Source organism: Aptenodytes patagonicus, chromosome W, assembly GCF_965638725.1.
Source record: "Aptenodytes patagonicus chromosome W, bAptPat1.pri.cur, whole genome shotgun sequence".
In the NCBI taxonomy this organism is placed as follows: domain Eukaryota; kingdom Metazoa; phylum Chordata; class Aves; order Sphenisciformes; family Spheniscidae; genus Aptenodytes; species Aptenodytes patagonicus.
Window position 1 is genome coordinate 21,434,894 of NC_134981.1, and position 144,179 is coordinate 21,579,072.

At 43.4% G+C, this 144,179-nt stretch overlaps 2 protein-coding genes across 4 annotated transcripts; one reads left to right on the forward strand and one right to left on the reverse strand.

Annotated features, from left to right (window-relative positions):
• The first annotated feature begins 12,741 nt into the window (after positions 1-12,741).
• LOC143171989 (spindlin-Z) lies at positions 12,742-88,234 on the forward strand. 3 transcript variants are annotated; one of them, XM_076361188.1, is made up of 6 exons: positions 12,742-13,064; positions 57,873-58,098; positions 68,159-68,207; positions 81,113-81,366; positions 82,347-82,580; positions 84,493-88,234. In XM_076361188.1, exons 2-6 carry the CDS (start codon positions 58,047-58,049, stop codon positions 84,690-84,692), a joined length of 789 nt encoding a protein of 262 aa, XP_076217303.1. In that variant the 5' UTR covers positions 12,742-13,064; positions 57,873-58,046; the 3' UTR covers positions 84,693-88,234. The 3 variants fall into 3 exon arrangements, with proteins under 3 accessions (XP_076217303.1, XP_076217305.1, XP_076217304.1); XM_076361190.1 differs by lacking the exon at positions 12,742-13,064 and adding an exon at positions 13,565-13,615; XM_076361189.1 differs by lacking the exon at positions 12,742-13,064 and adding an exon at positions 13,924-14,170.
• A 37,814-nt stretch (positions 88,235-126,048) lies between these two features.
• LOC143172011 (cyclin-dependent kinases regulatory subunit 2-like) lies at positions 126,049-128,604 on the reverse strand. Its single transcript, XM_076361223.1, has 3 exons — positions 128,546-128,604; positions 127,409-127,536; positions 126,049-126,101 (listed from the first exon to the last, which is right to left on the reverse strand). The coding sequence occupies exons 1-3, from the start codon at positions 128,602-128,604 to the stop codon at positions 126,049-126,051; spliced, it is 240 nt and encodes a 79-aa protein (XP_076217338.1).
• Between the last annotated feature and the right edge of the window lie 15,575 nt (positions 128,605-144,179).

The window sequence follows — 144,179 nt, forward strand, 5'->3', positions numbered from 1 at the left end:
GCTCAGGTCAGGTCACTGCTGCACTTGCACTGCTTCTTTTAAGGCTTGTCCTCCACTGGTTCGGGTGGTTCCTGCTATAGTAATTTCTATAACACGCAACTCAAATAATGGATTACAACAATTTAAAGGTGTTTCCATTACAATCTCCACCCCTGGTCCCTTCGGATCAAACCATAGGGTTTAACATTGCAATGAACTCCTCCCCTTGCCCCTGCTGAAACCAGGACGGTGTGACTGACCACAGCTGTTTCAAAGAAAGCTGACTTTATCTCAACACAAAGGGAATGTGAGGGTGGCCTTTGTTTTAGATAAGCAGTTATGACAGTTGAGTGGATCAACTGACTATCCCAGTTGAGTGGATCAACTGGTGGTGTAAATGTTTCTCCCTGAGTTCATTAAAAGAGTGTGAATATCTACCTGAGTTAGCCAGAGCAGCATGGGGGGAGTGAGTATTTGGTTCAGCCCAACATAGAGTATAAAAAATAGACAACTAACAAAAAAATTTCGAAGAGAGCTTGATCTGGCTTCAACCCACGTATTCCGTCCCAGCGATTGGGGACGTCCAGCGTTGTGAAGGTGAGCATATTATAGAGATTGGTAATGGGAATCACATTGGTGGTGTGATTGAACTGTGTATTGCAACTGCTATATTTTGCTAAGTGTAACTTACACTTGTACTGTGATTTGGGTATATTGCTGGATCACTCTGCTAAATCAGAAATCCCATGTAACATCAACTGTCTTCAGATAAGTAAATTTGATATTAAACATCACACCCTCCATGGGTGGAATATATAAAAGAGCCTGGTCAGAAAGTATTGGACTATGGCGGCTGCTCTGTACTAGCTGGAGTTTCCTAAGCACTAATGACATCATGCCTAGGTATACTGAGTTGCTGTAGTTCAGCTGAAAGATAGCGAGGTCATTAATACGATGAGACTATGCCATCATTTACCAAGAAGGGAGTTCCCTAGCTAACCAGGTGTAGGGTGCGAGAAGACTTTGTCACGGTAACCCAGGATAGTTCGCCTCCCCCATCCGAGTATGTAGAGTCCAAAGCACATCTTATCTTGTTGTCACGGTAACCCAGGATAATTCGCCCCCCCCATCTGCACATACCCTTGCACGAGGGCCAACATGACAGCCAGCTGCGGATCTTGGAATTCAGACAACAGCACCTGCATTACATCAGCGAGCTCGCTAATGAGCAAAACAAGACATTGCATATGCATGATATGTTAATCAGCGCAAGTTTTATTGTCCACCCCTGTGGTGCTTTCCCTTGAGCCTCACCCCCGAGCAGGGCTCTGCTGCGTCGGGTCCCCATTTTACTAGCGACGGTGTCATGGGGCTCCCACCGTGGAAACGCTACGCTTTCAATAAAGCCAAAGCTTTCACTCGCTGAGTGTTGTACCTCGTCCCTGAGGGATCCGCACCTGCTTTTCACTTGTAACACCAGGTAATAGAAATGAGGAGAATAGGATATACAGTTTCTCATCCTTATTCAATGGGATTTTCCCTCCAGGAAGGGCTTCAACTATTTTAGCACGTTGCACTGGACCCTGACATCTATTTAAAGCTATTGCTTTGTGCTTTAGTTTTCTTGTGCCTGACATTTGAGATCCCTCTTCACTAGAACAGAGCATGGCATGATTCATTCCCCTAATGAGTTCAAAATTTTCTTCCCAATAAACATATCTTTTATTCTGTAGATTTCTAAGAAAGTGAAGAACTGAGAGAACTGCATGTTACGAAACATATGTGCTATGGATGTATCCTAAAAAAAATATTTATTGGTACGTCTGTGGCTGGTCATTTGATCCCACTCTTAACTGCTTATTTAAGGAAAAGGTTTATAGTCAGAACCAAGCATAGCACTCTGATGCTAAAGTTTAGTGGAGGAATCTGATTCTTTCCCATGCTGCCAGGCACTGTTTAAAGTATCAACAAAACTTTGCCATTTCTGTCTATCTGAGCTGCTCTTTGCTTTTTCTGTATTTAAAGGAATTTGATTATTTCTGGTTAATATTTGATATAGGAATTTTTCACCTTAACCCATTTAGTGTGCTCCTTTAGCTGCTCTGTGGTATATCTTCTACATTAAATGGTCTAATTTCATTTATAAGAGGACTAAATTTCCATTTTCTTTTATGAATAACTTTAGAGAAAGTGATGTTTAACTTTCTGCTGAACTTAAGCATTCATTATAAACTTGGTTAGAATCATAGAATGGGTTGGGTTGGAAGGGACCTTTGAAGATCATCTAGTCCAACCCCCTTGCTGTGGGCAGGGACATCTTCAACTAGATCAGGTTGCTCAGAGCCCCGTCCAACCTGACCTTGAATGTTTCCAGGGATGGGGCATCCACCACCTCTCTGGGCAACCTGTTCCAGTGTTTCACCGCCCTCAGCGTAAACAATTTCTTCCTTATATCTAGTCTAAATCTACCCCCCTTTAGTTTAAAGCCATTCCCCCTTGTCCTGTCGCAACAGGCCCTGCTAAAAAGTCTGCCGCCATCTTTTTTATAAAGCCCCCTTTAAGTACTGATAGGCTGCAATAAGGTCTTCCCGAAGCCTTCTCTTCTCTAGGCTGAACAACCCCAACTCTCTCAGCCTTTCTTCATAGGAGAGGTGTTCCATCCCCCTGATCATTTTTGTGACCCTCCTCTGGACCCGCTCCAACAGGTCCGTGTCTTTCTTATGCTGAGGGTTCCAGAGCTGGTTGCTCAAAGCCCTGTCCAACCTGACCTTGAACATTTCCCAGTGATGGGGCATCCACAACTTCTCTGGACAACCTGTTCCAGTGTCTCACCACCCTCATCGTAAAAAACTTCTTCCTTATATCCAATCTAAACCTACCCTCTTTCAATTTAAAACCACTGCCCCTTTTCCTATCACTGCAGGCCCTGGTAAAAAGTCTCTCTTCTTTCTTATAAGCCCCCTTTATATATTGAAAAGCCACAATAAGGTCTCCCCGGAGCCTTCTCTTCTCCAGGCTAAACAAACCCAACTCTCTCAGCCTTTCCTCATAGGAGAGGTGTTCCAGCCCTCTGACCATTTTCATGGTCCTCCTCTGGACCCACTCCAACAGGTCCACGTCCTTCTTGCACTGGGGACGCAAGAGCTGGATGCAGTACTCCATGTGGGGTCTCACAAGAGTGGAGTAGAGGGGCAGAACCACCTCCCTCGACCTGCTGGCCACGCTCCTTTTTATGCAGCCCAGGATACAATTGGCTTTCTGGGCTGCAAGCACACGTTGCCGGCTCATGTCCAATTTTTCATCCACCAGTACCCCCAAGTCCTTCTTGGCAGGGCTGCTCTCAATCCCTTCATCCCCCCAGCCTGTATTGATACTGGGGATTGCCCCGACCCAGGTGCAGGACGCTGCACTTGGCCTTGTTGAACCTCATGAGGCTCACACGGGCCCACTCCTCGAGCCTGTCAAGGTCCCTCTGGATGGCAGCCCTTCCCTCAAGCAAATCAACTGCACCACTCAGCTTGGTGTCATCTGCAAACTTGCTGAGGGTGCACTCAATCCCACTATGTCGTTAATGAAGATATTAAATAGTATTGGTCCCAGTACGGACCCTTGAGGGACACCACTCATTACTGGTTTCCACTTGGACATTGAGCCGTTGACTATAACTCTTTGGATGCAACCACTAGCCAATTCCTTATCCATCTAACAGTCCATCCATCAAACCCATCTGTCTCCAATTTAGAGATAAGAATGTTGTGGGGGACCGTGTCAAAGGCCTTACAGAAGTCCAGATAGATGACATCAGTTGCTCTTCCCTTGTCCACTGATGCAGTCCCTCCATCGTAGAAGGCCAACAGATTAGTCAGGCACGATTTGCCCTTGGTGAAGCCATGTTGGCTGTCTCGAATCACCTCCCTGCCTTCCATATGTTTCAACATGTCTTCCAGGAGGATCTGTTCCATGATCTTACCGGGCACGGAGGTGTGGCTGACTAGTTGGTAGTTCCCAGGGTCCTCCTTTTTACCCTTTTTAAAAATGGGCGTGATGTTTCCCTTTTTCCTGTCACCGGAGACTTCACCTGACTGCCACGACTTTTGAAATATGGTGGGGAGTGGCTTGGCAACTACATCAGCCAATTCCCTCAGGACCCTGGGATGCATCTTGTCGGGTCCCATGGACTTGTGTATGTTCAGGTTCCTCAGGTGGTCTCAAACCAGATCTTCTCCTACAATGGGAGGGACTTCATTCCCCCAGTCCCTGTCCTGAGGTTCAGGGACTCGAGAGATGTGGGAAGAGAGATTACCATTGAAAACTGAGGCAAAAAAATTGTTGAGTACCTCAGCCTTCTCCATGTCGGTTGTCACCAGTTCTCCTGTCTTATTTATCGGGGGGTATGTGTACATTTTCTTTAATCTTCCTTTTCTGGCCAACGTACCTGTAGAAGCCCTTCTTATTATTCTTCACATCCCTTCCCAAATGGAGCTCCAACTGTGCCTTAGCTTTCCTGATCCCATCCCTACATACCTGGGCAGCGTCCCTATATTCTTGCCAGGATACATGTCCCTGGTTCCATTGCCTGTGCATTCCCTTCTTACACTTTAGTTTGACCAGGAGGTCCTTACTCAGTCATGCTGGTCTCTTGCCCTCCATGCCCAATTTCTTACATGTGGGAATCAAGAGCTCTTGTACTCTAAGAAAAATGGTTTAAAGGGTGGGGGTGTGTGTGTATATATATGTGTGTGTGTGTGTCTCTGTGTCTCTGATGGATTCCCAGCTTTAATAAGTGTATGTTAAGACTAGAATAACTTTTGAGTGGAGGATTGATAGTTTGGACTTTATGCTGTATTTTTTTGCAGAACAGATCTGTCTTCTAGTGGTAAATGTTGCTTCCCTGCCAACTTATGAAGTTATTGTCTTCAACCATCCCTGCTGGCTGATGCTCTAAGGAGTATATTCAGGTTCTTTTCTTCTGTCCCTTTGCCCTCCAAAATAATGTTTATATTAAAAAATACAAGGATTTTCATTTTTATATTAGTCCCCTCCCCTTTTTATGCTTGTTTTTTCAGCATGTTAATTGAACTACCATTTAGGAGACCTGCTCTGTCAATAAAGTCTAGTTGTTCTGGTATTCAGGGCATGTGTTGTATCCATTCCTGGTTAAGTCAATGGTAGTAACACACAGCATGGTGAGACAAGGTTACTTTTTGGTTCAATTTCAGTGTCTATTTTGAAGAATTTGTTCAAGATGGGATTTATCTCAAGCATGACAAATAAATCTTGCTGGAAAACTTTCATGATGATGATGATTTTTGTTGCCAAGCCATAATACTTGTGGATATTCCCAAGTGAATCTTGCCTGTCAAACAGTTAAACAACCTCTTTCCTACCCCCAGCCTACTGGCCTCTGGGTGGTGGGGGGTTGGAGAGACAGCCTTGATGCTGTGTGAGCACTGCTCAGCAGTAGCCAAAACATTGGTGTGTTATCAACACCTTTCTAGCTACAAATACAAAGCACAGCACTATGAGGGCTGCTATGGGGAAAGTTAACTCCATCCCAGCCAGACCCAATACAATCTCTACCCCTTATTCCCTACCATTTGTGTCATGCTTAGGTCCTACATAATTTGATACATCTACGTAACTCCTGACCATCCCCTTGTATCTATTTCTCATTCCAGAAATCCCCTCTTACTAATATTTCCAACTTATACTACATACCTAAACCATCTTTATACCCAACATACGGACTTATACATTCTCATTAGCTACTATCCCCTGTCCCTTAACAGATAGATATTATTTCCCCATTGCATGGGCCTCCCCCACCCCCCAAAATGTCCATAAGAACAGGCTATGACTTGAGCCCCATCAGTCAAGGTGGTCTCTTAGGACAGGAGATGCAGCATGTTCGATTGTTGGGCGCAAACACCAGCTTGGTTTGGGACATCACTGCACTTGCCTGGTTCCTTGCGAAGCTCACTCTTCGTCGGTTCAGGTATGTTACGACCCAGACTGGGTGACTCAGGGGGTCGTAGCGGTTTTGTAATTCCCTTGGGCTAAATTAAGGTGAAACGACACCAGGCGATCAATTAAACGCTTTATTTATGGAACATGCAACTTAAACTTGGAAAGCATAATAATAGGCGGTGTGGATTCTATTGAGGCATTTATAAGAAGAAAAGGAAAGAGAGGAAAAGGAAAAAGAGAGAGAGAGAGAGAGATCACCACCCTTGGATCCCGCGATGCCGATGACGGACGTGGCAATCCTCCGGTGATGGGCGCGTGCACAGCTCCTTGGAGTTGTGCCTTTTATAGTCTAGTCCCCACCTCTCAGGGAGTTATGTAGCTCCTGATCCTTTGTGCAGGTGCCATTGGTGGGGGTGGTCGTGAGCCCCTTCCTCAAATAAACTCTGTATGACCTCTGGCCATATATGGTGCATTGTCATGCCGAACCTATCAGAACATGGAACCGCGCACCCTCCGGCACGCCCTCTGTGTCCTGTGTTATCTGACCTCTTGTTTAAGGTTTATCGCTGCTATGCAGCCCATGACTTGTTTTACCACAATGTTTGAGACATTAACTCTTTCAGTCTCTCACAAGGTAGTTCCTGCTACATTACTTCCTTACAACATACAACTCTCATCACAGATTATTTTCCCCCAAGGTTAAATCTCCTTGAGGTACACACCAGGTCTCTCCATCCTTCTGCATTACATATAAAACAGGCCAGTTGCATGTAAAATGGTGTTGGTCAGTAGGCTTGTCTGGCTGAGCCCTGCGCCTGATCACCAGAGTCTGTCCTATCTTATATTTTCTTATTAAATCTTTTCTTAACTATCACTCTGCGTAATCTCACTCTCTATCCAGTGTGTATGTGTGCTGCAAGGACTAAGTGCCAGCTACTGGTGAGACCTGTGTGTGTGTGTGTGTGTGTGTGTGTGAGAGTGGAATTTGGTGCCAGCTACTGGAGTCTGAATGAGGATGTAGGTGCCCTGCAACCTGTGGTGTCAGCTACTGGAGCAAGTGGGGGTCCTAGCATCGGTAGTTGGAGGGGCCATAGCTTTCTGGATCTAGGGAGGGTCCTGCAGACTTTAAGCCCGGAGTTCCAGCTACTGGGGTGACCGGTGTGAGTGGATTAGGTGCCAGCTACTGGAGTCAGACTGGGAGTGTAAGCACCCCTGGCCTGTGGTGCCAGCTACTGGAGTGAGTGGGGTCTTTAACCTCCAGCCGCTGGGGTGGGAACAGCGTGTGTCCCAAAAACCAGCTACTAGGGGGACTGACATGACTGCGGGCATGTGTGTGTGTGCGTGCGCGTGTATGTGATCTGAAAGCGAGGTGGGTGTTGGTCTTTTCTCCGAAGTAACAAGCGATAGGACGAGAGGAAATGGCCTCAAGTTGCGGCAGGGGAGGTTTAGATTGGATGTAAGGAAAAATTTCTTTACTGAAAGAGTGGTAAAACATTGGAACAGGCTGCCCAGGGAAGTGGTGGAGTCCCCATCCCTGGAGGTATTTAAAAGACGTGTAGATGAGGCGCTTAGGGACATGGTTTAGTGGGCCTGGTGGTGTTGGGTTGACGGTTGGACTCGATGATCTTAGAGGTCTTTTCCAACCTCAATGATTCTATGATTCTATGATTCTATGAAAGGACTAGGTGCTAGCTACTGGGAGGACCAGCGTGAGTGGATTTGGTGCCAGCTACTGGAGTCAAACCAGGGGTGTAGGAGCCCCTGGCCTGTCGTGTCAGCTACTGGAGCAAGTGGCAGGGGTCTCAGTACCAGATACTGGTGAGACCTGTGTGTGTGCGAGTGAAATTTGGTGCCGGCTACTAGAGTCAGACTGGGGGTATAGGCGCCCCACAGCCTGTAGTGCCAGCTACTAGAGTGAGTGGGGGTGGTTCAACATCAGCTACTGGAGCGAGTGGGGGCCTTTTACCTCCAGCCACTGGGGTGGGAACAGTGTGTGTCCTGAAAACCAGCTATTGGGGGGAACCAGCATGAGTGAGGCAAGTGGGAGGCTCAATGCCAGTGGCTGGAGCAGGACTGCAGGTCACAGCTTGTGTGCCTGGTGCTGGCAGCTGGGGGGCAGTCGAGTGTCTGTATCTTCCCCAAACTTGGTGTGTGGGTGTGCATGTGTATTCGCTAGCAAACTTCAAGCTGTACTTGCCAGCAAGTAGCAGAGGGGGCCTCGGGTCCGGGCTGGGGTATCAGGCAGGCAAGGGTCAATGCTGGTATGCCCAGAGGGACTTGTGAATGTGGAGTGCCTGTGGGATGAGCTTGTGAGTGCATGCATGTTTGCTATCGAGCATCAAGCTGGACTAGCTGGTGAGTAGAGCACTCGTCACTCATGAAGCGGGTAAGAGGGCCTGGGATCTGGGCAGGGGTACCAGGTGGACAGAGGGTCCGTGCCAGTACTCAAGGGATCCTCAAATGTGTGTGTGCTTTCGCTAGTGACTTTCTATCTCTACTAGCCAAAGAGGAGGAAGGGGACTTGGCTGTCTATTTTTATGTTTTATGTGGATCCTGTATGTTAGGTGCTGTTGAAGGCAGCGCCTTGTCTGTGGCAGTCTGTGTAACCAGCCATGTCAGTGTCCTCTGTGTGTGTCTCTGGGATAACATGTTCAGCTTTGCTACTGGTTGAACCTGCAAACAGATAAGTGGCAGCTGAGTCCCTCAGCCTGGGCAGAGACTCTGGGTGCCCAGGGTACTGGGCTGGGCTCAAGCAGCTGGACAGGAGGGAGTCCTGGGCTGGAGCAGCTGGAGGAGGTGGCCACACTCCTAACATCCCTTAACAGTATTTGCAAATTAAGTTGCTCATCAAGCCTTTTATGTTTCAAAGTCCATATAAAGAAAATAAAGAGGAAATAAGAGGTATATTTTGGACTTCTTTGACTATCATAGAGATTTTCTCTACCTACATGGAAGTTATCTAGGGGAAAAAATGCTATACTTTGTCTACCAAAAACCTGAGGAGTACTGCGTGTGTGTAAGGGAGAAATAAAGATACAAACGAGGAGTGGGAGAAGGGTTTAAATTTCTGCAGTAGTAATATGATTCATTTGTCTTGCTGTGACCAAAGACAGTCTGTTGAAGAATGGTCTCATCTTACATGACAGTAAGTCATATCTGTTTTAAAGGGATGTCTGACTAATATCAGTGACTTTTCTCTCCAGGCACATTTATTAGACTCTCTTTTTCCCCTTCAGTGGTTTATCATTCTTTGAGACATAGTAGGGATCATTTATTAACAAAAGCAATGTAACTACACTGGTAAAAGTGAAGAATTTTGTTAATATAAAGAAAAAAATCTAATCATGGATTGATACTGAAATTTGGGAGGGGGAAGCACTAAAACTTTCCCATATAGACCAAATCTTGAGGATTAAAATCTTGACCTATATGTTATATATTTTACAGCAAATCCACCAGCTCTCTAGTATTAGTCATTGCTTTTTGAAAACCTTTTTACTGAGTTGAATTTATCTAGCCCAATAAACTGGAGGTTGAACTCATCCAACCTCTTATATCTCAGTTAGTTTTTGGATTTTGCTCAAATTGAAGTACTGACTTAATTTCTTTTAAATATGTTTTTCAATCTTTTTTTACATATTTTCCAATTCTAAATAAAGCTGACTTGTTACAAGCCTGTTCCTAGAAGTTAAATATGTTGTTCAGAAGTCACTGCTGGCAGAAGGAAGTAATATCTGATACAGTTGAGTTTTAATTTAGTAGTAATTGGAACATTTCTCTTAAAAGCTGGGCTTTATTCACCACTTCCTGTAGTATGCAAGAATTTGCTTAAAGAAGGCAAATTTTCCTGAAGTGGTCACACAGTTGGACTAGATGATCGTTGTAAGTCCCTTTCAACTGGAACTATTCTATTTATTTAATTGACATCACCTGAATTTGAAACTTATTGCTGTTTTATTCAAGTTGCTAAAAGATAGATGGTTGATTCCTGCTGGCATGATAAATTTCATCAATGTTGTAACCATGTCAGAGAGCAAACACATTGGAAGGAGGCCTCTGTTTCTGTTGACTTTAAATAATTCCTGTGATAGCTTTATAGTAGCTTGCTTGGAAAAGACAAATTAGCCAGGTAGCCAGATAGTTATCTCAAATGGATAACTGCTCCTTTAAGGTTAAATTAAAGCAAAAGTGTCTGATTGATCCCAGCATTTAAAGATATTAATTGAAGATCAAGCTCAGAAGCAAGATATCATTCCTCCTTCAAATTCAGATCAAGCAAGGATCTGGCCACTTGAATTCTGAGGGTTCTTGATTCTACCATCAAATCAAGAGGGCTGTGATTTTTTTCAGTAATTAAGGCTGATTCTCTTTAGGCTGGGAGGAAATCAAGAAAGCAAAATTTTCTGGGACCAGAGGGAACCTGGTTCTCACCCAAAGCTACTCAATAGCATTCAAAGCTTCTGGAAGAGTTCAGCCATTCTATTCCTAACCAAACTAGGTGGTACTTCAAAGCATCCAAAAAGACTAGGAAGTTTATGTACAGCTGTGACCAGTACCCCCTGCTCCTGACCCCTGGTAATATGGTTAGCATAACTAATGCCATTTTATAAGGTAAACAGCCATTCTCTGTAACCAAGCTGGTCATGTATTGGTCCCCTTTTCCCTCCTCATCAGGCCTTGAAGGTCCCGCGCACTAGGCAGACTTCGTCTCCCCTTCCCTATTGGCCTCCAGGTTTCTGGGCACCAGGCTGACTACTCCCCTCCTTATTGGCCTTGAAGGTCCCAGGCACCTGGCCAACCAGGTGGTGGTGACCCTGACACAGAACAGGGAAGCGTAGTAGCACACAGAGCACTGTCTGTAAAATCAAGTAGTTACAAGTCCTAAGTGGGACTTGGACTGGAACTGCTGCTGGACAGCAAAACCCGTGATCCCCCAGTGGTCAGGGATGCCTCCACCGTCATCTGCTTCTTCCGAGGATTAAGTGACTCATATTCTTTTGCATATTTCAAATCTAGATTATGATTGTTATATTGATACGGCAAGCCAAGTATTAAGATTTGACCCAAACTGCAGAGGGTCCAGGTGATTAGAAACCATAAGCTAAGCTATGCTATAAAATTCTGTGCTATGCTACTTATAAAATTATGCTACACTGATTCTGCTTATTAAAAATACTGTGCTACTCTGATCATAAGATTCTATGCTATGCTAATCATAAAACTCTGTTAAAAAATAAAGCTTTAATTGAAACTACAACTTAGTGTCGCCATCATTCTGCCAAGAATCCCTAAAAGAACCTATCTGTCCCCATAGCATCAGGTGACAACAGCACTTAAAAAAAAAAAAAAAAAAGGAAAATTTTCAGGATATTATTAATTAGGTTAAGTTGCATTTTGGTTTCACAATATGATGGCCTTCAATCAAACTCTTCTTGACTCAAATAAACAACTCTTCATGGCTGTCTTCATGCATTGAAGTTTCTTTGTCTTATGATGTTGTAACAGAAAAATGTCATATCATGTCATGCTATACCTGCCAAGGTCTACTTTGAAAAAAATACCCATTAGATTTGTTAAGGCAGACTGTACCTCAGCTGTTCACCTGTTTTGATTTTTGAACCAATTACTTGATTTGACAGAGAAGAACATAATCTTACTTATAGACGTTTTCCATTTTGTTCTTTGTCAATCTAAAGCTATGAACAGCACTTGAAGTTATATCCTTGAATAATGTAGAAAATGTGATAGACTATGATTTGGTGACAGCGCATCTTATTTTTACCATTTTGTCTAAATCTTTATTTTCATTTCTAGTAGGCATGATATAAATTATTGAGACCACACATTCATTAGGAGCTAAGAACATTATTAGCGTATAATTGCTGCGTCATTATCTGGAGACCCAAGACCCCTATTAAGGACAAGCAATTGACTAAGATAATTTTTGCAAGAACAGAGGTTTCCTTAACTGAAGGATCCATATCTAAGAGAAACATGAATTGCTGATGCCTAATAACTTTGCAGAAGTTGATGATGGAAATATCTGGATTAACAGATAAACCACAAGGACGCTGACAGATAATGATGCTGCAAGACCTACAAAATATATTTTTGTAATGTATGTTGCTATGCTGTACCACGTTTATGATTGGATAATTAGAAATATGCATTAGTAGGTAATTGGATGATTCATATAATACCCTTGTAGTGTAAGGTATAAAACCCCTAAAGAAAAATCCCTTGGGTGCACCCAGTTTGGCTGAGACATCTCATGCACAAGAATAAATATTTACCTTTGTAATTCTATACTTTGCATCCTAGCCTCTCTCCTCAGTCGGCACGGGCCGAATTTGTAACACAGGATATCCATAGCTGATTTTTCTTTCTTATGACGGCTTACACATTTTCTTTCCTATGATGGTGAGGGGGCAGCGGAGAGCCGCTGGCTCTCAAGGCCTGTTTAGGGAAGCGGTACCGCTGCCATAAAGCACTGTGGCCACCTCGCGAGGCAGCACTGGATCCACCGCGGTGGGCGGGCGGGCGGACGGGAGGGGAAAGGCAGACGTTCACCGCCCCAGGGCCTAGTGGCCTGCGTTTGGAGAAGGGCCAACAGACAACCATCTGCGGACGAGTCCACACCACCCTCAGCTACGACCGCCGACAGATGGCAGTGGAGGAGGAGGAGCGGCAGCAGCTACGGGCGCGACTGCGCGCTAGCGAGTAGTGGTGGACTGGGTGGAGGATTGCTTCCTGCGCTCCTGTCGCAGTTCAGAATTTGCAGTGCGCCTGCGCGTTGGTGGAGGGGAGGAGGGCGGTGTCCGGCCCTGTGTTTTGAACGTCTCGATGCGGGTAGCTCACTATTTGGCAGGAAGGTGAAGAGGCCTCTATCCTGGCAGTGGAGCTCGCGTACGGAGAGGAGGATCCAAATGTGGCAGAGGCGAACAGGAGGCAGCAGTAGTGACGACGGAGGGGGACAAACGAGACAAGGGGAGCAGCTGTCTCTACTGCTGCCGCAGAGAATCTGAGTGGCCTAGTGAGACAGGAGGACTGCTGCGGCTGCAGCGCTAACACTCCTAGGCTGTCCTCCTGGCGCTCCTAGGCGCACATCCTCCCAGCAGGTGAGTAGCGAATGCGGGGGGGGAAGCGGGAAAGTGCAGCCCGTCGCGCCGCCCTTGGCCTGGCTTAGCCTAACCTAGTACCGGGCAGAGCCGGAGGGAGTCGCTGTGGGATGAGCTTGGAGCCGCTGCTCCTAGCTTTTCCTCCCCTCCTCCGAGGCTGACGTTATTTATATACTTGCGGTGTTCCGTCTCTGTTACCCTTTCTTCTTCACTGCCCGCCTCAGCGGCCCGCCCGGAAGCCGCGGGAGGCGGGTGAGAGTGGGGGCCCTCGGGCTCGTGTTGCCGTTTCTATCTTCCCTTCCCACGTAACGCCCCGGCTCCTTGGCAACCCCCACTCTTCCGGGCTCTGGGGGACTGCTGCCTTCCTTTGGCACGGCCCCTCTCGGTATCCACCCACACATCCCCGTCCCTTGCTGGAGGGGAGGGGTCGCAGCTGCACATCCCCCCCTTCCTCTCTGTGGAGCTATTGTACTGTGAGCTGGGGCCCGCTGAGGGGCTCCCGGCAGATAAGCCTCTCTGTCGATAGTGCACGTTGGGGGAGGCGGAGGGAGGTATGTCTTTGCCCTGTCATCCGTCCGCTCCCCCCACGAGAAAAGGGTGAAGGGAATGTGGGGGTGGTGGCGGAGCTCGGCCGCGCCGCAGTAGCCAAAGGCTGGAGCTGGGAGAGTTGCTAACGCGCCGGGCTGGCAGCGCTGGGGTTGCACACGCCACTGCCGCTGTCTGGGACACCCAGAGTGTGTGTGTATGCGCGCGCTCTGCTCGCGCTCTGCTGGGTTCCTTTGTCTGCTGCTGCCGCCGCTTTCCCCTCCTCCCTCGATTCCCTCTCTCTCCTCCCTCCTCTCCTTTTTTTCCCCCTCCCTTCTTTCCCCTCTCTCCCAGACTCAAAACGCTGCTGCAGCTGCAGGTTTGTAAATACTGGACCAACACACACAACATGGCTGACGCTCGCCCTGCTCCTTCACCAGGCTCTCCTCTTTCTCCCTCTGTCTCCGCCGCTTAGCCTCGCCTCCGTTTAGGCTTTTGTTTCTTCCCCTTCATCTCCCATTAAAAAAAAAAAAGGGAAAACAATTCACCTTCCTTATTGTGCACATGGCGGGATTTCAAGGGTAAGGATCCTCGCTTTGGAGGCTTTCTCCTTTCGTTTTGCTGTTTACAACAAAATGAAACCTAAAATCAGAGGGGATTTGGGAACCTAGCAAGGCCTGGAGGGAGGGAGGGAGAGAATTGGCTGAGCCCTGCTGAGAGAGGCTTGATTGGAATGCGCGTATCTCGGGGGGGGGGGACACGGGACGACTGGTGCACGAAAGTGCTGGCAGAGATTAAATACTGTATTGTGCTTGCGAAATGATCTAGTGCCGTTTCTTTAATTTTAGGATGTAGTTCAATATAAGGTATCAACTCGGCACAGTCTTATTAAAAAGACCTGAACTAGTTATGTTAGAATAGGCATTGTGTAGTGAAAAACCATAGTATAGGTTTTTTGGGGTTTCTTGGCTTTCTCTGTATCTCCTTGTCAGTATCTTAAATAGCTCGCAGATCACAGGATATAAAACTGGAATTAACACTTGCCAGGTCTCTTTGTGTTGCTAGTTTTCTGTCACAGATTAATTTGCCCTTGTGATGACAATAGCACAAACAGAAGCAAATTTTTTGTTGTTAAAAGGAGCACTTTTTTCTTAAAAAAGAAAAGGTATGGCATTGTGAACTGAAGTGCGATACTGAACTACAAGACAGCATGTTTCTGGCCTCTCCTAACACAAGGCAAATGTTCAGTTCAGCACCTCCCAATCTCAGTTATTCAGATTACCCTCTTCTGGCTTCGATGAAAATAGCTTATATTTTATTGCTTTTTTTTTTTTTAATGACATAAAGCCAAAATAACATTTTAATTTCTTGGGCATATCTAAAATGATCTGCTGGGGAACAGCATATCTAGGTTTTAATTTAAGGATGAATGCTCAAGGTGCAAAGGATGTGATGCTTTCTAAACATGTGTTACTGTAACTCATAGTAAATGTTTCATTTTTCAAATATTATATTTAAAAACACAGTCTTTATTCAAAGCATGTGCACATTGATAGCTATGACTTCTATCAGAGCAGTGCCTTAAAGTAATGTCCTAACTCTTTACTTTGGCTGCTTTGCTTTGGAAGCTTCTAGTGGAGAAGCACTGGCATAGCATAATCATAGTTTTTATTGAGATAGAAGTAGTTACTGCATTTTAATGCTAGAATTAAGTATTATATATTAATAATTTCTTTAATCTGTGTTTGTTTTTTCTCCCACTTTTTCCATCCCCATTAACAAGTGTTGATTAATTGGAGGAGAAAATAAATTTTAGTATTGAGTTTACCACAATGTAAAACTTGAGTGGAGTCATCCGAATTGCATTTTGGAATGTGTATTCATGTCACGGCTCCCAAGCCAACTGTAATATTTCTAGATGGAAAAGTCTGAGCAAAAGTCTGTAACTTGATACGTCAGTGGATTTGTGCAGCACTCAGTTACTCTTAACTATTGTTAACTAATTAACAAATTAGTTAACTAATTTGTATTTTATCTATGAACAGTGAAAAATGGGCCTGGGATCGCTAAAGTAATTTTCAAGTAATTATGAAATTATTTAATTGAATAATATACAGTACTTATTACTGTTTTCACCATGTGACAGTGGTTGGATTTAACTTTCTGTCCTAATCTAAAATGTGAATTGGTGATGGTATGCAGAATTTAGGAGGTGAATTGATTTGGCTATTAGAGAGGTTGAGGAGAATGCCTTTTTATATTTCTTTTGTTTAACGTATGTTGTAAAACTGCTGTAAATCCATGTTATGCGAGGTCTTGTTTGACTTGCTTGCTTGGAAACTTTACTGTATGTATTTCATCAGGTTGTGGAACCATTACAAATTGTTGTCATTAACTGTGGTGACTATATTAGATTTTAAACGTTACCTAATTGCATTCTGTTATTTGCAGTTATTGCAAGGTGGTTGAGATGTGTTGTTAAATTATCTTTTATGATGGGATTTTCTTGGAGATCTATCTGTAAAATAAGAGTTACTGACAGTATACTGTAAATATTTACAGGTAGGTTTTTATAGTCTTTTTTGCTAGGGTTAGCTTTTAGTATCTGTCTTTTTTTTTTTTTTTTTTTTAATGTTGAATGCTCTTATGTGCTGTTCAAGGTCTGCACCTCCAAATAGTGGTGAGAGTAGATCTTAAAATTAAGAGTAGCTCTATGGATTTCAACAATGCTTAACATGCAGATGAGCTGCTGAACTTTAGACCTTCAATTGCAGGTGGTAGTTTGAACAGAGGAGAACTTCATATCTTTGTTTACTAATAATATTCCAGTTGTTTTTATATGGATGACTTAGAGTAGCCATTTATAGCGAGAACATTTTTATCATTGTGACCAATTGTTGAGTTCGCTTGCCATCTTTGAAGTAATCTCTTTGTTTTCACTGTCACTTCTTCTGGCATAGCTGTATGCAGATCCTATTCTTTGACCATGTTGTAGCTGATAGTCCCCTTGTACTAACAGTGCCAGCTACTTTAATCGAAGTGCCTTGGATTCAGTCCCTGCAGTTTCATTTCCTGGGAGTGATCAGTGGTGTGTGGTAACCTGGCTAGTCTTAATGCTCCTTCTTGGAGTTTTTGGTTTGTTTGATTTAGTGTCAGAGTTCTGGGGAGCCCATCTGTCTGCTTAAGTTTAAGACTGCTTGTATCTGCAAGTTTGGAAATGCTTTAGGATGAAAGTGCTCCAATAAAATGTGTTGCTATGTTTAAGGTCACTGGTTGATCTCTCATCCTTCTGTTTTCAGAGTCTTCCTAGTGGTTCAGACATAGTCCTGAATCCCAAGATCCCTATGTAACTTTGGGTGTAGCCTATTAAGATGACAATTCCCTCTGAATGTGTACCTCAAAGGCTTTTTAATTCTATCCACTGTATTGCTTGGTGGGTTTTTTGTTTTCCCCAGACTACTATTAGGTCAGAACAAGTAATAATATAGGAAACATGGGTAACTATTCTGTTTTAAGATTACTACGCTGACTAGGTTGTAAAGTATAACGTTACCTAGCAAATTGATGTCTACCACTGGTGCTGCTTCTTAAGGTGATATTACTTTGCCCAGATGTTGTCAGTCACTTGTGAAATGAAGAAGTAAGCTTGACTTTTTCAGTAATGTTCATTGACTTGTTCTAAAGCATACTAAGCTGTAATTATGCTGATTTCTGTAAAAAAAAAAAAAAAAAAAAAAAAAAAATTTCACCTATCTACACCTTAACTTGACCCCCCCCTTTCAAAAAATATAAATGACTTTTTTTTTTTTCTGAACCTGTATTAATCACACTTAAATGTAAAAATGAACTTTACTAGATCATGACCTCTTACCCTAAGAAGCACAACTGAAAGAGATATCGGACATCAGACTTCTGGTCTGGTATGTGTTAAGATCAAATAACTATTTCTGTTGCAAAAAATATTTTTCTAGTTTAGTATGTATTTTCTTGATGAAAAATTCTTCCCTAGTGTGTTCAAAAAAGGTAACTTAACTCCACTGTATAATTTCATGCTTGCCATTGAGATTTTTAAATCTGGAAGTTCCCAGCAGCATAGAAGAAAGCATGTTCTGGAATAGTTCCCTTGTGAAGTTTTGTATTGGGCAAGGTTGGGGGGGGGGCAGGGCAGGACTGCAGGGGTGACCTCTGTGGGAGAAAGTTGTTGACTGCCCTGTACTGGTTACAGTTGGTTCCAGCCAGCTCAGCAACAACCCCATTGCAGGCCAAAGATGGGCCAATCGGCAAACTTTGTGGTGCCTCTGTGAAAACAAAACTAAGAAAGGGCAGTAAATGCTGGAGGAAAAAAAAAGGAAGAAAAGAAATAACATCAGAACAAAGAGGAGACAGAAGACCATGCTGGAATGGGAGGAGAGCAGGAGCTCGAGCGGTAGCCTGAGCAGGAGCTGAGAGGTCTGACTCTAAAGGGACTGCTACCAGTAGAGGAACCACCACACACTGACCCCATTTTCCTGCACCGCCTGTTGACCCATCTAAGAGACTGTTTTATGTGTGGTGATGGGATTGGAGAACGAACAGGGGGAAGGAGAGGTTTTGCAGAGGCAAGGGATGATGATGAGGTGGATTGAAAATTGGCTGAATGGCTGGGCCCAGAGGGTGGTGATCAGTGGCACGAATTCTAGTTGGAGGCCAGTAACTAGTGGTGTACCCCAGGGGTCAATACTGGGTCCGATCCTGTTTAACAGCTTCATTAATGACCTGGATGATTGGGCAGAGCATACCCTCAGCAAGGGAGGAGTGGCTGATACACCAGAGGGTCATGCTGCCACCCAGAGGGACCTGGACAGGCTGGAGGCTGACAGGAACCTCATGCAGTTCAACAAGGGGAAGGGCAAAGTCGTGTACCTGGGGAGGAACAACCCCATGCACCAATATATACCGGGGGCCACCCATCTGGAAAGGAGCTTTGCAGAAAAGGACCTGGGGGTCCTGGTGGACACTAGGTTGAACATGAGCCAGCAATGTGCTTTTGCCGCAAAGAAGGCTAACGGTATCCTGGGCTGCATTAGGCAAAGCATTGCCAGCAGGTCGAGGGAGGTGATCCTTCCCTTATATATTCAGCACTGGTGAGGCCACACGTGGAGTACCATGTCCAGTTCTGGGCTCCCCAGTACAACAGAGACATGAACATACTGGAGAGAGTCCAGTGAAGGGCCACGAAGATGATTAAGGGACTAGAGCATCTCACATCTGAGGAAAGGCTGAGAGAGCTGGGAATGTTTAGCCTAGAGAAGGCTCAGGGGGGATCTTATCAATGTATATAAATACCTAAAGGGAGGCTGTAATGAAGACAGAGCCAGGCTCTTTTCAGTGGTGCCCAGTGATAGGACAAGAGGCAATGGGCACACAGTGAAACACCAGTGGTTCTGTCTGGACATCAGGAAACACTTTTTTACTGTGAGGGTGACTGAGCACTGGAACAGGTTGCCCAGAGAGGTGGTGGAGTCTCCCTCCCGGGAGATATTCAGACTCTGTCTAGACATTGTCCTGGGCCACCAGCTTAAGGTGGCCCTGCTTGAGCAGGGATATTGAACCAGGTGACCTCCAGAGGTCCCTTCCAACCTCAACCATTCTGTGATTTTGTGATTTCTGAGAGAAAGTGAGCATGGTTTTTTGTTTGTTTCAGTAACAGAATTGGAAATTATAAGTTTTTAATTGACAGTAAATTAAATTGATTGAAATTCCCCAAAAATCAGTAAACTTTTTTTGCCCACAACACATTTATGTTAAGTTTTCTTGCTATCCTTTTTCAAATGCTGTATCAAACATAATGTCTACTAAAATTCAGTACAGTGCTTAGGTCTCTGATATGCTTAGACCTATCATACTGATGAGCATTTTGTCTGTTCCTCTGTATGTCTGTAATTTATCTCTGGTCTTCAACTTGAATTTTAAAATGTTTGGAGAGTAAACTGTCTTTTTTAATTTTCTAAGAATGATACAAATAATGAAATTAAGGCTTGGAGGATGTAGGTTGTCTAGCCCATCTTGTACTCAAAAGACAGTCAGCTACATCTGTATGATTCTGGATGGTTGTTTGCCCATCCTGTTCCTTAATCTCATGTATTTTGGGCAGTCAGAAGATCTTTGTCTTAATGTTGAGAGAAGATACGAGGTTTTGTTAATGGTTGGTTTATCATCAGTGGAACTGCAGTTAAAAGAGATCTGATCTGTCAAAATATATGCTGACAGTATCTTCAAAAACCAGCTTAACAGAAAATTCTCTTTTGTGTGGTGCAAATACTTTTAAAAAAATCTGACTCTTAAATGCTTTTAGAGTTAGGGAGTACACAGGTGTTTGACATATTTGGAAACTGGAGACCATTGGGTACTTATGCTTGACATCTTTTGAGTAGGGGGAGCATTCACAAAGGCTGCCCTCAGATCCCAGAGGGTCGTCTCTCTACTGAGGAAAAGGCTTTTTCTAGAAGTGAATCAAGATAGAAATCTCTCTTGGTCCATTGACTGCTGAGGGCACCTCAGGTGACTACTGTCTTTTTTTTGTGGTTTTGTGGGGTTTTTTTGGTTGGGTTTTTTTTTTTGTTATTAGCATTTGTGAATTACATCTCTTTTGATCTTCACACCCCACCCCCCATTTTATCAGTATAAACATACTTTACTGTTAGGTGTCAGCCATAAGACAGAGGGCAAGCAACCTCTCTTCTGGTTTATGTGCTGTCCTAACAGTTCACTTGTTTAAAGTTGGGGGGGGGATTCACTCCTACACTCAATTATAGCAGTGTTGGCTTGTATAGAGAGGATGATGAGGCAAACTTATTTCATATGAGTAGAGATGTAGCTGTATCAATATTGGATGAAAAGTACATTTTTAAATGGTAATGACTTGGGACAGGATTCTTTGCTGTGAATAAACATCCTAGTTGTCAGTCATGCTGAGGCCTCTAACTACAATTCTGGGAGACTGTATGTTTGGGTGGGGGTGAAGCAAGTTTAAATATGAAGCAGGGATGTGGTGGGTTGGCCCTGGCTGGCAGCCAAACTCTCACCCAGCTGCTCTTTCACTCACCTCCCCCAGCAGGATGGAGGGAGAAAATAGGAAGAACAGGAGCAAGAAAGCTTGTGGGTCAAGGTAAAGACAGGGAGATCACTTAACAATTAACTGTTGCGGACAAAACAAACTTAATTTGGGGAATTTAATTTATTGCCAATTTATATATATAAAAAAATTACTGATTCAAGTATTGGGAAACAGAAACAAAACAAATATTAAAAGACTTAGGGAGAACACGCTTAGGGAAAACACTTTTCCTCCCCCTTTTCCCAGACTCAGCTTTGCTCCAAACCCTTCCCCTCGCCCCTTGTTATGTCTGCAAGTTACACTCAGTCCCTTCAGTGATGCAGTGTGTGGGGGGGTGTTATGGTCAGCATATAGCAGCTTCTCTCTGCTGCTCATTCCTTCTCACTTTTTCTCTGTTCCAGCACGGGTTCTCTACAGGCTGTAGTCCTTTCAAGGAATATCTGCTCTGGCATGGGTCCTCTACAGACTGCAGTTCCTTCAGGAATATTTGCTCTGGCATGGAGCTCTTTCTGTTCTGACCTTGGTGTTCCCTCTGTTTTTCCACTTTTTTTTGTTCCCTTCTCCCTCTGGTGTCTTCTCCCATTTTTAAAATATGTTTTCACAGAGGTGCCACCAGCTTTGCTGATTGGCTCAGCTTTGGCCTGTGGTGGATCTGTTGCTGAGCAGGCTGGAACTGGCTGTGACAGGTACAGGGTAGTCCCTGACCTCTTGCAACATACACCCAATGCACCATGAAAGGCAGAGGTGTCTGTTCTTGTGTGTGCTCTGTTTATCTATAGGATAGACTTCCAGAAAGCCTCACCTGTTTATAAGGGGAGAGATACCCTGCTTTCTGAGATCCTGACTTTCCCTTTCTGGGTTTCTGTTTTCTCCCTTTCTCTGCACTTCAGTTCAGTAGACTCAACCTTATTTGAAGTACTAGAAGATAATTTAATCTGTCTCTCTGCAAATAAGTATGTGTATTTCCAAAAGAAAAAAAAGACTTTTTTTGTTGTTACTACCAATACCTATATTTATGCAAAATCTCAGGAAATAGAAGAAATAATTGTTTATGTTGCTGAATCTAGTTCAGGTCAAACAAAGCTTTCTGCAAAGATTTTTTTCAAGCTAAGAGGAGGAGGATCTACCTCTTGTCCGTGCTAAAAGTTCTCACTCTGAAGTCCTATCTTGATGAATGTACTTTCCCATTTCTTTTCCATTTGTGCTGCATGTACAATAAATAAAATAATTTAGAAGCAGGATTTTTTTATAGAAGTTTATTATCAAAGTAAGAAATGAATACACATTTTCTGTAGGACAAGCAAGGTATGATAGGGGAAAAAAAAGATTCCAAGATGGTCTTCATTCTTAGAGTCTTGACTTCCTCCTTGCCATAATTTTTCACACCTCTGCTAATACAGGACAAGAGGAATTCAGTGTTTGAGGCATGCATTTTGCTTGTCTGTAGAGGCAATTCCTCAAAGCCTATTCACAGGCAGTCCTTCCAGTTATATAATCTTTTGAAGTACAATAACGTAATAAAATTACCTTCTTTCTCTGCTGAATTCTCACATCTGTAAATTACTTCTAGGTGTTGGTAAATGCTATCAAATACTGCTCCAGTTCACAAGGGGAGTGTTGTTTTCCCAAGATGCTAGGTATCTTGCATTCTGAAAAAAACACTCTAGCAAGGGGGGGGTATGAGCATTGAATACAGTGTGAATTCTTGAGCTACAGGTTGGTTTTGACAGCTCAGTTAAAAGAAATTCCTTGCTTAAACCAGTTTTGCTAATTTCTGAGCAAAAACTGTTCATATACTCAGTCATGCAGGTGTTCTCTGAAAGTACATTTTTCCGTAGTCCAGTAAATAACTCTTTACCAAATAACTTGAAATGGTTATTCATCCTCTTAAATACTTCAAGATGTTCTGCTGCTTCTCATTTATTTTCATGGATATGCAAATATGCATTAGTTTCAGAGCCAGTTCTTTGTGCATTTCTCTTCCACTTCTTAAAAAGCACCAGCAGTATCATGATTAGTTCTCTGCTTTTTCTTCTCCTTCTGGGAAGGGCCATCAGTTTTACAACTTTATTCCCCCCCCCTTTTTTTTTTTACTTATGCAGGATGTTACTTGTTTTCCACCAAAAATCTGAAAGACCTGTACATAAACAGAAAATAACATACAGTGTTATGATGCTGAGGGGTTTAATCTTTTGTAGGGAAGAAAAAAAAACCACAATACAGCAGTACAGTAAGCAGTTTAAGTTCTTCTCATTTGCCCTTGCTGATGATTTCAGTATTGACTACAATGTTTAAATTATCAGTATTACAGGGCTCTAATTTCTTCTCTACAGCTCTACTACTCTTCTACAAGCAACACTTCACTTTAAAGAACTAGTTTTCACTGACCCTTCAAATTTATAAATATATATATAAAGTAGTTAGCTGTAGTTAGAGCTCCTAATATAATGCTGAATTTTCTTAGTGCCTTGCTGTTACTACTTTTTTTTTTTAACTTTGACAGCTAATGCAGCTATTCACTATTTAAAGTTGATAATCTCTTTAGGCTGAGATTTGTATTAACATCGTAGGCAGTGAGTGAATATTCTCTTATTGGTCTGGAAATAAAAAAAAAAAAAAAATCATGTTATTGGGTAGTACCCATGGCAAGACTTGTGTTTAACAGCAAATGCTTTCACTTAACTGGTTTACTTTCCCAATGTAAACAGTTACTTGAATGCATTTACATGAGAACTGCTTTAATCTAAGCTAAAATGACTGATTTCTTAATTGTGCAAAGGCAATTAAACTTGCCACTGATTTTAATTCCCTAATATCCCAGGGAGAACTGATAAGCCCCTACCCAAAGCACAGAGAAGTTATGATCTTTGTATTGGTGTTGTCGTGCATCACCATGCAAAATGCTAATGTTTACTCTTTCACTGCTAGTAACTTCTAATGAAATTATTTATCCATTTTCTTGTGACTAGAGGAGGCTTCTTCAGTCCTAATTTACCCAACAACTTCATTCTAATTCTTCCCACCCCCCACCCCCAGTTAGCTGATTTAAGAAAGAGAATTAAGTTTTTTGCAGTCAGCATTTGGGTAGGATAGAGACCCAAGTTAATGCCTGTAATAAACTCAATACTGTCTGCCATGATTGTAGTTACTGTAGTGTTGATTACGGAAGAAGTTTAGCCATGTGTGTCTCAAATCAATGAATAAATGGATTTATAGAACAGCTTGTTATCTTTTTGGTTGGATACAGAGCTACTGTTGTGTAATTCCTTTTTCTAAACTGGTTCCTCCATTAAATGTTTTGTGGCTTTTTATTTTTTTAAGTGTCAAATAGCTTCTTATTTTTTCATTATCCTTATTGGCTATTTAGATCTGTCAAGATGGGTGCTCAGGACAGGAGAAGCAGCATGTTTGATTTTTGGGCACCAACACTGGCTTGGTTTGGGTTATTGTTGTACTCATCTGGTTCCTTGCGAAGCTCACTCTTCGTTGGTTCAGGTAGTTCCTGCTACATTACTTCCTACAACATACAACTCGCATCACAGTTTATTTTCCCCCAAGGTTAAATCTCCTTGAGGCACACACTGGGTCTCTCCATCCTTCTGCATTACTCACTAAGTACACCCAGGTCCTTGAGCAGAGACAACCCCATGAATGGGCTTGCCTTTTCCCAAGGGAGGAGCAATCCAACCACCTTCCCCAGCCACTTCCCTTCTTCCCTGGCTTCTGTTAAATTTATATCCCAGTGCCCAATGCTCTCAACATAGTCGTCTTATATCTCTCAGTCATTCCAGAGGCTTGTGGGTGATAGGGCATGTGATACACCCACTCAATGCTGTGTTTCTTGGCCTAGGAGTTTGAGGTTATTACAGAAATGAGTCCCACTGTCTGACAATTCTTTCTGGGGTAGCGTGTTGCTACAGAACTTGCTTTTCAAGGCCTAAGATGGTGTTTTGGGCAGTGGCATGGTTTACAGGGTATGTTTCTAGCCACCCAGTAGTTGCTTCTGCCATGGTGAGTATGTAGCGCTTGCCTTGGCAAGTTTGTGGCAGTGGTCCAATATAGTCAATTTGCCAGGCCTCGCCATATCAAAAACCTAGCCACTGCCCTTTATTCCAGGGAGACTTTACTCATGTGACTTGCTTGATTGTGGCATATGTTTCACATTCATGGGTGATCTGTGTGATGGTCTCCATGGTCAGGTCCACCCCTCTCCCATCTGTATGTTGCATCTCTCCCTAGATGCCCCGATGTCTTGTGGGCCTACCGAGCTACGAATAGCTCATCCTTACACTCCCAGTGCAGGTCCACCTGAGCCACTCCAATTTTGACAGCCTTGTCTATCTGTTCGTTGTTTCGATGTTCTTCAGTGGTGTGGTTCTTGGGCATGTGAGCATCTACATGCTGTACCTTCACAGCGATATTTTCTACTCAGGCAGCCATGTCTTGCCACAGTGTGTCACGGTCCCTTTGGATCTCTCAAATTTACAGGACAATGTACCCTGTAAATTAAACTTTATTTTACGAGCTCATATAAGAAATATAATGAACTTGACAAACAAGGACTCAATCTGCTTTGCACAGACTAGTCTATCATGTGAATTCACTTATTCACCATATAAGTCATGAGGTTTCATAACTTATAACCCATAAACTCATGCACCTATGAGCAAAATAGTTACCTAGCTGACGGTGAGAGTGCTCATCCTTCCTCCTCCACCTCAGCAGTCCAGCTGCTGTTGGATCCGCTTCAAAAGTTTTTTAGCTAAGCTAATGTTTTTATACCTTCTAACTTGGAACTTTGGTCTATACCATTTCTATGAGCTAGCAGATTCTGATGAAACTGCCAGACACTCAATATGCAACGATGATGGCTGCAGGAGACAGCAATCTGCAGGTGATAATGGCTGTATAATGGCCTTTTAGCACTTTCTGGCCACCTGTCCTGTCTACATGGTGCTCTGGCTTTGAACTAATGTCACCGCTCCCAACATACATCAGCCCTTTAGCATGAGCTGTGTTAGCCAAAATCTGAGCAGGAGTTGAGTGAGCAGTCACACAATGCAGCTGCCTAGATGGGTTTATCTTGGCACTGCTGCCAATTGGTCTTTTTCCACTGCTGTAGCCACCTCCATAGGGCATTAGCCACCATCCAGGAGTCAGTACAGAGAGAGAGTACTGGCTGCTTTTCTCGTTCAGCAATCTCTAGGGTTAGTTGGATGGCTTTCACTTCTGCAAACGGTCTCAACTCACATTCTTCTTCAGTGGGCTTTGGCAACTTGTCATATGGGACTCCATACAGCAGCTTTCCACTTCCGATGGTTTCCTACAACACGACAGGATCCATCAGTAAACAAAGCATAATGCCTTCCATCTTCTGATAACTCATTATATGGTGGTGCCTCTTGGGCACAAGCCACCTCTTCAGGCAATGCTCCAAAATCTCTGCCTTCTGGCCAGTCCATGATCTCTTCCAGAATTCCTGGGTGGTTGGGTTTCCCCAGTTGAGTTTGTTGCGTGATCAACGCTACCCACGTACTCCTTGTAGCGCTGGTTGCGTGATGTGTAGAGGGAATGTTTCCTTTGAACATCCAGTGTAGTACAGGCATTCATGGTGCCAAGAAGAGCTGTGCTTCTGTACGGACTACTCCTTAAGCGGCTCGAACCCCCTCGTATGCTGCTAGTATCTCTTTTTCAGTCAGGGTGTAGTGGGCTGCTGATCCTTGATACCGCTGGCTCCAAAACCCTAGAGGTCGACCTCAGGTTTCTCCTGGTGTTTTCTGCTGGAGGCTTCAGGTGAGACCATGCTCCCCAGCTGCAGTGTAGAGCACATTTTGCACAGCTGGTCCTGTCCAGACAGGCCCAAGGGCTACTGCACGAGCCATCTCCTGCTCTATCTGTTCAAAGCCTTGTTGTTGCTCAGGGCTCCTGTGCTGGTTTCGGCTGGGATAGAGTTAATTTTCTTCCTAGTAGCTGGTATAGTGTTGTGTTTTGGATTTAGGATGAGAATAATGTTGATAACACAGTGATGTTTTAGTTGTTGCTGAGCAGTGCTTACACAGCATCAAGGCCTTTTCTGCTCCTCATACCGCCCCGCCAGCAAGTAAGCTGGGGGTGCACAAGAAGTTGGGAGGGGACACAGCTGGGACAGCTGGCCCCAACTGACCAAAGGGATATTCCATACCATATGACATCATGCTCAGCAATAAAACTAGGAGGGAGGATGGCACAGGGGCTGTTGCTCGGGGACTGGCTGGGCATCTGTTGGTTGGTGGTGAGCAATTGTTTTCATTTGCATCACTTGCCTTTCTTGGGTTTTATTTCTCCCTCTTCGTTATTTTCCTTTTCCTTACAATTTATTGTTATTATTATATTTCAATTATTAAACCGTCTTTATCTCAAGTGAGTTTTCTCACTTTTACCCTTCCAATTCTCTCCCCTGTCCCGCTGGGGGGGAGTGAGCAAGCAGCTGTGTGGTGCTTAGTTGGGGTTAAACCATGACAGTCCCACTCAAAATAGTTCTTGTTTCGGGTTACTTGATAGAGAGGGCTCACAAGATGACTATAACCTGGAATATGTATTCTCCAGAATCCCACAAGGCCTAGGAAAGCTTGTGCTTCTTTCTTGTTAGCTGGTGGGGACGTAGTTGCTATCTTGTTGATCACATCCATAGGGATGTGATGACATCCATCCTGCCATTTTACTCCTGTCCTGGTTTCGGCAGGGATAGAGTTAATTTCCTTCCTAGTAGCTGGTACAATGCTGTGTTTTGGATTTAGGACCAGAACAATGTTGATAACACACCTATGTTTTAGTTGTTGCTAGGTAATGCTTACACTAGCCAAGGACTTTTTAGTTTTCCATGCTCTACCGAGAAGGCTGGAGGTGCACAAGAAGCTGGGAGGGGGCACAGCCAAACTGGCCAAAGAAACATTCCATACCATGTGACGTCATGCTCAGTACATAAACAGGGGGAAAGCTGGCCAGGGGGGCCGCTGCTCGGGGACTGGCTGGGCATCGGTCGGTGGGTGGTGAGCAATTGCACTGTGCATCACTTTTGTGTATTATTATTACATTATTATTATTTATTATTTTATTTCAATTATTAAACTGTTTTTATCTCAACCCATGAGTTTTTCTCACTTCTACTCTTCCAATTCTCTCCCCCATCCCACGGGGGGTGTGTGTGGGGGGAGGAGTGAGTGAGCGGCTGTGTGGTGCTCAGTTGCCGACTGAGGTTAAACCACGACAACTCCCAAGAACTGGATTTTCTGTGCAGGTCCTTTGACCTGGCTTTTTTTTTTTTTTTTTTTTTTTTAAATGGCAAAACCAGCTTTCAAAAGAATCTGAATTATTTGGGTTTTTCCCCCCTTCTTAAAGCACTTCTGCTTTGTTGCCTCACATGCTGATGTCATCGATGTATTGTAGATATTCAGGGGTATCACCCAGTTCCAGTGCAGTTTGGATTAGTCCATGACAAATGGTAGGACTGTGCTTCCACCCCTGGGGCAGTCGATTCTAGGTGTATTTGATACCCCTCCATGTGAAAGTAAACTGTAGCCTGCACTCTGCCAAAGGAATTGAGGGGGAAAAAAAACCCAAACACATTGGCATTGTCAATTGTAGAATACCATTTGGGTGCCTTTGACTCCAGTTCATATTGGAGCTCTAGCATGTCCAGTACGGCAGCACTAAGTGGTGGCGTGACTTCATTCAGGCCATGATAGTCCACCTCCGTCAGACTTTTGCATTGGCCCTATGGGACTATTAAAGGGTGAGTGAGTCTTGCTGATAGCTCCTTGGTTCTCTAATTGATGAATCGGCTTATCCATGGGAGTCTTGGTTGGTGCAATATTGTCACCGGTGCACTGTTGTGGTAGCAATCGGCACCTGCTGTTCTTTGATCTGCAGCAGCCCCACAACAGAAGGGTCCTCTGAGAGACCAGGCAAGATAGACAGCTGTTTAATTTTCTCTGTGTTCATGGTGGCTATACCAAAAGCCCACCGCTACACTTTTGGGTCCTTGAAGTACCCTATCCTGGGGTAGTCTACACTATGTATACACAGCGCCTCCAGGCCAGTCAGAGTAGGGTGCTTTTGCTGCTTGTCTCCTGTGCACCGATGTCTACCAAAGCCTTGTATTTCTGTTGGTCTGATGTTCCAGGCCATCAAATCTACACAGTCCAGTATACCTGGTCATCCCTTTCCTCCTCCTGGCTGAAGGCAGGGACCCTCTATTCCTGTTCCTGGTCGGAGTATTCACTGCCTGACCCTTGCAGTGCCAGACCAGAACTCCCCTCACCAGAATCAAGGAAGGTGATCTCAGTCCTTCTGTGTCTGGGAGATCGTTGATTGCCGCCTTGTGTCTCTACAGCAACTAAGCTGACAGCCTTCTTGGGTGGCCCCTTCTTAACAGCTGTGTTTCCCCCTCAGTTCGTGTACATGGGCTTCCGGCTTAAAGGTGGGCTCACCATCCCACTTCTTCATGTCCTCCCCTGGTCACGCAGGAAGCACCTATCATGGTTTAACCCTGGTAGGCAGCTAAGCACCACACAGCCACTCACCCACTCCCCTGTCCTAGGGAGATGGGGGAGAGAATCGGAAGGGTAAAAGTGAGAAAACTCAGGGGTTGAGATAAAGACAGTTTCATAATTAAAAAAAAAAAACGGGGGGGGGGGGGGAATAAAACAACGAAGAGGAAGGGAAAAGCCCAAAACACAAACCCAAGAAAAACAAGTGATAGAAAAAAAAAAAAAAAACACCATAATTGCTCACCACCAACCGAGCACTGCCCAGGTAGCCCCCAAGGAACGGCAGCCCTGGTGAACCTCCACCCCCCAGTTTTATTGCTTAGCACGATGTCATATGGTATGGAATATCCCTTTGGTCAGTTGGGGTCAGCTGTCCCAGCTATGTCCCCTCCCAGCTTCTTGTGCACCCCCAGCCTACTCACTGGTGGGGTGGTGTGAGAGGCAGAGAAGGCCTTGACGCTGTGTAAGCACTGCTCAGCAGTAACTAAAACATCCCTGTGTTATCAACACTGTTTCCAGCACAAATCCAAAACATAGCCCCATACTAGCTACTATGAAGAAAAGTAACTCTATCCCAGCCAAAACCAGCACAGAACTTTAGGGTGCCACGTGGCGTGCGCTTGGGGCTCCCTTTCCCTCTGAACAGGGTGGGAGGGGACCGGTTCCGTGGTGCGCTCCTGAGAGCCAAAGCGTTGGCCTGTGGGAACAAGGAGGGAGAGGGATTTTCTTCAATGATTTGGAGCCAGGAAGATGCTCTCTCCACAGTTGGTGCATCCAGATCTGGGCAATACATTGTTGCCAAGCTGTTAGAATGACACTGTTGCATTTTTGGATCACCTTCCTCCACATGGCTTGCATACATAGGATGTCATCCAGATCTTTTGGAGACATCGTTGTTGTCTATGTCATCCTAGATGACTTCCAGCACCGCTAAGTCTCTCAGGTACTGGATGCCTTTGTCCATGGTAGTCCACTTTCCTAGGTAGTTCACAAGATCTTCCTTGAATGGTGTCCTGGTTTCGGCTGGGACAGAGTTAACTTTCTTCCTAGTAGCTGGTACAGTGCAGTGTTTTGGATTTAGTAGGAGAATAATGTTGATAACACACTGATGTTTTGGTTGTTGCTAAGCAGTGCTTACACTAGTCAAGGACTTTTCAGCTTCTCATGCCCTGCCAGCGAGAAGCTGGGAGGGGGCGCAGCCAGGACAGCTGACCCAAACTGGCCAAAGGGATATTCCATACCATATGAGGTCATGCTCAGTATATAAACTGGGGGGTGGTGACCGCTGCTCGGGAACTGGCTGGGCATCGGTCGGCGGGTGGTGAGCAATTGCATTGCGCATCACTTGCTTTGTATATTCTTTTATCATTATTATTATTATTATTTTCCCTTCCTTTTCTGTCCTATTAAACTGTCTTTATCTCAACCCACGAATCTTACACTCCCCCCCCCCCCCCCCAACCGTGGAGGGAATTTCAGAAAGCTAATTTTATTTAGTATGAGACTAAATTTGAAACCTATAATTAAAATGAGCTCCACCCCCCCATCACTTTCTGAATATGGTATGCATGTGTAACTTCCTACTCCCTTCCCTATTACCTCAAAATTTTCATTTTTCTGTACTGTTTTCATCACTTCAGTTTTGTATCAGTGCTTTTAATTTTTGCCTCTGTGTCTTGATATCCAGCTTTTTTTCCTTTCAGCAGAATCCTATGCCTATACCTAATTGTAACCATCAGTTGACGTATTGATAGCTTGTCTGGTTTAGTGAACATGTAGTGTTATCACTGTCATTTATCTTATAATTAGCCCGCATGTCTTCAGGTTTAGTGTTTAAAGTCTGTAACAACTGGTATGGTTCCTTCAGTAGTGGGTTATAGGACTTTCTTGGTCTTTTTTTCTTTAAAGAATTGCAGGGACATACAGAGCAGCATACAGTTAAATAGAATGAAGAAGACTGATCAGATGTTCCAAAAGTATTTCCAGTTTATTCAAAGCCCAGCACGATGGGAGAAGCCATAATTTGTGAACTATTGAACTGGACCAGCCAAGATGATCATCCTTTTTGCAGGTACCTCTCTCTCTTCATCAAGGGAAGATCAAGAACTTTGAAAAGCTCTGGACAGAGACTGTCTAATTCCTACACAACAATACTGGTCTGTATGTTATATCCATCAATGGTTATGTTCCTAATAAAGTCTTCCTGCATTTTATATGAAAAGCAAAGGATGAAAAATAGATAAAACATTATAAAAGCAAATCTTTCTTCTGATGAAAGCAAAGTTAGTCATCCCCTTTCTGTCCTTCGTCTTTTTTTTTTTTTTTTTTTTTTTCCCAATTCCACAAATGGGAAAAATTAGCTGGCCTCTGGTTAGCTTGTTTGCTTGGGGAGGGGAAGGAATTAGTTTGGGTTTTTTGTACATCTACATTTCCAGTGCTATTGTGAAGGTACCCCAGCTTTAGTGTATATGGGTATATCTAGGTGTGGCTGAGTCCGTATGCTGTGCAAGTTCCTAAAGTTGAGAGAAGTGTTTTAATTTGTTGGTTGTATCTAATACAAAAGTATAAAAGTTATTTTGTGTTGTCTTAACTTTAGTGACTTATCTCTCTAATACATAAGTAAGGCTGCAACTTGAAAGGTTATTGCGGAGCTCTGCTAGAATATTTTATGGAAGTTTAAATGTTCACAAATTTTACTGAAGTGTAATATTTCTGAAGGTTTCCATAGTTCTCTGCTGTGCAGAAGTAATGATACTTTCTATTGATGGTTTGGGAATCTTCTCTGAACAGTTTAAATAGTGAGACCAGTCACTAGTGGGTTGGAATGATGCAAATTTGTCTAAAATTATTTGTAGGGAGTTCTTGCTTTCTGTTGAGTTTACATTAGCTTCAGGTAACTATTAACCAATCTTTTACCATTCTTTAAGAAACAGATTTTGAAAATTGATAGTGAATTGTCTCACACCTTGGATTGTTTTGCTCCTTAGAATTAATGAACCATATTTCACTGCTGCCTGTTTGAGGGTGAGAGGTGTCCCTCTAATCGACTGTTGCTATTGAAAGCTTGTGAGGGCAAAAGAGATGAGTTCTTGCTATTGAAATTCATTGTGTTAAATATATTTTTTGGCTGTGTTGAGGTATAGTTACAGACACATTAATATGTAGTGATTTTTCAGGTGTTGTGTACCAAAATGTCTTTCTGGAAGTTTATCATTACCCCATCATTGTTATTAAGTTCTACTGTATTTTTGTTTCATACGGATTGGTCACAATGGTAACAAAAGCTTTTCTGGATTTCGGGAAGGAAAATGTGTTACCTATTAGAATAAAAGTGTTTTTCTTAAATACAGTGAGAAATGTCAGGGGGAATTTTATCAGAACAAGTGGCTGGCAATTGCATATGGCTAGTCATCTACAGTTGCCTGCAAAATGTGCCAATATATGTTTTTGTTGCTGTTTTGTATAAAATCCAAAAATTTAAAAACTCTGACTTCAAAAATGCCTGTGGTGTTTATCTCAGTTGCCAAGGTGAGCAGCTCCGGTGCCGGCAGGATCCACAGCGGAGCTCTCAACCGCGGTGTATAGGGGGGTTTCCTGAACCGGGGGAACCTCAGGGGAGTGGAGAGACCCACCAGAAGCCTGCAGCTCACGTGACAGCAGCTGAGACCTGGGCAGGGCCAGGAGCAACAGTGGCCAAGCCCCCCCACACGTATGAAAGAAGCCCCTAGGGAGCACTGCAACCAGGGCGGGCAAACAGGGCATGGCGTGTCAGCCAGGGCCTGGCGCAGCAGTTTGCGTGGCAGTTCGCCCGGAAGGGCGTGCAGGAAGGGCGCTGTAGCTCTGCCAGCTCGACCAGGGAGCAATGGTATCCACCTGGCAGAAGGCTATGTCCTCTCTAAACTCTGCACCCGCCGCAACTGATGCAGCTTCCCAGACAGAGCTCGGATGGGAACACGCTGCCACCCAGGTGTCAGGCTACAGGGTGTGCCCTACTCTTATGCCAGTACCGGATGGTATTAGTGAGCACACCTGTGGGAGGTGCACCCAGGTAGAGGAACTCCTCAGCTTAGTGGCAGAGCTCCGGGAGGAGGTGAGTAGGTTGAGGAGTATCGGGGAGTCCAAGAGAGAGAGATAGACTACTGGAATCGTACCCTACCTTCCCTGGGACAGACCTGTCAGGCAGACAGGACACGTGATATGGAGGATTCCCTATCCTTTCTCCACCTGGCTGAATGTGGTGACTTAAGGGATAGGGGGCAATGGCGACAAGTTCTGGCCCGGTGCAGCAGGCGCGTCTCCTCCATGACTACCCCACCTTCCCAGGTACCCTTACGTTTTAGGTATGAGGCTCTGCAAGTGGAACCGAACAATGACGAGGACGATGGTTCATCTAGCTTGGAAGTGTCGCCAAGGTTAAGTCGGTCTATGCCCTGTGTCAAAACTGCTTCCATAAAGAAAAAAACCCAAGTTACTGTCATAGGAGACTCTCTTCTGCGGGGAACAGAAGGCCCAATTTGCTGACTGGACCCACTTCTTAGGAAAGTCTGCTGCCTCCCTGGGGCCAGGGTTAAAGATGTGAAGAGAAAACTTCCTACCCTGGTGCAGCCCTCGGATTATTATCCGTTATTGCTTTTTCAGGTAGGCAGCGGTGAAGTTGCAATAAGAAGTCCAAGGGCAATCAAGAGGGACTTCAGGGCCTTGGGACGACTGGTTAAGGGATCAGGAGCACGACTAGTGTTCTCCTCTATCCTTCCAGTTGCAGGGAATGACGAGGGAAGAAACGGGAAGAGCCAGTAGGTCAATAACTGGCTCTGAGCCTGGTGTCACCAGCAGAATTTTGGGTTTTTTGATCATGGGTCGGTCTACGTGACACCAGGCCTGCTGGCGACAGACAGGGTACACCTGTCTCAAAGGGGGAAAAGGATCTTTGCACAGGAGTTAGCAGGGCTCATTGAAAGAGCTTTAAACTAGATTTGAAGGGGGGAAAGGGATAAAACCAGGCTCGCTAAAGATAAGCCTGGGGGCGGCAGGACAGTGTTTGAGGGACGGTGTGCTAGCGAGGTCCTTCAGTCTGCTCCACTATGTGCTGAGTACACTGGAGCACATTTGAAATGTCCCTGTACTAATGCGTGCAGCACCCTAGCTATCTCAGTGGAGGCAGGGGATGGAGATCCATGCGGCAGCAAAGATGCAAGGGTTGTTGATGTGTTAGAAACCACGGAAGCGCCTGAGAACAGTCACATAGGAATTAGGGCTTCTCCCCCAAAAAAGGTGGTGGGATCAATAGCCCAACTGAAGTGCATCTACACCAATGCACGCAGCATGGGCAACAAACAGGAGGAGTTGGAAGCCATTGTGCAGCTGGAAAACTATGATATAGTTGCCATCACGGAAACATGGTGGGATGACTTGCACAACTGGAGTGCTGCAATGGATGGCTACAAACTCTTCAGAAGGGATAGGCAAGGAAGGAGAGGCGGTGGGGTAGCCCTGTATGTTAGGGAGTGTTTTGACTGTCTAGAGCTTGACGATGGTGATGAAAGGGTCGAGTGTTTATGGGTAAGAGTCAGGGGGAAGGCCAGCAAGGCAGATATCATGGTGGGAGTCTGTTATAGACCACCCAACCAGGATGAAGAGGCAGATGAAATATTCTATAAGCAGCTGGGAGAAGTCTCACAATTGCTAGCCCTTGTTCTCGTGGGGGACTTCAACTTCCCGGACGTCTGCAGGAAATACAACACGGCACAGAGGAAGCAGTCTAGGAGGTTCCTGGAGTGTGTGGAAGCTAACTTCCTGACACGGTTGGTGAGCAAGCCAATTAGGGAAGGCGCCCCGCTGGACCTGTTGTTTGCAAGCAGAGAAGGACTTGTGGGTGATGTGATGGTTGGAGGCCGTCTTGGGCATAGCGATCATGAAATGATAGAGGTTTCGATTCTCAGAGAAGTAAGGAGGGGGGTTAGCAGAACTGCTACCTTGGACTTCCGGAGGGCAGACTTTGGCCTGTTTAGGGGCCTGGTTGACAGAGTCCCTTGGGAGGCAGTCCTGAAGGGCAAAGGAGTCCAGGAGGGCTGGACATTCTTCAGGAAGGAAATCCTAAAGGCGCAGGAGCAGGCTGTCCCTATGTGCTGAAAGACGAGCCGATGGGGAAGAAGACCGGCCTGGCTGAACAGAGAGCTTTGGCTGGAACTCAGGAAAAAAAGGAGAGTTTATGACCTTTGGAAGAAGGGGCAGGCAACTCGGGAGGACTACAAGGATGTTGTGAGGTTATGCAGGGAGGAAATTAGAAGGGCCAAAGCCCAACTAGAACTTAATCTGGCTACTGTGGTAAAAGACAATAAAAAATGTTTCTATAAATACATTCACAACAAAAGGAGGGCTAAGGAGAATCTCCATCCTTTATTGGATGCGGGGGGAAACGTAGTGACAAAGGTTGAGGAAAAGGCTGAGGTGCTTAATGCCTTCTTTGCCTCACTCTTTAACAGTCAGACCAGTTATCCTCAGGGTATTCAGCCCCCCGAGCTGGAAGACAGGGACGGGGAGCAGAATGAAGCCCCCATAATCCAAGGGGAAATGGTTAGCGACCTGCTACACCACTTAGACGCACACAAGTCTATGGGGCCGGATGGGATCCACCCAAGGGTACTGAGGGAGCTGGCGGAAGTGCTCGCCAAGCCACTTTCAATCATTTATCAGCAGTCCTGGCTAACCGGGGAGGTCCCAGTCGACTGGAGGTTAGCAAATGTGACGCCCATCTACAAGAAGGGCCGGAAGGAGGATCCGGGGAACCACAGGCCGGTCAGTCTGACCTCGGTGCCGGGGAAGGTCATGGAACAGACCACCTTGAGTGCCATCACACGGCACGTACAGGCCAACCAGGTGATCAGGCCCAGTCAGCATGGGCTTATGAAAGGCAGGTCCCGCTTGCCTAACCTGACCTCCTTCTATGACAAGATGACCCGCTTAGTGGATGAGGGAAAGGCTGTGGATGTTGTTTACCTGGACTTTAGTAAAGCCTTTGACACCGTTTCCCACAGCATTCTCCTGGAGAAACTGGCTGCTCGTGGCTTGGATGGGCGTACTCGTTGCTGGGTAAAAAACTGGCTGGATGGCCGGGGCCCAGAGAGTTGTGGTGAATGGAGTTAAATCCAGTTGGCGGCCGGTCACGAGCAGTGTTCCCCAGGGCTCAGTATTTGGGCCAGTTCTGCTTAATGTCCTTATCAATGATCTGGATGAGGGGACCGAGTGCACCCTCAGGAAGTTTGCAGACGACACCAAGTTGGGCGGGAGCGTTGATCTGCTTGAGGGTAGGAAGGCTCTGCAGAGGGACCTGGACAGGCTGGATCGATGGGCCGAGGCCAACTGTATGGGATTCAGCAAGGCTAAGTGCCAGGTCCTGCACTTGGGTCACAACAACCCCATGCAGCGCTACAGGCTTGGGGAAGAGTGGCTTGAAAGCTGCCCGGCGGAAAAGGACCTTGAGTTGTTGGTCGACAGCCGGCTGAACATGAGCCAGCAGTGTGGCCAAGAAGGCCAATGGCATCCTGGCCTGTATCAGAAATAGTGTGGCCAGCAGGAGTAGGGAAGTGATTGTCCCCCCGTACTCGGCACTGGTGAGGCCGCACCTCGAATGCTGTGTTCAGTTTTGGGCCCCTCGCTACAAGACAGACATTGAGGTGCTGGAGCGTGTCCAGAGAAGGGCAACAAAGCTGGTGAAGGGTCTTGAGAGCAAGTCTTATGAGGAGCGGCTGAGGGAACTGGGGTTGTTTAGTCTGGAGAAAAGGAGGCTGAGGGGAGACCTCATCGCTCTCTACAACTACCTGAAAGGAGGTTGTAGTGAGGTGGGTGTCGGTCTCTTCTCCCAAGTAGCAAGTGATAGGACAAGAGGAAACAGCCTCAAGTTGTGCCAGGGGAGGTTTAGACTGGATATTAGGAAAAAATTCTTCACTGAAAGGGTTATCAAGCATTGGAACAGGCTGCCCAGGGAAGTGGTTGAGTCATCCCTGGAGGTATATCGTGGATGGAGTGAGAGTGCACTTCACTCATAAGAGAGAAGCAACAGTACACTTTATTGTTAGAAAACAGTGAGTTAAAGTGTGAGTTAACAAAGTTCAATGGTAAATGCGACAGTGATTTAACAAGATTCGATGGCAAGGTACACTTGATTATTTACTGCGTAGAGGACAGGGTCAGACAAAACTGTCAGGGAGACCCTCCCGTTGAGTCATGAGGTTCAGAAAGGACCCCCTTGCTTTCTAAACTCCTTCTCAGAGAGGAGTCTAGGTGCGGCTGGATCCAATCCTAGTCCCAGACTTGGTCAACGGTTTATGTCTAAAGGATTATATATGCGCAATCAATCCTTTATATCGCTTAGCTAAGATTTCAAAGTTGAGCATGCTATTAGTCACTTACCGAGGATCTGTTGTGGCAAGGAATCTCTCAGCCTCGAGGAGTAACCTTGAGAGGCGTCCCTACTCAAGGGGAGATCCCGCCGTGCATCCCGCTGCCGTGCAGGAGAGCTCAACGGGCCCTGGGCTGTCCACTATTTATAGAGTAAGATGATTGACATACAGTCATATTTGCATATCAGCAAGATGTTTGGGTCACTGCTCCAGGCAGCCCTTGGCTACTGCGTTGCCATCCATCCCCAAAGTCCAGCATAAGCTGGATGCAGCCACAACAACCCCCACTGGTGGTCGTTGCTTACGCAGGGGAGGGGGGAGCACACCGCCACAAGGTATTTAAAAGACGTGTAGATGTGGCACTTAGGGACGTGGTTTAGTGGTGGACTTGGCAGTGTTAGGTTTATGGTTGGACTCGATGATCTTAAAGGTCTTTTCCAACCTGAATGATTCTATGGTTACAACAGTAAATCTCTTAAGTAATTAGCACATTTGGGAAATGCCAGTAAAAGTACCAGTATTGACTCGTTTTGGTGGATGGTAGGTGTTGAATAAATAGGAAGATGCCCTGAGTCAGTTTCTCATATTACTAGCAGGAAGGAAAACTTATTTGGTTATATTGTGCCATATATGAATTAAATAGCAATGCATCTTTTGGGTTGATCTAAAAAGGAATGAAGTTGCTTTGTTTCTTTGGTCAGCTACCCTTTTTCAAATCTGAAACATTGCTTACTTTAACTTATTTATGGAAGCTGTAGTATAAGAAACAAGCAAATTATAGGTGCACACTGCGAGCTAGTTTTCATTAGGAAGGTTAGTTTCTTTTACCTACAAGAATAACCTACAGCTGAACTTCTTGCATGGTCTCCTAGGGAGTTCTCATAAACCATACTTGGCATGTCCTTGGATTAGTTTTCATTCAAATTCCATTAGTGATTTGAAAGATAAAATATAGGTATGCTTACAAAATTTGAAAGAAGCATTTTGGGCTGCATACTTCTTCAAAAAATAATTGGAAAGTACAGAAAGATAGTAAACGGAAAACACAAGACTCGGGAAATGTGGCTTAGCTATCATCAGCTTAACCTTCTGTCAAGAAAGCCATTTAAAGTAGATGATAATTTTGAGGACTCTTCCAGGCCTACTTATCTATGATGCTATTTCATTATACATATTAGAGAGGGGGAATGCACTTAACACCTGTCTCTGAAGCCTTCAGCATACAGAATAGTTCAGGAATAATTGGAAAAGCTGTAGACTGGTAATATAGACATTTTTATGAAAACTGTTGCTTTCTTTTTTGTATGAGTTAGTAACCTTTTTTCCCAGAAATATTAGTAAAAGAAAATGTTGATAAAACTCAAATATACTTGAGAGTTTAGTTAAAGCGTATTGCTTTGCATAACCATTTTTAAAAAATGATTTGGGGTTGTATGGATCATGTTGTTTACTGCTGAGGAAAGTCATCTCCTTCCGCTATTCTCCAAAAAAAGCTAGGATGACATTTTTCTTAAGCTGTATGAAGAGAATTGAACAGTGTGATAAATTCTTCTTGCTTCTGAGGGCCAGGATTAGCATACTTCATTAGGGGATTGGACTGTCTACATAGTAGCAGAATTAAGTGTTAAGGCTCCCAATGGAAGAAATAAAATTCACCACCTTGTCAGTGAAGTCGTAACTTAATTGCCGATGTCCTGGGAAATTAAGGGAATAGAAAGGAGAGGTTTCTTTTCTACCAAAACTTGTTTATATTTTATGTCACTACAGGAGAGACATTTGCTGAGTTCATCCATAACTTTACAAATACAGAGAAAAAAAACATCCCTCTAACACTTCTCACAGAAACAAGATTACATTAAATCCCAGTGTTAACTTTTCCTGCTTAACAATTATACTGGATTAGTAGGAGAACTCAGTATTTGCATTGGTTATGGAACTTGATTCAAGCTCTTCAGATGGACAGATCTTACATGTGATAGAAACTAGGAGTTTTAGTTCTTAAAAGATATGATTGCACAAGGTGTTAAAACAGATGGTCCAGAGGACTTTTCAACTTTGACATTAATAGGTGGAAAAGTTAGTTTCTGTTTTAGAGGACAGGCAAGATTCAACCTTATGTCTGACTGTTTTACAAGGAGGTGCAACTCACATGCCCAAGGCTGAATTACAATAATTTTTCATTTTTTCAAAAAGAAAAAAAAAATCCATTGTTAGTGGAGCTAGCTACTTGTGCTGCTTCTGAAGATCTTCTAGAAATAGCTATGCACGTAGAGAAACCAGAGATGAATTTTGAAATGCTTAGATCCTATAAAAAACAGCATGAGAGGCAGATATTGAGTTTCTGGAAAATCTGGCCAGATGTTCAGTGTATTGTTAGCAGCTGGAACATTCTGCCTCTAGAAGGATATTGACAATGTCTGAAGCATTTTAATACCAGTAGCTCTTGTTGTCGCAGGTTGCCTGCTATGTAGAGGAAAAAAGTCACGTCTCAAACTTGAAGATAGATACTATTGGAAATGAGAACACACTAAAGGAACCATTTCTCCTCTGAAAACTTCAGCTGCAAAGAACAGGGAAGAAACTAATGTGTAGTTAGTAGTCATATGCTTTACATATATTGTTTCAACAAAGCAATGAGTGGTAAGCAGGTCTGAAAGAAGGATATTATATGATTGCCTTGTTTGCTCTTTCTCTAGAAATACTGGTGATTCTATTCATTCTGTATACCTTGAAACTCTCAATTGCTTAATGTATGTGAAGTGCTTATCTGTCATATTTATTATTAATATTTTAACTTGTTTTCAGCTGTATTAGATAAAGTTCTTTGTGATTGTAGAGTGTGTTTCACCTTTCAGATTCATAAGGTAAAATGCTCATCTGAATTACTGGTATAGTTCTTTCTCTTTTGCTGTAAACAGTTGTGTATGCATGGAGGATACATGTGCCTAAAATTCATTCTGATCAGTATTTATTTTCATTGATTCTCTTCATAAGTGTTGGCTGCTGAATAGTGAGGAAAAACAACTGTTTTCTGATGCATATTCACTTACCAAGGGGAGAAAGGTTCGTGGGATTAGGGCTTATAAAGTGATTTTGAGGTTACTGGGCAGGACTTAGCTTCTCAACAGTATTAACTAATTTTAGTCCATTTGCAGAACTTGTTGGTAAAATTATTTGTTTCAAAATGGTATCAAATTAAAAATTAAAACAAAACAAACAAAAACCATTCTCATATCCAGTGACTCTTCTTTTTTTCTTAAAACTGGTTAGTAATATAAGATTACAAAACAAAACAACTATGAACTGTTGGGTTTTATGTACCGTAATGAAAAAAATTTCTCTGGTTTAAAGTACAAAGGAAATAGTTTGGCAATAGTTCGGAAATTTAATTGTAAATGAGAGATCACCAGGTGGAAGGAGGGAAGGGACCACTGATTCTAAAACTTTGAAGAAATATGCTTCCTCTAACAGAATGGAAACACCAGTGTCTAGGAGCTGGTCAAAATTTGGATAGCTCCAAGGTTAAGAATTAAAAACTGTGTCCTCTTATTTCAGAGTTAATACAGCATGCTAGGGTAGATGACATAGCAGGTGGGAAATGCTTCTAAAGAAGGCATAGAACAATCCTTTGGTACTGGGAGAAAATAAAATAGTGCTGTGAGTCTGTCCATGGCTCTGTTTATGCTGGAAGCTACTTCATATTTAAATTTGGAAGTCCTTGTTTGCAATTGCTTTTGAATGCCCAAGATCAGCCATTAAGACTTGTATTTTTCGTTATAGATGTATGCTTTAAGCTACTTGGAGTGAACTTCTAAGAAAACTTCAGCCAAAGAAAGAAACTGTAGCCTTTCCGGATCTAATATCTTAACTTTTAAAGCAGAAAGATGAAATTTTAGAGTGCATATATCTTTGATAAGGACATAGCTTGTCCTAATGGAAAAACTAGTGAACTACTAATAAAAAAATTCAACTCTGGACAAATAAGCACTGAGCAATTGCTGTTCACGCATGCTTAGCAAAGACTCACTGGGGTTTGGCAGCAAAGCTCTCTGAAGTCCACACATATGTTTTCTTTCTGTCCAGCATTATGTGGGGTGGGTAGAATTGCAACCATAATTGGGGAGTGTGGCATTTGTTGTGCTGCTGAAGACCGGAGAGACTTTTTGCATTTGTCTTGTGTTCTGCTTTACACTCTTTATGTGGTTTGGGTATTGACTGAAATGCAGAGTTTTTCAGAGGTGAAAACTACAAGTTCTTTGTGACAAGCAGCCCTCGGTGAGAAACCAGAAACCACAGAGAGGCCATGTATTGCAGCTAGCTGTGCAAAGAGGCTAGGTCAGGAAAAAATGCTGCAGTGATCCTGAGAGAGAGTATTGTTATGAGGAACTGACATGAAGAAAAGTTAGGCAAGTGATTGGACTGCTTGTTGTCAGATGACTGAAAGAATTTTTCTATAAAGCGATGGTAAAATGACATGGATGGAAGCTGAAGCTGGGGAGAAGGATAATACAGAAGGAACATTTGTGTAAGGCAATGCTTGGAGAGTAAGGTCTTTAAAACAAGTTTAGGAAGAAGTGAAAGACGACTTGTTTTGTTTGAACTCCAGTATTCTGGAGTGGCAGGTAGCTTTAACAACTGTGGTTTAAAGACAAATGGTTTTGGCAGGTCAAGAGACCTAGCCAATCTGAAAGGAAAACTGATGCGTAATAGATGTGGGCAGAGCCAGGCAAACAAGATACTGTCAGTGGCAAGAACTTCTTAACCTGATACCCTCAATGGAAGCGCTTGGATGTATTGTGAGCTGTGGGATGAACACTTGCAGAAGGCTAAGTACCCTTACAGATTTAGAATGTAAACTATGTATGCAGTATTAATGGAAACTTTTGTGCACTCATTAAGGCTTATCTCACCTCTAAAGCAGTGAAAATCCAGATATTTTAAATGTTGTGGACTTTCAGAAGAGCAGAGCTCTAAAGGACTTGGAGATAATTAGTCACATCCTGCTTTGAACTAGAGTGAAGTAAATGTAACGTGTGCAAGACTGCCTTTAATATTTGTTTAACTCTTATTAAATAGTAATTTATTGTGCATGCAAAGCACCAAGGATCCTATTGGAAGAAAAATTTTGTAATGATTTAGCTACATACTTTAGAGCAACAGAAAAATTTCCTGGAAGCTTCTGTAGAATAAAACTCTTGAAGAAAAAATAAGTATTTATAATTAATTTAGAAGGTGTGGGTGGTAGGGTTTTTTTGTTTGTTTGGGGGTTTTTTATTATTATTATTTATCAAGCAATGTTTGTATGCAAAGAGGTTGAATTTTATATTTCTGGGGATTGGTTTTTGAATTGTACTTTTCTTAAATGCAATTTTTTTACAAGGTTCAAATATATATATATTTTTTCATATTTAAGAGAAGAGAGATCAGTGAGTTAATAAATAGGATTTTTCACAGGTTGAGATTCCTACCTAACTTTATACTTAGGAAAATTAAGAGGATACTTCCATGTCTCTGATGGATCAGACTTCAATTTCTGCACTTTTTCTTACTAAGAATCTTTAGACATCTTGTTCTTAAAGCTTTTTCCTGCCCCACTGAAGATTAAATTGACAATCTAAACTGGTACAACCTGGGATGTCATAACCCTGAAGATAAATACCGGTTCTCTTATGGTGTGTTCAGACATACTTAAAAGGTTAAATTGTGTTTGAATAGGATGAAAATACTCTGTTTATACACACAGAAGTTTCTGCAAAGGAAGAAAGGCCTATATCCTTTCTAAGGATATACCTGAACAGCAGATGAAGACAATGGTATTATGCAAAAGTGCCTGTCTACATATTTAGGTAGATAAAAGATGATATGAAGATTGGTGGCAAGGAACTGAGAGGGGAAACAGGGAAAGAAATAATAATGAAGTCCACACAGGCTGTACTGCAGTACACGCTGTCTAGTTTTGACTGCTATAAAAAGGCTAACTATCTGTACTACCTTTAATCTAGATTAAAAAAAAAAAAGCCAAAATGTATCTGAGGTACATCTGTGCTATCACTGTACGGATGTTCAGATAGCTATTAGGCTCTACCAGACTAACAGCTGACCTGCCAGTTGAGTCATCTCAGGTCAATTTATCTCGGACAGTTCTGGTGGGTTGACACTGGCTGGATGCCAGGTACCCACCAAGCTGCTCTATCACTCCCCCTTCTCAACAGGACAGGGGGAGAAAAATATGACAAAATGCTCGTGGGTCAAGATAAGGACAGGGAGATCACTCAGCAATTATTGTCTGTATTGGATTTATGTGGCAAAGTTTTGGTTGCAGGGGTGGCTTCTGTGAGAAGATGCCAGAAGCTGCCCCCATGTCTGATAGAGCCAGTTCCAGCTGGCTCGAGGACAGACCCATCGCTGACCAGAGCTGAGCCAATCAGCGATGGTGGTAGCGCCTCTGTGACAACATATTTAAGAAAGGGTAAACACTGCTGTGCAACAGCAGCTGAGAGAGGAGTGAGAATATGTGAGAGAAACAACCCTGCAGACACCAAGGTCAGTGAAGAAGGAGGGGGAGGAGGTGCTCCAGGCGCCAGAGCAGAGATTCCCCTGCAGCCCGTGGTGAAGACCATGGTGAGGCAGACTGTCCCCCTGCAGCCCATGGAGGTCCACGTCAGAGCAGATATCCACCTGCAGCCTGTGGAGGACCCCACAACAGAGCAAGTGGATGTGCCCTGAAGTAAGCTGTGACCCTGTGGGAAGTCCGTGCTGGAGCAGTCTCCTGGCAGGACCTGTGGCCTGTGGAGAGGAGCCTACACAGGAGCAGGTTTTCTGGCTGGACCTGTACTTCATGGGGGACCCACACTGGATAGTCCAGCAGAAGAGAGACAGTAATTGTTGAGTAATCTCCCTGTCCTTATCTCAACCCACGAGCTTTCCATTGTATTTTTCTCCCCCTGTGTTGTTGATGGAGGGGGAGTGATAGAGTGGCTTGGTGGGCACCTGGAGGCCAGCCAAGGTCAACCCACCACAACGTCATGGGCAAAACAGACTCTACTTGGGGGAATTAATTTTAATTTATTGCCAATCAAAACAGAGTAGGAAAATGAGAAAATAAAAATTAAATCTTAAAACACCTTCCCCCCACCCCTCCATTCTTCCTAGGCTAAACTTCACTCCTGACTTCTCTACCTCCTCCCCTCAAGCAGTGCAGGGGGACAGGGAATGGGGGTTGCAGTCAGTTCATAACATTTTGTCTCTGCTTCTCCTCATGCTCTTCCCCTGCTCCATCGTGGGGTCCCTCCCACGGGAGACAGTCCTTCACAAACTACTCCAACGTGGGTCCTTCCCACGGGCTGCAGTTCTTCATGAACTGCTCCAGCGTGGGTCCTTTTCCACGTGGTGCAGTTCTGTAGGAATGGACTGCTCCAACGTGGGTCCCCCACGGGAGCACAGGTCCTGCCAGCAAACCTGCTCCAGCATTGGCTCCTCTCCACAGGCTGCAGTTCCTGCCAGGAGCTTGCTCCTGTGTGGGTTCTCCATGGGGTCACAGCTTCCTTCAAGGAACATCATGGAATAGTTTGGGTTGGAAGGGACCTCTAAAGGTCATCTAGTCAAATCCCCCTGCCGTGGGCAGGGACATCTTCAACTAGATCAGGTTGCTCAGAGCCCCGTCCAACCTGACCTTGAATGTTTCCAGGGATGGGGCATCCACCACCTCTCTGGGCAACCTGTTCCAGTGCTTCACCACCCTCAGCGTAAACAATTTCTTCCTTATATCTAGTCTAAATCTACCCCCCTTTAGTTTAAAGCCATTCCCCCTTGTCCTGTCGCAACAGGCCCTGCTAAAAAGTCTGCCGCCATCTTTTTTATAAAGCCCCCTTTAAGTACTGAAAGGCTGCAATAAGGTTTCCCCAAAGCCTTCTCTTCTCTAGGCTGAACAACCCCAACTCTCTCAGCCTTTCCTCATAGGAGAGGTGTTCCATCCCCCCGATCATTTTCGTGGCCCTCTTCTGGACCCACTCCAACAGGTCCGTGTCTTTCTTCTATTGGGGACCCCAGAGCTGGACACAGTAGTCCAGATGGGGTCTCACCAGAGCAGAGTAGAGGGGGAGAATCACTTCCCTCGACCTGCTGGCCACGCTGCTTTTGATGCAGCCCAGGATACGATTGGCCTTCTGGGCTGCGAGTGCACATTGCCGGCTCATGTCCAGCTTTTCATCCACCAGTACCCCCAAGTCCTTCTCGGCAGGGCTGCTCTCAATCCCTTCATCCCCCAGTCTGTATTGATACCAGGGGTTGCTCTGACCCAGGTGCAGGACCTTGCACTTGGCCTTGTTAAACCTCATGAGGTTCACACAGGCCCACTTCTCCAGCTTGTCCAGGTCCCTCTGGATGGCATCCTGTCCCTCTGGTATGTCAGCCACACCACTCAGCTTGGTGTCATCTGCAAACTTGCTGAGGGTGCACTCAATCCCACTATGTCGTTAATGAAGATATTAAATAGTATTGGTCCCAGTACGGACCCTTGAGGGACACCACTCATTACTGGTTTCCACTTGAACATTGAGCTGTTGACTTTGAATGCAGCCATTAGCCAATTCCTTATCCATCTAACAGTCCGTCTGTCAAACTCCTCTCTCTCCAATTTATAGTCCAGAATGTTGTGGGGGACCATGTCAAAGGCCTTACAGAAGTCCAGATAGACGACATCCATAGCTCTTCTCTTGTCCATTGATGTAGTCACTCCATCATAGAAGGGCCGCTAGGTTGGTCAGGCAGGACTTGCCCTTGGTGAAGCCATGCTGACTGTCTTGAATCGCGTCCCTGTCCTCCATGTGCCTTAGCATATAGCTTCCAGGAGGATCTGTTCCATGATCTTCCCAGGCACAGAGGTGAGGCTGACAGGTCGGTAGTTCCCAGGGTCCTCCTTTTTACCCTTTTTAAAAATGGGTACAATGTTTCCCTTTTTCCAGTCACCGGGGACTTCACCTGAATTACAAGATTTTTCAAATATGATGGAGAGTGGCTTAGCAACTACATCAGCCAATTCCCTCAGGACCCTGGCATGCATCTCGTCGGGTCCCATAGACTTGTGTATGTTCAGGTTCCTCAGGTGGTCTCGAACCTGGTCTTCTCTTACAGTGGGAAGGACTTTGCTCCCCCAGTCCCTGCCTTGAGGTCCATGCACTCGAGAGGTGTGGGAAGAGAGGTTGCCAGTGAAGACTGAGGCAAAAAAGTTGTTGAGTACCTCAGCCTTCTCCTCATCCGTTGTTACCAGTTTGCCAGTCGTGTTCATTTGGGGGGGTACGCTTTCTTTGACCTTCCTTTTCTGGCTGACATACCTGTAGAAGCCCTTCTTATTATTCTTTGCGTCCCTTGCCAAGTTCAGCTCCAGATGGGCCTTGGCCTTCCTGACCCCATCCCTACACAACCGGGCAACATCCCTATACTCTTCCCAGGATACCTGTCCCTGCTTCCACTGCCTGTGCATTTCCTTCTTGCCCTCTAGTTTGACCAGCAGGTTTTGACTCAGCCATGCTGGTCTCTTGCCTTCCTTTCCTGATGTCTTCACACGGGGATTGAGAGCTCTTGCGCTCTGTGGAAAGCGTCCTTAAAGATCTGCCAGCTCTGTTCTGCTCCCTTGTCCCTGAGGGCAGTTTCCCAGGGGGTCCTATTGACTAACTCCTTGAACAGCTGGAAGTTTGTTTTCCTAAAATTCAGGGTCCTGACTTTACTCTTCGCCTGTCCCATATCCCTCAGCACTGCGAACTCCACCAGTGCATGATCACTGCAGCCCAGGCTGCCTCCAATCTTGACATCACCGATTAGCTCACTTGCGTTGGTAACCAACAGGTCCAGTAACGCATTCCCTCTGGTAGGGCTGTCTATTACCTGGCCTAAGAAGTTATCCTCGATGCACTCCAGGAGTCTCCTGGATTGCCTACAGCTCGCCGTGCTACTTTTCCAGCAGATGTCGGGGTGGTTGAAGTCCCCCAGCAGGACGAGAGCCTGTGAGCGTGATGCCTCCTGTAGCTGGAGTAAGAAGGCTTCGTCAATAGGCTCCCCTTGATCGGGCGGCCTGTAGTAAACACTGACCACGAGGTTCCCTTTGTTGCCTCGGTCTCTAATTCTTACCCATAAGCTTTCAACCTGCTTGTGGCTATTCTTCAGAGACAGCTCTTCACAATCTATCCATTTCTTGACATAGAGGGCAACCCCTCCGCCCCTCCTTCCTCGCACTCCTCCTAGCCACACTCCAGTCATGGGATTCATCCCACCAAGTTTCAGTAATGGCAACTAGGTCATAGCTTTCTAGCAGCACGGTGGCTTCCAACTCCTCCTGTTTGTCGCCCATGCTGCATGCATTGGTGTAGTGACACTTCAGCTGGGCTGTCGGCCATGTCACCTTCTTAGAGGAACACACCTTAATTCCTTTGAGGTATTTCACCAGTGTTTCCCTGTTGGCTCCTATTACCTCAGGAGCCCCCGGCTCATCTCTGTAAGACTTCAGGTGTGCTCCAGTGTACCCAGCAAGTCTCAGAGCAACAGGCTGAGGGCCCTTGCTAGCACCCCGTCCCTCTAACCTTGGCGTGTTGTCCCACAGCTTGTCATGGGCAAGCCTGATATTATCTCCCTCCCCCTTCAAGTCTAGTTTAAAGCTCTGTCAATCAGCCCCGCTAGCTCATGAGCAAAGACCCTCTTCCCCCTTTGAGAAAGGTGAATCCCATCTGATGCTAGCAGGCCTGGTGTTGTGTAGGCCATCCCATTATCGAAAAACCCAAAATTCTGGTGGTGACACTAGCCACAGAGCCATGTATTAATAGACTGGGTCCGTCTGTTTCTTCCAATATCTCTGCCCGCAACTGGAAGGATAGAGGAAAAAATTACCTGTGCCCCAGATTCCCTTACCAACTGTCCCAAGGCCCTGAAGTCTCTTTTGATTGCCTTGGACTACGTGTTGCAGCTTCGTTGCCACCCACATGGAAGAGCAATAACGGGTAATAGTCTGAGGGCTGTACCAGGTTAGGAAGTTTCCTAGTGATGTCTTTAACCCGGGCCCCCAGGAGGCAGCAGATTTCCCTAAGAGGAGGGTCTGTCCAGCATATTGGACCCTCTGTTCCCCTCAGAAGGGAGTCACCCACAACTATAACCCGTCTTTTCTTCCTCGTGGAGGTGATTGTAATATAGGGGGTAGGCCTTTCTGACCTTGGCAACACCTCTGGTGTAGATGGACCATTATCCGTTGATTGGCCTTCCACATCCAGAGTCTCATACCTGTTGTATAGAGGCACCTGGGAAGGCGAGGTAGGCAAGGAGGGGGTTTGCCTGCCACCCCGAGTGTGGACTTGCCTCCATTCACTCCTTTCCTTTAAGCTACTGCCTTCAGCCTGGCAGGGGGGGAGGATACAGGATCCTCTTGATCTTGGGTTTTTTCTGGTGGATGTTCCTGTTTCTGTCTCGGGGAGGGCAGAGCATGGTTCCACCAGTCTATCTCTTTTTCAGACTCCCTGATGCTCCTTAACCTGCCCACTTCCTCTCAAAGCTCTGCCACCAAGCTGAGCAGATCATCCACTTGGTCACACCTCACACAGCTGTTCTCGCTACTGCCATCAGGTACTAGTGAAAGGCTCTGGCAGCCTGAGACCTGGATGGCTGCATGTTTTCATGGGAGCTCTGTCTGGGTAGCCACATCAGTTCTGGTGAGTGCAGAGGACATAGCTTTCTGCTGGGTGGATACCATAGTTAAGCTCCTTCTGAGAAGGTGATGACCACCAATTGAACTCACCTCTTGAGCTGGTAGGGTGACTACGCCCTTCCTGCATGCTGTTCTGTGCGAACTGCTGCGCCATGCCCTGGCTGACATGCTGCACCCTGTTTGCCTGCTCTGTTCGAGTGCTCCTGGTTGCTAGCGCTCCCTAGGCTGCTTTTTATACATGTGGGGGTGGCTGCGGTTGCTCTGGCAATGCCCAGGCCTCATCAGTGTCTCCCGTGAGAGCTGCTGGCTCCTGGTGGGTCTCTCCACTGCCCTGGCATTTCCCTGCCTCAGGAAACTCCCCTGTGTGCCAAGATCTGCCATGCTGCTGTGGATCGGGCTGGCTCTGGAGCGGCTCCCCTCAGCGACATCCACCTGCTCCGGCATGGGGTCCTCCACGGGCTGCAGGTGGATATCTGCTCCACTGTTAACCTCCATGGGCTGCAGGGGGACAGCCTGCCTCACCATGGTCTTCACCATGGGCTGCAGGGGAATCTCTGCTCTGGTGCATGGAGCACCTCCTCCCCCTCCTTCTTCACTGACCTTGGTGTCTGCAGGGCTGTTTTTCTCACATTGTCTCACTCCTCTCTTCCAGCTGCTGCTGCACAGCATTTTTTACCCTTTCTTAAATATGTTGTCACAGAGGTGCTACCACCGTCACTGATTGGCTCAGCTTTGGCCAGTGGTGGGTCCGTCTTGGAGCCGGCTGGAACTGGCTCTGTCAGACATGGGGGCAGCTTCTGGCATCTTCTCACAGAAGCCACCCCTGCAGCCCCCCCGCTACCAAAACCTTGCCACTTAAACCCATACAACACTTTACTGTTTATTCTGTTTCCACCAGTGGCCCACTGAGTGAAGTCTTTGATACTTGTAAATGCAGTGCTGTTCTTAGGAATTCCTTGGAATTGTATATATTGTATGCTACTTACGGAGGCTGTCACTTTTTAAGGACAAAATCCTACATTCATGCTGGGTATGGAATTTCCACTGTATTCTTAAGGCTAACAAAATATCAAGCCAGTCAGATGTAGATTAGGTGACATTGCCTTAATTTGTAGATTACTAGAATGTCTGAAATAATCCTTTGATTGCAGTAGGATTTACAAGTGCATGAAAAAGTTCCTTGGTATGCTTCTAAGAAGTAGAGGTTCAATTCTAGATACCTAAAGTTTCAAAAAAGTAGTTCTTGATATCTGGGGAAAAATTTACCTCCTTCAGTGCTTAATTTCTAGACAGCTGAACTTTGGTAGTCAATTTCAGTCATGTGGCACTAGTGTTCTTGAGCTGGAAAACATTTTGGAAATCTCACATTTTATGGTTGTTTTCATATGTGGATTTTATTTATTTTAAGAATGCAATGTATACTGTGAATGTTTGAGACAAACACTCTACCCTTCATTGTAGGGTGCTTAGAATTAACTTCAAAATTGATCTCTCTCCCAGTAATACAAAGCTTTTGAAGGTGCAGATGCTAGTGAAATATCTCCAAACTCTTGGTCCTTGAATTGGATATAGTGTGGTGTTCCTGTAACTTAGAGCAGTTGTCCAGGATCGCAGTGTCAAATGTAATAACTCTGCGTTTGGATTTTTTGTTTGTGGGGTTTTTTTCCATAGAAGGTGGAAAAATCCTGCTTGGCTTTTTTTTGTTCAAGTCTATTGACAGATGGGTGCTGTAATGCAGACAAGAACACGCTTAACTTCCGTGCCTTGTATCTCCCACAGTAACCATCTATGTAAGCATAAGGGTGCTACAGACTAGGCTAAAAACTATTCTATAATCTTTCTGAGGAAATAATATGGTTTTTGTACTTTACCTACAATAAAATTTTTGAAACAGAAATAGGTGCTTTGTGACTTGGGGGGGTGAGAATCCTATGCTTTCATGCTCTCTCTACTGGTGTTTTCATTACAATTTTCAAATGTAGTATGTGAGTTCTGAAAAATAGTCTTGTGAGATGATACTCTTCAGAAGTTAGGAGTGTGGTCATTGAGCCCCTGAAACTTAAAATACTAAGCAAGTTCATTAGAGTCAGTATTATAAAACAGTATTTTAATGAAGTTCTTACTGCTGCTTTTGCTGCTACCTGAGTTAAGTATACACTCCATCTGTGATTATTTCAAAATATATCTATTGCAAAAATAAGACCTCTTAAATGCTGAACTGAATGAAGTGAGAGAGACTGAGTGCTTTAACAATGTATGTCATGAGGAAAATCCAGTGGAAATAGAGAACAAACTATACTGCTTGTCTCAGTAACAACTATATCTTGGTAATTCAAGGGGTAGAACAAGTATGGCAGGAAACATTGGAAATGGTACTTTCAGGATTTCTGTCTCTTTTTTTTTTTTTTTTTTAATGAACTTTAAATGCAGTCTTTGAGGGTTACTGTTTACATGTGTTCTCATAAAACTACACTAATTGCTTTAAGATCATGAACCTCATGTTTACCTGAAATACTACGTCTAACTTCAGCGGAGCTAAGCTAAGGACGTGCTGAAAGGTGGTTTAGACAAAACTTGTTCAAACTATTGACTCAGATAGAAAGCTTCTGAAAGGTTAATATCCTTTGTAAAGCTACCTACCTAGTTCCGAAACATTTGGAGTATTATCTAATGTAATAGGTAATAGGAAATGTTGGGATAATCAAATATTACTGTTAATAATTGTTCTTCCAATATGTTTTTTGATTTTTTTTTTTTTAGAACTCCTAAATTATATCGACTTCCATAGTTTTATGATATAATAGGGAGTTCTTGTCTCCAGACCTTCTCAGAAAACCTTTTTTTTCTCTACAATATGGTACAATCCTCATCTAATTTATCCATTTGCTTATGCTAAAATTGTTATTAAAAATAAATTAAACTGCAATGTACTTTCTCTTGCATTCGATGTTGTTGAAACAAAGTTGAAAGATAAAAGTTTACAAAAAGATTAAAAACCTTTTCATTCAGTTCCAGGATCATTATAAAATATTATAATCTGATCCCTAGAATTCATTGAGTGTATGCATGTGCTGAAGATAAAAGCCTGTATTTATCTGAATATAATCTGGTCTTTTTTTCTTCTGGCTTCACTTTTTAAGATGTTTTAACTGTGGTGGTGGTAGAATGTATTTTATTATGCTAGCTTTTACTGAAAACATCTGTATACAGTGCATTGTTTTTCTAGATATTTTCATATTAAAAAGGAAAGAAAACCAGATGAACTTTAGGTAGCACTTTTTTTTTTCCCTTTTAGCAGTAATGGTACAGCATTTATAGTCCCATTGTCAACAAGAGTCACTTGTATAGGCACCCTGTCAACAAGGGATGTTTTGTACAAATTTCAGATTATTTCAACCATCTGTTTAATAATCTACAGTTACATCAATATAGCATCTTAGAGTAAATGTAATTTGCAATTTTATTTTTGTATATGAATATATATACACACACCCACGCACAGTTGTATACCAGTACTGCTTGTTTCTGTACACTTCTAGGCAAATAACAATAAATCTATGGATAGAGGAAAAGCTGTAGAGGATATCGGAGGGGAGGGAAAGTAGTGCTTGATTTGGGGTCTGTCAACTGATAAATTCATCATTGAAATGTATTGCTCTTTGTGGTTGTCAGTTGTAAATAACTTTTGTGTTCGCAGAGCTAGTTTACTATAGTCTCTCTTCCCAGATGTCAGATGTTACTATTCCTACTAAATCCTAGTGTTAGGGAAAAAAAAGTTCTTAGTAATTGATATGCCAGATGAGTCTGTAGGATACTTTCATGCAGATTTGGAATTTGAGTGGTTGAATTTTCATACCTCAGGAAAGTGAAAATGTCCAACACAAACTAAAATCAGGTGTATATTTTTACATTCCCCCCTGTTATTTAGGAGATATTTTAACATTGATTGTCTTGGAGGGAGGGGGATGTACAGAAGACTTGCATAGGGTCACCCATTCTATTCATATGATAAGAATTAGGGAATCTAAATAACAGACCTGCCTCATCCAACTTGTTAGTGCCAAAACCGTTATACTACTTCAGCTGAAATGTATATCAGCAATTTTGAATTGAGTTATGGAAATCAAAATATTACGTACCAAGAAATCTCTTCAACTGACATATTTCCTTTCAGAATTACTTTGTTTACAGAAGAATAGTCTCATGTGGTTTACAGTTAAGGGTTTACAGGGGGGATTAAACTGGTTCATGAGGAAAACTGCATAATCTGTGCTCTGAGCGTACATGCTGTTTTTTCCCTTCTTTTGCCTTTATGCTGAAAAAAAAAATAATAATTAAATATAGCTCTATTTTCTTGTCTTGATATTGTCTTCCTCCTTACCCTGATAGCATGATTGTACTATTATCATTAAAACTAGTATGATAACTGACAATTTGTAGGCCTTGCTGGTTTTAATCCATCATTTAGCCTTTCTTGTGTGAAACACTCCAAAATAATTAGAACAGTATCATACAAAGTATTCATCTAACTTGCACATTGTTTTTCATAAGTGTGTTCTGACCTAAGAAAGAAAACACACTGAGGTTTTGGGGGGTGGTTTTTTTGTAAGCAAAACACTTGGGCTGGTGAGTAGTTGTAGCTGATGGCTAATCAGAAGAATGTTCTTTAAATGAAACCTGCAACTGAGCTGTTGGTGACCTGTGCAGTCAGGTGTGGGGGCAATCAGTGCCGAACTGGTAGGCTGTGATGCTTTTCTAAGATACTAGTAGTCTGTAAAGGCTATTATAGTGTGTTCTGGATGTGTCAGTTTGGATCAAAAAAAGCTACCTGTGTTTTATTTGCTATATGTGAAAGAACAAAGTAGTAGTTTTAGAATTGGTTCACTAAACTGTTATTAAAAAGGCTGACTTTCAGAAGTCATACTGAAATATTTTCAAGTGACTTAGCAGTTCCCACTTTAAATTGCTCAAATACTAAACTCTAGTGCTGTCAACAGAATTACCCTCAAAAGTTGATTGTTTCATAAGTCATCTTATGTACATCCTTCTAACAAGGAATTTCCATTCTTCCTTAACAGTATGGCTTATTGTTAGTAAGTCAGAAGCACATTACAAATTTCTTTTGTGTGGAACATGGCATTCTTAGACTTATAAATATTATGAATGACAACAGCACATTTAATGCTATCATGTAAATATTCCAAATCCTTAATATGGAAAATTATCAAGAAAAAAATCAACCCACAAAATTCTTTGTAAAAATGGCAAACTGAAATTGTAAAATACGGGGGGGGGATGTTCAGTGTTATGGCATTTGTCTTCCCAAGTAACCGTTATGTGTGATGGAGCCCTACTTTCCTGGAGATGGCTGAACACCTGCCTGCCGATGGGGAGTAGTGAATGAATTCCTTGTTTTGCTTTGCTTGCTCGCACAGCTTTTGCTTTCCCTATTAAACTGTCTTTATCTCAACCCACGAGTTTTCTCATTTTTACCCTTCTGATTCTCTCCCCCATCCCACCGGGGGGGAGTGAGCGAGCAGCTGTGTGGTGCTTAGTTGCCGGCTGGGGTTAAACCATGACACATTGTGACTGACCAGTAAACCCCTACAAAGGAAGAAGGCTCAGTGGAGATGGGCAAGGGCAAGGGCGACGTGCCCATGAAGCTCAGAGAATAATGCAGGGTGTGACTGACCAAAGCTGTTGCAAAGAAAGCTGGATTTTAGATAACAGTTGAGTGGATCAACTGGTAGTATAAATGTTTCTCTCAGATTTCATTAAAAGAGTGTGAATGTCTCCCTGAGTTAGCCAGAGCAGCATGGGGGGAGTGAATTAGGTGGCTCAGTCCAACATATAGTATAAAAACTAGACAACTAACAAAAGAATTTTGAAGAGAGCAACAGGCTTGAGCTGGCTTCAACCCATGTATTCCTTCCCAGTGATTCCAGCATCGTGACGTTGAGCATAGTATAGAGACCAGTAATGGGGATCACATTGGTATTGTGATTGAACTGTGTATTGTAATTGCTTTATTTTGCTAAGTGTAACTTATACTTGTACTGTGATTTGGGTATATTGCTGGATCACTGCTAAATCAGAAATCCCATGTAACATCAACTGTCTTCAAATAAGTAAATTTGATATTAAACATCACATCCTCCATGGGTGGAATATATAAAGAGCCTGATCAGAGAGCATTGGACTCTGGCAGCTATGGATTAGAAATCTAAAAAAAACCCCACATATAATACATACAGATGTTATGAAATATTTGCAACTTCCTGGATGACAAGTCAACAGCTTACTGGAAAAGGGTATTTTAATTAAGTGCTGACATTTTTCATGTGTGTGTGGTTGGGGTTTTTTTGTTGTTTGTTTAGTATAAAAGTATAATGCTAGATTAAAGTTGATTCTCTCTAAACCATAATCTCTCATCTCATCTGGAGGAAAAAAGTCAATTTCTCTTGCATGTGTACACAGTCCTTGTGAGACTGAATGTGGAAGTGTATTTTAAACTATAGTGAAATATTTTTGATGTCTTTGGTATAAAAAACTTTCTTGTGTTCTAATAAAATAGTTGGGCAAGCTAATTGCTTCCTATTGTTTCTTTGAATGTGTCTTAAACCTTGAATATTGTTCCTCTGGTACTGTTCAGCATTACTGTGTATATAATGGGTAGATTTCAGGAAGAGATGAAATGTGGAAAAACTGATAAGTTCCTTTAAATGGATATTTAAGTTTTAATTTCACAAATTCTTATTGCTTCCTGACTGAATGTCTAAAAACTTAGTTCTTCCAAATATAGCACAGATCTTTCAAAAAAACTACAAATTGCCAAATACTTAAACTACAAACACCAGGAACTAGTATTTAATTTTGTTTGTGTCTCTATCGCTCTTTATTCCTAGGAATATTCCTCTGCATTGATCTAATATTCCTAGGAGTTAGTGGATGTGATTCATGAAAGAATTGGCAAAGTGTTAGTAGATGTAAATGCAAGTTTCAGCATAGCACTTCATAGAATCATAGAATCATTGAGGTTGGAAAAGACCTCTAAGATCATCGAGTCCAACCGTCGACCCAACACCACCATGCCCACTAAACCATGTCCCTAAGCGCCTCATCTACACGTCTTTTAAATACCTCCAGGGATGGGGACTCAACCACTTCCCTGGGCAGTCTGTTCCAATGTTTAACCACTCTTTCAGTAAAGAAATTTTTCCTTACATCCAATCTAAACCTCCCCTGGCGCAACTTGAGGCCATTTCCTCTCGTCCTATCGCTAGTTACTTGGGAGAAGAGACTGACACCCACCTCGCTACAACCTCCTTTCAGGTAGTTGTAGAGAGCGATGAGGTCTCCCCTCAGCCTCCTTTTCTCCAGGCTAAACAACCCCAGTTCCCTCAGCCGCTCCTCCTAAGACTTGTTCTCCAGACCCCTCACCAGCCCCGTTGCCCTTCTCTGGACACGCTCCACTTGTACTATACCTCAAGGCATATCCTTGTATATTCAGTTGTTCAGTAAGGCATAAACAAAAGGTATGCTTTTCCCCACAGCTGGGTCACTAGTTAGGGGCATTCCTCTGTTTTTTACCCTTTTGTCAAAATTAACAGCAGGTTCCAAAGCCGCTGTTGGGAAGAAAAAAAAGTGAAAGGGAGAAGGCCACTGATGATTGACAGATTACAGAGAACATGATTACAGCAATCACATTTCTTAAGGAAACCAGGCTAAAAGGATGAGCTGGCCTAACCTGTTGTTTTAGCCGTGTGCAGCATTGAAATGAATGGATTCATTAGGAGAAATGTTTGCTGTCCAGAAACATTAGTCTGAAATAGTTGATCTGTAATTCTTCAAAATTTTAGGTGATAACAAGTGTCTGTAGCTTAAATCTTGGAAAAGATTTTAAAGCACTGTCCTCCCATATCTCCCTAATCTAGAGGAATGTGATTACTAAATGTTTCAGGAATCTGAATTTAGGTGTAGCGAATCACCAATGACTTTTGCAGATCTTCTATAAACTAATGACCTAACAAATTGGTAGTTTGAGTGTTACAATAGAATCTGTGGGTTTTTTACCTTTTAAGTGTTAAGATTTTTTTCTACAGTTTTTTTAACGTATCTGTAGAGAAGGAATTCTGATATGTGGGTGTGAAGCATTTTGGTTTCTTTTCTAACAAATGGAAGTAGTTGGTTTGTGCTTTACCTCTGGTGAAGGTAGCTCAGTTTCTTCTGCTTTCAGGCAGGGTTTTTAAAGTAGTAGTCATTCTTCCCTATACTAAGCAAAGCTTTTGGGTTTTTTTGTTTGCTTTTTTTTTTTTATGAGGTTTTTCTATGTGTATCTGTCTGTGGATGACTTTGATCTGATACAGAACTTGCATTGAGAATATGAGGAAAAGTATGAGCCTTAATATTTGGCTGTTATCTTGCCTACCTGCCCTCTGTTTACTGAACGCATCCAGAATAACAGAATATGAAGAGACTTCTCATTGAGCATGAAAGAAAAAATATTTTGTTTCACTTCAGTGTTTATTTTAACCAGGTCTCAAATCAGACTATACTTTCTGGTTTGTTTTTCAGAGCGATATAATCGAAAGTGCTTCTCCTATATTTGAGGAAGAACAAACTGGTGATTGGATGGTGGATTAATAAGTAGCTGTTGTATTACGAGAGTAAGAAGATATTTTGGGAGTTGGGAAGAACCGGATTTTCACCCTAGTCTAGCAGCTTTGCTGCTCACTTAAACACAGATGAATGAAGACCCCATTTGGAAAATCACCAGGTCAGCGGTCCAGAGCTGATGCAGGTGAGGTGTTACTGAATTTGGGGATTTTGTTTGTTGTTTTTTTAGTGGGTAAAAAAGTGTCCTTATTCTATAGATTTACTTATGTACTCATGGCTTTATGAAGCTGTTACTGTTTGTTTGTGGTTGGGGGGGGGTTGTGTTTGGTTTTTTGTTGTTTTTTTTTTAAGATAAGAATTATTGCTTTCATTATAGAAACTGTGGAATTGAAAGGATATACATAAATTTAATTAAGTTGTACAGACTTACATATAAGAAGTTATACTGGTTTTGGCTGGCATGGAGTTAAATTTATTCATAGTAGCTTGCATGGTGCTATGTTTTGGATTTGTGCTGAAAACAGTGTTGATAACACACTGATGTTTTAGTTATTCCTGAACAGTGCTTACACAGTGTCAAGGCCTTCTCTCTTTCTCATGCTGCCCCCCCCTGCAGCAAGTAGGCTGGGGGTGCACAAGAAGTTGAGAGGGGACACAGCCGGGGACACCTTACCCCAAATGACCAAAGGGATGTTCCATACCACAGACTAACACTTTAAGGGGAAAATTTCTCTTTTGCTCATCTCAGAAGTGCTGGAAAATAAACAGTAATGTATTCACCATATATTTATAACTTGCTGTAAAATTTTTAATGATTTTATAGAAATTGATCAGATAGTAATTGTGAAAGAGCATCTCTCAAAAACACTTCAGAAAGGTTTTTCTAAATGTACACAGAGATTATTGCTACATTGTGTGTTTCGTAAATTGAAATAATTAGTCGAAGTATTTTAAAGAATTCTTTATTTGAAGAAACTCAAAATATGAGTAACCATTTAGCCTTTTATGACTGGTTAGGCTAATTCGTAGTTTTGCAGCTCAATATACTAATGAATCTCAGTAAATCTTGTGGACTCTGTAGTAAGGATTATCAGCAATGACACAACAAAAAAATCAAGTTACCAGTCAAGAATTGTTCTGTATGCTGATATTTGGTCTTGTATAAACTAAGCCAGACTGCTTTAGCTGTACATTCTGTTTGGACTAGTGTGCAGGACAGGGACTAGAAATTATCAATTGCGAGTTAAGAATTCTACAGTCCAGCATTTTGTGGGTGAAAATGTTTGTATTGGGTTTGCGTGGCAAGATTTTGGTAGCGAGGAGGCTACAGGGGTGGCTTCTGTGAGAAGCTGCTAGAAGCTCCCCCTATGTCCGATAGAGCCAATGCCAGATGGCTCCAAGACAGACCCGCCGCTGGCCAAGGCTGAGCCAATCAGCGACGGTGGTAGCGCCTCTGTGATAACGTATTTAAGAAGGGGGAAAAAAAAACCCAACTGCACAGAACAATAGCAGCGGAGAGAGAGGAGTGAGAATATGTGAGAGAAACAACTCTGCAGACACCAAGGTCAGTGAAGAAGGAGGGGGAGGAGGTGCTCCAGGAACCAGAGCAGAGACTTCCCTGCAGCCCATGGTGAAGACCATGGTGAAGCAGGTTGTCCCCCTGCAGCCCATGGAGGTTAACAGTGGAGCAGATATCCACCCTGCAGCCCGTGGAGGACCCCATGCCAGAGCAGGTGGATGCCCAAAGGAGGCTGCGACCCTGTGGGAAGCCTGCACTGGAGCAGGCTCCTGGCAGGACCTGGGACCCTGTGGAGAGAGTAGCCCACGCTGGAGCAGGTTTGCTGGCAGGACTTGTGACCCCGTGGGGGACCCACGCTGGAGCAGTCTGTTCCTGAAGGACTGCACCCCATGGAAAGGACCCACGCTGGAGCAGTTTGTGAAGAACTGCAGCCCGTGGGAAGGACTCACGCTGGAGCAGTTTGTGAAGAACTGCAGCCCGTGGGAAGGACTCACGCTGGAGAAGTTTGTGAAGAACTGCAGCCCTTGGGAAGGATTCACGCTGGAGAAGTTCGTGGAGGACTGTCTCCCATGGGAGGGACCCCACGCTGGAGCAGGGGAAGAGTGTGAGGAGTCCTCCCCTTGAGGAGGAAGGAGTGGCAGAGACAACTGATGAACTGACCGCAACCCCCATTCCCCATCCCCCTGTGCCGCTGTGGGAAGGAAGTAGAGAAAATTGGGAGTAAAGTTAAGCCTGGGAAGAAGGGAGGGGTGGGGGGAAGGTGTTTTTAAGATTTGGTTTTAATTTCTCATTATCCTACTCTGATTTGACTGGCAATAAATTAATTTCCCCAAGTTGAGTCTGTTTTGCCCAAGACAGTAATTGATGAGTGATCTCTCCCTGTCCTTATCTTGACCCACGAGCCTTTCGTCATATTTTCTCTCCCCTGTCCAGCTGAGGAGGGGGAGTGATAGAGCAGCTTGGTGGGCACCTGGCATCCAGCCAGTGTCAACCCACCACAGTGTTGAAAGTGAATGCTGTTCGTTCATTCCTCTGTTTAATTATTTGCTTTTTAGTTGAACTTAGCTGAGTAATGTAACTTTCTTTGTAGTTGTTTTCTCTCTTCTGGAATTACTTCATGTTCTTTGGCGGGGGGGGGGGGGGGGGGGGGTGTGCGGGGAATGATGCCCTTCCTATTTTGTACTGCAAAACTCCCTAGTGACCTGCACAGTGAAAAACTTTGTAGACAAATGGTGCAGCACATCAGCTAACCCTGACCATTGTTTATTGGTGCTTTCCAAAAAATCTCATGAAACTAAATCAGTTTCATCTAAAATTGGGAAAGCTCAATTAATTTTTAAAATACCCAAGTGATAGTCCATTATGGTGCTTTTAAATACTTACCCAATTCATTCAGAAGTCAAGCAACTGATATTGGAAGATTTCTTTGAAACCTTTTGGTTTCAAAACCAGACTTTCAAAAACATTTTTACTTGTGGCTAGTTTGCATTAATGTTAGTTTGCTGTCACTCATTTGAAACATCTAGCGATTTCAAAGATATTTCCTGAAAGTATTTTTAATAGATAGTTTTAAAGAAGAAACCCAGTGCAGAGTTTTAGACATTTGCTTCAATTACTTTTCATTGAGCCAACTGATATGAGTCATACTACTTCTTGACACCACCAGGGTATTTGTGGAAGGAGAATTTTATTTGTAATAGAAAATAAAAGAAAGTAGGCTTTGATCTGGTACTTAATATCAGTATGGTTGACTTCTAAGCATTAGCTGGGTACTGTGCGAGTTCAAAAAAATTTAGACATTAGGTTTTTAAAGGTAGCTTTTAGAATAATTTTGTCTAACAATCTAATTGTGACATACAATGAACAATAACATTACAGCAGATTTGAGGTATCACAGTGTGAACTTTATGTAGAGGGTGACTTTTGTGAATGAAAATAGGTGATTTTACTTTACGTGTTGAGTTGAAAATTTCACTATTTGTCCTCTTAATTAAAAAAAAAATACTTATTTTAGATGGTCACACTTTCCGTTGTTATTTTATTATATTTTATACTATAATTGGCACCTTCATTTTGCACCATGCAAAATCATTATAATTAACACTCAGATTTCTTTAGATGCCATTTTTGCTTTTTAATATCCCTACACAACAGTTAATATTTAGGTCTTTACTTTTTTCTGTATGAAGCTTGTTTAATCTTAACTGAGTGTCATGGTTTAACCCCAGTCGGCAACCAAGCACCACACAGCTGCTCGCTCACCCTCCCCCGCTCACCACCACCCCCCCGGTGGGATGGGGGAGAGAATCAGAAGAGCAAAAGTAAGAAAACTCGTGGGTTGAGATAAGAACAGCTTAATAATTGAAATAGGATGATGATGATGATAATAATAATTAAAAAAATTGTAATGGAAAGGAAAACAACAAGAGGGAGAGAGAACTAGGAAGAAAATTAACTCTATCCCAGATGAAACCAGGACACTGAGGAGTCCTTAATTTATCCTCATGTCTGATTAATGTAGTATCACTGTCTTTTTGATACACATCTCCAAGTTGTATACGTTTGGTCAGTCTGAACTCTTGACGTAGTTAGTCTTTGTCTAGGCTTGGGTGTTGCCAGCTTCCAAAATTTGGATATATATTCTTGAAAATATATATATATATATATTCTGACCTTGCTGTTGTTGTTTCTTCTGCTGATCATATTTCATGGGCTGTAGGTAGTTGGCCTTTATTGCTTTCTGAAAAAAAAAAACTCATGTGGTGATGGAATTATCTGCTGTATGTTTCCTAATTATAGGTGTATATTAGGAAAGAGTGTACCAGGTAGCCATTATTAGGAGACTGTATAACCAACTCTATAATGTTTTTGTGTGTGTGTGTTGGGGATTTTTGTAAGCATACAACTACTGAACAGGAAAGACAGAACACTTGTTTATCATCGTAGTTTCACAGATAGTGGTCAAATTCTTTGAAAAGAACAGCAAAACCAGTAATTGATTTCATCAGAGTTTATAAAATGAAGATTTTGAAGGCTGAAAGAAAGACCTTGCAATGTGATATAAATTAAAATTATAGTGAGTTCATTGTATTTTATTAAAATAAAAAAAAAGGGAGAGAAAAAGCTATCAAAAGCACGACTAGGTCAAGTGACAAGGAGCTGGAATTAGAAATCCAAATCAGTAGTAAAGACTTAAATGTGGTGGCTTCTTTGAAAAAGCTAGTTTTCCTCTGTCCTGTCTGCCTGCCTACAAAGGAAAGGCTTTTATTTGCTGTAAAGTAGGTTTAAAAGAGAAAAATACATTTGACTAAAATATCCAGGTTTTTGAAGTCTGCCTCTACTGGGAAACAGACTTAATAGTTCCATCTTGAGAAATAAAGGATAACACCGAAGATGGAAAAACAAAGGAAAGCCAAACCTGTTTATGATTTTTCTCACAACAGTAGAGTGTGTGTCTGCAGCCTCAATGATTTTGTTAAAATATAGAGCAGCTTTCCAGGATATAGTTTCAGTAGATTAGCCAGCTGCTTTGTGCTTGACATTATGCCTGTGCTTCTAATTAGTGCATGGTTCTCCCCAATATAGGTGAATCCCGATTTTTTTCATTAACATAATCTAATATAATTGTCTGTAAGATAAGTTGTGATTACCCTTGTTGTGTTTACATTTATATTTCATCTTTTTGAGTCTAGTGATCACTTGTTTTATGCTGTAGAAGTGTAAGACATGGTCCTTTACAGTCCTCCTGTTGTCCCACAAGCAGGGTCCGGTACCCGGTGTGCAATAAACCAATCTTACACACAGAGCCGAGATATTTATTTAGCTCATGTTTGCGCAAAGATGGGTGCTAGGTGGTAATTCCACAAAGCTAGCACACCACACAAAAGAACTACAGCGTATTTATATTGTTACATGACTAGTAAAAGCCCGCCCAAGTTCATGCTCATTGGTTAGTTGTGTTCAAATTAGCCTCGCTTGCTATGTAAATTAGCACGCATGCTCCTTGCAGGTATGGGGGGGCAAGTCTTTCCAGTCTTGAATTGAGTCAGTGGTCGCGATTTCCCCCTGCCGCCTTTACCTTTCCCCTAGTTACCGCAGTTTCTTGCTGACTTCTTGTTTCTTTGGCAATCATCTAGCCTCTGACGCCTTCTAGGGCAGGATGTTCCCCTTCTATCAGTCTTCTAGTTCTTCTTGAAGGGCATAGTCGTTGTAAGGCATGCATTGTTTATACAAGGTAATCAGGCTAGTACAATTGAAGACTACAGTCTAGGTATTAGCCCAAACATGTGGCTACAAGTAAACTCCTGTTACAATTTCAGAGCATGTGAAGTGCTACACAGTTTAAGCTGAGATGTGTTTTAAAGGAGTTTGCATTTCCTTGAGACATTAATGTATTCACGCAATACAAAATACAAATGTTTATTATGGCCAATAGGCTTGTAGTCAGTACTAGGATGATTTTGTCAAAATCATAGAATATTGGGGGTTGGAAGGGACCTTTAAAGGTCATCTAGTTCCAGCCCCCCTACCATGGGCAGGGACATCTTTTACTAGATCAGGTTGCTCAAAGTAATTTCCAATTTGACCTTGAACAATTCCAGTGATGGGACATCCAGAAATTCTCTGGACAACCTGTTCCAGTGTCTCAGCACCCTCATAGTAAAGAATTTCTTCCTTATATCCAATCTAAACCTACCCTCTTTTAGTTTAAAACCATTGCCCCTTGTCCTGTCACTACAGGCCCTGGTAAAAAGTCTGTCCCCATCTTTCTTATAAGCCCCCTTTAAGTATTGAAAGGCCGCAATGAGGTCTCCCCGGAGCCTTCTCTTCTCCAGGCTAAACAACCCCTACTCTCTCAGCCTTTCTTCATAGGAGAGGTGTTCCAGCCTTCTGATCATTTTTGTGGCCATCCTCTGGACCCACTCCAATACGTCCATGTCTTTCTTGTGCTGGGATCTTCATGTACCTTGTTATCGTTTCTTCTTGTAAGTAGGCTATATTCACATTATTCATCTAAATGCCATAACTTTGTATTAAACTGGGCAGTACCTTAAGCTACCAACACAAGAAACTGAGCAGTACTCAGTTTGCTTAGTTGGCTTTTGTTTAGAGCTAGGTACATGAACAAGCAAGTTCTTGAAATCAGTCAGGAACTGTCAAGCTCATTTTCACCTGACAGCATAAAAGGGTAGTCTCCTCTCAAACTCTTAGTTCAGTGTTGTTGTAAATATTTGTTAGTTTGGTACATGTCGTTTCATGCATGGAGATTGTGTATGGATAGCCGAGAAATTTTGGACGTAAGTGAATTTGAGAGAAAAGACATCTGGCTGTAGAGATTGACTCCTATCAAAAATAAGAGGTGCCTAAGGTGAGCAGTTACTGAACAGGGCAAACACTCATTCTCAGTAGCGAGCATAGCTTCTCCTTTGTGGTTTTTGCAGCTTCTGTAATAAGTTGCTAAGCCACTATCCATTGTATTTGAGAAGTCGTGGCAGTCTGGTGAAGTTCCCACTGACTGGAAAAGGGGAAACATAACCCCCATTTTTAAAAAGGGAAAAAAGGAAGACCCGGGGAACTACAGGCCAGTCAGTCTCACCTCTGTGCCTGGGAAGATCGCAGAAAAGATCCTCCTGGAAGCTATGCTAAGGCACATGGAGGACAGGGAGGTGATTCGAGACAGCCAGCATGGCTTCACCAAGGGCAAGTCCTGCCTGACTAACCTAGCGGCCTTCTATGATGGAGTGACTACATCAGTGGACACGGGAAGGGCTACAGATGTCGTCTATCTGGACCTCTGTAAGGCCTTTGACACGGGCCCCCACAACATCCTTCTCTCTAAACTGGAGAGGTATGGATTTGATGGGTGGACTGTCCGGTAAAGGGTGAGGAACTGGTTAGATGGTCGCATCCAGAGGGTAGTGGTCAATGGCTCAATGTCCAGATGGAGATCGGTGACGAGTGGAGTCCCGCAGGGGTCCATATTGGGACTGGTACTGTTTAATATCTTCATCAATGACATAGACAGTGGGGTCGAGTGCACCCTCAGCAAGTTTGCAGAGGACACCAAGCTGAGTGGTGCAGTTGACACGCCAGAGGGACGGGATGCCATCCAGAGGGACCTGGACAAGCTGGAGAAGTGGGCCCGTGTGAACCTCATGAGGTTTAACAAGGCCAAGTGCAAGGTCCTGCACCTGGGTCAGGGCAACCCCTGGTATCAATACAGGCTGGGGGATGAAGGGATTGAGAGCAGCCCTGCTGAGAAGGACTTGGGGGTTCTGGTGGATGAAAAGCTGGACATGAGCCAGCAATGTGTGCTCGCAGCCCAGAAGGCCAATCGTATCCTGGGCTGCATCAAAAGAAGCGTGGCCAGCAGGTCGAGGGAGGTGATTCTGCCCCTCTGCTCTGGTGAGACCCCACCTGGAGTACTGCGTCCATCTCTGGAGCCCTCAGCATAAGAAAGACATGGACCAGTTGGAGCGGGTGGAGAGGAGGGCCACAAAAATGATCAGGGGGCTGGAACACCTCTCCTATGAGGAAAGGCTGAGAGAGTTGGGGTTGTTCAGCCTAGAGAAGAGAAGACTTCGGGGAGACCTTATTGCAGCCTATCAGTACTTAAAGGGGGCTTATAAAAAAAATGGCGGCAAACTTTTTAGCAGGGCCATTTGCAACAGGACAAGGGGGAATGGCTTTAAACTAAAGGGGGGTAGATTTAGACTAGATATAAGGAAGAAATTGTTTACGCTGAGGGTGGTGAAGCACTGGAACAGGTTGCCCAGAGAGGTGGTGGATGCCCCATCCCTGGAAACATTCAAGGTCAGGTTGGACAGGGCTCTGAGCAACCTGATCTAGTTGAAGATGTCCCTGCCCATGGCAGGGGGGTTGGACTAGATGACCTTTAGAGGTCCCTTCCAACCCAAACTATTCTATGATTCTATGATCTTCCTTCTGTGTACCTGTAGAGTTCCTTTTGTTTTGGAAGGCTAAATGCGTTGTACTGTATAATAATATTCAGAGTCTCTGAGCAGAGGACAGAAAACGAGTTTTGTACTGAACCACCCTGCTGAATATATGGGTATTTTTTCTGTAGCGTTTTAACTACTTGAGCTGATTTAGTTAAATCTTACTTTGTCTCATCAACTAGTAATGGAAAACATGAGATCTGTGTGTTCATGTTCTTTTACTTTGTGAGAACAGATTTCTTTTTTTTAAGAAGTATGTTTTTAAACCTTTTTCCTCGTATAACTAAGGGGTGGCTAATGATATGATGAGAATGCTTATTTAGTGGTTGCAGTCAAGTCCCAAAGTCTTTTGGGTTTCTATTCAGACTTTTTTGTGATATCTTTTATTTTAATTTCTAGCTGATCGTTTTTCATATAAACATGTTCAAAGGGAAGTTCTATTTACTTGGTCTTTTAATAGTAAAAAATTGTAAATAGGATCTTTACTGTAGCTATTTGCATGGAGGGCCTCATTTTCAAAAACTTAAAATTCCAGCTGTTGTTAAAACTGGAGATGCATCTTTCCATGGATTCAGTACAAGCTTGAGTGTTGGAAACAAGATGTATGTAGTCTTATTTTAATTCTGCCATTTCTGTCACTTGATATATGTCCTCTTTATTTCTCCATCTGAAAAGCCAAAGATTAAAATATTTATGAAAACTTTTAAGGTTAATTGCACTTTCAGTGCATAACTCTTGTGTGACAGTACTGCTATTATGAAAATTAATTTTCAAAATACATATGCCAAAGCTATGTTTGGAACATGCACATAATGTTAAAGAATTTGTTTGGATCTGTAGAGAAACCTCAATTAAGTATTTCTCTGTAGGTGTGATTTTAAACATCCATAGATGAAATTCTGAACATGTTTCTACAGATACATGAGGGGTTTTTTTATTGATAACATACATGTGTCCGACACTCTCTCACTGGGTTCTTTTAGATATTCCATATGTAGAGGGTTTAATGTTTAATACCAACTTTAGTTTTCTGAAGTTATTTGACATTACATGGGACTTTGATTTAGCAGAATGATACAGCAATTTACTTAAATCACAGTACAAGTACAAGTTACATTTAGCAGAGTATAGCAGTTGCAATATACAGTCGAATCACAATACAGATGTGATTCTCATTACTGGTCTCCATCACGATGCTGGGCATCCCCAGTCATTGGGAAGGAATATGTGGGTTGAAACCGGCTCAAGCCTGTTGCTCTCTTCAAAGTTCTTTCTGTTAGTTGTACAGTTTTTATACTGTATATGCTATACTGAATCTTTATACTCGGTTTTGGCTCTATACTGAGTTTTTATACTCAGTTTGGCTGAGCCACGTATACACCCACCCATTCTGGCCTCGCTAACTCAGGAAGATATGTATATTATTATTAACTCAAGGGCAGTTACACAGCCATTTGATTCCCTCGACTGTTGTAGCCATTTATCTAGAACAAAGACTACCTCCCATCTCCTTTGTGTTGAGATAAGTTCAGCTTTTTGTAACAGTTGTCATCGGTCGCTCCCTACTTCTTCACTTAGTTTCATGAGTACATAGTCCTTGCCTGTCTCCTCAGAGCCTTCTTCCATTGTAGGAGCTCATTGATCAGTCACAACATGAAGTGTTTAAATTTTTTTACTTTAAAAAGAGAACTTTTCTGTAAGATACCTTTTTGACATTGTGTATAAACACATTTTCTTGTTCAATAATTCCATCATTTATATTGTAGGTCATGCAGGAGTCTCTGCGAGCATGATGAAGAAAAGAACTTCCCACAAGTAAGTTGCTAATATCTTTCCTATAGTTCTCAATAACTGGAAGTACTGTTCTAGAAATGTATCTGTATTGTTCCAGTCATTTTGCTCTTGAAAATCATGTGGAGTAGTATTCAGACAGTGTATGTGTGTAGAGTCAGACTTTAATTCTTTTGGGAGGACAATGGGAAAGAATACACCATTGGTAGAGTTCTAAACATTATTTTGAATGTTACTCTGATAGAAATTATCCTGTCAATACAATTCTGTAATTTACTCTATAATTCAGAGGCAAGAGGTTGCAAACCAGGAATTGGGCACATGTACTCTAGGATTCATTACAGCTTTAGTTTTTGAAAAGGATTTTTCACTTTTTTTTTTTTTAATAAAGAACATACTGAAGTACTTCTATAAGGTGGCTGCTATTTGTGTGAAGGATACTTGCTTATCCTATGCATTCATGGCATGTATTATTCTCTCTACTACATTTTGAAATAGTAGCAGCTAAATGCTGCTATGAGTAAATGTGAGAAGATAGAGGTAATAGCTTAGACATGATTGACCTTAGTGTCTAACAGCTAGATGTTGCATCTGGCTGCATCTCTGGTGGGTGAACTCTAAAATAAGCTGGGGAAAGGTGAAATTTATTAAAATGCTACTAGTTATATTTTGAGTATGAAGTCCTATAGTGGTGATATACAACACGCATCAATTCAAAGCAATTTCTCTGTCAGAAATATCTTCTGTGACTAACATTTGAATTAGTATTAACTGTTTCCCAGACACAATACCTGATGTAAAACTACTCTAATTCCTTCCACCAACTCTTCACTATTCAGTCTTGTCTATCTCCTTACAAGGCAAAGATAAACATTTATTTGTCTAGAGACAGGTAGAGTTAAAACTTAATTTCTCTTGTTCTTTTTCAACCGCTCAGAGAAAGGAGTGTATGATGGGAAGACTATCAGAGGTGGGTTGCCTTTTGTACTTGAGGGTGGCTAGATTTGTCTTTTATTGTTGTGTTGATATACACTTATTTAAATACCTAAATAGGTTGTATATTTTTTAGCATAAAGGCTTTTATGGGGCATATTAAGTCATGATCCGAATTCACATGATTTTGAGGCATTTAACTGAAGCGCCCAACTGAGTTTTATGTTAATTTAGCCTGGTTTAATTGTTTAAGAATTGTTTGGTAAAAGATTTATTTTGTACCAAACCAAGATGACTTTGTGTGCTGCTCACTGACTTGTCTGAGAATGACAGAGACTAGTATAGAGTTGTTTTTATTTTATATTCATTACTTACATTTTTGAAATTAACAGTAAGTAGTGCTGTAGACATGTTTATAGTAAACAAGTGGGATATGAATCACTATTTAAAAATGTATGCTGATACTACTATGAGCTGTTACAGCAGACCATGAATTAGTAATGCATACTTTGTCATTGATTTACTTATGATGACTTTTACATTCCTCATTTAAAGAAAAAGAGGAACAAGTCTACTGGCACTTGAAGGCTATAGGGGAGATTCTAAACTAGGTTCAGAAGTTCATGGTGGAGGGAAGAGCCAACAGGATGGAACAGGGCATCATCCAGTAACTGAGGAAGTGATAAAATGAGCTGTGTGGATTAGTCTTCTGAACTCTTCTAAGCTAAAATGGTAGTTAACCATTGACCCTTTTGGAAGGGGGTCCCATGGTTATAGGTCAACTGCAAAAGGGCAGTTTTTCTGAGTGCTCTGTCAGTGTCAATGGGTAGTGATCATCTCTCTGAATATGAAGCTGACCCTATTTGTGTCAGATTAGTAAGCAGTCGCTTGGCTCTCATCCTTTCCACCCTTGGTGTGTAAGGAAAGAGTGCACAAAACAGTGTAAGTATAAAATCTTCCTTATGCTCTCCAGGTTTCTCATAGTTGGCAGTTCAAGGACTTTGAGGTGGAGGTTGTATCTGCAGTTTAATTACCACTGTACTTATCCCTTGTGAATTTCTGATCACACTTTAAACTAACTTCTTGTTGTGGGTTATATTTGGCTATGGGCCAAACTCCCACCCACCCACTCACTCCCCCTCCTCAGTGGGACAGGGGGAGAAAATAGGATGAGAAAGCTCACGGGTCAAGATAAAGACAGGGAGATTGCTTACCAGTTACTGTCACAGGCAAAACAGGCTTGACTTGGGGAAAATTAATTTATTGCCAATTAAAATAGATTCAGGTGGTAAGAAACAGGAAGACAAACATTAAAACAACACTTTTCCTCCCTCCTTTCCCATGCTCAACTTCACTCTTTCACTCCAGACTCCTCTACCACCCACCACCCCCAGGGTGGTACAGGGGAAATTGGGGAAGGGAGTTTACAGTCCGTACATAATGGTTGCTCTCTACCGCTCTTTCCCTCTTGTACTTACTTTCCCCCTGCTCTGGCATGGCTTCTCTACAGGCCACAGTTCTTGTCAGGAAAAACTGCTCCAGCATGGGCTCTTCCAGGGGAGACAGTCCTGTCAGGAAAACTCTGCTCTGGTATGGGTTCTCCATGGGCCACAGTTCCTTCAGGAAATATCTAACTGCTCCAGCATGGGTCCTACACAGGCTGCAGCGTGGATATCTGCTCTAGCACCATGGAATACCTCCTTTTCTGAACTTGGTGTTCCCTCTACTGTTTCTCACACCTTTTTTTTTTTCCACTTTTTTTTTTCTCTTCCTTCTCTGCCTGTCCAGTGGGGTTTTTTTGCCCTTTCTTAAATATGTTTTCACAAAGGTGCCACCAACTTCGCTGATTGGCTCAACTTTGGCCTGCAGTGGGGCCATTGCTGAGCCAGCTGGAACCAGCTGTGTCTGGCACAGGGCAGCCCCTGACTTATTCTCATTGAGGCCACCCCTGCAGGTGTCATCGTGTGTATGTGTGTCCGCTACCAAAACCTTGCTATGTATATCCAATACACTTGTAATCCTAGGAAAATTAATTTCACAACTGAATAATGGCTTTTGAAGTAGTACAGAAAGTACTTCAAAACTTCTGTCTCTAGTAATGTGCCTTATAGTCTGAATATTGAGAAAAAATAGTTTATAACAATTCTCTGATCATACGATCCCCTGTTAGTGACAGTCTGTAGTAAGATCAAAATTCTAATTTGGGCCCTATTTTTAATAACTTTTCTACGTGGCACCATGAAATATAGAAATTGTACTGACCATTGCTACTCTGCTTCATTCGTACTATTTTCTAAATTTCTTTGAACTTTCCATGATCTGGTTCTGCTAATAAAACTTTTTCATGTAACAAGATTTTACTTATCAGCTTAATGCCTTCAAGATAAATACTCAGTCACCAAGGCGAGCAGCTCCGGTGCCGGCACAATCCACAGCGGAGCTCTCAACTGCAGTGTACAAGGGGGTTTCCTGAACCGGGGAAACCTCAGGGGGAGCCGAGAGACCCACCAGGAGCCCGCAGCTCGAGCAAGAGTGGCTGACGAGACTTGGGTGGGGCCAGGAGCAATGGCAAGAGATTTAAACGCGGTGTAACCAAAACTAGCACTCAGTCGCCGAGGTGAGCAGCTCCAGTCCTGGCACGATCCGCAGCAGAGTGCTATAGCACGGTGTACAGAGGGGTTTCCTGAACCGGAGGAACCTCAGGGGGAGCTGCGAGAGCTGCCCGGAGCCGGAGCCTGCAGCTCACGTGACAGCAGCTGAGACCTGGGCAGGGCCAGGAGCAACAGTGGCCAAGCCCCCCCACACGTATGAAAGAAGCCCCTAGGGAGCACTGCAACCAGGGCGGGCAAACAGGGCATGGCGTGTCAGCCAGGGCCTGGCGCAGCAGTTTGCGTGGCAGTTCGCCCGGAAGGGCGTGCAGGAAGGGCGCTGTAGCTCTGCCAGCTCGACCAGGGAGCAATGGTATCCACCTGGCAGAAGGCTATGTCCTCTCTAAACTCTGCACCCGCCGCAACTGATGCAGCTTCCCAGACAGAGCTCGGATGGGAACACGCTGCCACCCAGGTGTCAGGCTACAGGGTGTGCCCTACTCTTATGCCAGTACCGGATGGTATTAGTGAGCACACCTGTGGGAGGTGCACCCAGGTAGAGGAACTCCTCAGCTTAGTGGCAGAGCTCCGGGAGGAGGTGAGTAGGTTGAGGAGTATCGGGGAGTCCAAGAGAGAGAGATAGACTACTGGAATCGTACCCTACCTTCCCTGGGACAGACCTGTCAGGCAGACAGGACACGTGATATGGAGGATTCCCTATCCTTTCTCCACCTGGCTGAATGTGGTGACTTAAGGGATAGGGGGCAATGGCGACAAGTTCTGGCCCGGTGCAGCAGGCGCGTCTCCTCCATGACTACCCCACCTTCCCAGGTACCCTTACGTTTTAGGTATGAGGCTCTGCAAGTGGAACCGAACAATGACGAGGACGATGGTTCATCTAGCTTGGAAGTGTCGCCAAGGTTAAGTCGGTCTATGCCCTGTGTCAAAACTGCTTCCATAAAGAAAAAAACCCAAGTTACTGTCATAGGAGACTCTCTTCTGCGGGGAACAGAAGGCCCAATTTGCTGACTGGACCCACTTCTTAGGAAAGTCTGCTGCCTCCCTGGGGCCAGGGTTAAAGATGTGAAGAGAAAACTTCCTACCCTGGTGCAGCCCTCGGATTATTATCCGTTATTGCTTTTTCAGGTAGGCAGCGGTGAAGTTGCAATAAGAAGTCCAAGGGCAATCAAGAGGGACTTCAGGGCCTTGGGACGACTGGTTAAGGGATCAGGAGCACGACTAGTGTTCTCCTCTATCCTTCCAGTTGCAGGGAATGACGAGGGAAGAAACGGGAAGAGCCAGTAGGTCAATAACTGGCTCTGAGCCTGGTGTCACCAGCAGAATTTTGGGTTTTTTGATCATGGGTCGGTCTACGTGACACCAGGCCTGCTGGCGACAGACAGGGTACACCTGTCTCAAAGGGGGAAAAGGATCTTTGCACAGGAGTTAGCAGGGCTCATTGAAAGAGCTTTAAACTAGATTTGAAGGGGGGAAAGGGATAAAACCAGGCTCGCTAAAGATAAGCCTGGGGGCGGCAGGACAGTGTTTGAGGGACGGTGTGCTAGCGAGGTCCTTCAGTCTGCTCCACTATGTGCTGAGTACACTGGAGCACATTTGAAATGTCCCTGTACTAATGCGTGCAGCACCCTAGCTATCTCAGTGGAGGCAGGGGATGGAGATCCATGCGGCAGCAAAGATGCAAGGGTTGTTGATGTGTTAGAAACCACGGAAGCGCCTGAGAACAGTCACATAGGAATTAGGGCTTCTCCCCCAAAAAAGGTGGTGGGATCAATAGCCCAACTGAAGTGCATCTACACCAATGCACGCAGCATGGGCAACAAACAGGAGGAGTTGGAAGCCATTGTGCAGCTGGAAAACTATGATATAGTTGCCATCACGGAAACATGGTGGGATGACTTGCACAACTGGAGTGCTGCAATGGATGGCTACAAACTCTTCAGAAGGGATAGGCAAGGAAGGAGAGGCGGTGGGGTAGCCCTGTATGTTAGGGAGTGTTTTGACTGTCTAGAGCTTGACGATGGTGATGAAAGGGTCGAGTGTTTATGGGTAAGAGTCAGGGGGAAGGCCAGCAAGGCAGATATCATGGTGGGAGTCTGTTATAGACCACCCAACCAGGATGAAGAGGCAGATGAAATATTCTATAAGCAGCTGGGAGAAGTCTCACAATTGCTAGCCCTTGTTCTCGTGGGGGACTTCAACTTCCCGGACGTCTGCAGGAAATACAACACGGCACAGAGGAAGCAGTCTAGGAGGTTCCTGGAGTGTGTGGAAGCTAACTTCCTGACACGGTTGGTGAGCAAGCCAATTAGGGAAGGCGCCCCGCTGGACCTGTTGTTTGCAAGCAGAGAAGGACTTGTGGGTGATGTGATGGTTGGAGGCCGTCTTGGGCATAGCGATCATGAAATGATAGAGGTTTCGATTCTCAGAGAAGTAAGGAGGGGGGTTAGCAGAACTGCTACCTTGGACTTCCGGAGGGCAGACTTTGGCCTGTTTAGGGGCCTGGTTGACAGAGTCCCTTGGGAGGCAGTCCTGAAGGGCAAAGGAGTCCAGGAGGGCTGGACATTCTTCAGGAAGGAAATCCTAAAGGCGCAGGAGCAGGCTGTCCCTATGTGCTGAAAGACGAGCCGATGGGGAAGAAGACCGGCCTGGCTGAACAGAGAGCTTTGGCTGGAACTCAGGAAAAAAAGGAGAGTTTATGACCTTTGGAAGAAGGGGCAGGCAACTCGGGAGGACTACAAGGATGTTGTGAGGTTATGCAGGGAGGAAATTAGAAGGGCCAAAGCCCAACTAGAACTTAATCTGGCTACTGTGGTAAAAGACAATAAAAAATGTTTCTATAAATACATTCACAACAAAAGGAGGGCTAAGGAGAATCTCCATCCTTTATTGGATGCGGGGGGAAACGTAGTGACAAAGGTTGAGGAAAAGGCTGAGGTGCTTAATGCCTTCTTTGCCTCACTCTTTAACAGTCAGACCAGTTATCCTCAGGGTATTCAGCCCCCCGAGCTGGAAGACAGGGACGGGGAGCAGAATGAAGCCCCCATAATCCAAGGGGAAATGGTTAGCGACCTGCTACACCACTTAGACGCACACAAGTCTATGGGGCCGGATGGGATCCACCCAAGGGTACTGAGGGAGCTGGCGGAAGTGCTCGCCAAGCCACTTTCAATCATTTATCAGCAGTCCTGGCTAACCGGGGAGGTCCCAGTCGACTGGAGGTTAGCAAATGTGACGCCCATCTACAAGAAGGGCCGGAAGGAGGATCCGGGGAACCACAGGCCGGTCAGTCTGACCTCGGTGCCGGGGAAGGTCATGGAACAGACCACCTTGAGTGCCATCACACGGCACGTACAGGCCAACCAGGTGATCAGGCCCAGTCAGCATGGGCTTATGAAAGGCAGGTCCCGCTTGCCTAACCTGACCTCCTTCTATGACAAGATGACCCGCTTAGTGGATGAGGGAAAGGCTGTGGATGTTGTTTACCTGGACTTTAGTAAAGCCTTTGACACCGTTTCCCACAGCATTCTCCTGGAGAAACTGGCTGCTCGTGGCTTGGATGGGCGTACTCGTTGCTGGGTAAAAAACTGGCTGGATGGCCGGGGCCCAGAGAGTTGTGGTGAATGGAGTTAAATCCAGTTGGCGGCCGGTCACGAGCAGTGTTCCCCAGGGCTCAGTATTTGGGCCAGTTCTGCTTAATGTCCTTATCAATGATCTGGATGAGGGGACCGAGTGCACCCTCAGGAAGTTTGCAGACGACACCAAGTTGGGCGGGAGCGTTGATCTGCTTGAGGGTAGGAAGGCTCTGCAGAGGGACCTGGACAGGCTGGATCGATGGGCCGAGGCCAACTGTATGGGATTCAGCAAGGCTAAGTGCCAGGTCCTGCACTTGGGTCACAACAACCCCATGCAGCGCTACAGGCTTGGGGAAGAGTGGCTTGAAAGCTGCCCGGCGGAAAAGGACCTTGAGTTGTTGGTCGACAGCCGGCTGAACATGAGCCAGCAGTGTGGCCAAGAAGGCCAATGGCATCCTGGCCTGTATCAGAAATAGTGTGGCCAGCAGGAGTAGGGAAGTGATTGTCCCCCCGTACTCGGCACTGGTGAGGCCGCACCTCGAATGCTGTGTTCAGTTTTGGGCCCCTCGCTACAAGACAGACATTGAGGTGCTGGAGCGTGTCCAGAGAAGGGCAACAAAGCTGGTGAAGGGTCTTGAGAGCAAGTCTTATGAGGAGCGGCTGAGGGAACTGGGGTTGTTTAGTCTGGAGAAAAGGAGGCTGAGGGGAGACCTCATCGCTCTCTACAACTACCTGAAAGGAGGTTGTAGTGAGGTGGGTGTCGGTCTCTTCTCCCAAGTAGCAAGTGATAGGACAAGAGGAAACAGCCTCAAGTTGTGCCAGGGGAGGTTTAGACTGGATATTAGGAAAAAATTCTTCACTGAAAGGGTTATCAAGCATTGGAACAGGCTGCCCAGGGAAGTGGTTGAGTCATCCCTGGAGGTATATCGTGGATGGAGTGAGAGTGCACTTCACTCATAAGAGAGAAGCAACAGTACACTTTATTGTTAGAAAACAGTGAGTTAAAGTGTGAGTTAACAAAGTTCAATGGTAAATGCGACAGTGATTTAACAAGATTCGATGGCAAGGTACACTTGATTATTTACTGCGTAGAGGACAGGGTCAGACAAAACTGTCAGGGAGACCCTCCCGTTGAGTCATGAGGTTCAGAAAGGACCCCCTTGCTTTCTAAACTCCTTCTCAGAGAGGAGTCTAGGTGCGGCTGGATCCAATCCTAGTCCCAGACTTGGTCAACGGTTTATGTCTAAAGGATTATATATGCGCAATCAATCCTTTATATCGCTTAGCTAAGATTTCAAAGTTGAGCATGCTATTAGTCACTTACCGAGGATCTGTTGTGGCAAGGAATCTCTCAGCCTCGAGGAGTAACCTTGAGAGGCGTCCCTACTCAAGGGGAGATCCCGCCGTGCATCCCGCTGCCGTGCAGGAGAGCTCAACGGGCCCTGGGCTGTCCACTATTTATAGAGTAAGATGATTGACATACAGTCATATTTGCATATCAGCAAGATGTTTGGGTCACTGCTCCAGGCAGCCCTTGGCTACTGCGTTGCCATCCATCCCCAAAGTCCAGCATAAGCTGGATGCAGCCACAACAACCCCCACTGGTGGTCGTTGCTTACGCAGGGGAGGGGGGAGCACACCGCCACAAGGTATTTAAAAGACGTGTAGATGTGGCACTTAGGGACGTGGTTTAGTGGTGGACTTGGCAGTGTTAGGTTTATGGTTGGACTCGATGATCTTAAAGGTCTTTTCCAACCTGAATGATTCTGTGATTTCTATGAAATAAGAGGATCTGAAACTTACTGCAATTGAAGGGCCATTTACAATGAGGGCATAACTGATGCATCAAGAACTATTTTTAGGACTTGGTGTTATCTGGTTTCCCTGGCTCTGTGTGTTTTATATATGTAGGGAAATTGAAATATTGAATGTCTAGGGGATTGAAATGTTATCCCAGTCTTTAAGAACAAAACTTTGTGGAATTTTAAAGATAATTCTAATAAAACAGAAGGGAAACATTTTGAGCTTTCTGATTATAGCATCTCAAAATGTTATGTACATATGTGTTACTTGGCTTATCACAGAAACAACATACTATTGAGATAAAAAGAGGTTTGAGAATGTTACTATTATCTTATTATTACACACCCATTTTTTATATTATCACACCCCTTTTGAAAAAGGGTAAAAAGGAGGACCCTGTGAACTACCAACCAGTCATCCTCACCTCCGTGCCCGGTAAGATCATGGAACAGATCCTCCTGGAAGACATGTCGAAACATATGGAAGGCAGGGAGGTGATTCGAGACAGCCAACATGGCTTCACCAAGGGCAAATCGTGCCTGACTAATCTACTGGCCTTCTACGATGGAGGGACTGCATCAGTGGACAAGGGAAGAGCAACTGATGTCATCTATCTGGACTTCTGTAAGGCCTTTGATACAGTCCAGAATGTTGTGGGGGACTGTAAATTGGAGAGAGATTGGTTTGACAGACGGACTGTTAGATGGATAAGGAATTGGCTAATGGCTGCATTCAAAGTCAACGGCTCAATGTCCAAGTGGAAACCAGTAAGGAGTGGCGTCCCTCAAGGGTCCGTACTGGGTTGGTACTGTTCAATATCTTCATCAATGACATAGACAGTGGGATTAAGTGCATCCTCGGCAAGTTTGCAGATGACACCAAGCTGAGTGGTGCAGTTGACACGCCTGAGGGATGGGATGCCATCCAGAGGGACCTGGACAAGCTGGAGAAGTGGGCCCGTGTGAACCTCACGAGGTTTAACAAGGCCAAGTGCAAGGTCCTGCACCTGGGTCAGGGCAACCCCTGGTATCAATACAGGCTGGGGGATGAAGGGATTGAGAGCAGCCCTGCCGAGAAGGACTTGGGGGTACTGGTGGATGAAAAGCTGGACATGAGCCAGCAATGTGCGCTCACAGCCCAGAAGGCCAATCGTATCCTGGGCTGCATCAAAAGAAGCGTGGCCAGCAGGTCGAGGGAGGTGATTCTGCCCCTCTGCTCTGGTGAGACCCCACCTGGAGTACTGTGTTCAGCTCTGGAGCCCTCAGCATAAGAAAGACATGGACCAGTTGGAGCGGGTGGAGAGGAGGGTCACAAAAATGATCAGGGGGCTGGAACACCTCTCCTATGAAGAAAGGCTGAGAGAGTTGGGATTATTCAGCCTGGAGAAGTGAAGGCTCCGTGGAGACCTTATTGTGGCTTTTAAATTTATAAAGTGGGCTTATAAGAAAGCTGGAGAGGGACTTTTTACTAGGGCCATTTGCAACAGGACAAGGGGTAACGGTTTTAAACTGGAAGAGGGTAGATTTAGACTAGATATAAGGAAGAAATTCTTTACTATGAGGGTGGTGAGACACTGGAACAGGTTGCCCGGAGAAGTTGTGGATGCCCCATCGTTGGAAGTGTTCATGGTCAGGTTGGATGGGACTTTGAGCAACCTGATCTAGTGAAAGATGTCCCTGCCCACGGTAGGGGGGCTGGAACTAGATGATCTTTAAAATCTGACCATTCTACAATTCTGTTATTTGTAGTCAGTTAGAAATCTATGTTTTCTTTCTTATTACATGTTCAGATGCAAGCAAAAATAGTTCTTCTTTGGCAATTTATTTGTTTGACAATCATATTTCTTGCTATACGAACCACTACAAATGAGAATGAGTGGCTGTCCAATAGTACAGCCTTCAGACAAAGAAAAACTTGAACTGCAAGTATACCTAGCTGCTGCTTGATTTGTAACTGCATTCATAATGCTTTTTGCTCTCTCCAAGGCGTTTTAGAAGGTAGTTACCAATTTAACTTAATTATGTAGTCTTTTTCCATCATATTTTTTTGAAATTACTGAAGCTTTTCACTTAATTGTGCAAATTTAAATGTTATGATTATGCTTTATAGGCAGAAAATAAAATTGACTGTGTGGTTAAACATGAACAGCATTATTTTACCTTTTTCAACTTTAACTTTTTAGCTTCAGTAGCAGTTGGTTTTATTCTGTGAGGATGCTTTAAAATGGAATTAAGATTCATTAAAGCTAAATAAATTAATTGCATGCAAAACAAACTCATTTTCATTGTGCCCAACAACCAGATCTCTCATCTCATTTCTTCATAATAAAATATTGCTGAAACTATTATAATTTTAAAAAAAAAGTAAGATTTGAGCAAGAACTAGTATTTGAACATGTGTTCAAGTTTCTGTGGAAAATTAGAACCGACTTTGCAGGGAAGTGCCTCTTAACTGGAAGAGGTTAGCATTTCTTTAATACTCCTAACTTTGACAACACAGATTATGAATGCAGACTGACCTCCTTGATAAGGTTAAATCATCACAAAAGTTAAATTTGACAAAAGATACTGTGGAACTCTGCTAAGATTTTCATGGAGAATGAAAGTCTGGAGGTGGGACAAGCTGCTGAAGGAATTGTGCATCTTGTTTTTAATAGAGTTATGATTCCATCTTCAGCATTACTAATTTTATATACTGTTTTTATTATTCTTTAAGACTAATTATGAGACTTTACTGATATGATTGCTCTTTGTGTCTTTTGGATCTTTGTCATACATGGGCTGCTCTGTGAGCTTTCATTGTTCTTGGAGACATTTCTCTTTGGTCACTGTCACTAATTAAGGATGGATGTTTTCTGCAACTGATTTTTCTTTTTTTTAGATGTTGTTTTTAAGCATGCTAGTGTATATTTTATTGCCATTTAAATGAAGTGTACTATAACTGGTAGCTAATCCAGAAATTTATTTTGGAATTAGCTAACGTTAGTGAGAATTTTAATCAGGCAACCCTCTAAATATCATTTTAGGAATGAATATGCATATTGTAGCGTGCTAAAATAAAGATAATATACATTTATCACCAATGTACTGTTGTAATGTTCATATGTTTCTTCACTTGTATTCACAACTGTCAGTTACTGTCTGGTTGGGGTTTTTTAACTGAATAGAATAAAACTTGTGTAACACTGTTTTAGTAGGTTGAAACTGTCAAATAGCTTACATGACTGTTTATCAGAGCAACTGATATTCACCGTAAGGAATCTTTCCGTGCAAGTTGGATTAAAAAACTGAGGAAGTGTAAAAAGTATATTTAATCTATTATCTGCTTTAAAGAGCATCCCTTCTATTGCTGTGACCTTTGCATATCATTTTTCTTGTGTTGTACTAAAAAGGAATGTTAGAAGAATATTGTCGCTACCATGTGTCTTTAAAAACACTTGAAGTCAAAGATACCTGTAAGTGCAGAGGAAAGCGAAATATCCTTCAGGTGACAACACAGGTTAGGGAAAACAAATGCTTTGAAGAATTTTAGTCAACCACCACTAATGTTTCCACTGACTTCTTCCTCCTGGGGTAAGGGAATTATGTTTACTGTTCTGCAGAGAGCAACAAGTAGCAAAAGTATAATACTGTTAGGTAACAGTGCTCTTTGAGACTCGATTTAGGGTTTTAACAAGCAAGTTTTACTTTTGATGTTCAGTGTAGCAATGGCTAAAATAGTTCTTTTGGCTTAAGCAAACTAGTTTTAGAAACTACTATTATGAAAGCAACCTTATACAAAATGTTGAAAGTATTCCACTACTTTTCAGTGTGTTTTTTTTTTCTTCTTCCAGTACAATGTAACATGTTTTATACCCTAATTTGAATAAGGTGCACTAAGCTGTACGTGTTAGAATTTAATGTATCTTTATTAATATATAATAATATATTGCCTTCTTAAAGCATACAGCTCTTGTCCAGAGTAGAATTTTGAGTATGTACTTGTTTAATTTTATGTTTGTATCTGTGTACAGAAAGCATAGAAACAATGTTGGACCAAGCAAACCTATTTCTCAGCCACGAAGAAACATTGTAGGCTGCAGAATACAGCATGGCTGGAAAGAAGGGAGTGGACCTGTAACACAATGGAAGGGCACAGTTCTTGATCAAGTTCCTGTAAATCCCTCTCTCTATCTTATAAAGTATGATGGATTTGATTGTGTGTATGGACTAGAACTGCACAAAGATGAAAGAGTTTCAGCACTTGAAGTCCTTCCAGACAGAGTTGGTAAGAGGTTTTTTCGTATATGCGCATGTGTTGTCAGAACATTTAAATTTTATTAAATTAAATTACTTTTCATCACATGGCAGATAATCTAAATGCTCTGTTTAATTTTTCTTGATTTCACAAAGATTTGATGATACCAGAGAGCATAGTACTGTCTTTTTGTCTTTAAATGGTATGCAGTAAATTCTGTATTGTTTCTTGTTTAGAGTCTTATCCCTAACAAGCTTATGTACATGTAACATTGATATTTCTATTAAAATTTAAACTCTGAGCCAGTTGAGAAATGTCCTGGCTATGTTGTCTTGTGTGTGTTTGACAGTAATTATGTGTTTGGGTTTTTTTCATGTATTTTCCCTAGGTATTAATACAAATGGAGGGAAAAAAGCATTTTCTAAGTGAAATGACTAGTAACAAGGCTTTATTGGTTTTCATAATTAGGACTGAATTGTTAAAGTGCAGGTTTTTCCAAACTGTAAAGTTCAAAGTTTACCCTAGTAATTACTTATTTCTAAATGGAATAAGTTCTTGTTTTTCATGACTGCAAAGAGATCAGTAGCAGTCTCTAGAATGGGATTCGGGGGAACCAAACCAAACACCTTCATTAATAAATTCATACAGCTGCTCTGTGATTTAACTTCTCTTACTCCCCTCCCCCCACAATACAAATATTTAAAATACAGACACTGTTCTTTGCTGTGGCCTATATTGGTCTCCCTTTACCTTGCATTATGATAGTTTGATTAATTGGGCGGGTGTACAATGATGGAAAATGTCAATAAGAGTGTTAACATGTTAAAATAATTCTTCAAGTTCTGCAGTTCTTTGGTCTTCAACTCTCTGGAATGGACAGTATTTGTTTTGTATGTGATTTGACTATCTTTCAAACAAATTTATTCATTAATTTGGATAAAGATTATTTTTTACAAAGACTTATTTCTGTACTTTTGAATGGACATACTTATGAACTGCTACCATTTCAGCTTCATCTCGAATTAGCGATGCCCACCTGGCAGACACGATGATTGGCAAAGCTGTGGAACATATGTTTGAGACAGAGGATGGCTCAAAAGATGAATGGAGGGGGATGGTCTTGGCTCGAGCTCCTATTATGAACACATGGTTTTATATTACCTACGAGAAAGATCCTGTCTTGTACATGTACCAACTCTTAGATGACTATAAAGAAGGTGACCTTCGCATTATGCCTGATTCCAGTAAGTAGGCCAGTTACTTTTTTCTTCTGGAAAGTGGCATCTCTCTTTGTATTATTGTTTGGCTTATGGCATATGTATGGAAAAGAGAGTTGACAAACAAGGATCTTTTTAAGTATCAAAACTAACAAAGGTTACAGTACAACAGAAAATACATCTGTATTAAACAACTTCTGAGACATTTTACTTGAATCAGTGGTGAAATATGCAATAAATACTGGAAAATCCTTTTCCGTAATAATTTCTAATTCTGATAAAGATATACATACTATTGTGGAAGAGATTACACTTAGATTTTTTTTTTTTTTTAACAGAAACTGACAAATTAGAAGCCTTCCACTGTTATTTTCTTATAGAAGTGTCACAAATCAAGAGCCAGCTCAAGGAGCTGTATTTCTGAAGCAGTTCTTATAAGAATAATGTTTTGGGGCTAACTAAAATAGTCAGATTAATTTAGTTTGGGTAGGCATCTTCAGTTTGGAAAGCTTTTGAATAGTTTCTTGGAGGAAAGAAGCACTAATCTTTTGAAAACTCATTTTCTCTCACATGTTTAAACACATAAACAGGAAAAAATTTTCAGTAGGTTAGGAGGGATATTTTTTCTTCCTTTCTTGAAGTGAAAGTTATTGGGTTTTTTCCTATAAATATAGAAGGATTTTCACAAAATCAGTATTGTTCAAGAGATTTGGATAGCTAGTACAAAAAAAGAGGAAAAGTTTGTCAAGAATATTGTACTCTCATTTCTCTCCTGCACCTCAAAAGCACTTCTTTGACAGAGAGGCAATTTTGGATTTAAAGTAAATTATTAATTAGATAACTAGTGTTTGGCTATGCACTACATAAATATTATTTAAAATTCATTCATTGAGTTTCTGAGACTGTCTTCCTTCAGATCTAGCAGTGATAACAAGTAGTCTGATGGCTGAGTAAACAAGTGGCACTTATTTGCATAACCTCTGTAGTAATCCTATGTTTTTAGATTTTTTTCCAGCCTTACAAAAAGCAACATATCTGTGGCTTGAAGAGAGTGAGCCACAAATGTTAATGGAAAAAGTGACCTTCCTATTCCTAAAGAAACAAATAAAGCAAGCTCTTTCAGAGTTGGCACCTCCAAATACCTTGCAATTCCTTTTTAAGTTCTGCTTTGCTTTCTTCCATCTTAGAAAAATAAGCTAAAAGGCTTATGCTTTCCATATTTAAGAATTAAGTTTTTAATGTGCTCTTTTTTTCCTGAGACTATCTACTACTTATCTCTGTTTCTAAGACACTCTGAATTATGAGCTACCTTCCCTAAATCTGGATCTTTTACAGACAATGTGAATTGTGTCCTTAAGGATTCTTCTGGGTAGATTTTGCTAGAAAAGCAAATAATATAGTTAGACTTCTCAACAGTATCCATTCTAGTGTGAAATCAAAAGCCCCTTTTAACAGCATTATTGATTAAGGAGGTTACACTTAGCTTGGAAGATGTGGTTTTGTTGCAATGGCATGTTTGCATTGACATTTTGGATAAAGCGTGTGGGGAAGAGGGAGTTCTAGCACACCTGCCTTTCTGTTAAAGAGACTCAGTGCCTTGTTCTGCCAGGGGCTTAAATTCAATTATCTACAAACATGTTCTGTAATTGGTGTGTAAACCTTCATGTCAAAAGATTTACTTTTCTAACCAATTGAAGTGCTATTTTTTACTTCATAAAATTGAAGACGGTATTACCTAAAAAAAAAAAATTCTGTGACTGTACTTTCTAGAAGCATGGCAATAGTTAGGTGCTTGTCTGAACAACTCAACTTGTTTTAGACATACTCTGCATTTTAAACTTGTGATTGTTTCTTAACTTTTAAAGAAGGCTCTGCAGTTTTGTATATTGGAAAAAATCTATAAATGTCTATCAAAGTACATTGTATTTTTATATTACAGATGATTCACCTCCTGCAGAACGGGAACCAGGTGAAGTTGTGGACAGCCTGGTAGGCAAACAAGTGGAATATGCCAAAGAAGATGGCTCAAAACGGACTGGCATGGTCATTCATCAAGTTGAAGCCAAACCATCTGTCTATTTCATCAAGTTTGATGATGATTTCCATATTTATGTCTACGATTTGGTGAAGACATCCTAGACATCATCATGAACTTCTGCCAAATTTGTGGAACTATTAAATGTAAAATTTGTAGACACAAAGACTTGACTGTTTTTCAGTTAAATGAAAGCTTAAATGTCCCTGCGAACCCACAATCTCTGCCAGCAAAACTGTTTTGTTCTGAATAATACAAATTTATGTGAACGTGACACATTTTGCGTAAGAGAACTCCTTTTCTTGAAGGAAGTCAATATATTTGGGTGGGAGGGAGTTAAAAGCAAATAACAGCTGCAAATTCAAGCTGTGTGAAGTCAATCTAGTATTGTAATCTAGATTTTTTCATAGATTTTAACTTTTTCTTCAACCTTGCACTCACCTGTTCAACTGCCACATGCAAGTGTAGTTTGCTATTTTCGATATGCCTTCTTTTGTAACATTAAATTTAATTTTTTGGCTACTGGCAGTCCTTGTTTTCTGGGTTGGGACAGAGGTGACTCTTCTGAAAGGTTTAAACAGTTTGTGCAGCAGTAAGGAGCGCCTAACCCGAGTAACATCAATCTACTGTGTTTCTACACTTTATTTCAAATTAAGCTTTTTAAGAGCTTGCAGTACATGGAAATACTTGTGCATTTTTACTAGTCACAGGGCAGTAGGATATCAAGTGTTTGACTTACGCACCTTTCAGTGAAAAGGCTTTAAACTATAAAAATATATTTAATCTGTATAACCAGTTAATTAGAAAATGCAGGTTAAGGGCCTGTGTTTACAAGTTGTAGGAACCAGTAAAATACACACAACAAAGCTGCCTTTAATCCTAAATGTTGTACTCTGTTTTGTTATACACATTTCTTAGCAGAACCCAAGTGCTTGGTGTGCCACAAGTTTAACAGTATATATGCTACTTAAGAAGACTTTAGACTACGGCATTGGCAATCAGTAGTCTCTCATTTAATATCAGAACCTAGCAACCTGGATGTTTGTGTGTGGACTTAGAAACCTAATAGTAGTTAATCTTTTACGCAGTAAATACAATCTTATGGGGGTGGGGGGTCCTTTTACACTGAAGACCTCCTCTAGAGAAGGAGAAGCATTTGTTGCCTTCTGCTCAGTCTGCTGTATTCCTTTGCTTTGTTTTGTTTTGGTTTTTGCTATTGTTTTTAACCATTTTGGTTCAAGAAGGCATCTTCTCAATGTATTCTTTTTCTGGCTTTTCCACATAAGGAGTGTCCAGACAAATCTACAGTTTAAACCTGTTGTTGCCTTTTGTGGTGTCCTTGCTTTGAGGTATGCTGTTAACATGAATTTCATTCTATGAACACTAGAGTTCTGCATGCCAGTGGTGTACTATCTAATGGGAGCTATAGACAGTCTCAGTGGTTCAGTCATCTGCATTAGATTGTGGATGTAAATAGCAGCCCACAACAGCAGAATCCTTTCACAGTTTTAATCTTGCAAGATAGTTGTAAATCAAGGTTAGGGTATTTGTTGTTTTTTAAGTGTAGCAACTTTTAAAAGCATCAGAATTGTAACAAGGATCAGCACAGCAACAAAATTGTCATGTTAAAGCTCTACAAGCTTCAAAGCACTGCTTCACAGAAATACAGTATGTGAAGAATGTGAATATAGTCAACACTATTGATGGAAAGAAGGAATGCATAGATATCCAACCTTATGCTGTTAGTGGAAGGATGCAGGAGAGGTACTGTTAATCAGAGATCAGAGGTCTGACCTCTGTTGTGGGTATTCTTGATATCAAAGACTCAGTGGTTTAAGCCCCTTTCTGTCCATTTTTTTTGGCCTGATTTCATATTTTAGCCTTAAGGCTTGTGCCTCATTATGCTGTTAAATTGTAATACTGTATAAATATGGTATCTTAATTCTTTGTCCCTTGCTACTATATTGCATTATGTCCTGTATTTCATCATGGGCAACCAAAGGCAGGCTATTGTCTTTCAGTTCACAGCTGCTCAATCCAGTCTTTAAGCACTAAGTACCTGAGTCAGTAAATTTTCATTGTGTTTTGAACAAAGTGAGCAGATTTGCAACACAGTGCTTTCATCCTGCAGATCTGTTATGTGCTTTCTATTGACTCTTAAGAGTCCTGCATGTAAATCTCAAAGCTGAGCCTGGCTCCATGAGCCCAAGTTGATATTTGTGGCACAAGAATGAGTGTATTGATTACACACAAAATACATGAATAACTTAGTACAATGAATTTTGGGCTTTACATCTAAGGAATACAAGGTTTGTTTTGAAATATTTGAGGTTTAGGTCTACTGGAACATTTTTAGCATTAGGCTTGCATTTGTGGGTTTTATGCAAGCCACTCTAATACACCGCGTATTTTGCTAATTAGAATATAATCTATACACTGTCAAATTTTATGGTTGTTTTTAGATGTCCCTGTTGTCTGTTGCATGGGTTTTTTCTTTTCATCTTTTTTCTTAAGGTTTGGGGGGGGGTGTTTTTGGTTTTGTGGTTGGTTTTTTTAATAGCTTAAACCACCTTTTTGAGACGAGACTAATTCCACTCCCTGCCATCTGCTTTGGGCTTTGTTTTAGGCTCATGTTTCAGATCTGCATGCAGTGCTTGCATTACCCTAGTAACTACATGTTGGTCCCTTGTTCTAGGGGTTCAACATTACTTTCCAAATTTATCATAGGGCTTGTGATGGCACAAGCCATGGATCTTTGTATAAAAGTTACTGGCCTCTCTCATTTACCTGCTGTAGTATTGTTGTATATTGTGTGTGTGCATGATGTCAGGCTGCCATGTAAAACTTTTAAAAAGGAAAAAAAAAAAACTTAAATGCAGACCATCCTTTTTTGCATGCTTAGAAGGTTAGAACGTTCAATGTAACAAACTGAAGTTGCATGTTATAATGTTTAGGTTTGGGTTTTGTTCTGTTTTTATTTTGTGTTCAGTTTTTTGTGAATTTGCTTATTGTGCTGTTTGAATGGTTGTTAGTAGGATTAAATGCACTGGTGAGGCGAACATAGTGCCAACGGAAGGTAATTTTCCAGTTGTATGTGTCATACAGCATTTGAAGGGACCATGTATTCTGTTCAAGAATAAATAAAATCACAATCGATAAGTAAAACACTACATTTTTTTCTTTTGAGTGCCAAACCCTAAACTAAGTTGGACTACATAAAGACTGAAATACTTTGTGGAAAATCCTATTTATTGCAATAGGTATAAGCCTTCTTTAAATGAATTATTTAAAAATGGAGGCTTTATCTTCAGATAGAATAGATTACAGTTGCTTCAGGGAAAAAGAGTTATGGTAAAAGCAGTTTCTGGTTCCTTGAAAATGCTGTGCTTTTTGTATTTTACATCATTAGTGCAATTTGGATGGTTCTTGGTATGTGTATAGTTCAAAGGTCTTCGTGTTCACATTTTAAAATTAGGTAATGACTTCATCTTTAGAGCTCGGTTTCATTATTTTTATTTTATTTCTCTGCATTTAGAAGTATGAACACTTTAAATCTGTTACTTAATTCTGTAAGTAATTTTTATAATTATGATGTAACTCTATCCTTAAAACATTTAAAATAAATCCTTTATGTGCAACTCATGACTGTAAATTTTATTCTCATGAGCAAAATGTAGTGATGTGACTTCAGACTGTGAAGAAGCAGTTTCTTCAGTATTTTAATTAAATACTTAAGGACTTAATTAAATAAATAAGGACTTAGTATTTTGAAGTTGAGCCATGTATGCTGGTATAGTACTTTCCCCTATGAAATAAGTTTGCTTGCTAAGTCAAATCTTTTTTTTTTTTTTCCTCCAAATAAGTACAAATGTTGATAAGATGGAATTTGACTGAGGTAAAGCATAATGCTTAAATTGTATTTCACCAAAAGCAGAAAAAGCAGAAAAATTCCTCCTCGGGGGTTTATGCAAGTCTGTGAGGGAGCCTCTTATTTCCAGAACACACTATAGCTCACACCATTAGCAGTAGTTCAGCAGTGGGGAACAGTAGAAGTGTTTGTCAGTGTTTAGCTGATACATTTGTCTGCTTTGAATTGATGTGCTTAACTAAAATTTGAATTTTATTTTACTCACTAAATTAAAAAAAAAAAGATAAGTAGAATTTATCCAAACCTAGAGGTTATGAGCTGTGAAGAGAATAATACCACAATGCTGTGAATTTCCTTGACACGTTCTTCATACTAATGCATGAACACTTAATTATTTTATGTCATTAAAGGTAAATTACCAAGCCTGACTTTGAATATTGAAATGATGAGATTTTCCTTATTCCTCCCTCTTCCCTGATTATAGAGAGGAGTGAGTGGGGGTCCTAGCATCAGTAGTTGAGGGGCCATAGCTTTCTGGATCTAGGGAGGGTCCTGCAGACTTTGTGCCTGGAGTGCCAACTACTTTGGCAACTGGTATGAGTGGACTGGGTGCCAGCTACTGGAGTCAGACCATGGTGTAGACACCCCTGGCCTGTGGTGCCAGCTACTGGAGTGAGTGGGGGTCTTTAATCTCCAGCCACTGGGGCGGGAACAGGATGTGCGTGTGTGTCCTGAAAACCAGCTACTATGAAGGATCAGCATTAGTGAGGTGAATGAGGGGCTCAGCACCAGCAGCTGGAGCAGGATTGCGAGTCAGAGCCTGTGTGAGCCGAGTGTCTGTATCTTCCCCAAACCTGGTGTGCATGGGGGGGTGTGTGTGTGTGTAATTCCCTAGCAAACTTCAAGGTGGACTAGCCATCGAGTAGGAACCTGTGAAACAGGTAAGAGGGCCTGGGATCTGGGCAGGGATACTGGATGGACAGAAAGGGCTGTGCTATACTCAAGGGATCTGTGAATGTGCATGTTTGTGAATCTACAGAGCGTTGTGTGTGTGTGCCTTCACTAGTGACCTATCTCTACCAGCCAAAGAGGAGGAAGGGGACTTGGCTGTCTATGTTTGGTTTATGTGGGTTCTGTATGTAGGTGCTGTTGAAGGCAGCACCTTGTCTGTGGCAGTCTGTGTAACCAGCTGTGTCAGTGTCCTCTTGTGTGTGTGTCTCTGGGATATGTGTTCATCTTTGCTACTGGTTGAACCTGCAAATGGGAAAGCAGCAGTCATGTCCCTCAGCTTGGGCAGAGACCCCAGGCGAACCAGGCTGGGCTCCAGCGGCCGGGAAGGAGGAAGTCCTGGGCCGGAGCTGCTGGAGGCAGTGGCTGTGCTCTTAACATCCCTTAACAAATTATTGCCTGGGATGGACAATGATCTCTACTGCTATAAATCCAAACAACATTCTGCTGGTCCTTCATATTAAAAAAACAAGAGTGTACATGGAGGAAGATGCATAGTATTTTGGCTTCCATAGAATTAGTTTAACACATGGAATGTCTCATATTTAAAAAATAATCAGATTATGTAGGCAAATGGCCTAAATGAACCTCACGTGCTCCAATTTCAGAATTTTTACAGTTCAAAAATAATGTTAGTTACACTTACACATAATCTGAAAGAGTGTGAAAAGGGAGATCTGAATTGCCTGAGATTTATACAATATAGTAGTGTGTGGAAGGAAGGAAAATTCATGATGAGTGCTAAAAAAACGCACTGTAGGAAATTTGTGATGCATGCAGTCATCTCCCTCAAATATCTTTCACTTCCCACTTTATGTTGAGATGTTCCTCTATGGAGTAAAACCCTCTGCATTCAATACTGGATCCAAATTGCAAAGAAAAGTGGTGCTGATGACTTTTTTCCACTGAGATCAATAAAGAGCAAGGGAAAGTCTGCACAGTGCTGCTAAAGAGAGAAATTTGAATCCCATGGATTCTGCTTTCAAATATATTTCCACTTTTCCATAAACTATCTGATTATATCTCTGATAAACATTTTAGAAATAATCAATGTGATTTCAAGTTTATTTTTCTAACTATCTTATTTGGGGATTTTTGTGACTGAGATTAGCCATTAATCTTGAATGGCTACTTGACAGGATAAACGAGCAGAAATAACTGTCAAAGGACTATTAGATCCTTCTCACTATTGAGATAGCAGTGAGAAAGCAGCCTCCAGCAAGGTATAATGGCAAGTGAATCAACTGATGGCTTTTTACTAGGCTCTCTACCATAGCTATAAGGAGAGATAAATGCTCAATTCTGAAGCAATAATCCTTTAATCCCTGGGCCAGATTATGGTTGGTCCTGTCCCATGCATAGCTCGCTCTTTGCAAGGTGATTAACAACAGGTAAGGAAGGCTCCGTCTCAAGCTCAGTGGTACTTGGGGAGTCCTATCCCATTCTAAGTCTGTTATTTGTTTTCAAGCAGGTCAAAATCCTCCTCAGAAGAAGAATTTGTGCCGTAGCTAATCTGAGATGCAGATTGTAATGTGGTTTCACTGTGAGTATTGAAAACTTAGGTTTTGAGGCTTCTTTAAAGCTTAACTCCCTATATATGCAGACAGCAAATCTACTCTGCTGCCCTGTAGAGCTTCCAGGTCCTTGCATCCTGAGCCTGACTTTCTGCCTCTTCGCTGTGTCCCATTTGCATTAATCTGTTCCTGTGGCTTTGCCCCAGAACCATCCCTGGAACAGCCTGTTTTCAGAGTTAAGAGTCTTCTGGAAAATTACTTTGGGCAAGATAGTAAAAGAGGTCCTACTGGGCACAGGTAGAAGGCTGTCTATGTACTTTAGGATCTTCAACCTGTAAATTGCATCTCATCTTTTCCAGCATTCTGGAATATGAAGAAGAGAGAGACTTAAATTCAAATACTTCCTCTTTTGAATTGTTGACCAAATTTTGGGATAAGGTTACTCTTTCCTTTGAAGACAAGAGTAAAATAGCACTGGTGTTTTAGTCACAAATACAAAGCACACCACCATACAGGCTATGAAGAAAGTTAACTCCATCCCAGCCAGACATAGTATAATCTCCACCCCTTATTCCATACCATTTGTGTCATGCCCAGGTCCTACACTATCCAATACATCTTCATTAACTACCACCCTCCTTCCCATCCTTTGACTTATACACAGATATCATTCCCTTAGTCTATGGGCCACCCCTGTAAAACATCCATAAAATGTCCATTAAATGTCCATTGAGTTCATTTAGTCCATCTGTTATGGTGGTCACTCAGGACAGGAGAGGCAGCATGTTGTGCTGAGTTACTGGGTGCCAATGCCAAAGCCAGCTCAGGTCAGGTCACTGCTGCACTTGTCTGCTTCTTGCGAGGCTAATCCTCCATTGGTTCAGGTGATTCCTGCTGTAGTACTTCCTAGAATACACAACTCAAATCATGGGTTATTTTCCCCCAAGGTTAAATCTCCTCAAGGTACACATGGGATTTCCCCATCCTCCTGCATTACCCACCAAGTACACCCAGGTCCTTGAGCGAAAGCAATCCACAAATGGGTTTGCCTTTTCCCGAGGAAGGAATAATCAAGACTGTCTTTCCCAGACAGTTCTTTATGTGTACTATGGGGACCTTATCTCCTTCAACAGCACGTAGGGGTTCTGTTTGGGCAGGGCCAGGTGGATTGGCAGATCCTCTAGTATTAACCAGCCAAGTGGCAGCCAAGTGGCTTCTGCTAAATTTGCATCCCAGTGCTTGAATGTCCCAGCACACATCTCTCTCAGTATGGTTTTTAACAGTCCGATACATCTTTCAATCTTCCTGGAGGCTGGTAAATGATAGGGAATGTGGTACACCCAGTCAATTCCATGCTCCTTGGCCCAGGTGTCTATGAGGTTGTTTTGGAAATTAGTCCCATTGTCTGACTCAATTCTTTCTGGGGTGCTGTGCCACCACCAAACTTGCTTTTCAAGGCCCAGGATAGTGTTTTGGGTGGTGGTATTGGTTCCAGGTTATGTTTCCAACCATCCAGTGGTCACCTTCACCATGGTAAGCACATGGCACTTGCCTTGGCGGGTTCGCGGCAGTGTGATATAATGGATCTGCTGGTCCTCCCCATATTGATATCGCAGCCACCATCTTCCGTGCCAGAGAGGCTTTACCCACTTGGCTTGCTTATGGCATGTTTCGCATTCATGAATAACCTGTGTGATGGTGTGGATGGTCAAGTCCACCCCTCGATCATGAGCCCATCTGTATGTTGTATCTCTCTCTAGATGTCCCAATGTTTCTTGGGCCCACCGAGCTATGAATAGCTCATCCTTACATTCCCAGTCCAGGTCCATCTGAGCCACTTAATTTCTGGCAGCCTGGTCTACTTGCTAATTGTTGTGATGTTCTTCAGTGGCATGACTCTTAGGCATGTGAGCATCTACCTTTACAACAAGGTTCTCTACTTGGGCAGCAATGTCTTACCACAGTGCAGCAGCCCAGATGGGTTTACCTCTGTGCTGCCAATAGGTCCTTTTTCCATTGCTGTAGCCACCCCCACAAGGCATTCACCACCATCCATGAATCAGTATAGAGATAGAGAACTGGCCACTTTTCTCGTTATGAAATACCTTGGGTGAGATGGATGGCTTTCAGTTCTGCAAACTGATTCAATTTGCCTTTTCCTTCAACAGTTTCTGTGACTTGTCTTGTGGAACAAGCAGCAGTTTTCCACCTCCAGTGGTTTCCCACAATATGACAGAGCCCATCAGTAAACAGAGCATATTTTTTCTCATTTACTGGTAACTTCTTATACAGTGGGGCCTCTTGGGCATGAGTCACCTCCTCGGGTGATGCTCCAAAATCTCTGCCTTCTGGCCAGTCCGTGATCTCTTCCAGGATTCCTGGGCAGTTGGGGTTCCCTGTTTGAGCCTGTTGCATGATCAACGCTACCTGCTTACTCCATGTAGTTTTGGTTGCATGATGGGTAGAGGGGATCCTTCCTTTGAACATCCAGTGCAGCACATGCAATCGAGGTGCCAAGAGGAGCTGTGCTTCTCTACCAACAACTTCTGAAGCAGCTTGAACCGCCTCATATGCTGCTAGTATCTCTTTTTCAGTTGGAGTGTAGCAGGCCTCGGATCCTCTATACCCCCAGCTCCAAAACCCTAGAGGTCGACCTTGAGTCTCTCCAGATGTTTTCTGCCAGAGGCTCCAGGTGAGACCATGCTCCCTGGCTGCAGTGTAGAGCACATTTTGCACAGCTGGTCCTGTACAGATGGGCCCAAGGGCTACCACACAAACTATCTCCTGTTTGACCTGTTCAAAGGCTTGTCACTGGTCAGGACCCAACTCGAAATGGTTCTTCTTTTGGGTCACTCGATAGAGTTACAGCTGACTGTAACCTGGAATATGCATTCTCCAGAATCCCACAATGCCTAGAAAAGCTTGTGGTTTGCTTTTGTTAGCTCATGGGGACGTGGCTGTTTTCTTATTGATTACAACCATAGGGATGTGATCACGCCCACCTTGCCATTTTATTCCCAAGAACTGGATCTTTTGTGCAGGTCCTTTGACCTTGCTTTTTTTTTAATGGCAAAACTAGCTTTCAGAAGGATCTGGGTTATTCTTTTTCCCTTCTCAAAGACTTCCTATGCTGTGTTGCCCCACACGATGATGTCATCAATGTATTGCCGGTATTCAGGGGCTTCGCCTTGTTCCAGTGCAGTCTGTATCAGTCCATGGAAAATGGTAGGGCTGTGCTTCCAACCCTGGGGCAGTCGTTTCCAGGTGTATTGGACACCCCTCCACATGAAAGCAAACTGTGGCCTGCACTCTGCTGCCAAAGGAATTGAGAAAAACGCATTGGCAATGTCAATTGTAGCATACCACTTGGCTGCCTTTGACTCCAGTTCGTATTGGAATTCCAGCTCAATAGCAACCGGAGCAGTAATCTTCATGGATGGACCATTTTTGGACTCTGTTTTTCTTCACAATTCACATATGTTGTCTTCCAGGTCCGAGGTAGGTGCACTGTCCCACTTCCTCATGTCCTCCTCAGGGTTGCACAGATAGAACCACATGGTGGCACATGGCATGTGCCCACAGTTCCCTTTCCTTTGATCAGGGAAAGGCCAACTCTGTATGGCACTCTTGATTGATAGCTGAGACGCTGGCCTGTAGGGGCATGGATGAAGAGATATTCTCCACATTCTCTTTAAGTTGCTGGAACTGGCGGGACAGTCTCTCCACAGCTGTGATGCAGGCCCATAGCAGGAGCATGGGGAGAGATTTTCCTTGAATTGCCGGAGCTGTCAGTCCAGTCTATCCACGGTTGGTGCCTCGATATCCGCCCAGTCCATTATCACCAGGGTGTTGGGGTATGACGGTGCACTCCATACAAACTTCCACCACATAGACCACATGCACTGGATATCTTCCGGATCTTTGGAGGCCTGGTTGTTGTCCGGGTTGCTGTAGACCACCTCCACCACTGCTAATTCCCTCAGATACTGGACACCTTCATCAGTGGTGGTCCACTTTGCTCAGCAGTTGATGTGATCAGCCATAAAGGTGGCCTAGTTAGAAGGGGAAAATTGCTGAACAAAGGAAAATGCCTGCCAGCCTGGGAGCTGTGAGCCTGGGAACCTGGCCTTGGAACCAGAAACATCCTTGAAAAGTGCAGATGGCCTCTTTGAAGTATAGCTGTGTGACTGTTCACTCAATTCCTGCTCAGATTTTGGCTCACACACAACTCATGCTAAGGCCTGATGTATGCTGGGAGGAGTGCCATTAGGTCAAAGTGAGGGCAACACATAGGCAGGACAGGTGGTCAGAAAGGGCTAAAGGTCATTATGCAGCCACTATCACCTGCAGATTGCTGTCTCCTGCAGCCATCATCCTTGCATATTGATTGTCTGGCAGTTTTCTTCAGAATCCGCTAACTCATGGAAATGGTATAGACCAAACTTCCAAGCTGGAAGGTATAAATACGTCAGCTTACCCAAAAAGCTTTTGAAGTGGATCCAACAGCAGCTGGACAGTTGAGGCTTTCATGCTTCCCAGTGTGATACAGGGGATACCCACACTGTGATGGAGGAGAAAGGATGAGCACTCACCGTTGGCTAGGTAACTTGCTCATAGGTGCACGAGTTACAAGTGATGAGTTACAAGTTGTGAGTTATGAATTGGAGAACTTGTGATTAATAAACCTTAATTCTTAAGTGGTGAATTAGTGAATTCACATGATAGACTAGTCTGTGCAAAGGGGATTGAGCCCTTGTTTGTTTTCTTTGCTTTTTTTCTTTCTTGATGAGCTCATAAAATAAAGTTTAATTTACAGAGTACGTTGTCCTGTAAATTTGAGAGATCCAAATGGACTGTGACAAGCTGCGGTACTTAGAAACCAGAGACATCCTGAGATACCATCAATAAGTGCAAAAACAATGAACTGTAACAACAACTTATTGTCTGAAAAAGTGGAAACAGCAATAAATTGGTCTGAAAGAACAGAAAACATCATCTATTAGCTGTTCCAGGTGAAAAATAGAAATTAACAGCACCCATTGGCTGCTTGGAGTGGTGGTGTCTTACACCCTCTTATGTCTATGAAATAAAAATTACTTCATTTTTATCCAAAATGGGGCTCCTCTCTCTGAGAACTTCCCGTGCTGCATGTACTTTTCCTTTCCTAAACAGGTTGAAATCTTCACGCACAAACTTTCTATGAGGTCCTGCTTGAATAACCTGATCTCCTTCTATGACAAGATGACCCGCTTAGTGGATGAGGGAAAGGCTGTGGATGTTGTCTACCTGGACTTTAGTAAAGCCTTTGACACTGTTTCCCATGGCATTCTCCTGGAGAAACTGGCTGCTCATGGCTTGGATGGGCATACTGTTCGCTGGGTAAAAAACTGGCTGGATGGCCGGGGCCCAGAGAGTTGTGGTGAATGGAGTTAAATCCAGTTGGCGGCCGGTCACGAGCGGTGTTCCCCAGGGCTCAGTTTTGGGGCTGGTCTTGTTCAATATCTTTATCAATGATCTGGATGAGGGGATCGAGTGCACCCTCAGGAAGTTTGCAGATGACACCAAGTTGGGCGGGAGCGTTGATCTGCTCGAGGGTAGGAAGGCTCTGCAGAGGGACCTGGACAGGCTGGATCGATGGGCTGAGGCCAACTGTATGAGATTCAACAGGGCCAAGTGCCAGGTCCTGCACTTGGGTCATAACAACCCCATGCAGCGCTACAGGCTTGGGGAAGAGTGGCTGGAAAGCTGCCTGGCAGAAAAGGACCTTGAGTTGTTGGTTGACAGCCGGCTGAACGTGAGCCGGCAGTGTGCCCAGGTGGCCAAGAAGGCCAATGGCATCCTGGCTTGTATCAGAAATAGTGTGGCCAGCAGGACTAGGAAAGTGATCATCCCCCTGTACTTGGCCCTGGTGAGGCCGCACCTCGAATACTGTGTTCAGTTTTGGGCCCCTCACTACAAGAAAGACATTGAGGTGCTGGAACGCATCCAAAGAAGAGCAACAAAGCTGGTGAAGGGTCTCGAGAGCAAGTCTTATGAGGAGCGACTGAGGGAACTGGGGTTGTTTACCCTGGAGAAAAGGAGGCTGAGGGGAGACCTTATCGCTCTCTACAACTACCTGAAAGGAGGTTGTAGTGAGGTGGGTTTTGGTCTCTTTTCCCAGGTAGCAAGTGATAGGACGAGAGGAAATAGCCTCAAGTTGCGCCAGGGAAGGTTTAGACTGGATATTAGGAAAAATTTCTTCATCGAAAGGGTTATCAAGCATTGGAACAGGCTGCCCAGGGAAGTGGTTGAGTCACCATCCCTGGAGGTATTTAAAGATGTTTAGACGTGGCACTTAGGGACATCGTTTAGTGGTGGACTTGGCAGTGTTAGGTTTACGGTTGGACTCTATGATCTTAAGGGTCTTTTCCAACCTAAATGATTCTATGATTCTATGAGATATTGGACTCTCACTGTGGACGCTTGGCTGACTCCAGACTCTGTGACATGGATCATCTTTGAAGTTGCGTCTCTAGCCACAGTGTTTGTGTGGTCTCAGATCGAGCGACATTCTCAGAGTCCATTTGTGTGGCCTCTGATTGAGAGATCCTCTCAGTGTCTGTCTGTGTGCCCCTAGATAGGGAGGCTCTCTTGCTCTTTTGGGGGTGCTGGACAGAGGCTCAATAGACATGGGCCAGGCCCCAACAGAGCATTAGAAGTTGCTGTGTTTCATTGGTGCAGGCAAGGCTCTCCTCCTTCAAATGGTGTACCAATTCAACAGGATTACATGCCTGTTCAGGCATAGGATCTCAGGGTATTGGAGGTGATAATGGCCCTAGGCACCTGCCCACATCCTCCCATACACCCTGCCACCCAGGGATCAACTACCTTGGAGCGTGTTCCTGTGTGGCATTTCCAATTGGTTGGTTAACCTTACGAACAATAATCAAAATCAAGATCAGGCTCAACACACACACCAGTGCAAACAGTCTGATTACAAAAGGACAGTCTGAGAGGCCATTACAACAGGGCTGGAAAGACCTATCCTGGAGGACAGCAGATTTTTCTCACACACTCTCTCACACTCTTTCCTTCACTTTTTTCTAACACTCTCAGATACTTCTGTCTTTAGTTAGTCATCCTTGCTGTAAATTTCTTTAAATTGTAATTGGATAATCTTCCAGTCTTCTGGGGGGACCCCTTTTGTCCAAGGAATTCCTGGGGATCTAGCTCATATTTGATGAGAGTTGCTAAATTAACAAAGGAATGACTAAAGCTATGATTCTTTGTTCGTAGTAGAAATCCTGTTTTACCAGCAACTATTTTTAAGGAACACTATAACAAAATATGCATGCTTGTACATTCATGTTCCTGTATTTTATTTTCTGTCAAATAAGAGTCTACACTGGCCTTGTTATTAATAAGTTGAGGATGATAAAAATAGGTGATTTTGAACTACAGTATAAAACAATCTAATCTGCTATGATATATACTATATATCATAGTATATATCTATATATACTATGATATATATACACACTATATGATCTATATATACTATATGATATATACTAAACTCTAATGGGCAAAAGAAGTATAACAAGAATATGGAAATTGAAAAGCTGTTGCATGAGAAGACCCATTTCTGTTTTAAAAAGAAGAAAAAAAAGAATAGGGCCTGTAGCGATAGGGGGGGCAATGGTTTTAAACTAAAAGAGGGTAGATTCAGACTAGATATAAGGAAGATGATAGATATCAGGTTGGATGGGGCTCTGAGCAACCTGATCTAGTTGAAGATGTCCCTGCCCATGGCAGGGGGGTTGGACTAGATGACCTTTAAAGGTCCCTTCCAACCCAAACCATTCTATGATTCTATGAAAAAACATTGCTTGTATGTTCTGAAATGAATGTCAGACTTCCCTATCTAGTTCTATCAATAGTTTTATTCAGCCTAAATTCTCATTAAATATTGAAAACACCTAATATACAATTTTCACTAGCAAAAATTTGGAGATTGTTGTAAAATATGTATGTTCATTTCTTGTATTGCTATCTGTTTTAGAAACCTAGCAAGGATGTAAAACTGCATTTTAAACAAGACCAGAGTTCTTTGCAGAAAACATATTTATTATGTACTGTGAATGATCCCCTGAAATACTTGGATTAATTAAATCACTCAAAGTCAGCCAATCTAGATAGAATAGAGGCTGCTAACAAGAATGCCAGAATTGCATGAGGCTGTTCTTTCCATGACTGAAGCCCACTCCCGTAGTTGAGTTTTGCCAAAAGAGGATGTGTTTATGTAGAGAGCCCATTTACTTTTATATGTGCCTATGAAGTTCCTTAAATAAAGCAACTGAAACTACCAACAAAACTCTGGAGTCCCTCCTGCCAAAGTCCTTGTGTGACTGTTCACTCAACTCCTGCTCACGTTTTGGCCTAACACACATCTCATGCTAAGGCCTGATTATGCTGGGAGCAGCGCCATTAGGTGAGGGTGACAGCAACACTTCAGGACACAGCAGGACACAATGGACAGGAAAAGATAAGGGCCATCATGCAGCCATTATCACCTGCAGCTGATATCTCCTGCATTTTTGCATAATAACTGTCTGGCAGTTTCTGCAGAATCCACTAACTTATGGAAATCATATAAACCAAGCTTCCAGGTTGGAAAGCATAAATATGTCAGTCAACCCAAAAAGCTTTTGGAGCAGAGCCAACAGTGGCCAGACTGCTGAGGTTCTTGTGCTTCCTGGTGTAATACAGGGGATGCCCACACCATGATGGAGGACTAAGAATAGGCACTCCCACTGTCAGATTGGTAACTATTTTGCTCATAGATGTACGAGTTACTCGAGTTAGAGTTAGTGAATTCATGAATCAACGAAGTAACGCATTAGAAACTTAACAAGTTAGACCTGTCTGTTAAAAGCAGATTGAGCTCTTGTGAATTTTTACCTAATGAGCTCATGAAATAAAGTTTCATTCACAGAGTACATTGACCCCAAAATTTGTGAGATCCAAACAAACCATGACACCTTGTGACAATCAGGCCACCTCCTTCCAGCAAAAGCTCTGGACACAAATAGGATTAGATGATGGTTCTTAGAGACTATAGAGGATAAACTAGATTAGATTACACAGGAAGTCTCACCCAGCCTTCCATTTCTAATAAAGTATAGAAATACAGGATCTAATATTAGATGATTCTAACCATAAAAGAGATGGAGCTTGTCAGAGTTCTCATCACAAAGAAATGTCTAGTTAATTATACTGAACTGCCAAAAGGCTAAAGAGTGAAGAGGAAAGAGTGTCTGAACTCAAATGAACTTGAGTAGAATTTTATTTCAGTATTTTTCCATTGCTGCAGGCAGAAATGTTGTTCCTTGTTGCCATGCTGCTGCTGCTGCTGCTGCTGTACTAGATTACTCTGAATTGCTTCCCTATTGTACCTGTTTGGAAATCAGAAATGCTACAGTACTGACATTTAGAGTACCTAACACTAATTGGCAATTTGATACACACTAGCTAGGATAAAGTTAAACACAAAGGATGTTGGAATCGGGCTTTACATTCTGCAAGAAGAAATTGGTATACATTTGCTAATTAACTTCATGACCCTAGTGATAGAGGAGCCACTGAGGTGAGGTGCTCTGCTGAACCTCATATTCACCAACAAGGAGGGGCTCGTTGGGGATATGAGGGCAAAAGGCAGCCTTGGCTGCAGTGACCATGAGACAGTGGAGTTAAGGATCTTAAAGAGGAGGGTAAAAAGCAAGCTCACAACCCTGAACTTGAGGAGAGCAGACTTTGGCCTCTTCAAAGATCTGCTCAGCAGAGTCCCATGGGATAAGGCCCTGGAGGGAAGAGGGGCCCAAGAAAGCTGGCTAATATTCAAGGATCACCTCTTCCGAGCTCGAGTGGTCCGTCCCAAAGAGCAGGAAGTCAGGTAAAAATGCCAGGAGACCTGTGTGGATGAACAAGGAGCTCCTGGCCAAACTCAAACACAAAAACAAAGCATACAGAGGGTGGAAGCAAGGATGGGTAACCTGGGAGGAATAGAGAGACATTGCCTGAGCATGCAGGGATGAGGTTAGGAAAGCCAAAGCCCACCTGGAGTTGAATCTGGGAAGGGATGTCAAAGGCAGCAAGAAGGCCTTCTATAAGTGCATAAGTGGCAAAAGGAAGGCTAGGGAAAATGTGGTCCTGCTGCTGAATGGGGCAGGGGCCCTGGTGACACAGGACACGGAGAAGTCTGAGGTACTGAATGCCTTCTACACCTCAATCTTTACTAGCGAGACCGCCCTTCAGGAATCCCAGGTCCCAGACACCAGGGAAAAAGGCTGGAGCAAGGAAGACTTACCCTTGGTGGAAGAGGATCAGGTCAGGGAATACTTAAGCAAACTGGACATACATAAGTCCATGGGCCCTGATGGGATGCACCCACGAGTGCTGAGGGAGCTGGCAGATGTCATGGCAAGGCCACTTTCAATAATCTTTGATCGATCATGGTGAATGGGAGAGGTGCCCGAGGAATGGAGGAAAGCAAATGTCACTCCTATCTTCAAAGAAGGGCAAGAAGGGGAACCTGGGGAACTACAGGCTGGTCAGCCTCATCTCGATCCCTGGGAAAGTGATGGAGTAGCTAATCCTGGGAACCGCTTAGAGGCACATGAAGGACAAGAAAGTCATCCGCAGTAGTCAGCATGGATTTACCACGGGAAAGTCATGCTTGACCAATGTGATAATCTTCTATGATGAAATGACTGGCTTGGTAGATGAGCGGAGAGCAGTGGATATTGTCTACTTAGACTTCAGTAAGGCCTTTGACACTTGTCTCCCAGAGATCCCAGAGGGTGGTGATCAGTGGCACGAAGTCTAGTTGGAGGCCAGTAACTAGCGGTGTACCCCGGGGGTCAATACTGGGTCTGAATGTGTTCAGCATCTTCATTAATGATCTGGATGATGGGCCAGAGTGCACCCTCAGCAAGTTTGCTGATGACACAAAACTGGGAGGAGTGGCTGATACACCAGAGGGTCGTGCTGCCATCCAGAGAGACCATGATAGGCAGGAAAAATAGGCTGACAGGAACCTCATGCAGTTCAATGAAGGGGAAATGCCAAGTCCTGCACCTGGGGAGGAATAACCTCAGGAACCAGTACATGATGGGGACGAACCAGCTAGAAAGCAGCTTTGCAGAAAAGGACCTGGGGGTCCTGGTGGACACCAGGTTGAACATGGGCCAGCAATGTACCCTTGCAGCAAAGAAGGTGAATGGTATCCTGGGCTGCATTAGGAGGAGTGTTTAGTCTAGAGAAGAGAAGGGGCGGGGGGGGGGGATTGTATCAATGTATATAAATACTTGAAGGGGGGATGCAAAGAAGATGGAGCCAGGCTCTTTTCAGTGGTGTCCAGTAACAGTACATAAAACTTCCTCTCTGCTGCTCCTTCCTCCTCACACTCTTCCCCTGCTCCAGCATGGGGTCCCTACCATGGGATATAGTCCTTCCCACGAGCTGCAGTTCTTCAGGAACGGACTGCTCCAGCCTGGGTCCCCCACAGGGACACAGGTCCTGCCAGAAAACCTGCTCCTGTGTGGGCTTCTCTCCATGGGCCGCAGGTCCTGCCAGGAGCCTGCTCCAGCACGGTCTTGCCATGGGGTCACAGCTTCCTTCAGGGCACATCCACCTGCTCCAGCATGGAGTCCTCCATGGACTGCAGGTGGATATCTGCTCTGACGTGGTCCTCCATGGGCTGCAGGGGGACAGCCTGCTTCACTATGGTCTTCACCACAGGCTGCAGGGGAATCTCTGCTCTGGCGCCTGAAGCACCTCCTCCCCCTCCTTCTTCCCTGACCTTGGTGTCTGCAGGGTTGTTTCTCTCCCATATTCTCACTCCTCTCTCCCAGTTGCTGTTGCACAGCAGTTTTTACCCTTTCTTAAATATGTTGTCACAGAGGCACTACCAATGTCACTGACTGGCTCAGCTTTGGCCAGTGGTGGGTCCGTCTTGAAGCTGGCTGGAACTGGATCTGTCCAACATGGGGGGGAGCTTCTGGCATCTTCTCACAGAAGCCACTCCTGCAGCCCTCCCCCGCTACCAAAACCTTGCCATGTAAATCCAATACAGAAGTGGAGAGAAAAAAAAATATTTTTTAAAATATCATTATCATTGCCTTTCTTATGATCTTTAGATAAAATATCTGCTTCGTAATTCCATCTGGGTCCTAAATCTGTACCCTTAGTATGTGCTGATACATGCCCTAGTGGATTCCCATTGTCTGGTTTTGCTTGAGCTATTAGATGTAGTTTGTTCCTTTCCTCAAACTTCTCTTTCTTTAGTTTTCCATCCTTCAGCTTCCCAGTATAGGAGCCATTGAGTGGCCCCAGCCCATACCGCATAGAAACCAGTGTGCCGGCACCCTGCTCGGCAGGTAGCACTGCCACCTGGAGCTTAGCCAACTGAGCTGACCCCCCTCTATTTCCTGTGTTTCAGATGTTCCCTCCGAAGGTCGCAAGAGGGCAGCCCTGCCCTTCCATTTCCCTTTAAGCCTTTGTGCTGATTCATCTGTGAACCAAACATCAGATCACCCCTCGGGATCTTTGTGTAAATCAGGTGAGGGTGGTGCATCTCGAATGGATGAGGGCGGCATATCAAGGAGTTGTTCAGCACCCCCTTGCCATTGGATATTATACTCTGTTAATTTCCCTGTAAGACCAGGTTTCCCCTCAACCCAGTCACGATGTGCTATGTACATTACAGTTTTCTGAATTGTACTGGAGTGTGCAATTCCCTGTGGAACAGGAGTAGATTCTCTAATTTCTTTAAGAATAGGGAACGGGGTTTGAATTCTAAGGGTGTGTCTAATGTGATGGATTCAGTATCTAACAGCTGTGTAAGTAGCCAGCAATGATTTTTCCCAAGGTGAATATTGTGCTTGGGAACCTTGCCACCCCTTTGATCCAAATCATATAGGAGTTAATTGGGCTTTATCAGGAACTCATTGACACAATCCCCACTGATATCCTTTTTCTGAGAGTCCTATATGTAGACTAAAAGGGACTCCCAGTATTACTGGGCCCATAGCATGATGTTCTGAAACATTGCATATTAATAAACAAAATGCTTCTTCATGAATAACTGTCCATTCCCAGGTAGCACATTTCTTTCTTTAACAAATTATATAAGGGTCGAGCAATTATACTACATCCTGGAATATGTGCTCGCCAGAATCCTAAAGTTCCTAAGACTTGTCAGAGCTCCTTCTTCAGCTATTTGCTGTAAGGTATCAGAGGGAATACACCGTCTACCACCTTACCAGGTTATGCCTAAAAATCGAACTATTTGGCTAGGTGCTTGTCATTTTGCTTCAGGAATAATAATCCCCTTGTTTTCCAGATGGTCTAGAATGCAATCACACATTATTTGGACCTTATTGGGGGAATCTCCTCCAACTAGAATATCATATTGATATACTGTCATCCCTGGTTCCTGTGGGACTTGTTCTAATTCCTTAGCTAAAGCCTGAAATGACAATGTAGGGCTATGTTTGAATCCTTGGGGTAAACACGTAAAAGTGCACTGTATTCCACCCCAGGTAAAGGCAAATCTCTCTTGATCCTCAGGTTGTAACGGGACCATGAAAAACATATCCTTTATATCCAAAACAGCCATCTTTGGCCTGTTCTCACTCGCAGAGGCGATCAGCTCCGGTGCAGGCTCGTCCCGCAGCAGAGTGGCGGATTGCGGCGTACAGGGGGGTTTCCTGAGCCGGGGAACCCACAGGGGAGCGCAGAGACCAGCCGGGAGCCAGCAGCTCTCACGAGGGCGGCTGACGAGGCGTGGGCAGGGCCAGGAGTAACTGGCTGCCACCCCCCACTCCCACTAAAGGCAGCCCCAGGGAGCACTAGCGACCAGGATGGGCAAACAGGGCGTGGCACAGCAGTTCGCGCGGAAGGGCACCTCTTCGAAGGAGAGGCATTCCACAGGCCAAGTGGGGGACTCGGCATGCACATAACCCAGCAACTGGGCACAGGACAAGGGCACTCATCCTACCTGACCCTCAAGGCAGAATGGTGGGCACTCGTCTGAGGGTAAAAGCCGTGGCTCCAGCTGGGGGGTCTGCGCCATCTACTCCAGCGGTGGCCGATGCCTTCACGCAGACAGAACTGCTGAAGGGAGAGGCTGCAGTGCAGACCTCAGGCTGCAGGAAGTGCCTAGACCTCTCTCTCCTGGGGCAGGGACAGGCAGCAGACCTGCCTGCAAAAGGTGTGCCCAGGTGGAGGACCTCCTGCAGCAGGTGGCTGAGCTGCAGGAGGTGGTGAGAAGACTGTGTAACATCAGGGAGGCAGAGAAGGAGCTAGATTGCTGGTTCCAAGCGCGGTCTGCAGCGGACCCGCAGTCCACAGCCAAACAGCCAATAACTCCCCCACCGGCACACACAGAAGGGAGTGAGGGGGGCAATAATGCAGAAGAATGGACGGTTGCAAAGGCAAGGACCAGCAGGAGGAAGAAACTTCCCCTGAAGCCTGAGGTGCCCTTGCAGAACCGCTTCACTGCTCTGCAGGCTGAAGAGGAAAGTCCTGTCACACCAGGAGAAGCGCTGGAGCTGAGTAATGCAGCCCGATCTGCCCCCCGTATAACAACCAGCGCAACTAAGAAAAGGCGACGGGTGATAGTAGTTGGCAACTCTCTTCTGAGAGGTACGGAGGCACCCATTTGCCGACCGGACGCACTCTCTAGAGAGGTGTGCTGCTTACCAGGGACTTGCATCAGGGATGTCACTGAGAGGCTACCAAGCCTCGTACAGTCCACTGACTATTATCCGCTGCTGCTGTTTCACGTGGGCACCAGTGACACAGCCAGGAGCAGTCTGAGGACTATCAAGAAGGACTACAGAGCCCTGGGAGCGGCAGTAAGGGACTCGGGAGCGCAGGTAGTTTTTTCATCAATCCTGCTGGTCAAAGGGAAGGGGTTTGAAAGGGCCAGTCGAATCTGGCAAGTCAACAAATGATTACGGGACTGGTGCCACAGCCAGGGGTTCGGCTACTTAGACCATGGGACTCGCTTTGAGAAACCTGGTATACTGGGGGCTGACGGGGTCCATCTGTCAGAGGAGGGGAAGAGCATCTTCAGTCATAGGCTTGCCAAGCTGGTGAAGGGGGCTTTAAACTAGAGATGCCAGGGGAGGGGAACCTCAATCCATCCCACTCCTACCAGTTTGATGCCAGGGCCAGCAATAGATGCCCAGAGCCTGGAGAAGGATCACAGGTCAGCAGGAGAGTGCCTGAAGAGCAGCACAAAGGAACTCCAGCCAGTAAGACAGCTTCATCGGGGGCCCAACTTAAATGCCTCTATGCAAATGCATGTAGCATGGGGAATAAACAAGAGGAGTTAGAGACATGCGCACACCTGCAGGGCTACGACCTTATTGGCATCACGGAGACGTGGTGGGATGGCTCCTATGATTGGAGTGCTGGGATGGAGGGATACAGGCTCTTTAGGAAGGACAGGCAGGGGAGATGAGGAGGGGGTGTCGCCCTCTATGTCAAGGACCAGCTGGAGCGCATGGAGCTCTGCCTGGGGATGGATGAGGAGCCAACCGAGAGCTTATGGGTCAGGATTAAAGGGAAGGCAGGGACAGGTGACATTACAGTGGGGGTCTGCTACAGGCCACCTGACCAGGAAGACGGAGCGGATGAGGCCCTCTATGGACAGATAGGAGCAGCCTCATGCTCACAAGCCCTGGTCCTCATGGGGGACTTCAACCACCCCGACATCTGTTGGAGGGACAACAGGGCAGGGCATAAGCAATCCGAGAGGTTCCTGGAATGTGTCGATGATAGCTTCCTTCTCCAAGTGGTAGAGGAGCCAACGAGGAGAAGTGCTATGCTGGACCTTGTTCTCACCAACAAGGAGGGGCTGGTGGGGAATGTGAAGCTCAAGGGCAGCCTGGGCTGCAGCGACCACAAAATGGTGGAGTTCAAGATCCTGAGGGCACCGAGGAGGGCGCACAGCAAGCTCACTACCCTGGACTTCAGGAGAGCAGACTTTGGCCTCTTCAGGGATCTGCTTGGTAGAGTGCCATGGGACAAAGCCCTGGAGGGAAGAGGGCCCCAAGAAAGCTGGGTAATATTCAAGGATCACCTCCTCCAAGCTCAGGAGCGATGCATCCCAACAAAGAGGAAGCCAGGCAAAAACGCCAGGAGGCCTGCATGGATGAACAAGGAGCTCCTGGACAAACTCAAACACAAAAAGGAAGCCTACAGAGGGTGGAAGCAAGGACAGGTAGCCTGGGAGGAATACAGAGAAATTGTCCGAGCAGCCAGGGATCAGGTTAGGAAAGCTAAAGCCCTGATAGAATTAAATCTGGCCAGGGGCAACAAGAAAAGATTCTATAGGTACGTCAGGGATAAAAGGAAGACGAGGGAAAATGTGGGCCCTCTCCGGAACGAAACGGGAGACCTGGTTACCCGGGATACGGAGAAGGTGGAGGTACTCAATGACTTCTTTGCCTCAGTCTTCACCGGCAAGTGCTCAAGACTCACCGCCCAAGCTGCAGAAGGCAAAGGCGGGGACTGGGAGAATGAAGAGCTGCCCACTGTGGGAGAACATCAGGTTCGAGACCATCTAAGGCACCTGAAGGTGCACAAGTCCATGGGACCCAATGAGATCCATCTGCAGGCCCTGAAGGAACTGGCGGATGAAGTTGCTAAGCCACTATCCATCGTATTTGAGAAGTCGTGGCAGTCCGGTGAAGTTCCCACTGACTGGAAAAGGGGAAACATAACCCCCATTTTTAAAAAGGGGAAAAAAGGAAGACCCGGAGAACCACAGGCCAGTCAGTCTCACCTCTGTGCCTGGGAAGATCATGGAACAGATCCTCCTGGAAGCTATGCTAAGGCACATGGAGGACAGGGAGGTGATTCGAGACAGCCAGCATGGCTTCACCAAGGGCAAGTCCTGCCTGACTAACCTAGCGGCCTTCTATGATGGAGTGACTACATCAGTGGACACGGGAAGGGCTACAGATGTCGTCTATCTGGACCTCTGTAAGGCCTTTGACACGGGCCCCCACAACATCCTTCTCTCTAAACTGGAGAGGTATGGATTTGATGGGTGGACTGTCCGGTAAAGGGTGAGGAACTGGTTAGATGGTCACATCCAGAGGGTAGTGGTCAATGGCTCAATGTCCAGATGGAGATCGGTGACGAGTGGCGTCCCGCAGGGGTCCATATTGGGACCAGTACTGTTTAATATCTTCATCAATGACATAGACAGTGGGGTCGAGTGCACCCTCAGCAAGTTTGCAGACGACACCAAGCTGAGTGGTGCAGTTGACACGCCAGAGGGACGGGATGCCATCCAGAGGGACCTGGACAAGCTGGAGAAGTGGGCCTGTGTGAACTTCATGAGGTTTAACAAGGCCAAGTGCAAGGTCCTGCACCCGGACCGGGGCAACCCCCAGTATCAATACAGGCTGGGGGATGAAGGGATTGAGAGCAGCCCTGCCGAGAAGGACTTGGGGGTACTGGTGGATGAAAAATTGGACATGAGCCAGCAATGTGTGCTCGCAGCCCAGAAAGCCAACCGTATCCTGGGCTGCATCAAAAGAAGCATGGCCAGCAGGTCGAGGGAGGTGATTCTCCCCCTCTACTCTGCTCTGGTGAGACCCCACCTGGAATACTGCGTCCAGCTCTGGAGCCCTCAGCATAAGAAAGACACGGACCTGTTGGAGCGGGTCCAGAGGAGGGTCACAAAAATGATCAGGGGGATGGAACACCTCTCCTATGAAGAAAGGCTGAGAGAGTTGGGGTTGTTCAGCCTAGAGAAGAGAAGGCTTCGGGGAGACCTTATTGCAGCCTATCAGTACTTAAAAGGGGGCTTATAAAAAAGATGGCGGCAAACTTTTTAGCAGGGCCTGTTGCGACAGGACAAGGGGGAATGGCTTTAAACTAAAGGGGGGTAGATTTAGACTAGATATAAGGAAGAAATTGTTTACGCTGAGGGTGGTGAAGCACTGGAACAGGTTGCCCAGAGAGGTGGTGGATGCCCCATCCCTGGAAACATTCAAGGTCAGGTTGGACAGGGCTCTGAGCAACCTGATCTAGTTGAAGATGTCCCTGCCCACGGCAGGGGGGTTGGACTAGGTGACCTTTAGAGGTCCCTTCCAACCCAAACCATTCTATGATTCTATAAACAAAAGATTTGTAATGGAAGGATCCAGTATTTTCATTCTATTTATAATAATTTACTATTAAACACCAGGTACCATTAGACTTACAGACAGGCCACATGGGGGAGTTACACGGGGAATGATTTTTCTGAATACCCCTTGTCCTGGTTTCGGCTGGGATAGAGTTAATTTTCTTCCTAGTAGCTGGTATAGTGCTGTGTTTTGGATTTAGCATGGGAATAACGTTGATAACACGCTGATGTTTTAGTTGTTGCTAAGTAGTGTTTATACTAAGTCAAGAACTTTTCAGCTTCCCATGCTGTGCCAGGTGCACAAGAAGCTGGGAGGAAGCATAGCCAGGACTGCTGACCCAAACTGGCCAAAGGGATATTCCATATTATATGATGTCATGCTCAGTATATAAGCTGGGGGGGAGTTGGCCAGGGGACAGTGATCGCTGCTTGGGGACTGGCTGGGCATCTGTCAGCAGGTGGTGAGCAGTTGCATCACTTGATTTTCCTGGGTTTTGTTCCTCTCTCTCTTTTTTGTTGTTTACCTTTTCATTACAATTTATTATTATGTTATGTTATTTTATTTCAATTATTAAACTGTTCTTATCTCAGCCCATGAGTTTTCTTACTTTTGCTCTTCCAATTCTCTCCCCCATCCCATCGGTGGAGGGTGTATGAGTGAGTGGCTGTGTGGTGCTTGGTTGCTGACTGGGGTTAAACCATGACACCCCTTTATTCTAAATCCTTAATAAGAGCAGTTATGCCTTGTGAGGCTTCAGGGCTAATACTGTACTGTCATACATGAGTTAAGGCAATTTTAACTAATTTGAGTGCAGCCTGTAATAGAGAAGTGGTGGACCCTTCATCTGGTATTCCATCCATAGAGATTACAGAATTCTGACTTTGATGGTTTGGCACCCAAGCGCCTAAAGGAATCTTAATAGTCTGGGATTTTAATATATTCGTACCTAATATACTTAAGGGTCCTACTGCCACTGTAGGTCTCACTATTCTTCCATCGGGCAAAATCAATTTTATCCTGGCCATAGGAAGCTCTTGTCTTTTCCCCACAATCCCTGTTATAGAGATCCTTTCTCAAGTTTTCTTTATTAATCCAGGGGCATCCTCAGCTTTAATCATTGATATTGAGGCTCCCCTGTCAATGAGAACAGAAACAGAATATTTATCATTTACTATTAATGATATACTAGGGCTTTCACTAATATTAATTCCAAGAAATTTCAGCCACTTGGGACAAGTAATGGGAACGCCCTGGGCCAGAAGTTGGAAGCTCCTCTGTTAGTTTCCTGATAATGGGATCAGGGCAACAGACAGAGTAATCAGGGCTGAATCAGGAAAGCAGATAGCACAATATTGTCCGGCACTTTCTCAGCATCTATGCCACTATCCCTTTCACAATTATCCCACAATCTCTGTAAGAAAAATGTGGGCATCCCATCTAATTGGCCTAGTGTAAAACCTATTCCTAGCAAGAGACCCCCCCATAAGCATCTCTGCTCTCTCTGATTTATCAGGGGGTCTTTTTATATCAGATAGATTAACTTCCACAGGGAATTTTCAAACATTTTGTCCCCTCTTATAATTTCCCTTTGGTGTTTGGGCAATCCTGATCCATCCTTCCCTGTTCCTGTGTCAGCCTGTCATATCAGGGGTGTCTCCCATAAAGGCAGTCCAATTCTGCAACCCCTGAGCCATTATAGTGTTCCAATCAGCATCCCCACTGCGTACCATTAAGGCTAGACTGCATTTTGCAATAGTCTTACTTTCCCTACCTCTGTTGCTTCCATGGACATCATGTCCTGTGGTATATAGTACTGTGTGCATTAATGATATCTCAAACAGCCAGTCTCTGAGCCCACTCAGAAAACCCTTCAGAAGTACACTAAGGAAGAGAAAGTTTATATCCCCATTTTCCTTGTATTTGTCTAACAGCATTTATTATTGAAAATAGGGAGAGGGTGTTCTGTCCAGCCCCTCCATCAAGGTTCTGAAGAATTATTCCTTCTCCCAGAAATATTTGTCTGGCCTCAGTTTGATTAAGAGTAATAGAATCATAGAATACCAGGTTGGAAGGGACCTCAAGGATCATCTGGTCCAACCTTTTTTGGCAAAAGCACGGTCTAGACAAGATGGCCCAGCACCCTGTCAAGCTGAATCTTAAAAGTGTCCAATGTGGGGGAATCCACCACTTCCCTAGGGAGATTATTCCAATAGCTGATTGTTCTCATTGTGAAAAATTTTCCTCTTGTGTCCAATCGGAATCTCCCCAGGAGTAACTTGTACCCATTACCCCTCGTCTTTTCCATGTGACTCCTTGTAAAAAGGGAGTCTCCATCTTCTTTGTAGCCACCCTTTAAATACTGGAACATGGTGATAAGATCTCCCCTAAGCCTTCTTTTCTCAAGGCTGAACAAACCCAGTTCTCTCAGCCTTTCCCCATATGGCAGGCTTCCCAGTCCTTTGATCATCTTTGTGGCCCTTCTCTGGACCCTCTCCAGCCTGTCTGCATCTTTTTTGTATAGCGGGGACCAAAACTGAACACAGTATTCCAGGTGTGGCCTGACAAGCACTGAGTGGAGTGGGATAATGACTTCTTTATCTCTGCTGGTGATGCCCTTGTTGATGCAACCCAGCATCCTGTTGGCTTTCTTTGCCACAGCAGCACACTGTTCACTCATATAGAGCTGCTTGTCCACCAGGACCCCCAGGTCCCTTTCCACAGAGCTGCTCCCCAGCTGGGTAGATCCCAGCCTGTGCTGCACTCCTGGATTATGTTTTCCCAGGTGCAAGACCTTACACTTGTCCTTGTTGAACTTCATAAGGTTCTTGTTAGCCCACTCTTCCAGCCTATCCAGATCTTCCTGCAGGGTGGCTCTCCCTTCCGAAGTGTCCACTTCCCCACTCAGTTTGGTATCATCGGCAAACTTCATCAGGGTACACTTGATCTCATCATCCAGATCACTTATGAAGATATTAAACAGCATTGGGCCCAATATCAATCCCTGGGGGACCCCACTTGTGACAGGTTGCCAGTTTGAAAAGGAGCTATTTACCACCACCCTCTCGGTGCAGCCTGTCAGCCAGTTCCACACCCACCACACAGACCACTTGTCTAGACCATAATGCACCAGTTTCTCTAGGAGGAGGCTGCGGGAAACCATATCAAAAGCCTTGGAAAAATCCAGATAGACAATGTCCACCGCTGGCCCCACATCAACCGAGCAGGTTACTTTGTCGTAGAAGGTGATCAGGTTTGTCAAGCATGATTTGCCCTTGGTGAATGTGCTGGCTTTTCCCAATCATGTGCTTCATTTGACTTGTGATAGCCCCCAGGAGGATTTGTTCCATAACTTTCCCAGGGACTGAAGTAAGACTGATGGGCCTATAATTTCCTGGATCCTCCTTTAAGCCCTTCTTGTAGATGGGGGTGACATTAGTCTTCTTCCAGTCTTCTGGGACGTCCCCCAATATCCATGACTTCCCAAAGATTAAGGAGAGCGGCCTCGCAACGACGTCAGCCAGCTCTCTTAACACCCTCGGGTGGATATTGTCAGGGCCCATCGATTTGTAGGGGTCAAGCTCCTGTAATAGTTCACATACCAACTCTTCCTTCACTGACGGTGGGTCTGTGTTTGCATCAACCTCGATTTTTGTTCCCAAGGCCTGGGGCCCAACAGTGCCGGTAAAGACAGAGGTGAAGAAAGTGTTGAGAACCTCTGCCTTTTCAGCATTGTTGATGACTAATTCACCTCTCCTGTTTAACAGCAGGCCAATATTTTCCTTCTGTTTCTGCTTGTTGTTTACATACCTAAAGAACCCTTTCTTGTAGTTTTTGACATCTCTGGCCAATTTCAATTCAAGCTGAGCTTTTGCTTTTCTAACTGCATCTCTGCATGCCCTGGCAATGCCCTTGTAGTTCTCAATGGGTATTCGTCTGCTTTTCCATTTCTGCTATGCTTCTCTTTTGGTTTTGAGCAGACTCAGAAGCTCGCAGTTAAGCCAAGGGGGTCTCTTGCTCCACCTACTTCCCTTACCTTTAAAGGGGATGAACTGTTTTTGTGCTTCCAGGAGAGCGTTCTTGAAAAACTCCCAGCACTCGCTAGCTCCTTTATCCTCCATGGAAGCTTCCCACGGAATCCCTCCCAGTTGAGCTCTGAGCGAGCTGAAGTTTGCTTTTCTAGAATCTAAAATTTTTGTCTTAGTACTAACCTTCAGTGTGCTCAGCAGGATCCCAAACTCCACAATATTGTGATCACTGCAGCTAAGACTATCACTAACTGAGATATTACAAAGCAGGTTTTCTTGGTTTGTGAGTAGCAAGTCCAGCAGTGCCTCATTCCTGGTTGGCACATCTGACATTTGTATGAGGAAGCAGTCCTCTACGCATTCCAGGAACTTGATGGATGATATGTGAGCTACTGTATTGTTCTTCCAAGAAATGTCTGGGTAGTTGAAGTCACCCATAAGAGCCAGGTTCTGTTGACCCAAAGCTTGCTTAAGTGACCCAAATATTGCTTCGTTGGCCTTATCGTCTTGGTTTGGAGGTCAGTAGCAGATGCCTACTGTAAGATCCCCCTTGGAGACGACCCCTCTGATCTTGACCCAGAGGCATTCGATAGGGCTTCCACAATCACCATAGTTGACTTCTATACATTCAAGGTTCTCCTTAACATAGAGCGCAACGACTCCTCCTCTTCTTCCCTGCCTGTCTTTACGAAACAGCCTATAGCCATCCATCACGATCCTCCAGTCATGTGAGTTGTCCCACCATGTTTCAGTTATTCCTATGATATCATAACTTTCTGACTGGGTGTGGAGCTCCAGTTCCTCCTGTTTGTTCCCCAGGCTGTGTGCACTGGTATACATTCACTTGAGGTGGTTGGCCTTCTGGTTCTCATCTTGGGAGGCAGCTAAGGAACATTTGTCGCTGCTCTGGTTGGCCTGGCTTATTCCCCAGCTGGTTGCGATGGCATGAGCATTGCCACTTTGGACCCTGCCCCCCCAGTCCTTCAGTTTAAAGCCCACCTCACCAAGTTGGCCAGCCTGCTGCCAAAGATTCCCTTGCCTCTTCTAGACACAGGTGGATCCCATCCCTCCCTAACAGACTAGAGTCATCAAAGAATGTCCCGTTGTCATAAAAACCAAAACCCTCATGACACCACCAGCCACGAAGCCAGAAGTTGATTTGCATTATACGTCTATTTCTGGCTGCACCCTTTCCTCTAACTGGTAAAATGGAAGAAAAGATAACTTGGGCACCAATACTTTTCGCTTGCACCCCCAGAGCTTTGTAGTCTTTGTAGTAGAAGAATGACTTTCCTGCCATTTTGAAAATTCTTCTCACAGGTTTTCTCAATTAAAACAGTTCTCAGCTACCCAATTCTTATCCCATCTAGGTGTTTACCATCCTTTATTTTCTTGCCATTATCACTGATTTTCTACTGCCTCCTCCCAAGCATCCATGACCTGTGTATTTTATGGAATCCCACTTCTGACATCAGTTCATGTCACAACCTAAACGATTACCTGGTCTGCAGGTGTACAGAGATCATAACCGTGGGTTCATAGGATTCCATAATACAGAGGGACACTGAGGTTTTATTCTCTAAGTTTCTCTACTTTATTACAGATTACCACAAATATCACCACTAGCAAGTAAACCTATGATTAATAAAAACCACTGCAACCATCAAACAGGTATATACGATCACAGGTTACTACAAACTTATCATTAATGAAACAACTTAGCAACAATATAACAGCAGACATGCTTATGATAGATTACTTATATGGATATATAATACCAGTATCAAGTGATTTGGATTTCAGAATGGGCCAAATCATCCCAGAGGGGAAGACAAACCAATCCCAGAAGGGGACCCAGCCATCCCAGGGGTGGGAGAACAAACCAAACCGACCCCAAAAGTGGGACCAAAAAAATAACAGACAGAGTCTCACTTCAAAGATGATCCACGTCACAGAGTCTGGAGTCAGCCAGGCATCCCTGGTGAGAGTCCAAGATCTCATAGAAAGTTTGTGTGGAGAGTTTAACCTGTTTAGGAAAGGAAAAGTACATGCAGCACAGGAAGTTCTCAGAGAGAGGTGCCCCATTTTGGATAAAAATTAAGTAATTTTTATATCATAGAGATATAAGAGGGTGTAGGACACTACCACTCCAGGCAGCCAATAGGTGCTGTTAATTTCTATTTTTCACCTGGAATGGCCAATAGATGATGTTTTCTGTTCTTTCAGACCAATTTTTATTTTTCCAGACTGTTTTCCTGTTCGTGCAGTTAGAACAGCCAATAGCAGTTACCGATTCTTACTTTCTCAGGATGGTTTCCCCTTTTTCCAGACTATTTTTCACCTTTTCAGACAGTAAGTTGCCATTACAGTTCATTGTTTCTGCACTTATTGATGGTATGTCAGGATGTCTCATGTTTCTAGGTACCCAGCTCTACTTCAAAAGCGCCAGCCAGCTTCACTTCTCAAGGATGCTTCTTGTTCACAGGCCTAGTTCCCAGACTGGCAGGCATTTTCTCTGTTGGTATTTTTCAGCAGACGTTTTCTTCTGTTCAGTAGGTTTCCCCTTCTAACCAGGCCATCTTTATGGCTGCTCACACATCCCTCAGCAGACTCAACTCCAGGTGGGCTTTGTCTTTCCTAACCTCATCCCTGCATGCTCAGGCAATGTCTCTCTATTCCTCCCAGGTTACCCATCCTTGCTTCCACCCTCTGTATGCTTTGTTTTTGTGTTTGAGTTTGGCCAGGAGCTCCTTGTTCATCCATACAGGTCTCCTGGCATTTTTACCTGACTTCCTGCTCATTGGGACGGACCACTCTTGAGCTCGGAGGAGGTGATCCTTGAATATTAACCAGCTTTCTTGGGCCCCTCTTCCCTCCAGGGCCTTATACCTATACAATCCCAGTAAAGAAAACATTGACCTATACTATAGAAAAGTCCTGAAAGCCTTGTGATTCCCGCCAGGAACATACCTTGCCAGAGTTGGGCTTAGGAATCAGTATGGTCTAAACAGGCAAGGAACAAGCACTAGGCACGTACCTATGTGGACTATGCTGTATCAACCCAGAAGAGTGGCTTAACTCTTTCTGACTACAGGACTTAAGGGCTAAATCCAAAGTACATCTGGCACCAATACATTTTTCTTGGGTGGCAGGAAGAAAAATTTCCTGACCTCCAAATGTAACTTGTTAAAATCTTAGGAGATGCGACCAAATTAACATAAAGCTGCAAAGCTCAATAATTTCTCTCAAAGCTCACAAAGAAATAAATGACAGGGAACAGTGCCAAAAAGACAGTCAGACAGCACTCAGCTCAGTCCTACTTAGACCATAGAACTCCTCCCAGAAGTTAAACTAAGTTTCTTAATATTACATCACCCATACTAACTCTGAGCCAATCATGTCCCCATACAGATTTAGTGTTTAACTTTTCTCTCAGCAAGAAAACTCCTAATTTTAGGTCTCTAGCCTTTGTATCTTACTATACCTAGTAATGCATGCTTAGGACCTGATCTTGCAACTTCCTCTACACAGGCCTTACCATAGAGAAGTTACCAGGTCTCTGCCTAGGGAGTAAGGTCCACCCAGAAGGATGCAACTGGAGAATAGATGACTTGAAACTGTTGGAAACAGCAGCAGCCATACAAATCCAAGAGAGACAATGTCCAACCACAGAGGGAGATGGCTTAATAATACACCTGATTTTTTTTTTCCTGATTTTTATATTTTGAGAAACTTGTCTATTTTTTGTTTGAAAATTTTATCTAAGTTTCAGGAAATTTATCCTCAAATGGACACACACACACAAAAAAAAATCACAGATGTTTGTCAAATATTTTTTTTCCTTTTGATTAAAGGAGAACACTAACAGGAACCCTTCTTCCCTCTCCATTCCAATACAAGTTCCTACTCTCTTGTGGATAGTTTTCTACCTGTAGCAGGTCTTGGAATTCCTTCAGTGATAAGTGTGGTCTGATCACTTATCAGACAGTTAGCTGATTACAATCATCATGTCTAACTCAGGTTCATGGGGGCTGCCACTGGGCTCTGTAAAAGTCCAGATAGTGAATGAAGTAAAGCACAGTTCACAAATACATGGTCTTTTTTTTCCCCAGATGTTACTTTCTAAAGAAAAAAAAAAATACATGCTCCTCATTTTCCAAATATACTGCCTGAAAAACTGTATTCACTTGAATTGTAGAATTCCATAAAATTCTTTGAACTCTTAAGTTGGGCGCATTAATACTACTATCCCCTTTAAATGCCATTCATTATTGCTACAAGAACAGAGAGTGATTATTCACTTTAAAAATGAACAAAACATTTAGAGAGACTGACTTAAAATAAGAAGTTCTTAATTATTTTTAAGTAGCATATTTGCTCACCTTTGAAACATTCCTACTTTCTTGTCTGAGTGGATATAGCTGTTCATCAGATTCATTGACTATTCTGGAACCATTATAGTATGTAGAGTTGTTCGAATGATATTGCGAGCTCGCTATTTGAAACAATATCAGGTGAATAAGGGCAGCTGGAGTATTCACCAAATGCAGGATCTCCCACAACACTATGTGATGGACATTGAGAAAGAGATGAGAAGTCATTCAGAGACAAACCTTCAGCATATCCTCATTGCCTAGATTAACGTATTATTCCTTGGATGAAAAATTTGTTTAACAAAAAAGCTATATTTCAAAATAAAGGTATTCCATGTTGTTTCAATCAAGTATTTACTCACTGCTATAGATCGCTTTTAAAAATAATTTACTTTTTTTTTGGAGGAAACATGTAATTTAATTAATATTTTAAAATACAGTGTTATCTGAAAACCTATTTCCAAGTTTCAAAGCTAGTCTGCTTTACAGTTATAGTCCTCATTTCTGTTTAAGGTTACCAACATTCTTTGTACTTATTTTCGGTAGGCTTTTTCTTTTGAAACAAACCAAAAGCACAGTATAACTACATGACATGCATTACACATTTGACTGCTGTCGTGGTTTAATTTCAGTCGGCAACTAAGCACCACGCAGCCGCTCGCTCACTCCCCCCCACCCGGTGGGATGGGGGAGAGAATTGGAAGAGTACAAGTGAGAAAACCTCGTGGGTTGAGATAAAAACAGTTTAATAATTGAAATAAAATGATAATAATAATATGATAATAATAATAATAATAATAATAATACACAAAGCAAGTGATGCACAGTACAATTGCTCACCACCCGCCGACCGATGCCCAGCCAGTCCCCGAGCAGCGGCCCCCCTGGCCAGCTTTCCCCCTGTTTATGTACTGAGCATGACGTCACATGGTATGGAATGTCCCTTTGGCCAGTTTGGCTGTGCCCCCTCCCAGCTTCTTGTGCACCTCCAGCCTTCTCAGTCGGTAGAGCATGGGAAGCTGAAAAGTCCTTGGCTGGTGTAAGCATTACCTAGCAACAACTAAAACATGGGTGCGTTATCAACTTTGTTCTCATCCTAAATCCAAAACACTGTACCAGCTACTAGAAAAGAAATTAACTCTATCCCTGCCGAAACCAGGACAACTGCAAAAATAGAAATATTAAATAATAAAGCCTGTCTTAAAATGCCACAATAACAAAGTATTGGTATAGTACCTTATGGGGTATGAAGCATGTATGGAATACAATACAGGATTATAAGATAGGCAATAACTGGGCTGTACTTAACCATCACAGTTTATGAAAACATGCCTGCAGCATGCTTTTTTTTTTTCTTTCTTCTTTAAACATATACTCAAAGTCCTCTTCCAATTTCCTCCTACACTTTCTGCAGAAACCGTATGCAGAGAGCCAAATTTGATTAGGGAGGAAGGAAACTTCTCAATTTGAGAAAGTTGCATCTAATTTTTAAAGCCATTTACCATGAAATGGCCAACCTCATAACCTTGGGTAGATAATGAAAAACATCCCTATCAGAACAAGAAACTTCAGATAATACATTTCTTATTGCCTGTTGCATTTCTGATAGACCGAAGTCAAAGCAACTCTTATAATTATTGCTGTCTGCTGGTTTTATTTTATCATCCATCCCCCCCCCCAAAAAACCCCACCATAGATCAGGCCATATTCACCGAGTGATAAATTTATATTACAAATCAAAATGTTTTGAAAATACTGAGATTCCCTATAGGATAAAATGGTTGAGATACTAAGAAAGCTTACAATTAATGTCTTCTCTAAGGCTCTAACTGAACTTGTTAGGGCACTGGATTAATTTTGCAATTATTACAAATTATTGCAATTTATTGCAGAATTAATCCAGTGCTCAGAGTTCTGAGAAGCTGAGAAGAAACTGGAGAATCACAGAACATCAACAAGATTCTTACAAGACTCAATTATTTACTATCCTAGTATGTAGGCTTTGTTTCTAGATTGCCCCAGAGTTAACAATACATTCATAAATCTAGAATGAATGCTTGTTTTTAGGCCTCATTAGAGAAAAAATTTAGAAACCTGTAACATTCTTACTAAAATTGCCTTTTTGGGGGAGCGGGGGGAGGAAAAGAGGAACCCTTGTTTTATAACAAGATAAACCTTCTTGTAAGATCTTCCTCTTCCTTTTATATGACTGTATTTATACCAGCCTTGTCATAACAACCATTCTTTCACCCATGGACTGGATTCAACCCCTTCCAAAAACACAAAATAGCCAGATCAATCATTACAGACCAACACAGTCTTTTTAATGCTCCATGACAATATAGGCCCTTGGGAGCAAGACACTAAGTACCAGATATATGCCTGAAGAACAGAATTGCAAAACCTAAATCTTTAAGACAATGGACAAACATTTTTAAAATTAGAATATTAATGTACGAGAGCTTCAGCTTTGTAAGAGTATTCAACATCTGAAACTGGAAGGTTAAAATGCCCCAAGAAACAAGATTCAAAAAATATACATACTTATCCAAAGACTGTTCCTGAACAAATGGGTAACATGCAGTTAAGTACCTAGGAAAGACACACTTCTGAGGGTTCTGACCATGTGTAAGGGGAATAAAAAAATTCAAAAGATTGGTGAGGAGACAGGAGTGTGTTGACCAATTCACCCCGTTGCTTATCACCTACTAAACTTTAGCTGAACTTTGGAACATCCTCAAAGTAAGATTCCTCAGTGTTCTGAGGCCAGATAAGTTGCAAGCTCATGCTTATCAGGCCAGGACACCTGCTAAGGCAGATACACATCTTGTTGACTACAAGCAGCCACATATCTATATCATGTATCATAGTTAATAGTGCACACACATGACCTACATCCACCCCCCCCAGAAAAACCCTTTGAGACTGACCCCTCACTGAAGCCTCGACCATGGACAGACACTCTGCTGTACCTGGTAACCCCCTGCTGCTTCCCTGCAAGGTCCTGGGGCTTCCCCTTGCCAGAGGGATCATGAGTATAATCAAGAAATGCAATTGAATACTCATGCTTAGCCTATCTCGGTGTCTTCTTGAAAGCAAATCTGCGAACCCAGTTCCTATTTCGCGTAACACCATGCCATAGTTACTGACACAGGTTTTGGAACAAATGGTTTGACATCTCTGCTGATAACTTGATGCCCTAAGAAACAGAACATTTTTTTGGCTATGTGCATTTTGAGATTAATAGTAAAAATGAAAAAAAACTCATCCTTGTGAGTGTAACCCTCTTAAGAAAGAGTTTGCTCTCTTCTAACAAAACATGCAAAACAAAGTTTATGGAAGGGAAATAGAGGACTAGAGAGAAACAACCAAGGAATGCTATAGGGAGACATGACTGCTCTGGAAAATTGTTTCCTTTAATGCCCACATTTAATATGAAGTACTCACACAGGTGGATTACAAAAATGACAAAGGCCAGTTTAATACAAAATGCAGTAAACACCAACATAAGAATAGCACTACTGTAAGATCCACCTCTGGAAGTATATAACAATAGTGGCTTCACATATATTTTGTATTTTTAAGGAAGTTTGTGTGAAATGAATATTGAGTTATGCGGGCTTCTAACATTTCTGTCACAACATTTATTCATAAGGATTTTCCATTTGTTCTGAATTACCATTGACTTACTTTGGTGTCCCTCCATATGTATGTATGCAGTTAAGAATCAAAATGTATTTCTTGCCATTACAATGTTAGATAGCTTTACTCACTCTAACATATGCTACAAGTCATGTTTGTAGCCAATTATGTATTTTTAGATAATTAGCACACTACAGAAAAACTGGAATCTTTTTACTCCATGTCAAAACCAATTTCAGTAACTACAATAACACACAAGGCTTTTTAAAAATATTTGAAGAGTCATTTCAATGCTCAAGCATATAAACTGAACCCAGTGCACCCTCTGATGGCTCAACAGTCACTTTGATGATAAACATTTAGAGGTTTGACAGCCTAAAGTAAACTACAGATAAATTCAGGAATGATAGAATATGCAGTTATCAGACATAATGTACACAGAACACCCATTTTAATAGTGACAAATAAGACATGAAATTTGCAGATATGTAAAGTTTTATATATATATATATATATATGTATAAAAAGATAAACATGAGAGGTAATTAAAACAAAGCATTACTGACCAAGCAAATAAGGTATTAAAATCCCTTATTCACTAACCAAGTGTAGTGGGTTGACCTTGGCTGGACACCAGGTGCCCACCAAGCTGCTCTATCACTCCCCCTCCTCAACAGGACAGGGGGAGAAAATATGACAAAAGGCTCATGGGTCAAGATAAGGACAGGGAGATCACTCAGCAATTACCATCATGGGGAAAAGACTCGACTTGGGGAAACTAATTTAAATTTATTGACAATTAATTGTAACAGAGTAGGATAATGAGAAATAAGAACAAATCTAAAAAACACCTTCCCCCCACCCCTCCCTTCTTCACAGGCTCTTCACTGCTCCTGACTCTTCTACCTCCTCCCCCCCAGTGGCACAGGGGGTTGTGGTCAGTTCATATGCTTTGTGTCTCTGTTGCTCCTTCTTCCTCACACTCTTCCCCTGCTCCAGCATGAGGTCACTCTCACAGGAGACAGTCCTTCATGAACTTCTCCAACATGGGTCCTTTCCACAGGCTGCAGTTCTTCACAAACTGCTCCAGCATGGGTCCTTTCCACGGGGTGCAGTCCTTCAGGAATGGACTGCTCCAGGGTGGGTCCCCCGCAGGGTCACAAGCCCTGCCAGGAGCCTGCTCCAGCTCAGGCTCTCCACAGGATCATAGCTTCCTTCAGAGCACATCCACCTGCTCTGGCATGGGGTCCTCCACTGGCTCCAGGGTGGATATCTGCTCCACCGTTAGCCTCCATGGGCTGCAGGGGGACAGCCTGCCTCACCATGGTCTTCACCACAGGCTGCAGGGGAATCTCTGCTCTAGCACCTGGAGCACCTCCTCCCCCTCCTTCTTCACTGACCTTGGTGCCTGCAGAGTTGTTTCTCTCACATTCTCACTCCTCTCTCTCAGCTGCTGTTGCGCAGCAGTTTTTACCTCTTCTTAAATATGTTGTCACAGAGGCACTACCAATGTCGCTCAGCTTTGGCCCATCTTGGAGCCATCTGGAACTGGCTGTCTGACACAGGGGGCAACTTCTGGCATTTTCTCACAAAAGCCACCCCTGCAGCCCCCCTGCTACCAAAACCTTGCCACAAACCCAATACACCAAGTAACATATCACAGGAAGTAGCCATGATTTAAGGCTAACAACTAACATTAAAGGCATCTCAGCCTGACTAGGAAATCTATATACAATGCATCATTTTTGTTATTCAGGATTTATGCATATACCTTTAAAGTGACAGAGGTGTCTACATGTTCTTTCAGCAGACTCTGCACTCTAAGTGTTGTTTTGGTTTTTTGTTTGTTTTTTTTTTTTATTTAAGCTCACTGAAAGTAACACATGAGGTTCCCTGTCCCAAATTATGAGAAGTGACTTGCTTTCACTTCAACTCTCCCCTCTGTGATTTTCCTTTTCTAGAAAAGACTTTTCTTCCCTATGTGGAAATAAAGGCTCATATAAATGGGAAGCATGAATTATTAGTCCTGTTCCTGTAGAAACATATGCCCACACATATCTTTCTGCAAGGTGGAGGCCTCAGTCCTGCAACCACTCCTGCTGCGAGCAGACCCCTCTACTGATGTGTCTGTCAGCTGTGCAAGCCCAACTGCTGGATGAGAGAAAGACAGCTCACCACAAGGACCCCTCACGAGTCCTTGTATCTGTACAGGGATTAGGGCACCCCGTTCCCAGATCCTGTATCCAGCAAAGGGATGCCCTGGGGCAAGGGAGAAGGCCTCAGGGGAAGCAGCTCCCCACCCCCAGTTACATAACAGGTCAGGGGAAAGGAGGGAAGGGAGCAGGGGAATGGGGGGCTATCACCACCCTTACCTCACTGCCTTGGGCCAAGCCCAGCCCAACTGCCTCTCCAAGGACATAGCAAGGAAGGGCTGCTGCAGCCCCCAACCGCCATGTACCAGTCTACCCACACACCTAGCAGAGCGACACAGCAAAATTACATCACTTACCAGTTGACAACGGCACATGCAGGGTTGGCATGGGCACTCCAGTCAAGTCCCACTGCCATGGAGGCAGCTGGGGAGCCAGAGGCAAGGCAGAGCAGCAGATATGCAAGGGAATGAGCTCATGCTGCAGCTCCTGGGTAGAGCCACAGCAAACAATGTTTTTCCTAAGACAACATTATTTACATTAACATTTTGAGCAGCTGATAGCCACAGGTGGTTGAGAGTCAAATAATTGGCAGCTGTGAGTTAAAGACAGACAGCATATTTCACCACATACATGAACATCCCCTACCCAGACAGAGTAGTGTTGGACTGGTACAGCTTCCTTGGTTTGATCCTACCTGAGGCAGGGTACCAAGACCTGTTCTACACTGCATTTGATCTTTGTCCCCAGAAGCAGGCATAAGCCTATATGAATCAAGACCAAGCATAAGTATGATTCCCCACTATTCTTTCTATTAGTATGATGGCTCCAGAATTGGGTAGGAAACATCTAGGCCACGCTGCTCCAATCTCTACAGCTTTAGCAGTCAAATGATATAGGTCCATACAGTATTTATGGCAGGTCACTGTGAAAACAGAATAGTTAACACCTCATAGGCCTCACTAGTTAAAAAGTATTTACAGCATGACCTAGCAGTCTCACCAAGTCAGCACAACTTAATTAACAGAGTGAATTGTTGGTAAAAAGGTACTGTCTAGAACTTCCTTATCTGACTGTCTGGAACCTTCCTATCTGAAGTAATGCATGTTACCACTCTTTGTTGTGATTTACTGTAGTCCAGTTTATCTGACATGGTTTGGTGAAAGAACAAGTTGTATAACCTAAAAGATATATAAACTCTGTAACTGGCTGTGTTCTCTCCTATAGCAATGAACTGCTTTTCTGTTCTGACCTGATCAAAACTGCATTCCAGTTATTCCATGACATCACTTACCTCTCTCCGGCACCATATCACCTTTACAATATCAGTGATATTGTAGACTGTATTCAAAGAAGTTATACTGAGGCACTATAAAAAAAAAAATCTAATTGCAAGGCTACTACCACAGGGCCCCATGATACAACAGGGACCAGTTTGCAGCAACTGATCACCCCTGAACTTGTTTGTTATATTGAGTCCATATACTTGCTCACCTATGCTGACACACAACTTTCTAAATAAGGACTGATTAGTTTTACTGTATTAGCTATGACCTTTTATACTTAAAGAAATTGAATACATACTGTTCTGCTACCAGCAAGGTTTGTTAGATGGAAAGCACTGTTTACTTTGACCACACTTCTAAACCACTGCTGTCCACACCCAGAAAGAAAGAGTACAAGCTAGCTTTCCAGGAGGAAAAAAAACCACAAAAAAACCAAAAACACAAAACAAAAAACCACACACAAAACCAAAAAGCCACCAAACAAAAAAAACCCCAACAAGACAGGAAGCGCAGGCTAAAACCCAACTAAAAGGTTGGGGCAGAAAGATAAATTGGTACTACTAAACTTAAGTGTTAAAAAGCTCAACGAAGTTTTTAGTATACTGAACACCTTAGGACAAGTTTACACCATAGAGATAGCTTAAGTCACTGCAGGATAAGTAATCACATTACAACCAGCATCAACTCTAGAGTCCTATAGTTTCAGGCTCTCAGAGGCTAGTCTGAGTATTACCTATCACTGCCACCTTTCTTTTCAGATTACTTAGCTGCTATTTGGGAACTAGTCAGAGGCAGTTGCAAAACTCGCTTGATTTACTTTTAACTTATTTTTATAAGAGCAACTCAAATAAGGGTCAGAAACTTAGGACTGCAGGGTAAAACAATTCCTGCATAGAAACAAAGTAACTTTGCCAAGTTAAGTTTTTTCTCAAGTGGGTACCCCTTCTAACATGTTAGACAAGAATATTAGTTTTGTCTGGTTAATTAGGACATTCAGGTTTTCTAGAGCATTAAAAGTTTATTCCTTTATGCCTACTACTGAACAGATGGAGCCATTGGATTTGAACATGCTAAACTGTTTAGTAGAAAAGATAAACGTGAAAGTTATTGAACACAGGTAACAAATGATTATCTAGTCAGAACATGCAATATGTAAACTTAAACAAATTAAATGAAAAGTCAAATAGGCAATTACATTAAAGGTAACTTCATTAACCTTTGAATATCATAGCAGCCTACTTGGGATTGCATTTGACTGAGCTTTGTTGCTGTAAATAATACAGCTCATGCACAGGTATGGATGTATGTTTTGTACACTTTCAAGTACTCACTGAATACTACCAACATATATACACTCATACACATAAAGCTCCAGAAGATTTAGGAGACTTCTAGAAGGCAGTTCATTTTTGCTCATCCTTTGGAAGAGGTCTTCTGAAGAGAAGAATATGTGGCTCTGAAAATAAAATTGAACAAAGCGTCAACCTGTCACTCAAGTCCTGGTTACAGATACTTCTTTGATTTAAAAGAGCTTGAACAATAATTGAAGCTTCCTGCCAGATAACAAACAGACTAAGAGATCAAGTCCACAGGAAGGTCTCCATGTATAGTATTTCCAGATCAACTTTGTAGTAACCATGGAATAGTCACAGATGCTTTTGAAAGTTTAATACCAAAAGTTGACAGTTTCATAAGCTTAAGGAAGTACTAAAAAAACCAAAAAAACCCACAACCCACCACCAAAAAACCCCCAAAAAACAAAAAACAAAACCAACCCAAATCCCTCCCCCCCCCCAAACAGCAGAACTGAGCCCACTGTAGAGACAGAACTGATACATTTGATGAGCTTTATCACTGTAACTTACTCTAATGAACTGGTGATTCTGTCCTGGTCAAGTATGTACTAACTGACAAGCATCAAAAGCCACTTTAGTTATCAATAACATAAGTTGGCTGCAGTAACATTGACTTAATCATAAATGCCTTGGGCTTTTTTTGAAGGTAATACATTCAAAGTATCAGAGGTGTCCAGATAAGACAAACACTGGAAGATTAGGCTAATTACTTCTTCTGGTTCTTTGGAAGCTTGGAACTCCATGGGACTAACTGCAATTCATCTATTCCCAGTTAAATCACCATTGACAAGACTGACTAAAAAGGTATTTAGAATGGTCGTTCTCAGTATTTTATACTTAGTGAAGTTTTAGAGCTTCACAGCCCAGTAACTGAAAAGACCCTGGCTTCAGTGTAGCTTTTAGCAGGCAGTATAGCTAGAGCTCAAACTATACTATAGATTTTTTTCATAGCATTGATACAGGACCTCATCTAGGTGAGCATCTATTAGTTTTTTGTACAAGGTAGATATGTCAATTTCATTATACAAAGATGTGCTGCTACATCAAGTTTGGGGCAGTCACTGAGATACTAACATAACTCAAGATCTCACCTCTTTTTATAGGCAGAGATAGGAACATATTCAAATCTAGTGTGTTTTGTCCACCAAGAGGCTGCAGATACCTAGAAGGAAGCTAGCATTTTGCATGTCCAGTTCTGAGAGTGAGGGGTGAAGGTTTAGAATAAAGGTTGCTACACCACTTATGTTGGCAAAAATAGCAGGCAGATAAAGAAGAGTCTAAACATTTAGCAGGAAACTCCGATTGGATTCTAGAGGAAAGTAATTATACACTGAGCTTCAGTTTCAAGCACCAGAGAGGTGGTATTTTAGACTCCTTTGTTCATCTTGTTTTGTTTAGCTGTGCTTACCTGGCTCATGGATCATGTAGTGAACCCAGCCAAGACTTTGCTGAACACCAAGTCGTCTCCATTCTTCTTCAGACATTAGATGAGTTTTTGGTACTTGCTTTGAAAGTTCTCTTGGCAGCATCACATGTCTGTAGAAGTTTAATTATTAAACTCATATTACACACACCAACACCTGTCTTAGTGTACACTAGAAAACTTGCACAGATCTATACTGAAAAACAATAAGCAAGTTCAGTTATGAATACCAAAAACCTCCTAGAAAGAAGCCTACAGTGTTAATGGATACTGATTGGATTATGAAGCATCAGTTCAAAAAAGCAATTTTAAATTCACTTTGTCTACCAAACGTTACATCTTTAATGCAACTGTACACCGAAATCTTCAGCTTACTGCCTAATACAGAAGATTCAGTCCCCTGCATGCTCTGATCACAGTACTCGTGGTACACAAGTACATTCATGGCAATTAACTATCACATCAGCAGTTAACGCGATTAGAAAAATACGGACTTTATACTTGTAGAAGTCACTCCTGCTAGCATCAGTTACAATCCAGAACAGAATAGTGCTACAGCATAGCTTTAAAAGAACATATAGAAGGCTACCCAGGTCTCGGCAGCTAGGGTCGAACTCTTACCATCCCGCAGCGCTGCCACTCAGCAGCATCCACCTCTCTGCCACAGCCACTGCTCCAGGGAGACCTAACGGGCCTCACCCCCACCGCTTCCTTCAATGCCCTCTGACCGGAGCTAGCATTGCCCGCTTACTAGAGACGACTCCAGAAAGAGGACAAGGCAGACTAAAACCAGCAATCGAATCGCCTGATTCCCCCCCTCCCTCGAACAGTCATTATCGCGAGTGCCCGCGATAAAGAGGCAAGACACTGCTCCTCCCCGGGAGCTTTAAGCTACCCTGGCTCCGCAGAAATGAGCTAATAACGTCGCTCTCTAGAGCTGCACTCACCGCCGACACCGGCAGAGCTTACGCTACTAAAGTCACCTCACAGTCCGAGAAAAAGGCACCCACCCAAATCACGTCTTGTCTTATCTTCTCTTCCCCTCCCCTCAAAGAGGCGACAGAGGCCCCTTTCTAGGACCTTCAGCCAGCCCAGCCCAGTCCTCCCCTCCCGGTTTCGCACCGATACTCGTACTGCTCATCAAAATACTTGTCGGAATAGTAGATCTGCTTATTGGCCATAGCAAGCGGAGACAACGACAGCACTTGTTCTTCTCACAAACTAATCACGCAATTCTGCGCCCGTCTCAGTTTGAATCTAACAGTTCAATGCTTATTGGTGGACTAGGCCAGCCAATGGCGTGCTGCGTGGCCACGCCAGCGGAGATGGTTGCGTAATTCGAACGCTTGTATTTCCACCAATCCCCGGGAGCTATGGGGGTTGATTATCTGAGAGGGTGATGGTTGGGGGGTTGGTGGAGTTGGGTTGTGTGTACGGTCGGTCTGGGCATGATTTTTTGGCTTTATGCAGGTACTTTGTGTGAGTTTCAGTGGTGTGGTGATGAGCTAGTTGCAGTCGGGGACCGGGTGGTTCTAGCAGTTTATAGAACACCCTGGGCTATATGGGTATGAGTTTTAGAGGATTGTTAGTGGTTGTTATTTCAGTTGTGTGAGGATCTGCTGGTGTGGCTGCCTAGGTACCCTCATGTAGCACAAGCAGCTGTAATCCTGGGCCTTCTGTGGATTGCTGATGCTATGCTACTTCTAAAAGGCATGAATGGATTTCTAAGATTTTTTTTCTTGTAATGCAGAGAACTACTGAGGGACTAGCATGGTGGTTTTTGTGTTGCTTCTGTATTAGGTTCATAAGTGTGCTAACAGTCTAGGCTTAGAGTGCAAGAGAAAACATGCATGAGGATGTAGGCATCTTCAGAGCTGCATAGTATCTGTGGAAGTTGATTCCCAATTGCAAGCATTCTTGTAGAATGCAGAAAAATAGTATAGTTAATATTCCTGTAGCTAAAAGAAAAAAAAGCAACTTCTCAGAAACTGATGGCAGATACTGCGGTTTCTAGAATATGAACATTATTTTTTGTGTTAAACTTTTTTCAGTAGGCAAATATTGAATTCTGTACTTTTCTAAACTCCAGTGGCATTTCTTGGGTATAGTGGCCCCCTAAGATTAGATAAGGCTAATGAGTATGTTGTCAGACAGGGTTATCTCACTATCCCTATTTCCATCATTGTGGTGGGTTGACTTGGGCCAGCAGCTAAGTCCCCACCCAGTCACTCGCTCAGTCCTCCCAGCAGAATGGGGAAGAAAATTGGAAGGGCAAAAGTAAGGAAAGAGGAAGGAAAAAACCCCCAACAAACAAACCCACAAAACAAGTAATGCAAAAGTAATCAATTACTACCTCCCACAAGTAGACTGTGGTGGGTCCATTATCGGCGGGAACTGGCTCTGTTCGACATGGGTGCAGTCCCTGGCCTCTTCTCACAGAGGCCACCCCTGCAGCCCCACTGCTACCAAAACCTTGCCACATAAACCCAATACATCTATGCTTAAAGTGGCCTTGTTACTAGTACTGCAGCCTGAAGGCACGGTTAAATGATAAAGTTTAAACCTATCTCACCTGTCATAACCATTAAAAGGTAATAATACTTTTCTCTTAACTGGACTGTATCTTAGGGCATATCAACACATCATTTACAGGCAAAAATAAATCAGTGTTTTTATACTGGTATAGTTAAATGTGTGAAATTTCTTTCTTTAACAAAGATCCTAAACCGGAATATGGATTCCAATATAATCATATAAGTACATACTACCTGTAAGTTTTCGAAGGTGTTGGCTGGTGTTAGGTTAATTGATAAACTCATCTGCACACACAAAGGGGGCACAGAGAAACAAGAGCAGGAGGAATAACTTGATTAATAACCTGTCCTGGCTGCTCCCAGGCCCATCACAGGAGAGCCACTAGCCCATCAAAGGCCCATCTCTACAAACCTTGAAGAGCACAGAGGTACGATGACAGGTGGGAGAACCCAAATTAGACTCCTGAGGAACAAACACCTAGTCCAAGCCCCTCCCAGGGCTGTCTCAGCAGAGCCATCAGCCCCATTGTCCAGGCATGAAACCCAGCAGAGTCATCAGGAGCAGCTCTCCAGATCACTTTTCAGACTAATGGGGGATTGCTGCCTAGGGGTGGGACACATTATGGGATGCAGGAAAAAAGCAGTTTGGGATTGCGCAGGACTTGTTATGGGATGTTGTATTGGGTTTATGTGGCAAGATTTTTTGGGGGGGGGGGGGGGCTGCAGGGGTGGCTTCTGTGAGAAGATGCCAGAAGCTCCCCCCATGTCAGACAGAGCCAGTTTCAGCCGGCTCCAAGACAGACCCGCCACTGGCCAAAGTTGAGCCAATCAGCGATGTTGGTAGCACCTCTGTGATGATAACATATTTAAGAAGGGGTAAAAACTGCTGCGCAACAGCAGCTGAGAGAGGGGAGTGAGAATATGTGAGAGGAACAACCCTGCAGACACCAAGGTCAGTGAAGAAGGAGGGGGAGGAGGTGCTCCAGGTGCTGGAGCAGAGATTCCCCTGCAGCCTGTGGAGAAGACCATGGTGGCACAGGCTGTCCCCCTGCAGCCCATGGAAGACCACGTCAGGGCAGATATCCACCCTGCAGCCTGTGGAGGACCCCACGCTGGATGTGGATGTGCCCTGAAGGAAGCTCTGACCCCACAGAGAGCTGTGAAAGGCAAGGTGCTAACTGCAATATGACTTGCTTAGAAGAACAAACACTACCTGGGACTATGAACTTTTTACCTCAGGATCGATGTGACCTGAAGACCCAGCTAAACCGGCTCTTACCGGCTGAGAGCACTCCATACCAGCGATAAAACAATAGGAGATTTTCCTTTGGAAACCAGGCGTATAACCATGGCCAGAACAGCAACTGAGCAGAATCCAGTATAAAACCACTCAACCTGCACGGGACATCAGTTTAGAACAATGAAGATTAACACACCACTGACCATATGTCCACACCACCTGCATGGGACAAGCACATACTGATTATGCAAAAAATAGTAACTGATTAGCCCACCCCTTAACATGAGTAATTTGATTGGTCTACACAACTGTATTGTAACATATATAAACCCTGCTTTCCTCTGTATCGGGGTCCTCCATGCATTAGGCTGGAGCACCGCTATGTGCATAGCTGATATGAGAGAATAAATTCCCTTATTAATCCAATACTAAGTGTCCTTGTCTTCCTCCTTGGCCAGCGAAGAACTGACTTTTACAGAGCCCACGCTGGAGCAGGTTTTCTGGCAGGACCTGTGGCCCCACGGGGACCCACACTGGAGCAGTCCGTTCCTGAAGGTCTGCACTCCGTGGAAAGGACCCATGCTGGAGTGCTGGAGTGTGGTGGTGACCTAACCCAAGCAGGTCTTGGCACCCAACAATCCAACACACTGCTTCTCCTGTCCTGAGCGAACACCTTGACAGATGGGGCCCATGTCCTCAACTGTTCTTATGAACATTTGAGGGGGGCACCATGGAATGGGGGAAAAATATCTGCCTGTATGTCAAGGGATAGGGAATGGTGGTTAATGAGGATGTATAAACCTGACTGTTGGATGTAAAGATGGTTTAAGCATGTAGTATTAGTTGTAAGTGTTGGGAAGAGGGAATTTTGGGAATGAGAAATAGAATGGGAAGGAAGAAGAAAGATGTGGGACAGAAGGATCAAATGTTGTAATGAAGTGTGGGTTAGGTAAGTAGGTGGAAAGATTTGAGTAGGATATAGAAATGAAACAATATACAAATGGGATGGTCAGAGGATACTTAGATGTATCAGATAATGTGGGACCTGAGCATGACACAAATGGTAGGGATTAAGAGGTGAAGATTCTACTGGGTCTGGCTGGGATGGAGTTAACTTTTTTCATAGCAGCCCATATGGTGCTGTGCTTTGCATTTGTGCCTAAAACAGTGTTGATAACACATTGATGTTTTGGCTATTGCTGAACAGTGCTTACACAGCATTCAAGGCTGTCTCTAGTCCCCCTGCACCCTCGCAAAACAAATAGACTGGGGGTGGGCAAGAAGTTGGGAGGGGACACAGCCAGGACAGCTGACCCAAACTGACCAGAGGGATATTCCATACTGTATGACATTGTGCTCTGCAATAAAAGCTAAGAGAAAGGAGGAGGAAGGGAGGATATTCATGTTTATAGTATTTGTCTTCCCAAGCAACCATTATGTGTGCTGAGGCCCTGCTTTCCAGGAAGTGGCTGGACATCTGCCTGCTGATGGGAAGTAGTGAATGAATTCTTCTTTTTGCTTTGCTTCCGCATGAAGCCTTTGCTTTTCCTATTAAGCTGTCATTATCTTGATCCATGAGTCTTCTTGCCTTCCTTCTAATTTCTCCCTGTTCTGCGGGAAAGGGGAGTGAGCAAGTAGCTGTGTGTGGGTGTTTGGATGTTGGCTGGGATCAACACACCACACTAACATACATTTTTTACTAATCCAGGGTTAGGAGATCATCTGTTAGTACCAGAATGACATTTCTATTCCTTCTTTTATCATTTCATTTCCCTGGCAAGAATTACAAACATTAGTGAATTATAATTAAGCAGTAACAGTAACTTCATAAGTTCCACAAACCTGAACATAGGAATATAATTTGTAAAATTACTTGCCAGCATTTTCTTTAGAATATTGACATACACAAAGGATATGACAGTCATCAATACAAAGAAGGGAATAAACTGTGTTCTGTATCCAATGTGGAGAGAACAAAAATGCTTAAACTTTATCAAGGCAGGTTTAGAGTAGATATTAGGAAAAATTTCCTAGCAGTATCTAAGCCCAATTTAAATATCTAAGCATTGGAATGATAAAATTTTAAATAATGATTTAGGAAAAATATCCAGCAGGAATGTTTTCAGTCCAGCATGGATTCACCAAGGGGAAGTCATGCTTGACCAACTTGATAACCTATGATGAAATGACTGGCCTGGTAGACAAAGGGAGAGCAGTGGATATTGTCTACCTAGACTTCAGTAGGGCCTTCAACACTGTCTCCCATAAGATCCTCATAGAGAAGGTGATGAAGTATGGTCTGGACGAGCAGACAGTGAGGTGGGTTGAAAACTGTCTGAACGGCTGGGCCCGGAGGGTGGTGATCAGTGGCACAAAGTCTAGTTGGAGGCCAGTAACTAGCAGTGTACCCCGGGGGTCAATACTGGGTCTGAATGTGTTCAACATCTTCATTAATGATCTGGATGATGGGGCAGAGTGCACCCTCAGCAAGTTTGCTGATGACACAAAACTGGGAGGAATGGCTGATACGCCAGAAGGTCGTGCTGTCATCCAGAGGGACCTTGACAGGCAGGAGAAATCGTCTGACAGGAACCTCATGCAGTTCAATGAAGGGAAATACCAAGTCCTGCACCTGGGGAGGAATAACCTCAGGAACCAGTACATGATGGGGACGAACCAGCTGGAAAGCAGCTTTGCAGAAAAGGACCTGGGGGTCCTGGTGGACACCAAGTTGAACATCAGTCAGAAATGTACTCTTGCTGCGAAGAAGGCTAATGGTATCCTGGGCTGCATGGAGGAGTGTTGCCAGCAGGTCAAGGGAGGTGATCCTTCCCCTCTACTGAGCACTGGTGAGGCCACACCTGGAGTCCTGTGTCCAGTTCTGGGCTCCCCAGTAGAGGAGAGACATGGACATAGTGGAGAGAGTCCAGTGAAGGCCACAAAGATGATGAAGGGACTAGAGCATCTCTCCTATGAGGAAAGGCAGAGAGAGCTGGGACTTTTCAGCCTGGAGAAGAGAAGGCTCAGGGGGGGATCTTATTAATGTTATATACATTATATATATTATATACCTGAAGGGAGGGTGCAAAGAAGACAGAGCCAGGCTCTTGTCAGTGGAGTCCAGTTCCAGACCCAGAGGCAATGGGCAGAAAGTGAAACATAGGAGGTTCCATCTGAACATCAGGAAACCCTTTTTTTACTGTGAGGGTGACTGAGCACTGGAACAGGTTGCCCAGAGAGGTTGTGGAGTCTCCCTCCTTGGAGATATTCAAAAGCCATCTGGACATGGTCCTGGGCAACCTGTTCTAGGTGACCCTGCTTGAGCAGGGGGGTTGGACCAGAAGACCTCTAGAGGTCCCTTCCAACCTTAACCATTCTGTGATTCTGTAATGCTCTAGAGAGAGTTAATATACTCTGTAGAAAGGAAAGACTCCTTTCAACTTCTTTCACGTCTTGGACAGCAGAAGGCAGGTGTTAGTTTTGTGTTTCTTAAAGCTTATTGTGTGAAATGGCTGTGTGTACACATCATGAATGTGTCTGTGCATTTGAAATAGTTACAGTGCTATAGTATAGAGCAGTTAAATACATTTTATGCTTTTTTGCCTATAAGAAGTTTTTTCTAGTAGAATATTCTTTTGCTGCTTCTTAAAAAATTTTGTTTGACCAAAAATGTTTAAACAAAATTAAAATGTCATTGGCAAGGTAAGAAGGTGTGTCAATCATGACATGAAAAGTACCATCTACTCGGACATCATTGCACTAAAACCTTCTAACATCTTATTTTTCTCTCATTTGACTGTCATCATGGTGAACTCTGAACATTCACATTAATAGTTGAGTCACTGCACGGGAGATAGATGTGCATATTTATTCTGATGCAAAAATTTGTGCTGTAGATTTATTTTGACATTAATTATTGAGTTTTTAGTTTAATTGTACATGCAATCCTAATGCTTATATCTAATCAACAGATTTCTGCCAGTTTAGATATGCTGGTCAGGTGCCGTTCAAGAGCAGGCTCTTAGTATTTACACAATTTTATATGCAAAATCATGTTTTTATTAGTATAATTCTTGCACTTTACTAGGACTAAGCACAGCTGTGCTGATAGAGCTAAAGCAAATCCAGAAAGGTTTTTTTTCTGGGCATTGTTCTTATATTCCTAGAGAGTTAAAGTGCTATTAGTAGTATTAAAACACAGTGTTAGTTTAAGGGTATCCTGGTTTCGGCAGGGATAGAGTTAATTTCCTTCCTAGTAGCTGGTACAGTGCTGTGTTTTGGATTTAGGATGAGAACAATGTTAATAACACACCGATGTTTTAGTTGTTGCTAAGTAGTGCTTACACTAGTCAAGGACTTTGCAGCTTCCCAAGCTCTACCAGCTGAGAAAGCTGGAGGTGCACAAGAAGCTGGGAGGGGGCACAGCCAGGACAGCTGACCCAAACTGGCCAAAGGGATATTCCATACCATGTGACGTCATGCTCAGTACATAAATGGGGGGAAGCTGGCCGGGGGGGCCGCTGCTCGGGGACTGGCTGGGCATCGGTCAGCGGGTGGTGAGCAATTGCACTGTGCATCACTTGTATATTATTATTATTGTTTTTATTATTATTATATTTTATTTCAATTATTAAACTGTTTTTATCTCAACCCACGAGGTTTTCTCACTTGTGCTCTTCCAATTCTCTCCCCCATCCCACCGGGGCAGGGGGGAAGTGAGTGAGTGGCTGTGTGGTACTCAGTTGCCGACTGAGGTTAAACCACGACAAAGGGTAATTACTGTTCATTTGGATCAGTAATAGTTGTTAGAGAAGAGGCTTAACAGGTTCCTTCCGTGCCACATAATAATTTTATAATGGTACAGATCCTTACTCTTTCCTATCCCAGTCAAACTGAATAATAACAGCAGACAATCAACATTTAAACAATGCTAACATGTTGACTATAGTAGTAGTGTTCAGGTAGTCCCTCAGATGTGCTGTTGCTTAAACTTGTGGAACTACTTTGAGACAACAGCACTGCCGTTGCCATGAGGTAGTAAGTCTGTCTGTTTTCAGTATCATGTATTCTTCCTCCTGCTTTACTTATTGCCATAACAGGCCCTTTCAGGCCACATGGTAACTTCAGTGTCCTGTCTCTCTTTCTCCTTCTGGAACTGGGAGCTTCTGTGTCTCTTCCAGTAGCATTTCTACTCCACCTCGTTCATCCTGGCACCGATGCTTCGTTAAAGCCCAGTTCTCACTAAGCACGGTGCAACTCTAGAGTCAGACTACCGATTCACTCATTTCTCAACAAACCCTCATAGCTGCACATTTTCTTCCTTTTACACACTTCTGGGGTAGCTCTTCTGACCTGGATACCCATCAAATATCTGTGTTTGGCCAGCAGGGTTTAGTTTCTGCTGGTCTGTTCAAGCTCTGGCCACGTTTTTGACTCCAACCTCTCTGGTATACATCCTTGCTTGTTGCTACTGAAAATTAGTCCTAGCTCATGTGCCCAAGGTACCTTGGAGAAGTGCTGACACTCAGAATACCAGTAGCTTCCATCCTTTCTCACAACCATAATTATACTGAAGCTTTTCAGGGGCTTGTCCTATTTGAACAAACAAAATAGATTTTCCAAGCATACCTGGAGAAAGTCACTATATGCTTTTGTTATTACAAAACCCCCCACATAAATTGTTATGGACGACAATACAGCAGTACACATATCTTTGTCTCCATTCCCCCACTACTCTAAGCATTTTTTAATGTTGGAATAGAGTCCTTTAAAGAGCCAAGAATGCTTTCCTCCCTTCTGGTCTGCTTCAAAGCATGGAGCTGAAGTCAGAGTTTCTCTGTCTTCCCATTTGCAGCTGTTTTACTTCTTGTCTTTCCTCACATAACTAGCAATGGATTTTATAAACTTCAGTCCAGTTAACTGATTCTTTAAACAACTCTTTCACCTATTTAAATCCTGCCACTCACCACTGCTTCATTGCCAGGTCTTTGCAGATTGGCCACCCTATTTGCCATACTTGTTGTCTTATCTAGGTAGGCCTACTCAAATGTAAGGAAGTCAAGCACCTAGCCCAGAAAATAATTCATTTTTAATACACGCACGTGCACACACACACATATACATGCACGTGTCTACTTGTGCCTCTTTTACATGACTGTATCCAGAAAGAACTTAACCATCACCTTAGGTCAGATAACAAGCAGAATTAGTGTAAACAGGTACAGTGACTCACACCAACAATTTGTACAAATAATATAGAAGTCTCCCACATTCTGAATTTACTTGGAAGAATACTACTGCAAATAACCCTGTACTGTTAATATTATAATCTGCTGCAGAATTTCCAGAATTATTTCAGTAGAAGTGATGATCAGTAATAATTTTGTTAGAAATGCTGCATGGCATGTAACTCCTTGCTTGCCAAAAGAATCTGTACAGTTTGATGACATAAATTAGCGAGTTGTGTTTCAGGGCGAAGTTTCACTAATGGATATTAGGCATTTGTCCTGGCCTATGGAATTAGTATTTTTCCTCTCCCCCTTCCCAATCCATGACTACTTATTCCTACCCTTGCTTTGCCTTCAGTTGAATTTTTTGTTTAATGAATCAGAGTCTATATCTGGCTGAAAAAAATAATCATTTTTTCTGGGTTATTCTTCAACCAGATAGATTGATTCTCTATGCCACAGCATAAATGTTTTATGCCAACACAGCAAAGTCAGGGATAGGAGGGCAAGGGCAGGCTGAGTAGCTCTTGCTACTGTCACCAAATGTCTACCGATTCTTCCAGAATTTTGATCTGATGTGCAACATAAGACAAAGATGCCCATTTATATATCTGTTGTTTTTCATCTATAGTGATCCTGACCAGAAGACCATTGTACATTGAGGAGTTAGTGATGCACATAACAGAACCGGAGTAGGCCCAGGCCTGTGCTGTGGTGCACAAATCCCTTGGCCACAGGATAAACTCAGCCAGTTCATTGTAACAGAGGAGCCTGCAGGCAGCTCCCACTCGGTACCGGCGATTACGCTACCTGCGCGGTCTCGCCTTTATCTAAAAGTGCAACAAGAAGTTCTCATGAGAATATTGCTTCTGTTTGACTGTAGAAATGATAAATGGAGTTGTTTCCTTGTTATAAAATCCTATAATAGCTTGAATGACAGAAAGGGGAGAAACATTGGAACAGGCTGCCCAGGGAAGTGGTGGAGTCACCATCCCTGGAGGTATTTAAAAGATGTGTAGATGAGGCACTTAGGGACATGGTTTAGTGGGTGGTGGTGTTGGGTCGACGGTTGGACTTGATGATCTTAGAGGTCTTTTCCAACCTCAATGATTCTATGATTCTATGAATCTCTTCTATGGATGGGATCTGTCCAGCATGCTGTGCATGGATCAGAGGCCCATTCGATGCTGCACCACCCAGGGTTCCCAGCATCTAAAGGGACATATGATTATCTATGCTATTCTCTTCTTATAGTGTTAGCTCTAATAAATAGCATTGTGAATGATGCCTTACAGAGTCTGAGTGCCTTTCTTACTGGGATCGTAACGGACCAGCATCTCCTGGTGCAAAATACCGTCTTAATAAGAGGAGGGGAAACATGGATTTAGGAAAGTTCAATATGCAGTGAAAGTTCAAAACTTTAGGAAAGTTCAAAACTGCAATGTGCAGTTCTCCACATAGTGCCGATGCAGAGAACAAGAGTTTCACATAAATGTTGTGGCCTGCCTATACAGAGAAACTTTTGAGATCTGGATCCTTATGTAAGTTATGTTAGTGCTGTAAAATGTACATATGAAGAGTTCTATTATTATTATTATCCTCATCCTTTTAATTGCTGCTCTTCTTGTCAATATTCAGCTATCCTAATAAAGAGTAGGTACTGGATTTACATCTTCTAGTGGTGGTAAAACACATATTTGTATGTATACTCTATATGTAATAAACTATTTTTCATGTATTTTAAAAGAAAATGTCTAAACTATTTACACTTTCATAAAAATGTACAAATACTTTTTGAATAGCAACCAATAAAGTATCATTTATTTTAATAATGTATACTTCATAGTTTATTTTCTACATTTTTAATCAGTTTACCTAGGAAATCTTATACAAAAATTCAGAAACAATTAAAATTCCCAAACTTGCATTTGGGTTAAGAAATCTGCAATAAAATTTTGCTCCTGTTGAAATCAGTAGGAAACTAGTGTAGTGAGAATTCCACATACAGTTTTTAAAGCTGCTTTATAAACTGTTCCTAGGAAAACAAGCTATAAACAGAAGGGGAAAAAAAGTAAACAAAAATAGACCAAAAATAGACACCTTATTACAAAGTAGAAAAGAGAACAACTGAATTATTAAATTGTGGCAAGACACTCCTGACCTCAGGTATGGCATGGGACAATGGAAAGCGCTTACATAGTGTACTTGCACTGCTTGCACAGCTGCATGGACCAACTCACACAAAGAAACCTGTGATCAACCACATATAACTATTTGCAGATCACCGACCTTTTTGAGACACGTCCAGCTTTGTATGTAAAGGACATGTCTATGTCAACCTGACAGTCATACGATTGAACAGAGAAGGCACAATCCCATAAATAAGGTGCCCCAATGCTAACTCGGGGTAGCTCTTGTTGGCTGGTCCAGGGGTGCTGCCTGGCGAAGGAGACGTCCTTACGTCCTGATGGAGAGAACATGAGAGGTCGACAATTTCCCCGACTGTTGCTCATCAGCAGATAAGATCAATCATTAACAGTGTTATACCTTGCCTACACGTCAAGTGAGCTTTCCCCTTTTCCCTTGCGCTCATGCTTAGATTGCTTGCATTCTGCTCAGGCTTAATTATATTGATTGTCAACTTAGATTATAATAAAGTTGATCAGACTTGGTCCTTAGACCGTTACCATTTTATCGTCCGATATCCAAAGAACCCTTGTCATGTGACATAAATTAATCTCATGAATTAAAAACAAAAAGATGTAGGCTTGACTAACAAATAATTGACTGGCTCCCCAACAATAAGCAGCCAGCAAAAAGAATCCTTGCATAATTTGTCAATGAACTAGGCTGCTGTTTACTTCCCCCTCCAAATCTTGAATTTCTGTAATTGTTTAAAATCAAAAATTCTACCTTGAACATATTAAACATTTACCTGGATTTCTGATTTGTCTCCGTTTCAGAAATGGATTTTGTTATTAGCACCAGTAAATTTTACGTTGAGTTTTAATTGCCTTCTTGCCTTCTGGCTTCTAAGTTTTATAATGGTATATGACTGACAGCTTTCATGTCTTCATGCATGAGACGCATCCTCATTCTCAGCCCTCATTCATACAGTTACAGCAGGGCATATATGCCCAGAAGAACTGTCATTTCCATCAGTGTGAGTGCATCACAGGACCAGAGAGAAGGTTATGGGTCTGTTATTAACTTACACAATACCATACAGTTTGTCACCCATGTGATAGCTTATGGAAATGTAAGAAAACAAAACTGGGAAATATTTCTTTGGGAAGCAGAACCCCTGTCTAATGTGATGCTTCAGCTGGAACATGGGTCCTGGTGCAATGGACTGGCAATAGCTTATGGCCCCTCAAGTCTGTGTCTATGCAAGCAATTTTTCTGCAGTCACTCAAGAGAAATATTGGCTTGAAGCAGTTCTGCTGAGGTCCTTGTATTCCACTATGGTTAGTTTAGGGAAGTTGTTCAGATTTAAATATGTTGCTTCGTGTAAAACACTCATGTTAGCTTCACTATAAATCGCCTGTGTAGCAACTTGAGTGGGACAAAGAGAAAAAGAAACAGTAAAAAAAAAGGAAAAAACTGAACAGCAAAAAATTCATAGGAATTAGCTCAGCTGGCAGTAAGAAAAGTAGTCTTTTTTAAAACAGTAATGGAAGTGGTACAGGATCTATAGGTACTGTTGGAGAGGGGAAAATATCCCCCCATACGAGTAGGACAGAGAATGAGGAAGAAAGCCTATAAAGGACTATGGCAGGTGCAGGCAGTCCACGCAGACATGGGTGAGTTGTAGGTTGTACTTAGAAAACACAGCCCTATTATATCGCTGCTACTTTTCTTTCTCACTTCAGGGGTTAGTATAGAGAAAGGAAGAATTTACTATAAAAATCTGGCTTTTTGAAAAGCAGGTCCTATGCTACAAAGTTGATTTAGTGCTGGTTTGCAGATTTTAATGTGCTTCTCTGTCTGATCCTGCCTTGAAAGAGCTTAGTGTTGCATTCAGATTCGTGTATTATCTCAGATCCATCTTTACTCTGAACTTTTATATAATGTTGACTTTTAAGAATAGGCCCACAGGAGCCACTAATGGAGTACAAGGAGTTACAAGTTTCATGTCATATTTCACAGGATGAAAGTGTTTTAAGACAAAATTGTTTCAGTATTTTCAAGTAACAGAAAAACATCCTCTTTTTTTTAAGATCAGCTTCTGTCTTAAAATTTGTAGGCATATTTCAGACTGTAATTTGCATTATACCAATGTAAATTAAGTCAGAAGTTGATCATAAATGATTAATAATCACTGCTTTAAAACAGTAATATTTTGACCAATGCAGTTTTCCAGAGCCCACCCTTAGCAATAAGGTTGCCATGGAAATAGCAAGACTGATCGCATGAAAGAAGGGGAGAGAATGAAAGGGAGATGAGGGATAATTGCAGCAATTTTTCATTGAAATAAATCAACTGGAATTTGTTAAAATAGTTTTTTGCAAGGGGAAGGCTATAGTCTTTGGCTATGGGTCTTGGAGGGTTTTTTTTCTTTTTTTTTTCTTTCATTTTGCGTAGGACAGTAATGCCATATTAGTTTTATAGAAACTCAGGTCTGACTCAAACACCCAATATGGAAAAAAAATCTAAGTGATGTGAGCCCAATCCATGTTTATTTCCTGCAAAAAGAGGTATATAGTCACAGTTCTTTTTAATGACACTGATGGCAACTTCAGTTCCTCTGAATATTTCTATCAGCTATGTGAATCTCCCTTGAAATAGCACAGGAGTGTGTAACTGAGCATTGTGTGCAGGTATATCAAAGAGAGAGAGGAAAATATGATATATTAAGTATGTACAAACAGAATAAATATCAATATTATTAAGAATTTTTTCTTTAAATAAAATAGCTACATGCCTTCTTAAGAAGGTTAGCTCATAATACTTTTTGTGTGGGGGGGTTGACCCCAGCCAGCAGCCAAACCTGCTGCCAAACCAAAACCCTGCCTTTCACTCACTCCCCTCCTGTGGGATGGGGAGAAAATAGAAGGAAGGCAAAAAGACTCGTGGATTGAGATAATGACAGTTGTGAAGCTAAAGCTGCACGCACAAGCAAAGCAAAAAGAGGAATTCATTCTCTACTTCCCATCGGCAGGCAGATGTTTAACCACTTCCTCGAAAGCAGGGCCTCAGCATGCATAATGGTCGCTTGGGAAGACAAATGCCATAACCATGAATGTTGTCCCTTCCTCCTCCTTTCCCTCAGCTTTTATTGCTGAGCATGAAGTCATATGATATGGAATATCCCTCTGGTCAGTTTGGGTCAGCTGTCCCAGCTATGTCCCCTCCCAAACTCTTGCCCACCTCCAGCCTACTGGCGGGGGAGGTGGGGGGAGGGGGAGAGACAGCCTTGATGCTGTGCAAACACTGTTCAGCAATAGCCAAAACATCTGTTATCAACACTGTTTTAGGCACAAATGCAAAGCACAGCACCATATGGGCTGCTATGAAGAAAATTAACTCCATCCCAGCCAGACCCAGTACAGATGGTAATAAAACTTCCTTTCTTCTGAAGTGCAGGCTGTAGAGGTAGTTAAGATACAGAAGGAAAAAAGGTGTCATCTAAGGATGAGCCCTTGAGAGCCACTCAGAGGGAAAAGAGGAGGAACTGTTACATGAGACTGACTGCACAGGGGTGAGAGGAGGATCCATGAGAAGACAGAATTGAAAAAACAGTGGAGAAAAATTCCAAAAATGAGGGAATAGTCCGAGGTGACAAAATCACTAATAGTTCATAAGAAATGCTATCCTGTGTCAGAGACACTGTATACCCCCTCACTGTGCAAGTATTATTAGGATTTTGTATTATTTTGCATTTATCAACATTGAATTCCCACACACCATTTTATTACCCAGTCAACAATGAACTCATTGTTCCATGGCCATTTATTACTCATGGTGGCAGTGTCTCACATCCCTGCAAAAAGGAAAAAAAAAGTTCATTTTTACCTTGGATCACCTTACTAGCTGACCTAGCATAGTTGCAGCAATACAGCTCAGGGGTTATGCTTATGATGGGGAGGAACCTGAAAAGGGTTAGAAAGACTGGGGTAGGAGATGATGATAGCAGGACTAAGGGGAGAATGAGAGGCAGTATGCAGAGATATAGGAAAGAAATGGCAGATTGAATGTCTTGCTTACGTGTTGTTGGAAACATCCAAAGACATCTTAGAATTCTCTGGCAATGCAGGGGAAGTAATTATATCCTAATTTTAATTGGCATTTATGCCTATTACAGTTTTGCTAATTATTTCCTGGAGCTGGATTTGGACCTGCTGCCTATAGGGCAAAAATTTCTACTTTTTGCAGTCCCAAGAGCTACAAAAGGCTAGATTTTCAAATGTTCAGTTCTCTCAGTTTAGGAAGAGATTTTTCAAAAGAGACCAGTTCCCAATCAGACGCTGAAATGAGCACCAAATTTCAAGCATTCAGGAATTCAGCAGCTACCACTCCTCTCTTCTTTTGTAACAGCTGCTGTCAGATTTTGAGAAGAACTCAGCATCCATCAAATGCCATGGTAACATTTCTAGATACAGTGAAGTAGTGTCAGAAATCAGTCCTTCTGCTCTGAGAAGCTTTTATCTTCTAGCTTTCCCTCTGTCTCTCTTCCACCAGGCAGATGACCCTATTATTTTTACTATCCACTGTGCTAATAGGGTGTCCTGGTTTCGGCAGGGATAGAGTTAATT

Excerpts from the sequence above, each read along its gene's own strand:
- LOC143171989 (XM_076361188.1), top strand. The coding sequence starts at position 58,047 with ATGAAGACCCCATTTGGAAAATCACCAGGTCAGCGGTCCAGAGCTGAT. Across the intron at positions 58,099-68,158 it reads GCGGTCCAGAGCTGATGCAG|GTCATGCAGGAGTCTCTGCG; the intron begins GTGAGGTGTTAC and ends TTTATATTGTAG. Across the intron at positions 81,367-82,346 it reads AGTCCTTCCAGACAGAGTTG|CTTCATCTCGAATTAGCGAT; the intron begins GTAAGAGGTTTT and ends CTACCATTTCAG.
- LOC143172011 (XM_076361223.1), bottom strand. The coding sequence starts at position 128,604 with ATGGCCAATAAGCAGATCTACTATTCCGACAAGTATTTTGATGAGCAG. Across the intron at positions 127,537-128,545 it reads GATGAGCAGTACGAGTATCG|ACATGTGATGCTGCCAAGAG; the intron begins GTGCGAAACCGG and ends AAACTTCTACAG. Across the intron at positions 126,102-127,408 it reads CTACATGATCCATGAGCCAG|AGCCACATATTCTTCTCTTC; the intron begins GTAAGCACAGCT and ends TTTTATTTTCAG.